Source organism: Malaclemys terrapin, chromosome 1 (genome assembly GCF_027887155.1).
Source record: "Malaclemys terrapin pileata isolate rMalTer1 chromosome 1, rMalTer1.hap1, whole genome shotgun sequence".
Classification (NCBI taxonomy): Eukaryota; Metazoa; Chordata; order Testudines; family Emydidae; genus Malaclemys; species Malaclemys terrapin.
In genome coordinates this window covers 325,214,421-325,323,876 of record NC_071505.1, presented here as the reverse complement: position 1 = coordinate 325,323,876, position 109,456 = coordinate 325,214,421, and the positions used below count along the sequence as shown (strand labels likewise).

General features: G+C 43.0%; 3 protein-coding genes across 8 annotated transcripts; 1 reads left to right on the top strand and 2 right to left on the bottom strand.

Moving 5' to 3' along the window:
• Positions 1–46,795: 46,795 nt before the first annotated feature.
• Positions 46,796–54,184, bottom strand: GPR83 (G protein-coupled receptor 83). 2 transcript variants are annotated; one of them, XM_054017031.1, is made up of 4 exons: positions 53,682–54,184; positions 52,413–52,538; positions 50,594–50,727; positions 46,796–49,791 (listed from the first exon to the last, which is right to left on the bottom strand). In XM_054017031.1, exons 1-4 carry the CDS (start codon positions 54,066–54,068, stop codon positions 49,125–49,127), a joined length of 1,314 nt encoding a protein of 437 aa, XP_053873006.1. In that variant the 5' UTR covers positions 54,069–54,184; the 3' UTR covers positions 46,796–49,124. The 2 variants fall into 2 exon arrangements, with proteins under 2 accessions (XP_053873006.1, XP_053873011.1); XM_054017036.1 differs by having other exon boundaries at positions 46,796–49,749.
• A 5,047-nt stretch (positions 54,185–59,231) lies between these two features.
• MRE11 (MRE11 homolog, double strand break repair nuclease) lies at positions 59,232–102,284 on the bottom strand. Of its 4 annotated transcripts, XR_008443523.1 has the most exons (21): positions 102,201–102,284; positions 100,646–100,785; positions 99,993–100,125; positions 98,800–98,960; positions 97,481–97,568; positions 96,452–96,593; positions 91,542–91,656; positions 89,800–89,985; positions 88,681–88,852; positions 88,046–88,126; positions 87,389–87,515; positions 84,926–85,029; positions 78,148–78,321; positions 75,750–75,812; positions 72,642–72,867; positions 71,089–71,172; positions 66,976–67,034; positions 63,547–63,614; positions 62,612–62,690; positions 60,851–60,979; positions 59,232–60,124 (listed from the first exon to the last, which is right to left on the bottom strand). XR_008443523.1 is itself a non-coding variant. In XM_054015630.1 (20 exons), the coding sequence occupies exons 2-20, from the start codon at positions 100,663–100,665 to the stop codon at positions 60,926–60,928; spliced, it is 2,136 nt and encodes a 711-aa protein (XP_053871605.1). In that variant the 5' UTR covers positions 100,666–100,785; positions 102,201–102,284; the 3' UTR covers positions 59,232–60,925. The 4 variants fall into 4 exon arrangements, 3 of the variants coding, with proteins under 3 accessions (XP_053871605.1, XP_053871607.1, XP_053871606.1); XM_054015630.1 differs by having other exon boundaries at positions 59,232–60,979; XM_054015632.1 differs by having other exon boundaries at positions 59,232–60,979; positions 102,214–102,245.
• Positions 102,285–102,421: 137 nt separating this feature from the next.
• Positions 102,422–106,515, top strand: ANKRD49 (ankyrin repeat domain 49). Of its 2 annotated transcripts, none has more exons than XM_054017020.1 (3): positions 102,422–102,527; positions 103,814–104,182; positions 105,496–106,515. In XM_054017020.1, exons 2-3 carry the CDS (start codon positions 103,910–103,912, stop codon positions 105,955–105,957), a joined length of 735 nt encoding a protein of 244 aa, XP_053872995.1. In that variant the 5' UTR covers positions 102,422–102,527; positions 103,814–103,909; the 3' UTR covers positions 105,958–106,515. The 2 variants fall into 2 exon arrangements, with proteins under 2 accessions (XP_053872995.1, XP_053872985.1); XM_054017010.1 differs by having other exon boundaries at positions 102,422–102,547.
• Positions 106,516–109,456: the final 2,941 nt, after the last annotated feature.

Sequence of the window (109,456 nt, the reverse complement as noted above, 5' to 3'; positions counted from 1 at the left end):
GTATGTCTGGAGACTGCTAAACAGAAGCTACTAAAGTTGGACATTTTTAAATCAGCAGGTCCAGATAATTTACATCCAAAAGTTTTTAAAGAGCTGGCTGAGGAGCTCACTGAACAATTAATGTTGATTTTCAACAAGTCTTGGGGCTCTGGGGAAGTTCCAGAAGACTGGAAGAAAGCTAATGTGCCATCTTTTAAAAAGGGTAAACAGTATGACCTGGGTAAGGCCTGTCAGCCTGACATTGATTCCAGGGAAGATAATGGAGCAGCTGATATAGGACTCAATTAATAAAGAACTAAAGGAGGGTATGCAATGAATGCAAATCAACATGGGTTTATGGAAAATAGATCCTGTCAAAATAACATCTTTTTTTGATGAGATTACAAGTTTGGTTGATAAAGGTAATCGTGCTGACCTAATATACTTAGATTTCTGAGACGCTTGACTTGATACCACACAACATTTTGATTAAAAAAACTAGAACGATATAAAATTAACATGGTACACATTAAGTGGATTAAAAACTTGCTAGCAGATAAGTCTCAAAATATAACTAAGTAGGGCATCATCATTGAGTGGGTCCGTTTCCAGTGGGGTCCCACCGGGATTGGTTCTTGGCACTACGCTATTTAACATTTTTATCAAGAACCTGTAAAGAAACACAAAATCACTGATACAGGTTGCAGATGACACACAAATTATGAAGTGGTAAATAATGAAGAGGACAGGTCCATGACTCAGAGTGCTCAGGATCACTTGGTAAACTGGGCACAAGCAAACAATGTGCATTTAATACGGCTAAATGTAAATATCGATCTAGGAACAGAATGTAGGCAATACTCACAGGAGTCTTACTGCTTATACTAGGAAGCAGTGACTCTAAAAAAAGATTGGGGGCTCATGATGGATAATCAGTTGAGTTCGTGGTGTGACACTGTGTCCGTAAGAGCTAATGCGATACTGGGACATATAAACGCAAATCTCAAGTAGGAGTAGAGAGGTTATTTTACTTCCGTATTTGGCACTGGTGCAACCACTGCTGGAATACTGTGTCCAGTTCTGGTACCCACAATTCAAGAAGGATGTTGATAAATTGGAGAAAGTTCAGAGAAAAGCCACAAGAATGATTAAAGAATTAGAAAATATGCCTTGTAGTGATTGAGCTCCTTGAGTCTTTCTGTTTAGCTTAACAAAGAGAAGGTCAAGGTATGACTTGATTACAGTCTATAAGTACCTACATGGGGAACAAATATTTAATAATGGGCTCTTCAATCTAGCAAAGAAGGGTAGAACATGACCCAATGGGTGGAAGCTGAAGCTAGACAAGTTAACACAGGAAATAGGATGTAAATTTTTAACAGAGAGTAATTAGCCATTGCAACAATTTACCAAGGTTCATGGTGGACAATCCATCATTGACCATTTTTAAATCAAGATTGGATGTTTTTTTCTAAAAGCTCTGCTGTAGGAATTATTTGTGTTATACAAGAAGTCAGACTAGATGATCATAGTGGTTCCTTTTGGCCTTAGACTCTATGAATAGTGTATTTAAATGAAGCCTATCAAATGTTGTTAAAATTGTGTGTTGCATATTTACTTCCAAAGTAATGAAATGTAATATCTTGTAATGTATTAGCAGTGGATGGAATAGTTAGTAGGTTTTTATTCCTTAAAACTTGAAACTCACAAAAGTCAAGTATTTTTGTGGTGTATTACTTTGTGTTCATTTCTTTAGTAACATGAGTATTAGTGCACTTTAGTAAAAGTCTTTGTTTGTGAAAGCATGATTTGAGAGATGTTTGTGGATGTTTGTTTTTATACTGAACAATACAATGCATTGATTGTTTAAAGGGACACTTCCAGGTTGATTTAAACACAATTTTGCAGACTGGAATAGCTTCAGGAGCTATTTTGGTGAAGGTTCAAGGGACAGTCACTCTGCATCCTTATACCAGCATGCTTCATTATAACAAACAATTTAATGATGGATGCTCAGTTCAAAATGTTGGACATTTTAGTTCACTTTTCCCTGACAATTTCTGTTGCAAATTTTTTATACCTCCTAAAGCGTTATATTTTATGGAAAATGTCATTGATAAGTTGATTTTTTAAAAAATCACTCAACACATTTTAAAATGTTCGCGTTTGGCATTTAATTGTACAATATTTTTGCTCTGTTGTTTTAAAGTTAGCTGTGCTAGCTGCCTAACTAAAAAAGTAGCATTAAGTGGTTAATTAGATTAGTACACTTTGCCCTTTAGAGATCTGGATTAAACATTCTGACTTAGATCAGAAATGAAAGCGAGTTTGATAGTTCATCCTACACTCCCCATTAAAACTACTACAAGATATGGTACAATTGCTAGTCTTTGTTCCAGATAGGTCTAGCAGTGGGATACCAGGTGTAGTGAGTCAGAATTGATATACACCTGTAGGACTGAAGAAAAACATGCAGTCTCTGGGCCCGATTCTCTTTTCACTTACCTTGGTATGACACTAGTGTAGTTCCATCAACTTCAGAAGAGATACCACTGATAGGTTTAAGGAGAACTAGCTCCACTCCATGCACTATGCCTTGTTGAAGCCTCTATGAGCACTCAGTTTACCTTCCAAATTTTAACTTAAAAAAAAAATAACCTCCTACACACAAGTGTAAACAATAAAAGTCCCCAAACATGTAACAATACAGTACTTAAAAATGCCCTTCTAAAAACAACAAATGCCCCATATTTTGATGTTACTGATGTAGTTTCTCAATTGATTTCTAAATTAAGAACCCAGACCTGTTCATCCATTTACTTGTGAACATGTAAACATTGACTTCAGGACTGGGCCCTAAACCAATTGGCTAGTCTGTGTATTGCAATCATATTGGCTGCCATTAAAACATCGCTAGCACATGGAGGCTGGAAATTAACAGTTGCTATCTGTACAAACAGCAAGATAAAGTAGTGATGTATATTGCACTCTTTCAATGTCAGTCCCAATTAAACTTTGCTGTCTAGAAAAAAGAAAATCTTTGGCCTTTGTCATTTTAATTGCATGAATATCACCGTTTTTATGTGATTTATTTTCATGGCAGGATGGGCATGGGTAAATGCATTATATACTGTAATGCACAGAGAGATTAACTGAAGCCGACTCAATTACAATGCTGTCAGATTTACTTGACTGCAATCTTGAAAGACACATTCCCCACAATACCTCAGACACACGAGCTGCTTTTGTTAGCTGAGCTCTATTGGATCAACCAGACTTGTTTGAGTCACAGGCAGTGATCTTCTTTTCAGTTCTTCGGATGAATATGGCGTCAAACCCTTCTGGAAACCCAAAACACCACCAAAAATATGGCAACAATTTATAACCGATATGTCCTTTTTAGAGCAATCAGTCACTACATACCTGGAAAGGTCAAATTTTCCTTTCTCTATTAAATTTCAGTCCTGGCAGCATCACCACTTGGTGAGTTCACTACATAAACACTCAACACATGACAATCAGAAATCTGGAAGCACCTGTGGGCATGTGAGCAGAGTTTGGCTGACCATAAGCCTATAGGTTGTTCAGTTAAAGATGGAGGAGGAGGACTCAGGGCAAGGTTCAGAGCCACTACGAGAAACTGGGAAATTTTATTTACATGATCTCTCCTATCTGACCAACCTGTGTAAGTGCCTCAGCATGAAACTTACAGCCATATTGGCCTTGAGCAGTGGGCTGATCCTTTCCTGGAAAGGATAATCAGTTACTCAGCCACAACACCCAAGAATATCTCTGGATGGACGGAGCCATTAGCAAGGACCTGATCCAAATTGCATTGAAACAGAGTTGGAGTCTTTCCACTAATAAGTTGGATCAAACCATAGGAGATAAATACCAGAGAAACTGTTCCAAATAAAAAATAACCTTGTGCACTGTGAATAAACAATAAGTGCCCCTATTACACTGCTGCTGCCAGAGGAACATAGTAAATTCTAAAGGTATATTAGAGACGGTCTAGTGGCAGCTTGAGCTTGTACGCAAAGCGACTCGACCATGAACAATTCAATTTTCTTTGTGCAGCTGGAAAGAGATCCTGTGACACAAGCCTAGTCTTGACAGGAACAACTGTCTCCCCAATTAAGATTGCATTCTTGTTTTTGACCTGTGGGCCAAAACATACCAGGGTTATGACATGTATGAGACCGTATGTAAATAGTTAGAACTAATCTACCCTATGGAAGAATTCTTCTGTCAACCTAGCATGGTCTGCACAGGGACTTAGATCATCTTAAACGTATCAGTCAGGTGTGTGGATTTTTCACATTCCTGAACGATATAGGTAAGACGACCTAATTTGCTAGTGTAGACCAGGCCTAAGAACTGCTATAATTTTGTTTTTGTTTTTTTCTCGTGACAGCATTGCTGCCCAGCATAAATTTGCTATCATGCTCTTAAACTGGTTTTACAGAAAACTCCCTTAATCCAAACAATAGCAAGAGCAGAGGTGTGAATTCAGCATCCTTCCGGTACCCCAATGAGATTGGCCATTTATGCTTAAAAGGCTATTTAGAGCTGTAGTCTTCCACCCTATTCAAGTTGATTAGTATCTTATGCTGCATAGTACTCCTGAAATGGGTGGGGCTGCTCACAGAGGAAGGATTTATACAACATGAATAAGGGTATGTCTTCACTACCTGCCGTATTGGCGGGTAGCAATCGATTTATCCGGGATCGATATATCGCGTCTCGTTAAGACTATCTGAGTTGCTAAGTGCTATTAAAATACATTTTGAAGTGTGCTGGTATTATAATGTGCTTCTGTAATTCAAACTCAGCTTTCAATGGTGAAAATAGAACTGGCAAGTGATTAATCCTTAACGAGAGCAAGTTGTTTTTCCTACTTTGAAAATGCGCATGATAATTAAGGTACCATTATTTCAAATGCAGCTCTTGGATGGTGCAGGCTGACATTTTCTATCTAGATTTGAATTGGTCTCAGACATTCAAAATGGCAGCTGTTCACAGAGATTCTCATTATCATCTTTTTGGGTAATTCTTGCCAACAGCAGGAAAAAAGAAAAAAAATTTGCTTTTTAACTGGAATACCATTATTATTTGTATGTCGGTAGCACCTCGGGGCTCCACCTGAGACTGGAGCTCCATTGTGTTTGTACAGCACAGAGTAAGAGGTGGTCTCAAAGAGCTAAATGAACGAGGCAAAGAAAGGCCAGAGGAAAGGAAGTATTATTCTCTCCCCCCCTTTTATATATGAGGAAATCAAAGCCCACAGCCCCTGCTCCACCAAGGGACTTAGGTGTTGCAAATCTCAGGTTCCTAGAAAACTGAGATCCACAAAGCCTGCACTAGGCGCCCTATACAATGGATGGGGAGAGAGACAAGGACCTTAGAATGTGATCTGCAGAGCCAGTACACTAGATGGGGAGCCACTTAAGTTAGCCAATGGCAGATGCTGATGACAGGGGTTTATCCTAAGCTTGTAGGGATATTAAAGAAGGTACTAACAGTGATTCCCCCAAGTGACAGTGACCCCCTCATAATTTGTCCCCCACACTTTAAAATCCAACAATTTCGCCAAGTACAAAAATCTCTTGGGTCTTCTGTTAAAACTTGTAAGCTACTGTCTGTAGAAACCATTGAGTGTATCTATCCTGTGAAAGATACTTTACTACTATGTAAAACTTACAAACAAGTTAATTGACTTTGTTCTTGAAGTAATTGATACAATGTAAACAAACACTATAAGCCATTAAGTGACTTTCACTTCATTGTAATAGCAACGGCTCCTAGGACAGACTCCCACCCTCTGTAATTAAAGGGCCGGGAGTCTCAAATGAATTAGCACACACCCTGAAAGTGGTGGAGACAGTAAATTAAAATATGGTTAAGATATGGAATGTATGCTGATGAATGCTTGATATACATGAAGGGTTAGGGAGGTGCCAGCCTAGAAAGGGAGTATCCATCGGCCGAAGAATGTGTCAAGTGGATGACCAGAAACCCACCGAGGGTAAACTGGGATCCACCCCATCACCTGGAAGGATGAAAAACACAAACTTTGGACAGTTTGGAGCCACCAGGAATGTGCCCAGGAATTTGTCCAGAAATGTGCCATCTGCTGATTGAGTCAGCAACAGCAGAATGAAACAGCTCCCATAAACTAACATAGGAATTAATTCCTAAAAGAATGGACTCTCAAGACTGAGGATTTTGAGTCTCTGGTTCTGCTGCCAGCCTCCAGGAGCATCAGGTGCACCTGACACAGACTCGGCTCCATCCTCATGACCAAGCTACCTGGCCAGTAACTTGGCATGAGCAACTTCTAGACTGGTAACTATAACACCTATACAGAACTTAAATGAATGATTGTGTAAACGAATATATGTGTGTGTGTGTGTATAAGAAATAAGTAGTGATAGGAATAAGTAGTCAAACAACGTTGTTTACTTTTATCTTTTGCTTTATCATTATATTTACAATAAATGTGGCATCTTTGCCTTATCCCTCTTAATAAGATCCTGCTGGTTTTTATTCTATTGGTATAACAAGCTCCACCCTTTTACAGCACCTAAGTATGGGCTGCAGGGAGGTGCCTATTTCTGCTTGTAATCCATAACCAGGAACCAGCTGCCTGGAGTCCCCAAAACTCCTGCTGAACCCTGGAGGTGCCTAAGTAGGTTCTTGCAGGAATGAGTTAGGCATCTGCTTGACTCCACACACAACAGCTGGAGGGTGCAGAGGTGGTAGCCACTTTATATGTGTAACCGAATGATTGGAGCACTCACCTGGGATGTGGGAGACCTACGTTCAATTCCCTCCTCTGCTTGAGAAGGAGACAGGATTTGAGCAGAAGGACTCTATAGGCCAGTGGTTAAGGCACCCATCTAGGAGGTAGGAGAGCCAGGATCCAGTCTGCCTGGTCCATCTTTCATTATTTGTCCATGGGGAAACAGCTTCACCAGGAGAGAGGGAGGGAATATCCCATAGATCAGTAAATAGAGCATGCTCCAGAGAGGTGGAAGATCTCTGCTCAAATCCTTTCTCCCCCTCTGGCAGAGAGGAGGGATTTGAGGTGGAGTGTCCCACATTCCAGCTGAGCGCACTTACTATGGAGCTAAAAGTTATGAAGTGGGCACCACCACCGCCTCCTCTGGCTGGAGTTTGAATGGGACCTGAACCGGTGGGTGGTCTATGAGCACGCCTACCAGATTAGGGCCCTGCATGTGAGATAGGCAAGCAAATGCCTCTCTTCACCCACTTGATGGATCACTTGGGGGCTTAGATGCCCAGGGAACTTTTACTCTGGAAACTTAGGTGCCAAGTGAGTTTAGGCACCTACAGGGTCAAATGGAGCCTAACAGTGGGATTTAGGGGCCTAATCCTGAGATTTAGACACTTGAATAACTTTCAGAGTGGTAGCCGTGTTAGTCTGTGTCAGCAAAAAGAACGAGGAGTACTTGTGGCACCTTAGAGACTAACAAATTTATTTGGGCATAAGCTTTCATGGGCTAAAAACCATGCATCCAATGAAGTGGGTTTTAGTCCACGAACGCTTATGCCCAAATAAATTTGTTAGTCTCTAAGGTGCCACAAGTACTCCTCTTTCTTTTTGAATAACTTTGTGGCTCAGGGCCACAGAGATTAAGGGACTTGCCCAAGGTCACACAGACTCTATGGTACAGCTGCGATTTGAACCCAGGTTTCTTGAGTACCGATAAAGTATCTAATAACAAAGATACTATTCTTCCTCTCCTATGACCCAATTACCTTAGGCTGTGACTTCACCAGGTCTTGGAAGAGCAGAATTTGGCTGAATGAAATACTTGCATGGGAGATCTCCAAGGAAAAGTTACAGACTGTAGGAAGCAGTGTTGGTGGTTTGGAATACAGTATCCTGTATTTCTGCTAGGTAAGTAGTGAACTAATCCCCTCTGCGTGGGCTTGGGGGCATTGTACTGCATTAATAGCCGTCACTCTTCCATAGTCAAAGCCACACTGGGGAAGCCCTTTTTTAAAAGGATTCCTGAGGCAGTGACAGCCGGGGATTGTGATTGCAATGGGGCTGTGCTGTCGGGGAGCTGGGTTGAGTTTCAGTGGCCCCTGGGGTTGGTAGAAAGGTACAAACCTCGATGAGATGAGCTTTTTGTGCACATGCCCCAGGAGCTGTGAGGTGAGCAGTGGAACTGTTACCCTTTCTGTGGGGGGGCAAAGCCTATACCGTTGACAGCAGAATGATTCGGAGGGAAAGACAATGAGAGGATCCCAGCGGTATTTCTGCTTCTGCTGATGAGTGTTTCCTCTTCTCTCAGGCAACAGAACAGTGTGGAGAGAAAGCGCACACAGAGCGATAGCAGGAGGGGACAGTAAACGCACAAGCATACATGGAAAAGAAGAGACCCAACATGGGTGAAGAGAGTCAACACAGGGTGGGGGGGGGAGATTCCTATCTATGCTAGAGCTCTCCCTGCCGATACCCCCTGATTCACGTGATAAAATGCCAGAGTAACACTATGCGGCAGCAGGTCTGGCATGTGGCCTTAGCGTGAAGGTACAATAGGTGAGTACAAAACATCTAGAAACGGGGCTGAAAAGCCAGTGATGCCTGGCAAATGTAATGGCTCTGAGCAGTCATGATTCGAACCCAGCACAGGATGTAATAGCAGCACATCACTGAGTTTCTGTGCTTGGCATCCTGGCTTGCTCAGGGCCAAGTATACTGATGGCACTTAATAAATATTAATAGTAAAGGACCAAATCTGGAGGTCCTTACTCAGGTAAAATTCCCACTGACGCTAATGAGAGTTTAGCCATGGTAAAGATGGATATGTCCAAATGTGACTTCATGAGGATCTGAACAGAAAAAAACAAGAGATCAATCATGAAAAGTTATAACCATCCATATCCTTATGCTACTGCCACTTAATTTGGCTTTCTGACCATGGCCCAGGTTGCCCCCTCCCACCCCACCCCCCTTGTACTAAAACCCATTAGAGGAAGCTCTGGGGTGGAAGACTTTTGTGAGACTCTTTTGTAGAGTTCCTCCCTGATCAGTCTTTGGGGGAAGGCGTGAGGGTAGGTTTTGCCTCCTGTGCATAATAAGCTATGATGCTTGTGTACAAAGCTGCGGGATCCTGGTTTTATTATATCTTTTTTCTTTTTTTAACGGACTTCTCCATTTTCTTGTGTGTCTGCCGGTTGCAAATTGCTCTTTGTCTGCTTCCATATGATTGCTTTTAGTTTGAATTTCTCATGTGGCCTGGCTTGTTTGAATAGCTAATGTTCCCAGGACTCTAATTTCACTCTCATTTTGGTGATTTCTCATTTCTATACACAGCCCTAAGTAATACTCCACGCACACATTTGTTAGTAGGTGAGATACAGGAGGTTGCCATTTATACACAAAGGCTTTTCTTCAATTTTCAGCCTGAGTTTATTGTAATAAGAAGAGGAGAAAAAGAGAATTAAGTTGGCTAAAGGCTATTCTACATTGGAGGGAAGGGAGGAGTGAATTACTGATGTTGTCAAAGGCATCCTGAGAATTACATGGTCTGATACTCTCCCCTGAGTTAAATCTTTGTTCCGTGCCTAAGAAAAAACACCTGTAATCCTGGCGATATTGCATATAGTGACACATTTAAGGCAGGTCTGCATTTAAAAAGCTGCAGCTGTGCTGTTGTAGCATTTTAATGAAGAGGCTGCTACGCAGCTGGGAGAGCTTCTCCTACCGGGGTAGTTATTCTAGCTCCACAAGAGGGTTTTGCTATGTTGATAGGAGAAGCCCTCCCACTGACATAGCGCTGTCCATTCTGGGGGTTAGGTTGGTATAACTGTGTCGCTCAGGGGGGTGGATTTTTCATACCCCTGAGCGATGTAGTTATACCGATGTAAGCTTATAGTGAGTGTAGACCTTGCCTCTGGCTTCACCTATGCTTAAAACTTATACCGGCATAGGTATGTTGGTCAGGGTATGGGAAACACCCCCAGCCCAGTGACACAGCTATGCTGACAAAACCCCACTGTAGAGGCAGCTATGCTGACAAAAGAGTGCCTCTATCAATGTAACAAATGTCATTCGGGGAGGTGATATTCCTTACCCCACCAGAACTCCTGCTGTTGGTGTACACTGCATCTATACTATGGGGCTATGCCAGCCCAGACTCTGTAGCGTAGACATAGCCTTAGATTGTGGATGGATTCCTCGTTTAAAAAAAAAATCTCCCCCCCCCCCCCCCCCACCAGTTTCTATACATTCATAGACTTTAAGGCCAAAAAAGGACTATTATAATCATCTATGCTAGGTCTACACTACAGACCTCTACCAGAACATCTACGTCACTCAGGGATGTGAAAAATCCACACTCTTCAGCATCGTAGTTATACCGAGCTAACTCCCCGAAATAGACAGCACTGTGTTGCTGGGAGAGCTTCTACCACCTCTTGGAGAGTTGGATTAACTATGCTGAAGGGAGAAGCTCACCTGCCAGCATAGTAGTGTCTACACTAAAGTACTACAGCCGTATGTAGCTGCACCGCTGTTGCACTATACGTAAAGCCAAGTACCTACTCTGATCTCCTGCAAATAGTGTGACCAGATAGAAAGTGTGAAAAATGGGGATGGGATGGGTGGGTAATAGGCACCTATGTAAAAAAATACCCCAAATATCAGGACTGTCCCTATAAAATTGGGAAATCTGGTCTCCCTGCCTGTAAACCAGTTTTTGCAATACTGAATGCTGTGATGAAGGCTACATCTGGAGTTCAGTTATTATAGTATGTTTTGAGTGAAAATTATAATTTTGTTTTTAAAATGACTGACAGCAATTGACAGATGGCGCAGAGTGCAAATATGCTATAGTTATTTTTGTTCTGAGTCCATTAAGTTTGTCATTCCCCAATTTTTGTGTTTTTGCGCTAACATAGTTCTAGGCATTTTGAATTTTCTTTCTTTCTTAAATTTTGTTTGTTTGATGGAAAGAGGCCAACATTCTCCAAGCTCTGGTGTAAAGCTAGGCTCCTAAATCCATAGTTAAGTTCTTGACTAAAAGTGGCCTGATTTTGATTTGATTACATGGCCACTGAAAGCTGGATTGTGCCACGCTTAGGGCTGGTCTACACTTGGGGGGGGGGTCGTCGATATATCGCGTCTCGTAACGACGCAATATATTGATCCCCGAACGCGCTCAGTCGACTCTGGAACTCCACCAGAGCGAGTGGCGGTAGCGCAGTCGACGGGGGAGCCGTGGTCGTCGATCCCGCGCCATCGGGACCCAGGTAATTCAATCCAAGATACTTCGACTTCAGCTACGCTATTCTGCCAGAAGACAGAAGCCATCAAATTGCCGCTGCAGGCAGCTGAACATAGAAGCTGCCGCCGCCGTGGAAACGCGTGTGCCGCCCTAACGGCACACGGACTGCCCCCGCCATCTGCAGCGGCAATTCGGCGCGCTGCTTGGGGGCCGCCCCTTGCAGATTGCCGCCCCAAGCACCTGTTTGGAATGCTGGTGCCTGGAGCCAGCCCTGCATGGCTGGCCCACATCAGCTTCAGTGTAGACATACCCTGACTGTCCTATCTGGACTCTTATCAGAGAAGATATTTATAGTGATTGTGGTGGGGGCTGATTAGCTGATGGTTGCTCAGCAATCTATCTTTCAGAAACAGAGTCTCGTTCTTTAGTACTGGCGTAAGAGATAAAAAGGAGGTTACACTCCTGGGCCAGATCCTGCTCCTACTGAAGTCAGGAAATGACAAAATTCCCAGTGACTCCCATGGGAAGAAGGGACAGGCTCTTAATGATCAAACCTCCATGTTTACTATTTATATATATATATATATATATTATCCTCATAGCAAAATGGCTGACCAAGTATTCTACAGTTACTTAACAACATAGTAAAAGCATCCTGATTGGTTAATAATTAAATCACACAGTATTTTAGTATCATAAGAATGGCCATACTGGGTCAGGCCAAAGGTCCATCTAGCCCAGTATCCTGTCTTCTAACAGTGGCCAATGCCAGGTGCCTCAGAGGGAATGAACAGAACAGGTAATCATCAAGTGATCCATCCCCTGTTGCCCATTCCCAGCTTCTGGCAAACAGCCTAGGTACACCATCCCTGCCGATCCTGGCTATTAGCCATTGATGGACCTATCCTCCATGAACTTATCTAGTTCTTTTTTGAACCCTGTTATCGTCTTGGCCTTCACAACATCCTCTGGCAAAGAGTTCCACAGGTTGACCGTGCATTGTGTGTGTCAGGATAATTTGTCATTTTGCCTTTAATACTGTCTTCTTGAGAAACCTTCAGCTCTTCTGAACTCCTACTTCTCTTAGGCCTGGTCTACACTACGGGTTTAGGTCGACTTTAGCAGCGTTAAACCGAATTAAGCCTGGACACGTCCACACAACGAGGCCCTTTCTTTCGACTTAAAGGGCCCTTTAAACCGGTTTCTTTACACCACCTCCGACGAGGGGATTAGTGATAAAACCGGCCTTTGCGGGTCGGAATTGGGGTAGTGTGGACGGAATTCGATGTTATTGGCCTCCGGGAGCTATCCCACAGTGCTTCATTGTGACCGCTCTGGACAGCGCTCTCAACTCAGATGCACTGACCAGGTAGACAGGAAAAGACCCGCGAAGGTTTGAATTTCATTTCCTGTTTGCCCAGCGTGGAGAGCACAGGTGACCACGCAGAGCTCATCAGCACAGGTAACCGTCATGGAGTCCTCCCAGGATCGCAAAAGAGCTCCAGCATGGACCGAACGGGAGGTACGAGATCTGCTCGCCATATGGGGAGATGAAGCAGTGATAGCTGAACTCTGTAGCAGTAAAAGAAATGGAAAAGTATTAGAAAAGATCTCCAAGGCCATGAAGGACCGAGGCCATAACAGGGACACACAGCAGTGCCGCGTGAAAATTAAGGAGCTACGGCAAGCCTACCACAAAGCCAGAGAAGCAAACGGAAGGTCCGGGGCAGAGCCGCAAACTTGCCGCTACTACGCGGAGCTGCATGCGATCCTAGGGGGTGCAGCCACCACTACCCCAACCGTGTGCTATGACTCTCTCACTGGAGAAACACACAGGGAAGACGGTTCGGGGAACGAGGAAGATGACGATGGAGGTACTGTAGGTAGCTCACAGCAGCAAGGAAGCGGAGAAACCGGTTTCCCCAACAGCCAGGATATGTTTGTGACACTGGACCTGGAACCAGTAACCCCCGAACTCACCCAAGACCCTCAGGGCACACAGGAGACCTCTGGTGAGTGTAACTTTGTAAATATTTGTAAACATTACAAAAAAAAAGCAAGCAAGTCTGTTAACGTGTATGGGGATGGAGCGGAAATCCTCCAGGGACATCTCCAGAAAGCTCTCCTGGTTGAAATGGGGTGATTTTATTAAGGGGGACATTCAGAGGCGCCCGTTCCTGCTCTTCTGACCAGAAATGTTCCCCGCTGTTAACCACGCGGTGGGGGGGAGGGGTGAAGTGATCATCCCAGAGAATCGTGTGTGTGTGTGGGGGGGTGGTTTACTTGTGTTTGTGCCGCATGTTAACCGGGAAACCGCAGCCCCCTCCTTTTACATTGAAACCCCATTTTAAATGGACAACCCAATTCATCCTTGATATGGGAAATGCGCTGCTGTTTGCAACCTTTCCCGCATGTTAAGAAGGTTAAAAAAGCCAAAACACTGTGGCCTACGATGGCTGCCTGCAAGCCGAAATATGCGACCTTGTAATGAAAGAGTGTACCCATTGTTCCCTAAAATGTGTCTTTTTTAACCACCTCTCCCTTCTCCTCCACCAGCTGCAAATGTTTCTCCTTCGCAGAGGCTCGTGAACATTAGAAAGAGAAAACGTAAGACGAGGGACGAGATGTTCACGGAGCTGCAGATGTCCGCCCAGGCTGATAGAGCACAGCAGAATGCGTGGAGGCAGTCAATGTCGGAGATGAGAAAAGCCCAATATGAACGAGAGGAGAGGTGGCGGGCTGAATCGCGGGAAGAACAGAGCAAGTGGCGGGCTGAAGACGATAGGTGGCGTCAGCTTGCAGACAGACGGCAAGAGGCAATGCTTCGTCTGCTGGAGCATCAAAGTGATATGCTCGAGCGTATGGTTGAGTTGCAGGAAAGGCAGCAGGAGCAGAGACCGCCGCTACAGCCCCTGTGTAACCAACAGCCCTCCTCCCCAAGTTCCATAGCCTCCTCACCAAGACGCCCAAGAACACGGTGGGGGGGCCTCCGTCCACCCAGTCACTCCACCCCAGATGATCGCCAAAGCATCAGAAGGCTGGCCTTCAATAAGAGTTAAAGTTTTAAAATGCAGTGTGTCCTTTTCCATCCCTCCTCCCCCACCCATCCCAGGCTACCTTGGCAATTATCCCCCTACCTCTGTAAGGAACTAATAAAGAATGCATGAATGTGAAAAAACAATGACTTTATTGCCTCTGCAAGGGGGAGGGGATGGTGGAGTGGGGTGGTTGGTTTACAGGGAAGTAGAGTGAACCGGGTGGGGAGGGGGGTTGGAGGGTTCATCAAGGAGAAACAAACAGAAGTTTCACACAGTAGCCTGGCCAGTCACAAAACTCGTTTTCAAAGCTTCTCTGATGCGCACCGCGCCCTGCTGTGCTCCTCTAACCGCCCTGGTGTCTGGCTGCGCGTAATCAGCGGCCAGGTGAGTTGCCTCAACCTCCCACCCCGCCATAAAGGTCTCCCCCTTACTCTCACAGATATTGTGGAGCGCACAACAAGCAGCAATAACAATGGGGATATTCTTTTCGCTGAGGTCTGAGCGAGTCAGTAAGCTGCGCCAGCGCGCTTTTAAACGTCCAAATGCACATTCCACCACCATTCGGCACTTGCTCAGCCTGTAGTTGAACAGGTCCTGACTCCTGTCCAGGCTGCCTGTGTACGGCTTCATGAGCCATGGCATTAAGGGGTAGGCTGGGTCCCCAAGGATCACGATAGGCATTTCAACATCGCCAATGGTCACTTTCTGGTCCGGGAAGAAAGTCCCTTCCTCCAGCTTTCGAAACAGAGCAGAGTTCCTGAAGACGCGAGCATCATGTACCTTTCCTGGCCATCCCACGTTGATGTTGGTGAAACGTCCCTTGTGATCCACCAGGGCTTGCAGCAGCATTGAAAAGTACCCCTTGCGGTTTACGTAGTCGGTGGCTTGGTGCTCCGGTGACAAGATAGGGATATGGGTTCCGTCTATGGCCCCGCCACAGTTTGGGAATCCCATTTCAGCAAAACCATCCACTATTGACTGCACGTTGCCCAGAGTCACTACCCTTGCTATCACCAGGTCTTTCATTGCCCTGGCAAATTGGATCACAGCAGCCCCCACCATAGATTTGCCCACTCCAAATTGATTCCCGACTGACCGGTAGCTGTCTGGCGTTGCAAGCTTCCACAGGGCTATCGCCACTCGCTTCTCAACTGTGAGGGCTGCTCTCATCTTGGTATCCTGGCGTTTCAGGGCAGGGGAAAGCAAGTCACAAAGTTCCATGAAAGTGGCCTTACGCATGCAAAAGTTTCGCAGCCACTGGGAATCGTCCCATACCTGCAGCACGATGCGATCCCACCAGTCTGTGCTTGTTTCCCGGGCCCAGAATCGGCGTTCCACGGTATCAACCTGCCCCAGTGACACCATGATTTCCACATTGCTGGGGCCTGTGCCTTGTGAGAGGTCTATGTCCATGTCAATTTCCTCATCACTCTCGTCGCCGCGCTGCAATCGCCTCCTCGCCTGGTCCGGGTTTCGCCTTGGCATGTTCTGGCTCTGCATATACTCCAGGACAATGCGCGTGGTGTTCATAGTGCTCATAATTGCCGCGGTGATCTGAGCGGGCTCCATGATCCCAGTGCTAGCTATGGCGCCTGGTCAGAAAAAAGGCGCGAAAGTAGTATCTGATGGACCAGGAGAAGGAGGGCGGGAGGGAGGGAGCGAGGGAGGGAGGGCCGAGTGACGACATGGCGTACAGGTACAGGAACAGGGAGAAACACAAACAACTGTCACACAGAATGGTCCCCCCAAAGATTAAACTGGAAACCCTGGGCTTAGCAGGCCATTGATTTCACGGAGGAAGGGGAAGCAAATGAACACAGAACAAATCTATTTTTTACATCTTAAGGTGGCAGCCGACGCTGCAGCATGAGTGACAGCCATACCAGTATGATGACGATGGGTACCAATCATAATATACCATCATCTGCCAAAAGGCAAGGGGCTGCTGCTGTGTAGCAATGCAGCCCCACGTCTGCCAGCCCCACGTCCGCCAGCACCCAGCATCGCCCTCGGCCTCTTCTGGGTGCTTAGCAGACAATATTGGGCAATTGGCAGAAAATAGTATATTATGACTGGTAACCGTCATCATCAAAACAGTAGCATGTCTGCCCAGGTGGCCATGATTGACAGCCATACCAGTATGACGATGACGGGTACCAGTCATAATATACCATCGCCTGGAAGGGGCTGGTGCAATGCAGCCCTACGGCTGCCAGCCCCACGGCTATCACTCATGCTACACCGTCTACCGCCAAAAGGCAGTTAGCAGCTGCTGCTGTGTAGCAATGCAGTCCCACGTCTGCCGGCACCCAGAGGACATATGGTGACGGTGAGCTCAGCTGAGCTGAGCGGGCTCCATGCTTGCCGTGGTATGTTGTCTGCACAGGTAACCCAGGTAACCCAGGTAAAAAGGCGCGAATCTATTGTCTGCCGTTGCTGTGACGAGGGGGGAGGGTCCTGACGACATGTACCCAGAACTGCCCGCGACACTGTTTTGCATCATCCGGGCATTGGGATCTCAACCCAGAATTCAAAGAAAAGGCGCGAACCGCTTCTCGGCTCGAGCTGTGGCGCAAACGTAGTATCTGACGGCCTAGGGGAAGGAGGGAGGGGGGCCGAGTGACGACATGGCGTACAGGCACAGGGAATTAAAATAAAGAACGGTGGCTGTGCATCAGGGAGAGACACAAACAACTGTCACAGACTGGTCCCCCCCAAAGATTAAACTGAAAACCCTGGGTTTAGCAGGCCGTTGATTTGACGGAGGGAGGGGGAAGCAAATGAATACAGAGCAAATCTATTTTTTTACATCTTAAGACGATGGTGCAGCGTGACTGATAGCCCTCGGCATCTTTCTGGGTGCTTGGCAGCAAATACGGGGCGGTGTATGACGATGGTCTTCAGGCCTATTGTACGAGCTGCTGCTCAGGGAAGACTCTGCTAACGTGCGATGACCCGACTTGTAATAGGCCGGCTAACAGTCATAATACACCATTTACTGCCAAAAGGCAAGCCCCACGGCTGCCAGCACCCAGATCGCCGATGAAGGCTACCAGTCTACTGCACCGTCTACCGCCAAAAGGAGTTAGCCGCTGCTGCTGTGTAGCAATGCAGTCCCACGTCTGCCGGCACCAAGAGGACATATGGTGACGGTGAGCTCAGCTGTGCTGAGCGGGCTCCATGTTGTCTGCACAGGTAACCCAGGTAACCCAGGTAAAAAGGCGTGAATCTATTGTCTGCCGTTACTGTGACGGGGGAGGGAGGGGCCTGACGACATGTACCCAGAACCGCCCGCGACACTGTTTTGCATCATCCGGGCATTGGGATCTCAACCCAGAATTCCAAGGGGCGGCGGAGACTGCGGGAACTGTGGGATAGCTGTGGGATAGCTACCCATAGTGCAATGCTCCGGAAGTCGACGCTAGCCTTGTACTGTGGACGCGGTCTGCCGACTAGAGCACCTAGAGCATTTTATTGTGTGGACATACACAATCGGCTGTATACAACCGATTTCAATAAAACCGGCTTCTATAAATTCGAACTAATTTCGTAGTGTAGACATACCCTTAGATTTCCCCCCACCTCATTTTCTTTCCTACAAATTCTGAGTTTGTTGAAGTATGCTTTTTTTGAAGTGCACTGTCCTTATTCTGCTGGTCTCATTCTTTCCTTTCTTTAGAATCATGAAACCTACCATCTCATGATCACTTTCACCAAAATTACCTTTTACCTTCACATTCACTACTAATTCCTCCCTCTTGGAAAGAATTAAGTCTAAAATAGCTCCTCCTCCTCCCCCCACTCCCTGAAGTTACGTTCCACTTTCTGAAACAAGAAGTTGTCCCCTGTACATTCCAAGAACTTATTGGAAGTTTTGTGCTTTGCTGTATTACTTTTCCAATGGATGTCTGGGTGGTTAAAATCCCCCATTACTACCAGATCTCGTATTTTGGGTATTTCTGTTATTTGTTCTAGAAATGTCTCATCTACCTCCTCTTCCTGATTTAGTGTTCTATGGAAGATCCCTACCATGACATCATCCCTATTTTTTTACCCTAGTTATCTTTACCCGGAGACTTTCAACTGGCCTCCCGCCTCCTTCTGGACCTCAGAACAAGAGTATATATTCTTGAAATATAATGCAACACCACCTCCCTTTTCATCCTACCTGCCCTTCCGGAACAAGCTATATCCCTCTACACCAATATTGCAGTCATGAGACTTATTCCACCAAGACTCTGCGTTGCCAATTAACTCATAATTTAGCTTATGTACTAATATTTCCAGTTCTCCCTGTTTATTCCCCATAGTACTTGCATTTGTGTATATCCATCTAAGTGGTTGAGCTGATTCCCCCACTAATTTCCCTTTGTGGCTCCTATGACTCAATTGTAATTTCCCTGTCCCCCCACCCTCTCCCACACATCTAGCAGCTGCATCTGGAGTGACAGGACTGTACCCAGAAATATAAGAGTAGAAGGGAGGAAATTTGGAGCAATGATACCATGGGAAATTGATACACTCACCGACTGCAGTCATGGGATCTTTACTGTCCATCACCTGAAAGATGAGTGCTTCCCTGAAGAGAGAGGAATTTGGAAAGGTTTTTTTCAGGGTCAGGAATATGGCCTCTCTCCTCAGTTGCAACATCAGACAGTGGGAAATAGCAAATTAGTCTCAAAGAGCACAGATGCCCAAATGAGAAAGCAGACAGTACACATTATATCACATACACACTTTCAATGAACAGTACAAAGGAGTAGAGCACATAGATTTAATTATATAAACCAGATTTGATTATAAAGCAAACAAGTACTCGCTTCCTTTCGCCTCAAAGGCTAAATAAGATTTTACCCTTATGGAAGAGTCCTACAGAATTTAATACAGACTGATACCCCTTGAAATGGTTTTTTAAGCCATCCTATTGACTTTGATAGAAAATTATATACCTGCTATCAAATTATTCAGGATGTTTAAAAAAAAACACCAAAAAGATCTCAGGGTCAGAAGGGACCATTGTGATAACCCAGTCTGACCTCCTGGATAACACTGACATATAATTTGTCAGATGACCAGAGTGCAAAAGTGCCCATTGTTATCTCAAGAGTACTTATCTGACATCGGAGGGCTCAGCTAGAAGACTGACATTTAACACCCTTTCAAAAAGGAACCTGTTAATGTGCATGCTGTTCTCACTATTTTTTCTGTCTGTGTAGAAGCTATTATAGAGTAGCAAGAAAATCATCCATCTTTGTTGACAGAATATTCCATAAGCTATTAGGAAGGCTTTGAAAATGTTGACCCCTAAGTACTTTTAAAAAATATCTATTTGAAACAAACTAGTGGAAAACAGATTGTGGACAGTGACTGAGTTTTTCTGCCTATGTAGATTTGAAATGGATAAGGATATTTTTGGGGAAGGAAGGAAAGGGAATCCTTTTGGTTAAGGTACATAACTTGGAGTCAGTAGACTCGGGTCCTGATATCTAGGACTACTGTGGGATTCCTTTGAGACTCTTAGCGAATTATTTAGGGCAATATTTTTCCAGAGTGATTGTTAATTTTTGATAGCTGAAATTTTCGATGCCAAATTTTAGGCATTTAAGTGCCAAGTTGGACACGGAAAACGAATGGATGCTTTCAAAACTTCAGGCATTAACCTCATGGTGCCTTACTTTCCTGTGTCACAGCCTCAAATGACTGTTCGTAAAGCATTTTAAGATCCCAAATCTGGGATTATTAAAATTTGATATAGAATAGGTTACTACTTTTGACAAAATTTGTTGGTTTTGCTGTGTTCCTCATCTCCAACCCCCACCCACTCCCTCTTTCTTTCTCTTAGTTGTGTTCACTCCGATCTTCCCCATGTTCTTTTCATTTCTTCTCTACTCCACCTCAATCTCACCTCCCTTCCTTCCAGTTGTCTCATTCAAAATCTGGGGGCTCAACACCTCTGAAAACCAGGCCATAAAACCATGTAAAATTTGAGGCAGCAAAAATTAAAGATCACTCCTGAAAATGTGGGCCTTAGTATGTACTAAGCTTTTGTTTTTTGGTTTTGTGAGACGGAAATTGAAATAGTTTGGGAAGAGTCTGCATCCTGCAATTGTAGAAGCTTACCTAAACCTTACTGCAGAGCCGAAGTACAGTGCAACGATGGAATACTCACGTGGAAACTTTCAGATAACTTTAGACTCATGGACTGGACTGAACAGTCTGTATAGCCCTGAGGGCACGCTTGTCTTCCTTTAGCTTGTTCTTGAAGAGATGAGAAGTAATTTCATGCAATTGCCTGGTAGCAGAGATTTCAGAGCAAGTGGAACTTGTGAGCTACATCCTACGGTTACAAAAAGAGACTTTCCAAATGTTTTCTTTTTACTGGATTATGCAGTGCAATTTTGGTACTAAATTAAATGAAGTGACATTGGGGTGAGGGAGGCAATTTTACATTGTGTAGTCCAAGTATTGTTTACGTATAGGACTTTGTGAAATTTGGGACACCAAAGTGAATATCCTACTCGTGATGTCATGAGTGAAATCCTCATGAACCATTGAAGTCAATGGGAGTTTTGCCACTGGCATCACTGGAGCCAGGATTTCAACCCATCTTTCTTTCTTTCTTTCTTTCTTTTCTTTCTTTTCTTTTTAATGCCACTCCGTATAGCCCTGACTCTGGAGGGTGTTGAGTGGTGCTGAGTATTCTCATCTCCCATTGAAGTGACAAGGCTAGGATGGCAGCGGGAGGAGAGGGGAAACCAGGTCTCAGAAGGGTATTTCCAGAAGCTTGAGGAGAGTTCCCTGAAAATCTGTGGGGTAGAGGGGGCAGGCATGTGATTATAGGGACTGGAAAGAGCACAGAGTGGGAGAGATTGCATGGCAAGGGGAGAGAGCTGTACGGCTGATGTAGGAGGGTGGGTATGAACAGTGTGAATTTAAAGTGCCCCTGACATTTGGGTTCCAAAACAAAATTAATTATAGCAGCAGGATATTTGCAGCTCATTATTCATACACATGCACTTTCTTAGATTTCTGTGTATGTGTTCCCCTCTGGCATCTCTTGATTAAACAAAAACGCTGGAGAAAATAACATAAATTATAGTGTAATCATGGTTTATCAGCTGCATAATGAATGAAAAGTGCTGTATTTCCCCCGCAGGCATAAAAAATAAAACCTGTAAGACAGGCTTCATCTTAATTCATACATAGGGAAAATGACCATACAGATTTCAAAGAATATAAAACAAATCGGGACATTTTAAAAGAGAAGAACTTCAATATTAGGATCAGAGGGCATATTTTAATTATCTAGCTAGCCTTATGTTCTGGGAATAGAGTTTGAAAGGCATGTTCCTTCTAATAAGTGTAATTTTAGTTTAGATCATTTTGATCATAGCTCTTTCAGCATGACATTACATAAGGTACATGTCAATAGACTACAAATGAGCTTTGGGCCAGGATTTCAAAGGTATTTAGGAGCCTAATGATGCAGATAAACATTTAGATGCTTTTGGTACCTATCAGTATCTTTAAGCTCCTAAATACTTTTGGAAATCTGTCCTGTGTTTACTCAGCTTGTCTTAGTGCATTAAGAATGGGGGGGAATCTTACCTTTTTATGAAGAATCAGTCACAGGTTGCTCCCAGAGGCAGGTTACTGGATTAAGGATCCGATCCTCTGGCCAGTCTTGCAAAGGGTACATGCAAAAGGTATAGATTCTTACTCTTTGTATATTCAGTAAGGGCTAGAATGCTAGATTATAAACGCCTTACTCACACTGTGAGCCTTTACTCAGAGAAGATGTCCCAATTAAGTCAGTAAAGCTACTCCTGTGACTTTGGCCTGGTCTACTCTGCAAAATTATGTTGATTTTAGTCACCTTGCATTGACCTGTGTGTGCATGTGTCTACACTCAAATTTGTCTCTAGCCAATAGGAGCATCCCTTTACAGCAACGTCACCTTCCCGAACAGCATGGAGGCATTGTCAAGCTACTGAGGTTGACACAGTGCGAGTGTGACCTATGTTGACTCTGTCCTCCAACTGCTGTCCCACAATGTCCCGTTCCTGGCAACAGTGACCGCTCGGGTCACATTGTTGTGAAGTCCCCTGCCCAGGAGTCATGGAAAGTGGAAGCCATCCCACCCTTAAAAAACACTGTGTATTTTTTTTCCAATGCCTTACTCTGACTGCCCAGCTTGGTGAGCGCACCTAAGAGCTCCCTTTTCTCTGCAGCTGCCCAGGTCACCATTCTGGCTGCATGCTCTGTAGTAGAGAGAGAGCCCAGAACACGGGGCCTGGTGCAAGGCTTGAACCAAAGTCAGCAAAAGCTGTGCTGTGAGCAAAAGTCAGGCCCTGTCATGAAGCAGATGCTTGCTTACAACTTCACTGTCCAGTGCAGCTGTAGGCAACTTATGGCACGCGTGCCGAAGGCGGCACACAAGCTGATTTTCAGTGACACTCACACTGCCTGGGTCCTGGCCAGCAGTCCGGGGGACTCTGCACTTTAATTTAATTTTAAATGAAGCTTCTTAAACACTTTTAAAACCTTATTTACTTTACATACAACAATAGTTTAGTTATATATTATCGACTTATAGAAAGAGACCTTCTAAAAATGTTAAAATACATTACTAGCACTCAAAACCTTAAATCAGAGTGAAAAAATGAAGACTTGGCACACCACTTCTGAAAGATTGCTGACCCCTGGTCCAGTGCATGAACTTGGCAAAAGCATGGCGAGAGTTGCTAAAACACAAGCACTCTAAGAAGTACTAGGTACTGGGTATTCATGTAAACACATTCCAGAAGGCTACTCCAGGTACACCCCATCATAGAGTTATGGCATAAACACAACCCTGGGAGATGGTACAGGAACACACCGACACCAAGTAAGACAAGGAGGGGAGGACATGATGATGGATGGAAATGTTTTGTTTGAACCAGTAGGTACATAGTTTGGGAATTATGGCAGGAGTGTAATGCGTAACTTGTTTTTAATCGTTGTATAAAAGAGAGCTCAGAGGAGGAGCACCTTTGTCCAGCCTATGGGGCAGCAGAAAGTCCTGCTGCTAACTGAGCTGAAGCCATTGTCATGGGAATATATGTATTAGTTACCTGTAGCTCCTATGGGGCTCTAGGACCGTGCTTTGTCGGCAATACCTGGCGAAGGGCCTTTGCCACCGAACCAAAGCTGTGGTCTTTCTGGATAGTACTATTGAGGTCTGCTAGGCCGACTATCTGCAAGGGCTGGTACAGTATATGGAAAGAATACACTTGCATGCGACTGACAACATGCTCTAGATGCACTCCTGCCTGGAGTAGACAGACCCGGCTGTGCTGGGCCTGTGGGGAGCAGAGGCTGTGCAAACCTAGCTCCGGACCAGCTGTAGAAATGTGGACATCTCAGAAAAAGTTGCATGAAGGGAAGACAGGGATTAGCAGCAGTGCCACACGAAAGGAAGGAATCGCGCCAGGCATACTAGGAGGCCAGGGAGGAGCAGCTGTACTCTCTGTGTCTGTTACCCTCAGGACTGAGATATCAGCTAACAGCACCACCGCCTATAGAAAATGGCGCCAGTATTTAGTGCCACTGCCCTATGCTTGTACCCATGGAAATAGGGACCAAAATTTTGTTTTATGCAACCAAAAGTCTTAATGCCCTCCTGCCACCACCCCACCACACACCTCTGGTGGGTCATACTCACCATGGCTGGGGCTCAAGAGCGGTCCTGTGTAGACACACTCCAAAGCTGAAATATCAATAAGCATGTCTTACTAAACATTTTATGGGAATAAGGGAAGGGAGTTTTGAAACGTCTCTCTCCCTTTCCATTGTGACTGTAAATCCAATGATTCATTATTTTTAGTAGTTCACCACACATACTGCAGCATGCCTTGCGGTACTCAAAGCATCCAGTACCTGTAAATGTACAGCACCCTGCGACTCATAGGTTCAAGAAAACACCCAGTCATGCATGTAAATGTAGAGCAAGTACCACAGAATTCACAGGTTCAGTCAAACAGAGGGACAGGGTAATTATTATAAATATACGCCAAGCACTTCACAGTTCTTAGCAGCCCCCAAACCATCAGGTCCAGAGCACAGTCCAGCACAGCACATGAAAGCCTGAATGAAAACTGACTCAGGGCCTTCTTTATGATCCGGCAAATGATCAGCACCTCAGGTCCAAAGAGGGAGGCACCATCCTTAGGGAAGGGTTGGAAAGAGTTTGACCTACTGAGGCCCAATAAGACTGAGGGTGCTTGTTTGGAGCTGAGGCTGTGGTGGACTTGTGGCCACTGGAAAACCCCTTGGATGGGATATGAAGGACTTTTTGTCAGCCAGAGCCCGTGCTGGAGATGGGGGTTATCTCTGGTAAGCTTATTAACATGCAGGTAGGTTCTTTTGTTGTGTTTTATATGTGTTCTCTGTACCGCGTTTACATTAAGAATAAATGTGCTTAGAAAGAGCTGGGTGGTAATTTAACTGAGGCAACTACACCATGTACCATCTGTGAAGAAAAAGTAAAGCAGGCTGGCTTAGACAGCTTGACTTTGCTGGGGAGGTCACAGTTTGTGAGCTGTGAAGCCTGGAAATACCCCAGTCAGGAAGGAGAGAGACATAGAGCTCCACCCAACAGGGGCAACGGCTGGGGAAAGGACAGTTACTTGTTCCGTAACTGCTGTTCTTTGAGATGTGTTGCTCAGGTGTATTCCACTATAGGTGACTCCAAGCTATACCTGATGGAGGCGGGTAGGAGTTTAAGTGTAAAGTTTTAAGGGTTATCCGGACGGAGCGCCGCCCTACCAAAACCGGCGTCATCCCTTGTTTGGGAGACGATCACATAGTACGATGAAAAGGTGTGGACAGAGGACCACGTAGCAGCCCTGCAGATGTCCTGAATCGGGACATGAGCCACATAGGCCGCTGACGAGGCCTGGGCTCTCGTCAAATGAGCCTTCACTATAGGAGGCGGGGGAACCTCTGCCAGGTCATAACAGGTGCAAATGCAGGAGGTGATCCAGCGGGAAAGTCGCTGGGTGGAAACCGGTCGTCCCCTCATGCGCTCGGCCGATGCAATAAAAAGCTGGGGGGATGTCCTAAATGGCCTGGTTCTGTCCAGGTAAAAAGCCAGCGCTCTGCGCACGTCTAACATGTGCAAGCGGCGTTCCTCGTTGGAGGAAGGGGGCTTAGGACAGAGGATCAGGAGAAAAATATCCTGATCTATGTGAAAAGCCGAGACTACCTTCGGCAAAAAGGCGGGGCGAGGACAGAGCTAAACCTTATCCTTGTGGAAGACTGTATACGGTGGTTCAGAGGTCAGGGCTCTGAGCTCGGAGACCTGGCAGGCTGAGGTGATAGCCACTAAGAACGCCACCTTCCACGACAAGTGGGACCATGAACACTTGGCTAAGGGCTCCAAGGGAGGCCCTGTGAGGCAGGAGAGGATTAGGTTTAGGTCCCAGAGCAGGACAGGGGGTCCAGCGTAAGGGAATGCCCAATCTAACCCTTTTAGAAACTGGGACGTCATGTGATGTGAAAACACCGACAGGCCCTGCACCGGGGGGTGGAAAGCCGAAATGGCCGCCAGGTGCACCCTGATAGAGGAAGGTGCCAGCCCTTGGGTCCTAAGGGACAGGAGGTAATCTAGGACAAGTTGGATAGACGCGGAAGAGGGAGAGGAACCTCTATCCCTCGCCCATATACAGAACCGATACCACTTGGCCAGTAGGTTCGATGCGTGGAGGGTTTCCTAATTTCCAGCAGGACCCGTCTCACATCCTCAGAACACCTCTCTTCCTCCTCATTCAACCATGGAGCAGCCACGCTGTCAGGTGGAGCGCGGTTAGGTTGGGGTGGAGGAGACCACCTTCTTCTTGAGAGAGGAGGGCCAGGCGGAGTGGCAGCCTGCGAGGGGGGGCCACTAAAAGATGCAGTAGGGTCCCAGACCAATGTTGATGGGCCCAATCCGGGGCTATGAGGATAACCTGCACCCTGTCTGACTTCACCTTCTGTAGGACCCTGCCTATCAGAGGGAAGGACGGGAAGGCGTAAAACAGCGGCCCCGACCATGGGAGCAGGAACGCATCCGATATCGCACTGTCGCCCTCTCCCCGCTCTGGAGCAGAATCGGGGACACTGGCAATTCTGGGCGGTGGCGAACAAGTCTACCTGGGGAGTACCCCACTGCAGGAAGATCCACCTGGCCACCTCCTTGTGCAGGGACCGCTCGTGCTGTTGGGAGAAAACCCTGCTCAGGCGGTCCGCGAGCATGTTGCTCTCGCCGGGCAGGTAAAAAGCCCGCAGGAGGATGTTGTGGGCTATACAGAACTCCCACAGGAGCTGGACTTCCTGGCATAAGGTCCGGGAAGGCATGCCCCCCTGCTTGTTGACATAATACATGACGGCTGTATTGTCCATGAGGACTCTGACCACCTTCCCTCTATGTGCTGGCAAAAGGCCATGCACGCCATGGTCGGGGCCGCTGTTTTACGCCTTCCCGTCCTTCCCTCTGATAGGCAGGGTCCTACAGAAGGTGAGCTCCCTGACATTGATGTGCAGGGTCAGTTCCTTGGGTGACCACATACCCTGAGTCCTGAAGTCCCCCATGTGGGCTCCCCAGCCCAGGTCCGAGGCATCCAACATTAGATCTAGTGATGGAGTGGGCTCTCGGAAGGGGATACCCTGGAGCATGTTGCTCGGGAGGGACCACCACTGCAGGTCTGCCACCACCGTTGGCGGCACCTTGATGACCTTGTCCAGGCCGTCCCTGGCCTGGGAGTACTGGGAGGCCAGCCAAAGCTGAATGGACCTCATCTGGAGCCTGGCATATCGCACCACGTAGTTTCGTGCTGCCATGTGGCCTAGGATTTGAAGGCACACCCGTGCCGTGGTTACCGGGAAGGCCGTGACCGAGGCGATGAGAGCTGTGAGCATCTCGAATCTGTCCCATGGGAGGGAGGCTGTGGCCACCCGGGAGTCTAACAGCGCCCCTATGAAGTGTATGTGCTGAACCAGGAGTAACGTGGATTTCTCCTCGTTTACCAGTAGGCCTAGAGCTGCGCAGGTGTTTAGCAGGAAGTTCGTCTGCTGCTGCACCAGAGACCGAGACTGGCCTTTGAGGAGCCAGTCGTCGAGGTAGGGGAAGATCTGCAGCCCTTTCCTCCTGAGGTGGGCCGCCACTACCTCCATACACTTTGTAAAAACCCTGGCACAGCAGAAAGGCCAAAGGGGAGGACCGTAAACTGGTAGTGGTCCTGACCCACCAGGAAACGGAGGAAGTGCCTGTGACCCTCGAAAATGTGGATGTGGAAGTACGCATCCTGGAGGTCCAGAGCCGTAAACCAATCCCCCTGGTCTAGGGATGGAATAATAGAGGCCAGGGACACCATGTGGAATTTGCAATGAACCAGGAACTGGTTGAGATTCCACAGATCGAGGATGGGCCGAAGCCCGCCCTTCACCTTCGGGGTGAGGAAGTACCTGGAGTAAAACCCCCTGCCCTGGTATTCCCGAGGTACCCTTTCCACAGCTCCCAGGGAGAGGAGGCGCTCTACCTCCTGGCGGAGGAGGAGGGCATGCTCCGGGTCCCCAGCCTCCTCCCGGGATGGAGGATGGTGGGGAGGGGGCGAAACGAACTGCAACCTGTACCCTTGGGAGATGGTGTTGAGGACCCAGCGGTCCGACATTATATGGGACCATTGCAGTCAGAAGGACGATAAATGGTTGGTAAAACTCAACTTTATTAACTGGGGGGGTGGTACACTGGCAACAGGCCCGGTGACCCCCTGCAACGAGTCAAAAACGTCGTTTCCCTGGCTGCTTGGCCTTTGCGGGCCAGGTCGTAGGGCCGAATGGGATTGGCGTTGGGACCGACGTCTCTGCTCTCTCTACCTCTTAGGCGGGGGCTCGTATCTGCCCCGAGCCGGAGGAGCGGAGGTTGAGGCCTGGGCTTGTCCTTAGAGGGCGGGACATACAGGCCTAGCGTCTGCATGGTCATACGGGAGTCCTTCATGCCATGCAGACGCATGTCCGTTTGTTCCACAAACAGAGCCCTGCTGTCGAATGGCAGGTCCTGCATAATGGACTGGGACTCCACGGATAGCCCCGAGAGCGAGAGCCACGACATCCTTCGCATGGAGACTGCCAAAGCCATCGAACGACTGGCTGTGTCCGCTGCATACGAAGCCGCCTGGAGAGCTGCTTTGGCCGCTGCTGCACCCTCGTCGACCAAGGCCCGGAACTCCTTCCTGTCCTTGTCTTGAAGGAGGGGTTCGAACTTGGGGAGGGATCCCCAGAGGTTAAAATCATAACGGCTCAGGAGTGCCTGGTGGTTGGCTACTCTGAGCTGGAAGCTCGCGGAGGAATAAACCTTTTTTCCAAAGGCATCAAGCCTCCGAGCGTCCTTGTCCTTTGGTGTGGGCGCGGTCTGGCCGTTCCACTCATGGTGGTGAACCGACTCTACCACCAAAGAGTTCAGAGCTGGGTGGGTGTATAGGTACTCGTGACCCCTTGTGGGAACAAAATACTTCCTTTTGGCCTTCTTGGAAATGGGGCCAAGAGAGGCCAGGGTCTGCCAGAGGCCAGTGGTGATGTTGGCCACCCCCTGATGCACCGGGAGGCCCACACGCCCTGGTGCCGAGGAGGTGAGGACATTAAACAAAGTGTCCGAGGGCTCCTCCATCTCCTCGGCCTGGAGCTGGAGGTTTGCTGCCACCCTCCTAAGCAGTTCCTGGTGCGTTTTAAGGTCCTCCTGAGAGACCGAAGGCAGCATCGCAACTGAATCGCCTGGTGCCAAGGAGGTAGATGGTGCAGTGCCTTCAGCAACCGACGGCACCGGTGGCTCGATGTCCGGGTCCTGTCCCGGGGTCGGTGCCGGAGGTTTGGCACCCACGGCCCGATCATGGTGCCAAGGAGGCGACACAGGGTGGCCCTGAGAGGCCCCTGCCATGGAGCGAGGTCCCGGCTGTGCGGATCCCTGAGGCCACGGTGCCCACTGGCACCATTGTTCTTGCCAGGGAACGGCCTGGCACTGAGACGCATGGGGCACTGGTGGTGTGGTGCAGCCCGGGGAGAGACGGCTGCACGCCGACGCCGAAGTCTGGGACGAGCGCACGGTGCCGTAGGAACGACTGGAGCGGTCTCTAATGTGACAGCTCCCGTCCCGAGACTTCGACCTGGATGACATGGACAGGTAGATGTCAGAGGAGCTGTCTCTGGACTCCCTGCGGCGCCTGTGGCCACGGCACCTCAGTGCCGGGGACTCTCGAGACACACACCGAGCATGGCCTCTGTGATGGCGGGCACTAGAGTATGAGCGCTGGTGCCGACGGCGGCAAGACCTGTTCCTCTCAGACTGGCTCGAGGAGGAAAGGCGTCGCCTCTTGTCAACTCCTCTACGGTGCCTGAGACTGGAGGAGTGAGACTCGCTCGCAGAAGACCCGGCTCACGGAGTGGAAGTGCATCGCGGGCCTCTGCTCGGATGCTCGACCCGGGAAGGTACCTCGACCTCCGATACCTCCGGGGAGAGCAGATGGGTGCCCAAAGGTGGCTTTCCACGGGACCGGGGGCCCGACTGAGGTGGCGTTCCCGGTACCCGAAGGGCTAGGATGTCACGCTCAGCCTGGGCTGCCTCTAGTGTCGAAGGCATCCGCACTTCAGGCGAGGCTTGCGCGGACGGGACCAGACTGTTTCGCTCAACCCGAGTTGGAGGTCTCAGTCCCGATGGGGATCGTGGGCTGCCCAACTCGGGTTAGGCCTCACCCCTCTCCTTCTCTCGGCGCCGCTGAGTCTTGCCTTGCTTCTTACTCGGGCAGCGGTGCCGAGTCGTCGACTGTGCCTCGCTGCGCACCGAAGACGCGGTGCCGGGCGTGGAGTCGGGTCGACGTGCCGGTGCCGGGGCCAATGCCGACTCCATTACTAGGGCCCGGAGTCGGATCTCACGTTCCCGCTTCGTCCGGGGCTTGAAAGAGCAGAAAATCTTACAGCGCTCACTAACATGAGCCTCACCCAGACAGCACAGACACTGAGAGTGAGGATCGCTTCTGGGCATAGAGTTGCGACAAGAGTCGCATGACTTGAAGCCTGGGCCACGGGGCATGCCCCGAGCCAGGCAATAACAAAAGAAAAGTTCTCCGAATTGGATACCACTAAAGGCTATAAGCGCTGCAGCCAAGGCTGGAGCAAGTTCCGACTACCTTCACTGGCGGCAAGAAGGAACTGAGAGTGGTGGGGGGGGAACACGCAGCCCCCTTTATGGCGCGATATACCTGCGCCACTCCAGGCGGAGCGGTGCTCCCCCAGTATGGATACTGCTGAGGGAAAAACTTCCGGCACCGGTGCACGTGGCGAGCACGCACACCTGTAGTGGAATACACATGAGCAATCACTCGAAGAAGAACTGGGAGTCTATGAGTGGGTGCCCTTGCTGGACTACTGAGGGGAAATACAGGTGTAGTTGCCCTGAACGGTGTCCAGGTTCTTTAAAGGAAACTGGATTTTAAAGCCATTCTTTTTATTTTGCTCAGATTGCTATCGCCTAAAGCAGGGGTGGCCAACCTGAGCCTGAGAAGGAGCCAGAATTTACCAATGTACATTGCCAAAGAGCCACTGTAATACATCAGCAGCCCCCTATCAGCTCCCCTCCCCACGCCGCTCCCAGCGCCTCCCGCCCACCGGCAGCCCCACTGATCAGTGCCTCCCCCTCCCTCCCCAAATAGGCACCAAATTCTCCTGGCACTGGTGGGTGCTCGACCCCCCCGCTCCTGGCCCCACCCCCATTCCAACCCCTTCCCCAAAGTCCCCGCCCCAACTCCATCCCCTCCCTGCCCCTATTGGACTCCTTTCCCAAATCCCCGCTCGGGTCCTGCCTCTTCCCCGCCTCCTCCCCTGAGCGTGGCACATTCCCACTCCTCCCCTCTCCCTCCCACAGCTTGTTACTCTGCAAAACAGCTGTTTCGCGGTGGCAAGCACTGGGGGGAGAAGTGGGGACACGGTGTGCTCAGGGGAGAAGGCAGAATGGAGGCAGAGGTGAGCTGGGGTGGGGGGGCGGAGCGGGGAGCTTGGTTGCTGGTGGGTGCAGAGCACCCACCAGTTTTTCCATGGCGTCGGTGCCTATGCTTCCCCATATCTCCTGATCAGCTGTTTCATGGCGTGCAGGAGGCTCTGGGGCCGGGGGGGAAAGGGAGGAGTGAGGGTACGGCAGGCTCAGAAGAGGGGGTGGGAAGGGGTGGAGTGGGGGCAGGGCCTGTCGCAGAGCCAGGGGTTGAGCAGTGAGCACCCCCCGGCACATTGGAAAGTTAGCACCTGTAGCTCCAGCCCCAGAGTTGGTGCCTATACAAGGAGCCGCATATTAACTTCTGAAGAGCCGCATGTGGCTCCGGAGCCACAGGTTGGCCACCCCTGGCCTAAAGGTTTCTCCCCCAAATGAACATCACTCCCCAAAGGAAAACAGGTAGAGTAAGTCTTTGCCACCTGCAGCACAGTAATGTAGCAATTCCCAGATGTTACTGTCCCTCAGTAAAGTAACCCCCTGAAATGGATCTAGTGCGACTTCAGTGAAAAAAAAATCTACTGCAACTTCTCAGTAGATGTGCCAGTGGCATTCAAAGATTTTTATATGGAGTTGTATGAGGGCAGGAGACACTGTGGGAAAACAAGAGAGCCGCTCTAATTCCTTTTTGCATTCACCAGTGACTCAAGGTGGGGAATTTTAATCAGAAAACATCTTTTGTGTTTGTCTGTCTTTCAGATTGATGGATGGGAATTTAATTGTATTCAGCAGAAGTGCAGCATGACTCACTGTGCCCACTGAGGAGGCTCTGGTCTACATAACGGAATTTAAAGTATAAGCAACAAAAAGGATAGACCAAAAACTGAATTAGGGGAGACACTGAGAATTTTCTCTAGGCTTTTTAAAAATAAATTAGATCAGGTATATATTATGATTATTCCTTGGAGAATTCAGTATTAAAGGAAGGAACCTTAATGTAGGATAAGTTATTCCATTTCTGTATGAAAAGGGTCTTTTGTTCTTTGCAAAAACTCTCAGTTGAGACAAGGTAATACTTAGCTTTTTAATACCAGCGGGCACATTATACAAGTTCTTTCTGAATATCATTGATTTCCCTTCACCTTAATGTACAGGAGAGACCAGAAGTTTAATCCTTAGGGTTCATAATTTCTATCAGGTTCCAACTTTGTTTCATATAAGTAGCTATTATATTATATGCTTAGCCTGCAGATGAGGGCATATCTGGAATGATTTTCTTTCCGGTTTTTGCTTTTTTTTTCTAATGTTTAAAACTTATTGACAATGTTCTGAATGTAGAAATAAAACAATCCACAATTACAAATAATATAACAGTAGAAGGGCCAGATTTTCAGTGGAGTTATGTCTTACATTGGCTGAAGATCTCATCCAAATTATGTAGGTATGAAAAGTATTAAAAATAAAGATGGATCCAATTGGCAAAACTTGGATCCAAATTGTGAAACACGTTTGCTGTCCCAAAATTTCGGGGTTCAGATCCAGGGTTTTGGTTTGAGTCTTTTATAGAAAGTTTCTAAGTTTCGTTTTCTTTAAACTGTTCTTTTACAGATCTATAAACATTATACATTTTGTCTCCCTTTATTTCACAAATGACTTGTCACTTCACCATGAAACTTTCCATATAGTGCACCAGATGTATTTGCAGGAGATAATATCTTTACATAGATTGGAATTAATTATTTTTGTTGAGGATAGTTTTGGGGACTTATCTTGATCCATGGATTTCAATGGGAGTTATCCTCATTGGAGTAAATGGAAGGTTATTACCATTGACTTCATTGTGAGCAGGTGTGACATACTAGGGTACAATCCAGACTGATGAGTAGTTGTGTTGCCCCTGCCCTCTAGCATGGCATGCCCTTTACAATGCTTTGCTGTTGTAGCCTCCAGCCTGCACTGTTCACAAACATATTTCAGCATGTAAGTCACTCCCAGCTCAGCCTGCATACGTGCTGCAGTCAGCCAGCCACACCTTGGTTCTTACTGGCCTTGGTTATATTCAGGGTGACCTCCACACACTCCTAGTTCTAGATTTCCCCCAGAAATGTATGTCCTGTTCTGCCCAGCCCTCTCCTGGACAATAGCTTTATCTAAAGCCTGTTATTTCAGTAACAGAAACAATATGCACACAACTTGCCACTCCAAGGGGAGTTTCCCAAATACTTCAATTTAAACACACTGCATTAGATAAAACAATTAAACAAGTTTATTAATGACTAAGAGATTTTAAGCGAGTACAAGTAATGAGGCATAAAAGTCAGAAATGGTTACAAGATAAAGATAAAACACAGCTGGTACCTAATTTAAACTATGTTAAATTGAAAGCAAAGTTTTCACCACATGCTCTCAGCAGCCTTGCTGACCAAACTTCTTAAGTCAGGACCCCTTCTTCCAGAGTTCAACAAATGCTTCCTTTGTTGCTTCTGGTGTCATGAATGCAATGGGCAGGGAGGGAGAGAGGGTGTTTGTCCCTGGCCTTGGCGTGTTTGTCCCTCCTTTGTCAGTCGCCCACTCTTGAATGCATTTCCAGCTGATATTCAGGATACTGTCTACATAAAAGGATGTTCCCTGCTGCTTTTTCTTTACCTGTTTGAGCATCTTTTGTTTCCCTTCCTGCTTGAAGACTCTGTTAACTGATTCAATGCAAATTAAGCAGAGCATACTTTCCGTGGCTTGAGACAGATTTGTTTGCCAACCTCAGTTTGGAACATGCGTTAATAACACTATATAGTGGAATCTTATTACTTTACATACAATGTTGCCACACACATTTTATCAGGACAATAGTGACCAGGAAATTATGAGTATTAAAATGATACCTCACAAGGCATACAGTGTACAATAGTGTGTGTGTGGGTGGGGGGGGTGGTGGACACAGGCGTACGTTCTGTCACAGCAGGATTAGGCACTGGGAGTCATATTCATCCCTGTACCAGAGCTGAACTTTGCACAGACTGAATGGAGTGGCAAAGGTGGCTTTACTCTTGTGTTCCCATGTCCCCTACACTGGGGCTTCAGGGTCTAATCTAACAGTGCTGTTTAGAGCAGTCCCTTCCCAACTCCGTCTGCTTGTCCAACTTCCTAATGTAGTTTTGCTGGAAATCTTTCCACTTAGTTCCTGGAGCTATATTAAGTATAGTGATAGGGTAGGGAGTGACGAACTGCTGTCACTGAAATAGTGGTAGAAGTTGGATTAGCATAGGCTTATTTGTGGGATAGCACCCATCAGTAGCCAAGCTCCCCTTCCACGCCCCCACCCCACTCCTGGCTGCCAGCGGCCCTGCCAATCAACTCCCCCCTCACCCATCACCTTCCACCATCTGCAATCAGCTGTTTCGGCGTGCAGGAGGTGCTAGGAGGGAGGGAGAGGAGCAGGGATGGGGTACACTTGGGGGAGGAGGCCGAAAGAGGTGAGGACGAGGCAGGGCAGGGGCGGGAGGTTGGGGGAACAGGTAGAGTGGCAGTTGGGCCTGAGACCAAACAGGGGTTGAACACCCTTGGGGAAAATTAGAAGCCGGTGCCTGTGCACAGGAGAATGGATTGAGGGGGCAGGGAAAGCTGTCAGGAGCTGGTTATGGCCTTCTGATTCTGTGAGCTGATTTATCTGCTGGGCCTTGGCATAGAGCAGCGTCTTTTGCCAGTTGAGAGTCAACAGACAGGGACAAAGGAGCCAGAGCAGGAATGAGAATTGGGCCCAAAGTCACAGCAAATAGCAATGGTTAAATCAGATTGAAACAGTAAAGGGAGCGCTCACTGTGCCAACTGGAGGAGGAGGAGCTGTGGGGGGAGCTCCCCCTCTTTTGGCAGAGGGTGTTAGAGCAAAGGTCAACTATTTGCCTATTATCCCAGCTGCTCCCCACATTCACGTAGCTGCTTTCCGCATACACGTACACCAGACAATCAATCAAGGAAGTCAGACATATATATCCTGATGATCCCCCAAAAGGATAATCAGTCAAGGAAGTCAAACAGATGTATCCTGAAGACCCCCCAAAAGAATTCAAAAATTGCATAGGCTAGCAGAATGTATGCACGCTAAGTTGTTTGTTACTGGGTATAAAAAGGCCTGCTCTGCGCTTGTAAGGTGTGTCTCTCTCTGGCATGAGTCGAGGGGAGCACCCGCTCAGCTGACTGATCAATAAAGAACTTGAAGCCGTCATTTAGACTCCCGTGCCTCCTTGGGGTAATTGGGTAGCTCCAGGGGGAAAGAGCCCATTTGGCTAACAAGGGGGGGACTGTGCTCTCTTAAGGGGAGTGAGAGTGTTAAGGGGGGGTGTTAAGAGCTCTCTGATCCCTGGGGGTGCCCACCACTTTGCACACAACAGACTCAAAATTGTGATTATTTTGCTACTTTGGCTGATGGGTTAAATGAATCAACCTTTTCCTAAGTTCTAACCACATGAACTATAAAAATCTATCCCTGCCTATCAGCCCCTCCTCGCAGTGCTGACTATCGATTTTTCACATCAATACTTCTACAACCCCAAAGGCCAAATTTTCACACCTACTGTAGCTACACAAATGTACAGAGCAAACTCCATGTGTTTCCATGGTGCTGGGGGTCACTTTGGGGTCACTGGAGCCTCTGTAGACTCTGTGTATAGCTGTTCCTTTTCCAGCCACACCTTGTCCTCTGCGTCACAGAAGAAGTCCTTTTGCTGTCTAAACCAAGTTAGGCACTAGCACATAGGTTGGGATCAGTGACCAGTCTGCCCCTAATTTTAAATGTCTTGGCCATGTTCAGTTTAAAGGACCATTGGCACCATCTGAAAAACTTAAAGCAAAACGCAGACAGCTTTGTACTCCATCGCTGTGGATTGCTTGAACATTCCTATTTACATAGAACTATTCTATTTTCTAAACTAATCAGCTGTGGTCCAAGCAATGCAGGCCATAGGACAGGGAGTCAGAAGATTTAGGTCTCTGCTCCGGACAGCTCTGGCTGAATTTAAGTCCTGCTAATGGGTCCATGAAAGATTGTTGTTACCATAGAACAGTGATTTTCAACCTCTAGTCCATGGACCAGTGGGGGTTTGCATACTATGTCTAAGATTTCCAAAAGGGTCTGCACTTGCATTAAACATTTTTTAGGGGTTCACAAATGAAAAAAGGTTGAAAAACACTGAGATAGACTCTGCCATGTTGGGAAAATGTGCAGCTGCACTGGCTAAGGCGAGGTGCCAAAGTCATTCTGTCTCAGAGGGACAGAATTGCTCTTGGAGCCCATCAGTACATGGAGGAGCACACACACTGTTACACCCTTCATGGGATACAGCCCATGAGTAAATATGTTCCAGTGTGGCCAGCCAGCACAGCTGGCTGCAGGGGGCACACAGCTATGGCTCCGGCTTCTTTCCACCCCTCCCAGCCTCCTTGGAACCCCTGCACTCTAACGGAAGTAGTGAGGGAGCAATCCCTGAACTCTTCTGAGGGCAAGGACTACCATTCTGCTTGGCTCTTACATGCAGTGTGCAAGCAGCGGGAGAAGACTTACTCCCCTACCTGTCTCCAACTAGCCACCTGCATAAGGGCAAGGCAGAATCTAGCCCTTAGCACGGGGAAAGGAGCGGCTTAAAAAAACCACATGCCAATTAAATGTGGCTTTGAAAATGGTACCAAGTGGGCTGGATTGTGACTGTGGTTCCTTCTGCCAGACCTTTGAGTCCTACTGAACTGTGCCAGATCCTCAGCTGGTGAAATCTGTCAGAGTTCCATTGACTTCTGTGGAATGCTACCAGTTTACACCAACAGAGGATTTGGCATAAAAATTCCCGTTCTAGACAGGTCCTGGGGGTGCTGAATAACGATGTAGTTTCCATTTTTTTCAGAAGACTAGGACAATCGTGCTAGTGCTCCATCAGGTCACTGGGCACAGGCCAACCTATTTGGAAGAATAAAATGTCCTTGCAGCTCTTTCTGCTCTATATAGTTTCTTATATTGTGCTCATTGCTGTAGTATCTGAGCACCTGCCAGTAGCGCATTAAGCAACATGACTAACATCTGTCCTGCGGTGTTTGTTCTCTCATCCTCTTCTCAAGGGGAAGCACATGCACTGGAGTGTCTTCTCTCGGTAGGTGTTGGGTTTTGTTGTACTTGTTGTTATGTTGGAGAAGGTGGTCGAAGAACTGCGCCTTGTCCTTGGAGAAGAAGGCAGTGAGGTTTGTGATGGTCCTTACTTCCTGTGAGTGTTCATTTCACACTCTTACTGGCCCCCAGCAAGTTCTGTCTCCACCACAGATGAACTTTACCCTTATTATAGAGGAGTTCCATTGGGCCTGAGGAGCAAAATTGTCAAGCACAGTCTTCATCCCAGAGTTTTAGGTGATATTTTTGATATCCAGAGCCCAGGCCATGGAGTGCCTTGAAAATAAGGTCTGAGACCCTGAACTTGACTCATTCTATGAGAAGTCAGAGAGCATAGGTCAGGTCTGATGTGCTCGCAATACCCTGTGTTGCTGAGTTGTGCTGCAGTCTTCTGTACTAATTAGAGTTTCTTGAGTGTTGAAAACTTCTTACCCAGGTATATCACATTGCTGTAGTGTGAATAACTGAGGCCAGGTCATCGACCTGGATGGGTGGAATCTCCTAAACAACTGGGGATGGTAGAAAGCATTACTTGCAGATGCTGATATGTGAGAACTTAATGTCCACGAGGAATCCAGGAGAACTCCTAGGCTACAGACAGAGTTGACTAATTGTGACTGCGTACCTTCAATCAAAGGAGACTGCACCATAGGCTACAAACTCTTCAAAATATTATCCTTTGCTCACCAGCATCACCTCTTTCTTGCTTGGGTTCAGCTTCAACCAGCTGTTCTTCATCCATGGGCTGAGCTCATCCAAGCACTGGAACATCTTGATGGTAGTGGTGTGGCTATATGTGGTAAAGGATAGGTAGAGCTGTGTGCCATCTGCATATCACTGGCACTTGAGTCCATGTTGTCTGACCAGTTCTTGTAGTGGCTGCTTGTAGATGTTAAAAAGGACCAGAGAGAGAATTGATCCATGTGAGACTTCACAGGTGAGGTGCCTAGTGGTGGTAGTTCAGTTTTGCATCACGACTCATTGAGTGTGTCCCTCTTGGAAGGATGCAAAGTGTTTTCACTCATTATCCTGGACCTCTGATACCTCTCTCAGGTGAGGCAATAGTATCTTATGGTCAGTGTTGAATGCTGCAGAGCGATCCAGCAGGATGAGAACATATGCCTGTCCTCTTTCCATTGACAGGAGGAGATATTCATCAATGCCCCTAAAGTAGTTTCAGTTCCATGTCCTGGCCTGAATCCAGATTGTGCCAGCTCTAGGATATTAGCTTAGACTAGATGAGCTTGCAGTTGGCCTTTGGATAGCTTCTCTATGAACTTTCTCATGGATGGGAGGTTTGATACAAGACTGGCTAGAACCAATTTATCCGGGATAGGTTTCTTCAGTGTTGTGGACTATTGTGTGTTTTGAAGGTGGAAAGGACGATTCTATCTCTGACTGAAGCGTTGGCTATTTCAGATCAGGAGTGGCACCAACTGCTCATGACCTTTCAACAAGCCAGAAAGGGTATGACTGGGATTCACAAGAATTGGGTCGAGATGCCCTTCGGGCATCCAGGATTTCTTGACGAGAGAATGCCCTGAACTCAGAATGTAGGCGAGCTGTTGAGTATAAGGAAATGGATCCAGGTTGTTTGAGAAGATTTCCTGCTTCTTGCATCTCATTTCTACACCTGCCAGTTTTCAGCATCTGCTTGCTTCTTTTTACTGTTTTTAGGGCCAATCTTCAATGGAACTACTTGAGAAGAAAGGTGCCACTTGGTGTCACTGAGGGAGAAATGTCAGAGATTCCATGAAGTACTCTAGGGATTTGCTATTGTTATTGGGTTTTACGTTGAAAGTGCACCGATACAGTGGTGACGGGCAGCAGTATGAAGTCCTTAGATAGTCAGGGAATCACAATCTGGCCCTCTGTGATTCCTACATAATAAATATCCAGAACACTTACGTTCCACTGAAAAATGATGTGAAATTTCATATATTTTAAATCTGTGAAATCCAGGCCATTTCTCTGGCCTAATAGTTACTGCTCCATATTACAGAGACATTGGGCTGGGCAAGAAATATATTCAGAGTGAATTTAATCTCAGTCAAACTGAATGTAAAAAAATGTGATTTCTTTCTGATTTCTTTCTTTGGTCTGTCTAGGTGAATTATATCCCCATTCAATTAGTGGATGTTTCTCAGGGTGGCCCACATAGATTTTGTCTGTCCTCAGTATTATTATAGTATGATCATTACATAGTATGCATTGTCAGTCTTGGCTACACTATTAGATATCCCAGTCTCCATTAGATACAGCTATAATGCTCCAGCGACTGTGCAGACATCATTTGAATGAGACAAACCATAAGTCTTGAACAGTGTTGTTAAAGGTCTCCTGGCACTTTTCACAAGTATTAAGTATTAATTTTATTAAAGCCCTTGGATCCTCAGATGAAATGAGCAATAGAAGTGCAAAGTATTATTTTAATATAAATGGAGATGAGCCAGTGAAACCAAATCCAGAGGTTTTTTATATCCAGGTCTCATTTCATTTGAGCTGCCAACCTTTGGGACAAACAGTGGGATCAGCAAAGGGACTTCAGCATTGCAACACTGAGCATCACAGCAGGTAATTTTTAGGCACTTAGAAAATCACAGGAACAACACAGCAATCCACAAAGCCTGAATTAGGCACCAAGGCTCCCTACCCAATGAATGGGAAGAAAAGAGCACCTTATAGATTGCAAGCCACAAAGCCAGCACACTAGGCGGACAGCCACCTAAACTAGCCAATGGGAGACACTAACCAGAGGAGGGTGTGCTAAGCCCCGCCCCTCTGTTGGAGACAGGCATCTAAGTCCAAGTTGCACAACGATCTCTAGCTCTGATTGTCATCCACAAACTGAGGGAAGGTAGGTGGTTGGCTGCCAAAGTTGTGTGCAGGACCCCCCGCCCCCCAAAAAAAACAACAGCCAGGGGAGGGGGAGATGCCATATAACGTTTATCCTACTGGGCAGGATACTCACCCAGGATGTGCGAGACCCTCCCCCAGATCAAGTCCCCCCTCCTCCTGAGGGGGAAAGAAGGGATTTGAAAAGGGCTCTGCCATCTCTCAGGTAAGCGCCCTAACCACTAGGTAGGGAATATTCTGATTTGGGGCTCCCTCAGTTTCTCCTGTTGAAGTTGTTCCACTTGAATTAAACAATGGAATACTTAAATGTTACTTGGGCCAGACAAAGAGTTAGAAAGACTCTATAGCCTAGTGATTAGGGCACTCAGCTAAGTGGTGGCTGTAACCCTAAGCAGCCCTCAATGCCCACTGACAGAGGGTTCTCTGCCATGTCACAGCAACTCCTGTTAAGCCTGACAAACTCACTGCACCTAACATATTGCTGTCAGGGTATTTATAAAGACTATCATGCAAGGTGTCAAATGAAAATTTATGTTGTACTGGTCATCATGGGCATTGTGTGATGTCTGTAGCTATGTTAATTTAAAAGTGGTAGGTGTATACTGGAAATGCTTAAAACCATGTAACCAAACCGGATTGACAAACAAGTCTGCCCCAGACAAAGCAATGTTGAGTTGTTTGTCTGACTAGGTACCCATTGTGAATCAAGTACTGTAAAACCAACACAAAGGATGCAGCATTTGCATTTTAAGTCAACAGAAAAAGTAAGTTTTCAGGAGAATGAGAAAACAGCATGGTGCCAGCACACTGGAGCACAAACAACAGAGGGAAAAAGCTGTATCTGGGGACACACTTCAAAAGAATACGTGTCAAAGGGTTACTGGACTATATGAAGAAGGGGAGAGAATCCCTTTGTTATCCATCGCCGAGGGAATAAAGAGGTCAGCACTTTTTGCATCTATGAATGGTGGATCCCCAACCACGTGGGTTGGTGATGCAGAGAAGTGGCTGTAGACTGTAGACAAAGCTTGGAGTATGCTAAGGTTATATATGTAGTCTCTTAGACATATATTATACTTTTGTTTTATTGGTAACCACTTCTGTCACTTACATCTCTGTTCTTTCTTAATAAACTTATTCTTGCTTTATTATAAATTCATCTCAGAGCTGTCACATTAAAATAAGGTGTGACCACACAGCTGAACCAACAGGCTGGTGAGTACACTGTCTCTTTGGAGACAGCAGACTTGGTAATTGCTGTGAGTGTCCCGTGACAGGGGCCATATGTTGCAGGGAGATACTTCTGGAAAGTTTGGGAACTGAAGTACACCCAGGGTTATCCTGCAAGGCAAAGTTAGCACTGGTGGAGTCCGTTTGGCTAACAGGGAGCTGTCACCCAGGTTAGCACCACCAAATCCCTCCTTTGCTGCAATTGCAGATCCCTGTTCAAACCCCTTCTTTGACTCAGGAGGAAGGGGGACTTGAACCAGCAGTCTCCCACATCCTATTCACTCTGCTGAAAATTATAAGGAAGGGCTGTCAACTTCTCCTCTCCCCCACAGCTGATCTGCGTGAACTTGTCTGAGGGGCCCAATCCCCATAGGCATGCTCAGAGGCCGTGGCTTAGACAGCCACAACCTATCTTCCCTGGTTTGTGACTCACTCTGGGGCTTAGGTGGGAGATAGGCATCCAGACACCGGGCATGAGGCAGTAGTGCACATGATCAGGCAGGAGATAGGCACCCAGGTGCCTGGAGTGAGGCTGCCACGCATCAGCCTAGAGAAAAAAAAAGTAGGTGCTGAGTGAGTTTAGTGTCTATAGGGTTAGGATGCAGCTGAGCAGGAGTTTTGCAGATCACAGTGGTGCCTAAAAACTGGACTTAGGCACCTATGTACCTTCGTGGATCCCACCCTAACAGAAACTCTATTATACCTTCCTTTTAATGACACAGCTAGGATGGTTTGGGAGAACATTGTCGACAAGCTCTATTCCTTTGTTTTGACTGTAGCAATGACACAGATGTATTTGTAACTTTGACCTATTACTGAGAAACACTGTAGTCTCTGTGCATTGGCTCAGTATGGGCCAATTATTCCACATCTTGATACCATTTTTATTGTATCTTAACTGAGGCTCATCTGGCATTTGAAAAGAACATTTGATTAGTCAAGGTGCTTAGACATACGTGTGTTCTTTATCTTTGGTAGTAATTTGACTGAACGGTTGCATAGAAAATAATACTGAGAAAATGAAAGATGTAGCAGATCTATCAAAAAAGGGAAGATCCCAGGATCAGAGGATAGCAGGGCCCACATGAAGCTAGAGATAAATTGGTGTAATTTAAGAAAATTAGGAAGCTATGTCTGAGCAACGTTAAAGTGCTCATTATAGAAAGACATCAGGGATACTCATGGAAAAACTTTACATACCAGCTTTACTTCACTTTTTATTGAATTATGTAGAGTGAGTGGGAGAGATTGAGGCTGGGGACAATGCAGCTGGCCCAACATTTTCAAGAGAAAGTAGTGATTTTTGGATGCTTCCATTTTTGTTTGCTCACTCTAAGACACCTTAAAGGGCCGATTTTTTTAAGAAGTGCTGAGCACCTGCCTTCGGAAAGTCAGGCCCCTGAGTGTCTTGGGTTGGGTGGCCCAAAATCAGTCACTTGAAAGCGTTGCTAGAGTGACTAAGACAATTAATCCACGTGCTTATTATTAAAGACTTGCCTGTCCTTTACAAGGTCTCACTCTTCAGAAGAAGGCAGCATCCTTAGCACAGCACAAGTCGTGTCTTTCACTAACAACTCAGCCATTACTTCTCCCATTTTAACATTTGCTGCTTTTATCCATTGAAATGAACAATTTTTCACTCCTGGTTTAGATTAACTTTTGCACTTTTTAAACAAAAAGCCAGACAGGCACTAGGGAGACCTTTCAAAGACTACTAGTTTTTCCCTTGGAGAGCATTCAGACTACAGTGAACTGCCACTCACAATCCGCTTCCACCAGTCGCTACCACAGGCTTTGTTCCTTTGTTCTCTGTATAATTCTGTATGGAGATGAACAAAACTCTCAGGATATAGGGTTTAAGACAGGGAATGAATACACATTAGGAGCAAGAGCAGCTGGATTCTGGACCTTTAACTTAATTTTCAGTGGTCCAGAATCCAAAAGAACATTTTGTGAGGAACTGGAGAAGGAAGAAATTAGGATTATCAGGAGAGATAACTCCTCTTTTAAATACAATAGTATATACTGAAAACTACATGAAAGAATTAATGTTGCAAGTCAAGCACTCAAAAGTTAAGACATGCCTGAATTAAAGTTGCCTGTGCATCCTTAATTTAGCTCCTTTGCCCATTATGATACAGACTTTAATTACATGATCACCTATTCTTTTTCCACATGGGCCCTCCTCCATTCAGTGCACAGGATGAACAGTGCTCACTTAATGGTCAGCTATTCAGTATTTGTCTTCCTTGTGGTTCAATGTGTGGCCATAAGCCTTATTTAGTGCACACTATTCAAAGTGTGCTCTGAAGATAGAATAACTTCCTTATGGGCTTTTCTATGGGGCTCATCACTCTAGTATCTGAATGCTTCACAAACATGAATGAATTTATTTTCACAACATCTTTGTGAGATGAGATGGTTGTGGCCCAGGGATGCCCTTGATGACAACAGGCAGAGGACACAGGGGGTGCCTAGGGTTTTATAGGGAGCCCTTGAGTCACATATATGAATACCCAGGGTGGCACTTGAGGTCTTTACTGAGAGCTTAGAGCCCACCAGTCATCATAATCATTGCAAAGTGTATGTATGGATAATATTTCAGGAGATATGTATTTATACTAAAAATTTTGTTCTTAAAGTCTTGGCTTTTGAGAGATTGTGAAATCTAAAAGAAAGGAAATCTACAGGAATTAAAAAACAGCTGGGGGAGGAGGGGAAGGTGTCCTATTTATGAATAAAGGCAAAAGATTGTTCTAGTAACACTTGGAGTACAAAGTGACACATGGAATCCTTCACTGAGGAGGCAAAGTGATTGTGTGCTTGTCTCATAAAAAGAGGGTCACGAGTAGCCTGGCTGTAAAGCTCTGCAAAGATTTTGGGTGAGCAATACTCTACTAGACATGAGAGTACCCTTTAATTAGGTCTAGGCTCTAGAATGTGTGTTATGATTTTATTTTATATGTAACCGTTTGTTTCCGGTGCTTCTACTTGAATCTGCTTTGTTAAATAAACTTTGATTTGATTATAGTGAAATCAAGTATATGTGCTCTGAGGTAAGTGGAGCAGTGATCTGAGTTGCCCTGATTCTTTGGAGGCAGCAAACCTGTGAATACTGCAAGTATCCAGCTGACCAGAGGCTGGACACTCCAGGGAGATGCTCAGAGGGCTCAAACTAATCTATAGAGTGACTGTGGAGGACTGCAGCGCTTGGGTTGCCTATGGCCAGTGGAGTCAGGGTGCAGACCCACTGCAGGCACAGACAATGTTTCTCTACACTAAGGGCAGTTGGTAGCGAGGTGCCTCACAGCTTGGGTACCCCCGGGAAGTGTCACAATGGTATTATCCACATTTTACAGCTGGGGGAATTGAGGCACAGAGACTGAGGTCAAAAGTATCTGCTAATTTTAAGTGCCCATTTTGAGACACCTCGGATCATTATATAGCATGTCATATGTTCAAAGCACAGCTCCAGTTAAGTTCAGTTGCAGCTGTGAGTGCTCAGCATTTCTGCAAATCATACCCTATGGTCTCAAGCCAGACATCCAGAAAATGAGGAACATGCAGTTAGGGACCTTCTGTAAAAAGTTGCCTATCATCACCTAGGAGCTCTGTGGTGCAGGCACGAATAGAATCCAATTCTCCAGGATAGCAATGAATTGCATTTTCCATGAGACCATCCATTCTGTACTGGCAATCCCCTGCCTCATTCATTATACACCTTCCAACTTCTACAACGAATGAGGAAAGGGTCCGTCAGACAAGCCTCCCACACTACACAATGCTGATTCATCCCAGAGCAGATCATTCATGGGCCCGGAACGGAAGAGGGGTCTCGTGTTTCCAGCATTATACAATATGAATCATTAATTTCTGAACTTGGATAAAACTGGCCAAATAAAAACATGTTACCCTGGCAGCGGAACATAGAAAGAGCAATTGTTCAGAAAGCACACTTTGTATAGTGACAGCTGGCTTTATTTTCCTGTCAAGGAGTAAACACAACCTCCAATCTTCCTACTGCTTTATACTCTGCCTTTTAAGGGGAAAGCAGCTTAGGTATTAGTGTCACAATTTTTTTTTCCTCCTTGTTCATCTCATCCTACCATTGCCTCTCTGAAAAGTAAACATCGCTGTCATCTTTGCCACTTGTGAGATGTTAGGTGATAATTTTAGACCACTAGTGTTAATGTCACAATTAAATTAAGCACCTAGAACTTAATTAAGTAATTACCTTCATGTATTATCAAATATATAGATTTCGGCAAAATTACTCCAATTCAACGCTTAAAGTTTTGGCAGAGCTTGGGAAATTTTCTGTGAAACAAATTCCATTGATTTACTTCATGATGGATTGAGATATTAAGATTAGTCCACCTCAGTTTTTCCCTTTTGCTTCTATTTTCACTTATCTAGATAACAAATAAAAAAAGAGTGCTAGGAAAAACCATCAGATTCTGAAAATGACAGCAGGATATTTTTCTTTAGCACTAATGCATATTTGTCTGAAGTCAATTAAGAGTATTTCAGTGATGTTTCTTTTCATGCACTAACCTGGACTTGTTTTACAGATTATTTAAAGTCAGTGGCCAGTCTCCTCTTGAGGTGCTGGAGAAGGTTAATTATTACATAACTAGTTCAAAAAATACCATGTTAACAAAGTGCTGAAAGATTTCTTATTGGCAATATGCTATCAAATGCATTTCTTCCTCTTTAAGGTCTCAGTCTTGCAAGGATGTGCTTGGGCAGGCATTCTCTGGCCTCTGTCAGCCTACGTACTATATGCTCTTTATCATAAATTTTAATGAATGGGGGTCAGATACTCAGCCACTGGAAATCAATGGAACAATGCTGAGTTACACCAGCTGAGGATCTGACCCATGGGCTATGTTTGTGGGTAAAAAACCCCCCACAACTGATTTTTTTCAGTCACATTCTTGCTATAAACTCAAATGTCAAAAGGTTAATTTCCCCCCCCACGATCTATTGTTCGAGTGTGTGTGGGGGGGGTAATGGCACCAGGCCCTGAGAATTACTTTCCTGAGACTTGCATATGGGGGGGAGGGGTTAGTGGTAGAGAGGGTTGCTCACATATTTGGGGTAGGGGTGTAGAAGCAGCTGACTCTACAGATCAGTGACATGCTGACTCTTAGGACCTTATCAAGAGAGTAACAGAGTAAAGCCTGATTCTGAGAGAGCTGGATAATGCCTTGAGAAGGAAAGCCCTAAGAGACCAGGGTGTGTGACATTCCCTCTGTTTAACACAGTGGTGCGTATACAGTGATAGGCTAGCTGACAAATGTTGCATACATTTTATTTTCTGTAAGTATACAGCCATGAAAAACTTGCACAAGTCAAAAGCGCTAGAAATTGGTACAGGACATCAGTTACAACTGGTTTCTCTTTCCATTCATGTTATTTTCATTTAAAAAACAGTCTTCTCTCTCCTTTTACTATTAGCTGCTGAGTATTTCATGTAGAACGGGGCACCTTTGGATAGTAATACACTGATAATGGCCAGCTGATTTCCACACCATGCACACATAGGTAAACATCACCGTCCACGATACGGCTTCTGGAGGCTCTGGAGTTTCCTTGCTTGGTATCATACATCTGACCTGCTATTTTAAAGCAGATAGTTTGTGTGTACATGATTCCAAAGAGGTAATGTATACAGCATTTTAGAAGAGAACATATATAGTCCCTCGGTCTCTGAACTGAGAACAGCTATACAATTGCATTACAGAGCAAGGGAGCAATGCTAAATTCTCGAGGTAAGTTGCAGGATTTTTTAGCTATTACGTGATGTGATGCAGAGATACTCTAGTAAATAAGATTCTAAACCAAATACAAATTGGTTTGTAAGCACTACTGTTCTAAATGAGCTTGTACAGTACTTTCAATGCACTAAGAAATGATTTCCTGATTTTAATTCTCTGACCAGAAGAACTTCCTAAATATTCTTTCATTTAACTAGATTTCCTTAAAAAAATTCCTGGCAAAATTTGCTGAACGGTCAGCCAGAAGTCCAAAGTCATCCTTTGTTTGTTTATGTATTTTAAAAAGTACAGTTTCTTCCATCAGTGTGCCTCAACCCTGCCTTACAGAAAGCATCTATTGGGGTAATAGGCCAGTTCCATTTTTCCATGTCCATCCAACCTATGGCATCTCTGATGACAATTTGGGTGATGGCGCTTGTGATGCAGACACTTATTCACTTGGAAGTGGACTGAGACCAAACCATATATCACACAGGCCAATGAAGAGCCATTACCAGGTGTAAGGTAGTGTACTAACCACATGTAGCGCTCCCTTGTGTCAGAGTTCAACACTGCAAGGGAGCCTCATCCCCAGCACCTCTGTATTGGTCCTCTCCTCACCAGGTCTTCCATGGTTTGGCCCTCCGGCCAAGTCACCTAAGTTCAGTCTCCTTCAGGGGTAATGAAAGGTCCAAGCTAAACACCCAAATAATAATTCTTCTATCCCTCTAAGGCTGCACTGAAGCAACCTCAAAGGCCTTCCCTCTGAGGCGCCCTCACAAGAGCTTAATCTGCCTCTGCAGTGGGGCTTGCATGCCCCGTCCTCAAGGTTGGTAGGGAAACTGAGGCCCACCGAGGGGACCGTATTAAGTGGTTGGCTTTGCTGCTTCAGATATGCTGCTGTTTCCCTGGGCCACTTCCTATCTCTAAATCCCCCTTAGGCTGCTTTCCTACAGCCTCTGCTTAACCCGGCCTCCGTTTGGCGCTCAGGCTTCTGGCTTCCCACTTCTCTGCTGAAGACTAGTAAGTCTTCTGCAGGGACTTTGGCAGCTTCCCCTAGGGATCTCCCTGCTCCTTGTAGCTGTAGCTTAGGGCTTTCCCCGATGAGCCGGTGCTGCTCCCTATGAGTTCTGCCTACCTGCAGGAGAGTCTTGCCTTCTCTGCAACCTCTCCCTCCTGGCTGTACAGTCTTCTCCTAACCCTTTCACGGCTGGGGTCAGGAATTAGCATTAAGTTACTATATCACCATCAGCAGGGGATGGCTGCTAGGTCATAGGCAAGGTTGAGCTTGGCTTGCCTTAAAGAGCCAGCCACCTGTGACCCATCATAACAGCTTTCTGTCACTGCTAAATTGGGCTGGATTTAGCGCCATAACAGTGAAATTGTCTCTTCACCAATCCCATGTTCACTACAAGACATTTTTAACACTGAGACTCAATGTACTTAGATAATGGTTTCAGTGTTTTGGTTCTAGCTCAACAACAGGCAACACACATACAAACCTCCTAGGAAAAAGGACCGGACTGGACAGCATTACCGACGGATAACAATACACAGAGTTCTTTGTTAGCCATCAGTTCAAAATCAGTCTGACAATTAAAAGGGTTTTTCCCACTTCTCAAGGGCTTTGCTGTCTGTCTTCTCTTTGGAGGCTGTATAGATATACTACCAGTCTGCATTAAAGAGATAACCCTTGCTGATAGGAATGCATTGGGTTCTCTACACAAACAGCACGCACATTGGTGTGTGCACTCTAGTGAAGTAGTCAAGGATTCCTGTGTCTCTTCATCACACTCATCAGCTTTCACCAAATCCACCTGCAATCCTGGCGCATACTCACGTGTTCCCATTTTATTGCATCATTCAACTCACAGCTACTATAGGTTCAACTGAAGTGATGTCTGTCTTCCCTGACTGGAGATTGGAGGTTGATGGAAGGACATGGGAGACCTGAGACCTCTTGAAGTTGCTGTTTTCTGGCCAGGCTACTCTGTAGGATGGAACTGTGGATGGAAGCCTGTGCTCTTTCGGGCTAGGTGGTTTTTTGCACATGTTGAGCAAAGACTTCAGTTCCAGTCTGAAATGTTCATTGAGCCAGCAGTAAATGAAGGGGTTATAACAGGTGCTGCTCATTGCAAACCAGTGAAAAGCAAAGTACAGGGCATTGTTGGTACGAATAGTTTGGCTGGAAAGGAGGACGACGTAGCAGTTCAAAGGAAACCAGCAAACAGCAAAAAGGATAACCACCAACATCAGCATCTTAATGGTCTTTTTCTTCTTCCTCCGAAGGGCGAAGTACTGCTCCGTGGTCACATCCCCAATGGCATTGCGCAGCCAGAGTTTCTTGGCCACTCTCAGGTAGGCAGCAGATATGATTAAAAGGGGCAGAACGTAGAGCAAAATGAACGTTGTTAAGTCTAGATACTTCCAGAAGAGGTCAGCCGGTTCAGGGAAATCTGGGAGACACAGGCTTCGGGTGACGTCTTCACTGCAGATAAAAGGACTGATCACAATGAATGAACAAACATGCCTGGGTATCACAGTAAGGGAGAGAAAGACAAGACTCCTGTCATACAACCAAAGAGCCAGATCCTCAACTGGTGCAAATTCACTTCATTCCATTGACTTCAGCAGAGCTATGCTAATTTACACCAATTGAGGAAGTGGTGCATAGCGTAGCTTACAAGAAATGTGATCAGAATAATTTCTCACTGCATGCCTGAGATTATGATCTTCTTACGAAACTAATTAATTGCAACCTCTAATTACCAGCTGCACAAAATTAAGTTCTTAGGAGTGAAGCGAAACTCTCTCTGCCTTTCAATGAACTTCCGTATGTAAACGGTAATAAAAAATCTATCACCTTTATGACCCATTCCATCAGCAAAACACTTCACAAACATTAATTAACCCTCACAACAGAGGGTGACAGGTAGGTATTACTATCTTTATTCTACAGAAGAGGAACTAAGACAGAGAGGTTGCGTCACTTGCCCAGGGAGACAAAGTTAGAGCTGGGGTTAGATAAGAACCAATTAGGGCCTTATTTCCAGTCCTGGCCTCAATCAATGGGCCAGATCTCTAGCTGGTGTAAACTGCCAATTGATGCAGATACTACGTATCTGGCCTGATGCATCTGACACGCTGTGTTGTTGATGAATAATACAAGAAGAGTAGCCATTGTGAAAGGTATCGATGTGCACTATGGACCAGATCCTCAACTGTGTAAATTGACATGGCTTCCTTGTCTTCAGTGAGGCTACACTTGCGTGTCCCTGCTGGGGATCTGGCCCCATATTTTTCTGCAGAACAAAAGCAGGGATCGGCCTTACCTGTATTCAAAAGTGAATAGTTTTTGATAAATAGCATGTGGGAGGGAGAAACACGTTGCCATAATCCAGATGACAGAGATGTAGACAATGCCTTTTGCAGGGGATATGCGAGGTTTCAGAGGATGCATTATAACCTGTTTGGAATAAACAAACACGTGGCCTGATGACATTTTAATAATTATGCAATTTTCCTCACATTATCTCCCACTCTTAAATACAGCAGTAATCACGGCAATTTAATGACCAAACGCTGCATGGGAGATGCCTGCATTCAACCTTCTATTGACTTCAGGTTACAGAACCAGAAAGTGAACTTGACTCTGAATGAAAGCTGAACTGAAGTAATTATCTTTCGCAGTCCAAGCTGAGAGAAATGGATAAAGTAAGGCCCTGATCCTGCTACTGCAGCTGCGAAGGTGAACTTCTGCACCCACATGGAGATGGGTTGACTTCAGTGGGCTCCTGGGCAGGCACAAAGTTCTGCCCTTGCACATCAGTTTGCAGGTTGGGCCTAATTCAACAATATAAAAAAAGGCAGGGATGGAGGCTTTTAAAATGCTTTCAATGTTTGTATTCGACAGCATCAGTGACACAAAGAAAGGTGGGTTTCCAGTATCATTACAGCCAAATGGTTTTCCGACAAAAAATGCATTTTCTGAACTTTCCTGTTGGGAAAATTGAAATGAAAGCTCCCAAGATCCCAGGTTCCCCACTCCCAGGCTGGTGGGCTCCCCAGCACCCTGCCCCAGGATCCCAGGGCTTCCAAGCTGGCCAACTCCTTGGCTCCTCAGCAGCCCCTCTGGTATGGAGCTTGCGACCAGGCTCCCTGCTCGCCCAGGCTCCGGGGGCTTTCAGCATGCTAGGAAGGCTGCTGTGGCATCTGGATTGGACATTATTGAAAAATTCCATGTGGGTGATTCTGCAATGGAATGTATGGAGAACGCTCCTCTCCCAGCACATTTTGCATATCCTGCCTTGTGTGCCAGTTCAGAACACACATTTTTTTGGAAATGCAAAATTTTCCCTGGGATAGAAATTCCAGGTCCTGCCCAGAGCTAAATATACTATTTAAATTAGTGTCCCCTGTAAATCATTTATTTGACAGCTCTGCTTCTTGTGTGAATTTAGCATATTAAGTTAAGGTCTGAAGATGCAGCATGTACCTGCATTTAGAATAATACATAATATTTTGTGAAGTGCTTTGAGATCCTTGGCTGAAGAAGTACAAGCAGTTCAGTCAGCTTCACGCCCCCTCTCTGAGGCAGGTATTACTACCCACATATTAGAGATGCAGAGAGGTTTGTGCAAAAGCCAATGGCTGACCCGGGAACAGAACCCAGGACTCCAGACTGCCAGCGCACCCCCTCGCCCAGTGGTTTTGTACTGGTGACCCCTTTCACACAGCAAGCCTCTGAGTGCGACTCCCCCCCCCTTATAAATTAAAAATGCTTTTTATATATTTAACACCATTATAAATGCTGGAGGCAATGTGGGGTTTGGAGTGGAGGCTGACAGCTCACGACCCCCCCCCCCCCCGGAATAACCTTGTGACCCCCTGAGGGGTCCCGACCCCCGGTTTGAAAACCCTTGCTCTAGCCCCTAAATTGTACTTATTCCTCCTCCTTAAGTAATACCAGAGAGCTGATCAGAAAAAATATACATCATCACCTTGGCAATTCTTACACAGAGTGCCCTGTGCTAAACTCCTTAGGGTCTGAGTCTGAGGTGTTCAGAAAATGGTTTTTAATTTCTTATTTTAAAATAAGGGAATGCTCCAGCATTTTCAATTCATGGCCATTTAGCTTAAGAGAACTCTCACCTGGTGTCTGTCCACTGCGATTGCTGTGAGAGTCAAAGCAGAGACATGGAGGGAGCAGTATTGTGCAAATCTACTGATGTGACACATCCCCTTCCCGAATATCCATGTGCTGTTCACAAACCGAGCCTAGGAACAGTCCAGCAGGGAATATATTTAGCTTTCTACGTGCATCATTTGGGTACTTTTCACATGCCTGACCTTCGACTTATTGTGCCATTGTCAGCACACTATTAGCTGGTCTTGTGGTCATTATCTGGCTTCCATCCCAAAAGGATTATTAAAAATCTACAGGTCACAAACAGGCTAACACATCACTCCTTTCTTTTATCTAATCTCTGTCTCCTTTGATTTATTGGCTGATTACTGAAGCCTGCAATAGGACATTAAATAGAGTCAAGACTTTTGGGGAGGTGATCCAGAAATACAGTTATGTTAGTGCCACTTTACTGACCAGGCAATATGCACCAGCTAGTATGGTGGAGCAACTTCTAATGCATTTGTTTGACTTCCTTCAGAATATTTTCCTCCATACCCAAAGAACTGCCAACAAGTCAGTTCCCCTCACCAAACCATCCCTGCTGGATACATGGATACTCCTGCATTCCTGATCTGGATACAATGCAAGTATCTCTTTTCACCAGATCATGTAACATGATGCTAACCATTAACCATTTTTTTTTTAAATAAGGGAGATTCATGGTATTACATTGGCAGCTCCTTGGGGAGGGAAAATAACTAAATACTAAAATTGTGAAACTACAACCCTATTATGCTTACTAGTTTAGTGCCAACAATGTCCTTGGGCATAAACCACAGGTGCAATTTTAATTATTATTACATTTCTAACTGGATCATAGAAATTAGAAAAGGAAAAGACCTGTTAAATCTTCCAAAAAGTAATGACTCCACCTCTACAGACATTTAAAACTAGTCTGGAAAGATTACTAGCAAGTGTATCATAGAACTATCTTGCATTAGCAGAGGATAAACTGAGAATATAACTCCATATAACAGGATAAAGAAAAAAAGTCATTAAATTAACTCTAATGCTTTAACATGACTGGAAGCCCAAATTGCAGCCTCGCATTTACTACAGTGTCATTTGTCATTCCAGTGAGTGCAAGTAACAACAATCAGAGGCAAACTCCACACACTAAGCTATTTCTGTTAAGGGAAGAAAAGGCAAATGATACATTTTCCATTACAGATGCTCATAATATACAGAAAAGAAGCAGAGCGAGAGGGAACAGACTTCTCTCAGGTTCTTACCAAAGTAAAGGGAGTATTGAGCAGCGTTATCATTATGTCTGCTACAGCTAGATTCACAATAAACAGGCTGGTAGCGGAGTGCATCCTTTTGTTTTTGATGATGACGTGACAGACCAGGACATTCCCAAAGAGCGAGAACACTATGATGAAGGAGTATGCCACAATGAGCATGACTTTCACTGTAAGATTTTGAGACTCTGCCCCATATCTTCTCCTGCCCACAAAGCTCTGCCAGTCAGCAAGTGTGTAGTTATTCCAGGAAAAAAAACTGGAGATGTTGGGTATTTCAAAAGATCCTTCAAAACTTCTGTTGATGGGAAGCTTTGCTGATCTCTCAAAGGCATTAGCTAAGTATGGGAGAGAGAGCCATATATAATGAGTAACCATTTCTGAAACGCTGCTTCTTTCTTCAGATTCAGAATTAGCTCATCTATGAAACAATACTGTGTGTCCAGTCAATGGGAGGCTTGACGAGCTGTTGCTTGCTTTCCGTAGCACAATCTTCATAACTGTGAACAAAATGCAGAAATGATCAGCCAAAACAACAGCAGGTGATCCTGACAAGCGCCGTGGCTATGCAGATCTGACACTCAGTCAGCGTAGACTTCTCTTTCAGCACTTTTATATCTCCCGTCTCAGGCAGGCTGCTAGCAAGAATCTCCACCCATTGGATGCTTAATATTACTGCTACACTGATGTGCTCACTTTGTCCAAGATTGCACTCCTACTGGGTTTTACTCCATGCCTCCCACTTCTCCTCAGAGATAATTACATCTGTACTATATAAGAAAAAGAAAATCTATCTGGTTTCACCTGAGCATCCTTTTCTCCCCTGTCAGCATCCTGACCTGCAGCAGCTTCTTCTTGTAAATTCTGTTCTGTTTATAAATCAACACAATGTCTGGTAGCTGTGCTGCATTCTAAGAGAGATTCCAATTTAAAAATACAATTTTAAATGTATTTTGGGCTCATTTCAGCCTTGTTTACAGCACCGCTACATTGACTAGAGCTAGTAGTAATGAGGTACAGAATAGAAAATGAATAACAGAGTTAGACTAGTTCACTCTATTCAAATGTTTCCCCCCCCCCCCTGTAAGCTAAAAGGTTATGTGGCTTATAACTGGCTATTGTTCAGCCTCTCATTAAAAATACCCAACAGTCTATGTATTAAAGGTCACTTTTTATTATGTTAGTGTTTTTCTAGAGATGTTTTTCTCGCAGGCAAATCAAAGCTAATCTTCCTATCGGCAGCTACTTTCCCCTCCTGGCCAATAGAATAAAAAGAAAATGTTTTTAAAAGCTAGATCTTACATTGTATATTTCGTATTTTATACATACACAGTATGTCATGCATGTCTAGCTGCTGGGAGAATTGATGAGCACCTTCATATCATAGAGCCAGTGGGTGTGTGTTGCCTTATATATTAAAAATGCATACACTTGGACTTAGATTGAGATGGAAATAGGAGACAGACTTGTTGAAAGTCTCTGGGTAATGATAAAAGGGGTAAAAAACAAGGGTGATGTCATGGTAGGGGTCTACTACAGACCACCTAACCAGGAAGAAGAGGTGGATGAGGCTTTTTTTAAACAGCTAACAAAATCATCCAAAGCACAGGACCTGGTGATGATGGGGGACTTCAGCTACCCAGACATCTGTTAGGAAAATAAACACAGCAGGGCACAGATTATCCAATAAGTTCTTGGAATGTATTGGAGACCATTTTTTATTTCAGAAGGTGGAGACAGCTACTGGGGAGAGGCTGTTCTAGATTTGATTTTGACAAAGGAGGAGGAACTGGTTGAGAATTTGAAAGTGGAAGGCAGCTTGGGTGAAAGTGATCATGAAATGATGAGTTCCTGATTCTAAGGAATGGTAGGAGGGAGAACAGCAAAATAAAGACAGTGGATTTCAAGAAGGCAGTCTTTAGCAAACTCAGGGAGTTGGTAGGTAAGATCCCAGGGGAAGCAAGTCTAAGGGGGAAAACAGTTCAAGAGAGTTGGCAGTTTTTCAGACATTATTAAGGGCACAAGAGCAAACTATCCCACTGCATAGGAAAGATAGGAAGTATGGCACGAGATCACCTTGGCTTAACCAGGAGATCGTCAATGATCTAAAAATCAAAAAGAGTCCTACAAAAAGTGGAAAGAAGGACAAATTACAAAGGATGAATATAAACAAATAACATGTATGTAGGGACAAAATTAGAAAGGCCAAGGCACAGAATGAGATTAAACTAGCTAGAGACAAAGGGTAACAAGAAAACATTCTATGAATACATTAGAAACAAGAGGAAGACCAACGACAGGGTAGGCCCATAACTCGGTGGGAGTGGGAGAGCAAAAACAGAAAATGTGGAAATGGCAGAAATGTTAAATGCCTTTTTGTTTTGTTTTGTTCAGATGTCTAACATAGTAAATGCCAGTGAAAATGAGATAAGATCAGAGGCTAAAATGGGGAAAAGAACAAATTAAAAATTACTTAGACAAGTTAGATGTCTTCAAGTCACCAGAGCCTGATGAAATACTGTGATGTTGCACTCAGCAATGCTTTATAAAAATGTTTGTAAGTGTGAATATGATGTAACTGGAATATGCTTTATGCAAAAGGTCTCTTGTAAGGTATCATTACAAAACTTATAATCTACTGAGTGTGTTCATCCTATTTGTATGAATGTATCATTCTTGTATCTGATGCTAGGAATATGTAGCATAACTCTGAGGTCCTATTGTAATTATACAAAGTGTGAGCCATTAATGGTGGTTTAGACTCTTGATGGCTCCCATTATCTAGGACAATGGACTGTAGATGGCTCTGTTTACCTGCAAATCTCCAATGCATACTTGCGGGCCAGTCCTGGAGGAATGTTGGGGGGCTCACAGGACATGTGATCATGTCACCTGAACTGGAATCCAACTTTAACCTGATGCTTTTCCATTTAGACAGAGGGGTGGGAACCCACAGAGAGAGACAAAGGATTCCTGCCTTGTGCCAAAGCTATAAAAGGGGGTGGAAAAGAACAAAGGGGGCCAGTCATTAAGAAATCCCCTAGTTACCACCTGAGCTGGAACTAACAAGGACTGTACCGGGAAAAGGATTGGGCCCAGACTAGGAAGGAGTCCAGTCTATGAAAGAGGCTTATTGGAACATCTCTGATGGTGAGATTTCATCTGTAATCAGTTTCTTACTGTATTAGGCTTAGACTTGAGTGTGTTTTATTTTGCTTGGTAACTTACTTTGTTCTGTCTGTTATTACTTGGAACCACTTAAATCCTACTTTTTATACTTAATAAAATCACTTTTGTTTAACCCAGAGTAAGTGATTGATACCTGGAGGAGCAAATAGCTGTGCATATCTCTCTATCAGTGTTATAGAGGGCAGACAATTTATGAGTTTACCCTGTATAAGCTTTATACGGAGTAAACTGGATTTATTTGGGGTTTAAGCTCCCAGAAAGACTGAATACTGGGTCCTGGGAAAGTCCCTGTTAACTGAGGAGCCTTTGGGCTAAGTGAACCTTATTTTCTGGGAACTGCAGGGGGGCATGGCCCAACCTCTTGGTCTGTACTGGAGATGACTGGTGTGTCAGCAGGAGTGGAGGAAAGCCTTTTCTGACAGGGGCTTTGTTCTCAGTGGTATCCCAGCACATCTAGTGACAGTCTGAGGGAGTTTCTGTGACCCAACCCGTCACAAATACATCCTAAAATACTCAAAGAGCTGACTGAGGAGATATCTGAGCCATTAGGGATTATCTTTGAGAAGTCATGGAAAACAGGAGAGATTCCAGAGGACTGGAAAAGGGAAAATATAGTGCCAATCTATAAAAAAAGAAATAAGGAGAACCCATGGAATTAAAGACCAATCGGCTTAACTTCAGTACCCAGAATGATAATGGAGCAAATAATTAAGCAATCAATTTGCAAACACCTAGAAGATAATAAGGTGATAAAGTCAGCTTGGATTTGTCAAAAACAAATTGTGATAAAACAACCTAATAGCTTTCTTTGACAGGGTAACAAGCCTTGTAGATGCGGGGAAAACTGCAGATGTGGTATATCTTGCCTTTAGTAAGGTTTCTGTTTATGAGAAGGTCATGTGAGACAGTATCAAACTTGGGAAATACAACAGAGGAGCTACTATAAGGTGGGTGCATAACTGGTTGGAAAACCGTTCCCAGAGAGTAGTTGTCAGAAGTTCACAGTCAAACAGGAAGGACATAACAAGTGGGGGTCCTACAAGGATCAGTTCTGGGTTTCGGTTCTGTTCAAGATCTTCATCAATAATTTAGATAATGACAGAGAGTACACTTACAAAATTTATGGATGATACCAGGCTGGGAGGGGTTGCAAGTGCACTGGAGAACAGGATCAAAATTAAAAATGATCTGGACAAACTGGAGAAAGGGTCTGAAGTAAATAGTATGAAATTCAATAAGGACAAATACAAAGTACTCCACTCAGGAAGGCACAATCAGTTGCACACCTACAAAATGTGTAATGCCTGCCTAGGAAGGAGTCAACAGTGTAACGCTGTTGAAAAAAATGCAAACATCATTCTAGGATGCATTTGCAGGAGTATTGTAAGCAAGACACAAGAAGTAATTCTTCTGCTCTACTCCACGCTGATTAGGCCTCAACTGGAGTACTGTGTCCAGTCGTGGGCGCCACATTTCAGGAAAGATGTGGACAAATTGGAGAAAGTCCCGAGAAGAGCAACAAAAATGATTAAAGGTCTAGAAAACATGACCTATGAGAGAAGATTGAAAAAATTGGGTTTGTTTAGTCTGGAGAAGATTGAGAGGGGACATGATAATAGTTTTCAAGTACATAAAAGGTTGTTACAAGGAGGAGGGAGAAAAATTATTGTTCTTAACCTCTGAGGATAGAACAAGAAGCAACGGGCTTAAAGTGCAGCAAGGGCGGTTTAGATTGGACATTAGGAAAAACTTCCTATCAGAGTGGTTAAGCACCTGAAGAAATTGCCTCGGGAGGTTGTGGAATCTCCATCATTGGGGATTTTTAAGAGCAGGTTGGACAAACACCTGTCAGGGATGGTCTAGATAATACTTAGCCCTGCCTTGAGTGCAGGGGACTGGACTAGATGACCTCTTGAGGTCCCATCCAGTTCTATGATTCTATTATTACCAGGCCAGAGAATACTGTACCATTCTCAACATTAATAGTTCTAGAAGTAACATTTAAATATAAAACTAGTTATGTTATATATAAAGGAGGTTATTTTACCTGTGTAGTTTAAAAAATATAATACCTTTGAGTTTTATAGTGATATTTGAGAACTGTGGTAATTAATCTAGAAGTAGTGCACACAACTGGACTATAAATCTGAGAGCTAAATGGGAGACCATGTAAAAAGGATAGTAAGAAAAGACATAGGAAACATTTGATTTCACACAGAAAATGGACAAAATATCTAAAGAAAATGCAGGATTGGCTCCTTGATAACCTGTGTGACTGGGACATTAAAAAAGCTCCCCTCAAATAAGCACTACGATGAAGATTTTTTTTTAAATAATTTAGGAGGCTGTTAATTTATTTTCAGTACAAAATTTTATTTAGCTAGCAACATATAAAAAAAGCTATGATTTTACATTTAAATCCTTCAGATTCAATGCAAAATAGTGCCATACAACTTACAACCATTGTTCACATAACATTATATGGGGTTTTTATGACAGGAACTACATAAGGTAACTTTTCTTATTAGTGAGATTGATGGCAGTCTGGCATATTTTTGGCTTCTAACACAAAACAAACAGTCCCCCTTTAAAGAGAAGCTTATAGCAGCAAGTCTATGCATAGCAAAAATAGCCATTGGTGAAGAGGCAGGAGAAGAGTCAGGCCACTGCAAACACTGCCAGAGTAAGCGTGTTCTGATACCATAAGGGAACAGATTGCTTTCAAAACTACAACCAATTATTTAATACCTTGAGGGACAAGTCCTGGATCTGACAACTTCCACAGAGTTCTCAGAGCCTCTATGGCTCATTTGGGTTCACAACGGCAAAAGTGAATGCAGACCCAGGGGTGGCCATGATAGGTCAGAACCATGGCCACACAGCTGCCAAACTCCATCTTGCTCCAGGAATAGTTCATGCTTCTGCACTTTCCCACCCAACTGTTGTATGTAGCGTAGTGCTTCTTCAACATCCCAGAGGCAGTCAGTCAGGGAGACCAAACGGGCCACACAGCCCACCGAGAGGTCTTGCAGTTAAGCTCCAAACTGTCCTAGCTCTCAGGATGAAACTACTGAAGGGTAGAGCTGTGGTTTCTCAGTTGGCACCAAACGTGGGGAAATCTTGACTTTTTAAAATAGCAACTGCTGTAATTCCTATTTTGATTGTTTTTCTGTTCTCACTTTGGAAACAAATCGTTCAAGCATTATTGAATGCATTACTGAATTAGTGCTGTTTCAGTGGGAATACTGAAAATAGAAAAAACAACATGAAACGTATCATTTGCACAAATAAACAGAGGCAGGGTCTCATCCATTACTGGCCCAATTCCATATTTTTTATACAGGTAAGACTAATGCCAACTTCTGAGAGTTTTACTTGCACAGCTGCAGGGTTCTATCCTAGAAGTCTCACTTGAGTGATAGAAATATGCAAACCAACTTAACCTAAAGCCATTTTCTAGAATTGCAGGCAGAATGTCACTTCTGTACATTTCTGACATTTTATAAAAGACAGTAACAGCAGACCCTTTCCGGGCATTAATAGTTTTAATATTGAAAGTTGCATCTTTGGGTCCTTGAATTTTTCTGCTAACCATACCAAACTGCAGATAAATGCAATGTTCGTTAGGCCTGAAAAATACGTTAACTGTATCCATCCATGCATATTGCTTTAATTTATTCCTCTATAAAATTTAAAACCCAGTGAGAAATTTTATAGAAGGAAGAATTCTTTTATATACGTCCCCAGAGATGAAAACAACCTTTTAGAAGTTTTACAGAAGGGAAAATTTTCAAATTATCCTACGGAATATTTCTCAAAGTTTTTACTATTAGGCCCTGGTATTTACATCTAGTAACCCAACATATGCGTCAAGTTATATTGCATACACAGTACCACTGAGCATTAATCTTTCACAAAATAATTGAAACATTAAGGCAAAAAATAGTTTAGAGTAAAACACTATCTAAAACCTTGCATATTGTTTTCTGATTCCATCACAAGACCTGGGCATTTGTGCAGTGTGATTTTATATAATGAATCCAGAATCATCTGTGCTTTCTTCTGGAAGTAGCAGTGCTCTTGAAGGGGTCAAATTCATCCTGCAATGTAAAAGTTCATTTTAAAAGCTTTCAAAGCATTTTGAATTACAAAGGCAGAATTAACATGAGAGTTGGCTAAGGCAGAAGGCCTGCCATCTTACTCCATATTTTCCACTTTGCCTGTTTCTGTTAGTTTCTTTCTTTTTGTTCTATTATTTTCAACATGAAAGGGGATACTATTTATTGATATAAACTGTAAATACAATAACATCATAAAGAGAGCAGTAATCAGGCTAGTTTTTAATCTGATTGGAATAGATATTCTGAGATTAGAATCAATCATTTCTAAATATGCCCTAGTAAAACAGGAAAGACCTCTCTCTCTCTCTCGCACTACATATATTCCTGATATCTGTAAAAGAGAACATAGACACAATATATCTGCAGGGGTCAGGGAACAATTCTGTCCCCCTTATCATACAGCACTGCACAACTGTTTGGCAAAGTTCTTTACCATAGTCTCAACCAGTTTGCCTGGTACTGAAGTAAGACTGCAGAGGCAATCTTAGCAATTATAGACCAATAAGCCTTTTTTTTTTTTAAATCACCATTACATTAGCTATTCTCCAGCCTTCTGACACAGAGGCTGATTTAAGTGATAGATTACATACCCCAGTTAGTAGGTGTGCAATTTCATATTTCATAGAATCATAAGTGTAGGACTGGAAGGGACCTCAATAGGTTATCTAGTCCAGTCCCCTGCATTGTCAGTAATAACTAGACAATTCCTGACAGGCGTTTGTCTAACCTGTTCTTAAAAACCTCTAGTAATGGAGATTCCATAACCTCCCTATTTGTTCCAGCGCTTAACTACCTTGACAGTTAGGAAGGTTTTTCTAATGTCCAACTCAAACCTCTCTTACTGCAGTTTAAGCCCATTGCTTCTTGCCCTATCAGAAGGAGGATAAGGAGAACAATTTTTCACCCTCTTCCTTGTAATAACATTTTATGTATTTGAAAATAGTTATTGTGTTCCCTCTCACTCTTCTCTTCTCCAGACTAAACAAACCCAGTTTTTTCAATCTTCCCTCATAGGTCATGTTTTCTAGACTTCAATCATTTTTGTTGCTCTCCTCTGCACTTTCTCCAATTTGTCCACATCTTTCTTGAAATGTTGCTCCCTGAACTGGACACAATACTCCAGCTGAGGCTTTATCAGTGTGGAGTAAAATGGAAGAAGTACTTCATGTGTAGTGCTTACCACACTCCTATGGCTACATCCCAGAACTGTAGTGCAATAGTGTTATATTGTTTACTCATATTTAGCTTGTGATCCACTATACCCCCCCAGATAGCTTTCTGCAGGATATGACTTTTATGAATGTTTAAAAGCTGCCTTTTTGCTTCTAATCATGTTTTTTACTCTGCTGTTTAGTCGTGGTGATTATTTCTGTATCTTTTTTTATTTGGGGCATACATGTCGTTTGAGCCTCTATTATGCATCTTTAACTAGTTTCCAGTGTGCAGGCATTTTACCCTTGTAACTTTTCCTTTCAATTTCTGTTTAACTAGCTCCCTCATTTGTATCCCTCCTTTTTTGAAATTATGATATACCTTTAATCAGTTTAATATTTTGAAAAAAGTGATAATATGAAGTTGTGAGAATTATGACAAGAGAAGACCATACTGTACCTCATCTGATTCAAAGTCAACCCCTCTAGTTATTTGGCTTTGTGAGCTCCTTTTGCTGGATGTAGACGTGCTTGACAACCTTAAGGGTTACAACAGGAAAAACTTAATAATCATTACAGAGCACGGCACCAGAACCAGACATTCTAAGTTTTCTGTTTGGCCGGACCAACCCTAAATAAAAATATTGTTTGTAGATCCCATTATCCTGTTAATCCAGGTCACAGAGTTCTCAGGTTGCTGCTAAGTGTATGCATTAGTTCTGAAAACATGTAACAAATGGTTTTAGTGGAGGAATTCAGAAGTGATGTTCTTTACATGACAATCAGTTGTCTGCTGGTTATTAGCAATGGGGATTATATTTTCAGAAGAGAGACACTCCTAGGTGCATCCCTAAACAAAGTGACCAGATTTTCAAAAGTATTCAGCAACTCCCAATGAAAACAACAGGAGCTACTGTGCACCAAGGCCTTTTAAAAAAGTCTGGCCAGATGCCTATATGTGAGCAAGAGTGGGGTGAGGTGGGGGAACTGAATACTTCTGAAAATCTGGCTAGTAATTAATATACTTTAAAATATGGTAAAACATACACATGGTCCGTTCTCATCATGGCAACATGCACTTTCAAGTCCTTCAACTGCATTTTCTCATACTAGTTGCTGAATGTCTCAAAAAGAAAAGAGGGGTGGGGAGGAACCTCGCTCAACCACTATGAAATTCTCTTACATCACAGAAGCTAATTTTTCTATTTAAAACAGTTGAGCAAATTTTTAATTATATATTAAATTTTGAATTTTTAAAAGTGAGTTTCAGCTAATGTAACTCTTTACTGACAATCAGAGAAATATAGTGCTACAGCCCAACTCATGTATACCACTCCAGAGGGGCTTACAGATCCTCAAATGGCTCTTTGCCCTTTTTGAAATAACTGTACCAACCTTTGAGTAAATTTGGAAGCAGCAGTAAAAGAAACTTCTTCCACATCAGAGTCATCATCTATAATGTCCTGGAAAAAACAATAATATTTTACAGAAGGTAGCACATTACGTACTCTTTTGGGATGAAACATGTAGTGACAGCTACAGTGTACTAGTTATTTCGCTCTTTGTTTAGTGTTTTCTGGAGTCTACACTTCAAACAATTTAACCTGGATAAAACAAAAAAAACTTCATAGGGACTACTCACATCCTTAACTTTAACCTTGTGCTTAAGTGCTTTACTGGCTTGGATCGTGTAGTCTGCAAGGTGACTGGTAGATGGGACTCAGACTCTCTCTAGGCTTACAACTGTTATCAAGTTGTCCAAATTATTGACTTGCAAATTGACCCATTTTCTTTTCAAGTTCTCAAATCAGTTCATCCACAATATTTGTCCTGCTGGCCTTGCGGGAATCTCACACATTGGCTACAAATGGTGTAGTAAAGAAATACATTTTGGCCTTAATTAGTATATTTTGCCTTTATTTTGAAAAGGGCAGTTAATCAGGGCTGGTCTACACTACACAGGTCGACGTAGCTTTGTAAAGGTCTACGCTTAAGTTTGGCTCCTACCAATGTAAGTGCTCTATTACACCAACTTAATACCACCTCCCCGAGTGGCACAGAGTCATGGTCAATGTACTTAGATCAATGCAGGGTGAGTGTAGACACTGGGTTATTTAGGTCAACCAACTGTCCTCCAGCAGCTGTCCTACAATGCCCTACATTGACCATTCTGGTAATCATTGTGAACTCTGCTGTCCTGGGGTTATGGAGGCCAGAAGCCCTGCTTCCCCTTTGAAGCCCCATGAATTTTTGAAATTCCTTTTCCTGATTGCCTGGCGTGGCGAGCACACCTAGCAGCTCTCCATTGTTGAGTGCAGCTGCCCAGCTGACCATACTGGCTACATGCTACAGAGACACTCCAGCCTAAAGTGGACAGGAGACATTGGTTCTGTTGGGGAGGGAGAAGAGGCTGTGCAGGCACATTTACGAACCAGCCGCAGAAACACTGACATCTACAAGCAGATTGCTTGGGGGGAATGCAGAAGGGGTACGACAGGGACTAGCAGCAGTACTGCATGAAAGCCAAAGAGCTCCGGCAAGTGTACCAGAAGGCCAGGGAGACCAACAATAGACTAGTAAAAAGCAACAGAGGGTCCTGTGGCACCTTTAAGACTAACAGAAGTATTGGAGCATAAGCTTTCGTGGGTGAATGCCCACTTCATCAGACGTCTTGCGTCTGATGAAGTGGGCATTCACCCACGAAAGCTTATGCTCCAATACTTCTGTTAGTCTTAAAGGTGCCACAGGACCCTCTGTTGCTTTTTACAGATTCAGACTAACACAGCTACCCCTCTGATACTTAACAATAGATCTGCTTTTACAAAAAGCTACATGCCATACCCAAGCATCTCCCCTCCTCCCAACACTGTGGATACATCTGAGAAGCCAGAGTCATAAGTCCCTGCTGTGAACAGCAGGGAGGAGGAGGAAGAGTATGGGGGGAGAGGCAACCAGGGGAATCCAGCTTTGCAGCCAACCAAGACCTGTTTTTGACTCCACCACACTCCAGCCAGTCGAACATGGGGAAGCCTGATGCAGGGGAAGCAATGTTGGGTAAGTGTGTAGTTTAATTTTAAATTACAGGGATGCACCACAAAAGTAGCAGGACACATCTTGTGACTTATCCTTAATTTACTTGTGCTAGAAGAGGTCATGGTACAACCAACAGAGGGTACAACCATCCCTTTAGAGTTTGCTGGGGGGAGAGTGGGGAGAAGGGCACACAAAACAGTTTATGTATACAGGGCTGTCCTGTGAATCCTCCAGAGAGATCTCAATGAAACTTTCATGGAGGCACTCTCCAGTCCTCTTTCAAAAGGTTTCTAGGGATGGCTGCCTTAATTCTTCCTCCATGGTAGGACACTTTACCACACCACTTGGCAATAATTTCTGCAGGCACCATTGCAGTACACAGGCTAGCAGCGTATAGTCCCAGGCAGCTTCAGGATGCCTGCAGCAGCTGTGCTCTCTCTCCCTGTGCTACCCTCAGGAGTGAGATATCAGCTCAAATCACTACCGCCTATGGAAAACGGTGCCAGTATTCAGTGACATTGCATATACTACTAGAATCATGAAACACAGCATTTCCCCAATCTTGGCAAGCCATGCTCACTGTGGCACGTGCTGTGCACAAGCAATCCCAAGCAGAAGTGAGAATGTAGTGCTTAAAACTTTAGAGGTGCAAGGGGAGTGAGTTCAGAATCTTATGTTTCACCTTCCGTAGTGAATACACGGACGATAACTCTGTGTGTTTTATCTGCAGCTGCTACCATTGCAGCTTTCAGGGTTTCCCCCTCCATACCCACAGAACACCTGAGCCAGATTGCTGCAAATCCATGCACTATGTACTGCACATTGCCGAGAGTCATAGTCCTGCACAGCAGGGGGTGATTAATGGCCCTGCACACTTCCAGGAATATGGCCCCAGCAGTGGGTTTCCTGACTCCAAATTGATTCCTGACTGACTGGTAGCAATCTGACATTGCTGGGTTTCCACAGTGTGATCAGAACTTGCTTCTCCACTGTCAGTGCAGCTCTCATTTTGGTGTTCCTGTGCTCAAGGGCTGAGGAGAGCTCAGCACACAGATCCAGGAATATGGCCTTGCACATCTGAAAGTTCTGCAGCCACTGCTCATCATTCCAAGCCTGCATTACGATGCGATCCCACCAGTCAGTGCTTGTTTCTTCTGCCCGGAAGCAGCGCACCACCATCTGTAGCTGCTCCGTGAAAGCCACCAAGAACATGGAACTGGTTCTCACTATGTCCCACAGCAATCTGTCCTCCAAGAAATCATCTCATTCCTTGCAGCTCTTCTTGTGGCTCTGCAGATACTGCACGATCGTGCATCCTGCTTGCAACGCTCATGACAACAGCACAGATCTCGCAGGCTCCATGCTTCTGTTGGAGATGGCAGACAACGAGGAAGGCTGCACGGGTTTGTGGGATACAGATGACATTTTGGGATAGAGACCGTTCCAAACTAGGAAGTTGACTCCATGCTTCCAGTTACCCATGCGTGACTTGTCTCACCTCCATCATGCCTTGCCAAAACTTCCTAAAAGACAGTGCACTGCTAAGTTGTACAGTGGGATACCTACCCATAGTGCACTGCATTCTGCATCGATACAAGCACTCCTGGTCAGTACGTGCACCGCCGACACAAGGAGCCAAGTAAGCATGCACACAAGTGATGTACTAACTGCAGTGGCTGTATGCCGATATAACTTGAGACGACATAAGCTTGTAATGTAGACATGGCCTCAGAGTGCTATACACAACACAGTAGTATTACAACTTTACACATATGCAAAATAGCTTCTCACCTCCGAGTAATTCTTAGCAGATGAATTCCGAGAGGGCTGTTGTCGGACAGCTTTAAAGGCTAAAATAAAACAGATCAGAACATATCATATGGAAGGCACTTGAAATAACCACATTTCATTTCTGACCACATCATATCACACAAGGGTCTCACCTTCACATTTTGACTGAAATGTATTTTACTACAAAGTATAAATAAAAAGGCCTGGTACACAGACTTACTATAGTTTACTTTTTATGATTTCTCCCACAACATACCAGACAAAATAGAGTTGTGCTTTTCCCAAGATAGTTAGTGGAGACAAAACCCATAGTTTCCTATTCTAGCTGGGGAAAGTATAATCCTACTGGTAAGATAAAACATTCACAAATACAAACTAAATTAACATTTAGTTCATATAGCTTAATATAAACATTACAATTTATTAACATTACAAATTTCACATGCACCTGAAGAAGTGGGTATTCACCCACGAAAGCTCATGCTCCTATACGTCTGTTAGTCTATAAGGTGCCACAGGACTCTTTGCTGCTATTACAATTTGAGAAGTCCAATTTTTCTGGATAATATATTTTTGCTTTATTTTAAGTCAAGTTTTCAGTAATGAAGAGTTTTATTCTAATTCTTGTAGCACAAGTCAACAAAACTGAAACAATCATTTGTTTCTCTCTGCCCCACCCAGTGTGGTATCTGAGACAACAAGGTGCTCATGTGGAAAGAGCCTAGATAAACAGATGCTGCAGTGTCTTCCAATATGGTACTTAGAATAGGCAAGACCTGCAGTATCTCTGATACTGTGATGTGTTAATTGCGAGAAAATGTTGATTTCTTAATGGTACTTATTGTATGAGGTTTCTTTTCAGTAAAGAAGAGAAACATTCTTCTATTTATCAAACAAATGCAAAAACTACCTCATAAAACAAATGACTTCTTCTTACTCACTTTCACTGAACTGTGGTTAATTTGCCTTGCTACCTTTTACATTGGATATGATAAACCTGGCCTTGTTTAAACTGCAAATAGAGAAAACAGCTGTGTTCTTTTACAGATATCTGCGAGCAGTGCCTCACTGGTACAGTAGTCAGGTTTTGAAGGGATTCGGCACTGCTACATGAAAAACTTATTAGCCAAAGTGCATGCTTGGATTCCCAACTCGTAGGCAGATTCATTTTCAAAGCAAGAAACAACTATCTTTAAGTGAATCCATTACAGTTTTAAATTCTCAAAAGTTGCCACAAATCAACCTTTTAAACTGGATTTGAATACACTGGCTCCATCAAGAAAAGTCATTTGTGTTTTTGGACAACGCTTTGGCTCTGTGGCAAAAGCAAGTTTCTCAATTTCTGTGCAATGTTGATAAGCTAAATCTCCAGTAAGGCCTGGTATTCCAGTGGCTCCCTGAAAACCATTTGCCACAGTGAGATACACCAGAATTAAAATGGCCTGTACTTAAGCAATACATGCCAGCAGGACATTTTATCATCAGCTGGTTCTCCTACTGTATTTCTAATTTAAAAATTTAATTTGACCTCCTCAGAACCAGACCTCTACAGGTGTTCCAATTATCTAAAGTAAAAACCAGACAGATATGAAAATGTCTTGTTACTAAAAGTTAGAGTTTTCTATCACTGTCGGACAGTTACTTCAAGAGAGCTTACATTTTCACCACTTATTCTGGTGAGGCACCAATGAGCATTAATTCACTAATTAAAGGTCCACATTAAAATCACAATAGAAAAACCACATTTAAAATAGTTTTATAAATATGAAAAGCACAGATCACTTCAAGTCTGGGAAGAATTAAAATTTTCCATTTTTGACATGAGCAACTTCGAAAATCTGTCATATTTTTTACTCAAGAGCATGTATAACTTTCACAAGAAATTTAGATGTTTATTAAAAGATTTTTAGCATGCACTGCCTGGCCAATGAAAAGTAGTCTAATATGTCTGCAAAATAGGAGTTTTTAAAAAATACTTCCTAAAAACATTAGTTTTAGATTAAATTACTCAAAGATGCACAAGTTGTGACAGCGATTCAGAAGAAATATAGGCCTTGATCCTACAGTGTGATGCACTCATGCAAGCCCATGATAATGGAGAGCCCCACTGACTTCATTAGGACTCCATGTAGATATTAGGACCCAGCCCTATGGATCAGCTGGCAGGACTGGGGGCACAGCTGTTATTAAATATAATGCCATACAATATTGAAGACTGTGCCAATTCTAAAGGACTTCATAAAAACCCCCACTTGTGCTGTGGTCCTGTTTTAAATTAAAAATGGAAATCAGTAGTAACTTCAAATAAAACGAATAGCTTCACTTTGTGCTAAGCTAATCCTATAAAATGCAGTTCATTTCTGAGTGATGCTCAAACAATGAAACGAGCCTTTATTTGGGCAGTGATGCAGATGAGACAAAGGTTACTTGGATATTTTAATTGAATCAGCCGCCACTTCTTTTCACAGCTAATCTTCAAATATCATTGAGTTAAACATTCTTGAATTAAAAGAGACTTTGAAAGTGGTAATTTTGGAGACTACAGTGGTTCATTTGCATTCATGTGCACGAAGGTAATAATAGGTCAGAATGTCTGGTATTAATTTTTCTGTTCCACATGATATACTCCAACTGAATACTTATAATAGAGTGAGCACAAGAGGGGCAGTACAAGGGAAAACTGAAAATAATGTTAAATACAATATAAATCCAATATACTTCCAAAATGCAGAGGTTGTGCAATAAGTTTTATAAGGACAGGCACTAATGTACACCGGACCCTCGCTAGAACGTGCGTCTATATAGCGCGAATTCGCATATAACGTGGTCGCAGCCATGGATCCCAAATGTAATTACTTTAATTGCAAGTATCAGGGGGTAGCCGTGTTAGTCTGTATCTACAAAAACAACAAGGAGTCTGATGCAACCGAAGAAGTGAGGTTTTTACTCACGAAAGCTTATGCCCAAATAAATCTGTTAGTCTTTAAGGTGCCACCAGACTCCTTGTTGTTTTTGTACTTTAATTGCAATTCATTTTAACGCAGCCCCTGCTATAATAGGGTCCCTGCGTTAACATGGTACCATGCATGGATCCCAAATCCCACATTCTAGTGAGGGTCCAGTGTATTTTAAAAGATGACTTTAAAAACTAACATCTGCATAAAGAAGCCAGACAGTCTGCAATTTTAATTTGGTCTTTTTATAGGAACTCAAACTTTTTAATGACGAGATTTTGAAGATTACTAACCCAGTGTAATAATTTCAGAGATCCCGAGACAGAAAATTTTAAAAACTGCAACTGAAAAATGTGTTTTACAGAACTTCATTTCTAAGTGTCCCAGTGATGAGCTGAATGACACTGGGTAAATCTAAGTTTAATATTTTCTTTATCGAATCACTCCAGATTTACACTGATGTAACAGAGAGCAGGATCTGGCCCAAGGTCTCTAAACATACCACTTTATCTGTCATGAGCTCTACAAAAAATTCTTGTGGTGCAGAAGCTGTTGCTTACTGTTAGTGCTTAACTGTGTTACTTATTTGCACTCACTGGTACTAATGGTAATTGTATTTCCGGATTCCAAAATTACTTGTGTTATGCTCACTCTCTCTCTCTCTCTCTCTCAAGTCTTTCGTTTCACTCACTATGACCTGAATAAACACCTCTCACCCCACGCCAGCCTTGTCCCCTTCTCTAAGAGAAGGCTTCATCACAAATCCAGAACTAGCCAATCAGTTTGGGCCACACAATTTGTGAGGCTTCAACAAAGACACTCTTCTGGATTCATTTTGCATTTCAAGGGGGAAGTTCTTGAAACAACCTGAACTCATCAGCTGTTAAAGTAGAGAGCGGCAGACCCATTAACCCCATAAATTAATCTTCTTAAAACGATAGGTAAGAGATGCGGTAGGAAAAGAAGTCAGCTGGACTAAACCTCACTAACAGTTCACCTCCCTACTTAATAACAGCCAAATGAAGCTCCATGAGATGGTTGAATTTTATCTACTGGAAATAAAGGTTGCATCATAAACTACTTAACTTCATTATGGCATTCTGCAAAGTGACAGCAATTTGAGAGGGCATATGAAAACAACACACTATTCAGAACATACCATCTATGATGGACATATTCTTGGTAGGAGTAGACACAGGCTTGTAACTTCTACTGCTATTAGACTGTTCTTGGGTAGTGTTTCCTGTAAGGATAAAATACACACACACTCTCAATATTTAGCCCTCTTTGCATTTTTTCAGTTAATTATGAAATTCTAAAAAACAAGCATCAAAAGAACCACAACTAAGGGTACGTCTACACTGTAGCCAAGAAAGTGCTTCCCAGATCAGGAAGACAGACACTCACTTGCTCTGCATGAACTAGAGAGCTGAAAATATCAGTGTGGCTGGCAATAGCACAAGCAGCAGCTCTGGCTAGCTACCTGAATACATACCCAGGGTGTCCAGGCGGGGTTGTACTGAGGGGATAGCATTGGTGGCAGCTTGGGCTAGCTGCCTGAGTACACCCCCCCCTCCCCCCCCAAGAAACTGTGCATGTACTCAGGTGCTACCCCCAGCTCCACTGCTTTTTTCAGTGGAATACCAATTCAGTAATATTTACAGCCCATTTTTGTTTCTTCTTTAATGGTTTATAAGGAAGAGCCTACAGAACATATACAACACACTGCAGTGATTGATACCAATAATCAACAAGAATATGTGAGGGCTGAGTAAGAAATTTAATAAAAAACACTCATCTTTATCACAGTTCATACTCTTCAGACTAGAAAGTGGATAAAAATGGGAGCATGATTTAGCTTCTGACATAATGTCTGCCCCATGGCCAAAAACTTATTCCCTTTCTTGACAGTACATTGGGCACATTTTCCCATTAGTGGTTTCCATAACCAATTTATTTTTGAAGTGCCCAGTCTTAATTTGAATTCAGAGGCCCTGATCTCGCTGTCAGATCTGCTAGTCCCCCTACAAACAGGCTGAGCCCATTGAAGTCAATGGGAGTCTTGGCTAGCTGATCCATCTGCAGAACTGGATACTTTAGTAATTTTTTTTTTTTTAAGGCCTTAACAACAAGGAGTGTAACTCATTAAAAGGGCACAATCAATTACAACCAGACCAGGAGGTGGTTTGATATTTTTGGTTTAAAAAACAAAAAAAAGTCCTCCCCATTCCCCCGATTAAGACAAGTTTTCTAAGCCTTAGGAAGGACTAGTTGTTTCACAAGCCCTTGGGGAAGAGACTACCTTCTACACATGAACAGCATTTAGCTCACATTGGAAGCTATCATAATACAAACACTAGCCAGCAGAGGTATTGCCTAATATTAATACAAAAGAACAGACATACACCTCTGTGCATAGGGCTTCCCCAGGAGACTGCTAGAACTACTGCAGCATAGGAGCATGGTATTTTTTCCTCTTGTCAAAACCTGAATATTTCAACTTAATCTTTGTAAGGGGGCAAGTTACTGCAGCAACTGATGCCAAAAATGCTGGCAATAAAAAGATTACAACATCAGGAATCTGATGAAACAACAAGCCCATAGGGCATTTCATGGGAGCATTACAGAAAAGGCCTTTAAAAAATAAATAAATAAATAGACCATGGGGAAAATCGCTAATAATTGCAATACGAGGAATGTAAAACTATGGACCTCTTCCTCTTCGAGAGGCTCCTCTTGATGTTGAGATTTGCCCTCTTCCACCTCTTGCCTGACCCCTTCCTCGACCTCTTCCTCTGCTGAATGATACAGAGGTGCCAGCATCTGAATCATCATTGTTTTTTTGTTCTGACATTCCCATATCCATAAGATCATCATCACTAGAACAAGAGGCAAGAGCAGCCTCATGAGATCTGTGAGCTCTAGCCCTGGTCATAGCCTGAAAGAAATGATACAGAATATTTAATTTTAACAGTAAAATGCACCATAGTTGAAACTATAGTGGTGACATGTTTATAAGAACTCAGATTTAGGGTCAACTTCAATGGTAATGTAAGTCAGCCAGAAAATAGATGTCTCTTTTCTAGTCATTTTGATGCAGTCCCAATTTGTACATTAAGTCAATATTGTTTATAAAATGCTTCACTCCCATTCAAAGAAGTCTGAAAAAACGACTGTTAAAACAAATTGTGAAATGGACTAACAAGTCAGCCAACCTACAATAGAGAAAACCGCTTTCTCCAAGAGGCAATATGCATATTCTTCCTTTAACTTAGCAAAAACTGCTTCTGAAAGATGGGTCATTAAGGCTTAATAAAAGAAAAGGGGGAAAGTATCTGAACAACTGAGCAGTTTCTACAATCCAAGGACTGTGATTTAAAAAACAAATGAGAGAAAAAACAGTTTGGAGGAGAAGTGAGGTAAAGATACAAAGAAAGGGAACTGCCATCTGGTATAAAGATTAATGGGCTTTATGAATGAGTGGACTGTTAACATTTTTCTTAAAAAGAAAAGGGTTCAATTCTCCTTTCACTTACACCAACGTAAATCCACTGAAGTCATTAAATGAGAAGAACCAGGCTGGAAGTGAATTTGGCATTTCTAGATTTCCACTAGATCCTATCTGCACAGTGATCCCCTGGTCCATATTCCCATTTGTAGTTTAGACATGAACTTAAATCATAGTTTAAACATACAGAAGACATAGGTGCTGTTGTTGTGGTTATAATTAAGGGACTTTAAGTCCCTTACTGACTTTCAATGGGACTTAGGCACCTAAGTCATTTAGGCAGTTTTAAAAATTTGATCCAGGGTGTAAGGACATAGCTAACTTCCCATCTACACTATAAATTTGAACCATATGGAGGTAAAAGGGCATCCTGACTAGGTAGTATTTGTAGTTTTCACCTCACTAACTGTAACACACCTTTACAACTAGAGTTCAGCACTGCTCATTGAAAGGACTTGTCTACACAAGCTTTAGTTCATGGCACGCTGGGGTGTAAATCTACCCCACACTACCCTGCCACACTAAGTATCTGTGTGGACCCTACTGCCTTGCACTGGGGAACTTTTAGTGCCCTTCATTACTGTTTCAAAGCAGGATAGATCAAAGCACACACTAGAGAACTTTTAGTGCACGACAGCCTAGTGTGGAGATTTACACCCCAGCTTGCTGCAAACCAAGTGCTGAGAGCCCAGACAAGCCCAGAGGTTGCCAATTGCATCTAATTCTATGGTGGTGAACCTGAATATACATTGCTCAAGTAGACATTATTTTCCTTATAGATAAATGGACATTAGATTCTGAACATCTCTGCAGAAGGACTGAAGAAAAATTGAGGAACTCTCCCCTTCACCTCCCATACTCCAAAATGGACCACCTCAGAAAAACCCAACCTAAACCCATCACATGCTCTCACACACTGAAAGAAAAAAAAAAAAAAAATCAGGAAACCTACCTGTTCTTTTTTTAAATTATTAATATTCTGGGACCAACCAGGCTACCAACACTGTGAACATTAGATTCGGACGTCTGCCTGACATGTAATTCATCAACAGGGACATTAATTCACTGCTTCTGGGACTCCTCAGGCACTGCTAACTTTGGGTTGGAAATTTGCAATTGCTTGTCTAAATCGTATGGATCTGAGGTTGGTTTTTTTGGTGGAGCTGTCTCCCAAATGATACCAGACATATGGATGACTGGGCAGTGGCTCCAGTTAAGCCATTCCTTTTGTGCTCTGTGTCTCATAGATATACCCTGCATAAATGGACTATTAAATACTTCACTCTGGACTTTTGAATACTGTACATTCTGTGCTTCAATATGTCTCCCTAGGTATACAGCACTAAAGTGCAGCCAAAAGACAGAACAGAAAATATCCTTTTGTCAAACAAAAAATCCCTAGTAATTGCAAAACCACTTACATAAAGGTCAATTTAATATAGGGGTTCTCAAACTGGAGGTCGGGACCCCTCAGGGGGTCGCAAGGTTATTCCGGGGGGGTCGGAGCTGTCAACCTCCACCCCAAACACCACGTTGCCTCCAGCATTTATGATGGTGTTAAAGTGTTTTTAATTTATGAGGGGGAGGAGGTAGCAAGCTTCTGAGTGCGATGTGAAAGGGGTCACCAGTCCAAAAGTTCGAGAACCACTGATTTAATAGATTCTGGGACTTCACTTATGAGCAGTCTTAATATAGGTTTTATGCATGGGATTATATCCCACAATTATGTACCAGGAAGAAAGTCCACATAAGCAAATTATACATAGCAAAGTGGATATTTATGTTTGAATGTCTTTACAATTTGCATAATTATTGATAGTTGCTTAGTTATTATGCAATTTACTGACACATTCTTGTGTCTTCTACAAGGGAACTGTTTGTTTTTCCCCCAGATGAATAGTGATATAATCTGGCATTTTTACCTTTTTAAAATAAATTGTAGTGACTTTATAATGTAGAGAAAAAGTAATCTAAAGAGAACTGTAAACTGGACCATCCAGATTCAGAATGGTTTTTGTTCAAGTTTTAAACCAGAAGCATGCTGTGACTTCGAGGGCATATCACACCCAAGGATATTTTCAGGTGATTTTTAATTCTGCATCCAACACAAGACCTTGTGGAATCTTTCTCTTTCACAGAAATCAATACAACTTGCCATAGAATTCTCTCATCCTTCTTGAACAATTAGGCCTGGGTGGTACAGAACGTATTATTTATTCTATTATACACTAATAGAAGACGACAGTGCTCCACTTAAGCAACATCAATACCGACACATTTTACACCCTACATTTGTGTTTTAGGGGAATTACCTCACGAACTTCTTCCTCTTCCTCTTCAATATTCTCTTTTCTGGTCTCCCTAAATTTTCGCACCTAGATCACAGTAATATAAAATATAAGACCAAATTAATAGTCTGGACTGTACAATAGCTGAAGACACACAAATTCCAAGAAAAGTGTTCCTGTTTTAATAGCTTAGAGGTGAGGTGAACTTAGATTTTTAGAGAAATCAACCCAATGTCTGTTCTTTTACTGGATTTGTTTTGAACAGAAATAGAATGGCATCACTATTCAACACTTTGCCAGGAAGGCTTTGCTGACTGTAAAGAGCAACAATTACATTAGCAGGTACAAACAATACATTTGAGATATGTTTGTAACAGGATGAGTCCAGAATACACAAGAGATATAGAGACACCTCTTTTTTAGAAGCAAAGTAAAAAAGCATTAAGTAACATAGAATAGTTTGATCCCGTCCACTCCTAGTAAAAAGAAATCACCACCAGAGATTCAGGGCTCGAAGTAGGTCTGCAGCACCACTACTGCTTACTGGCACCATTAGATATTAGAGGTAACCAGCAATGTGCATCTGCAGAAAAATCATGGGGCTGGTGCTATTCTCATATTAGATCTGAACTAGCATGAGAACAAAGGATGCCCAACAACATGTTCAAAGGCCATAGGAGGAAGGGAGGCCAACACTGCAGCCCATGAATCTCACATTTCATGGGATGTGAGCCAATGCAGTAAAGCTCAGCACTGGCTGAAAATGTGCTTGATATGGGGTAGAAAGGAAAGGAGATGCATTACTTTAGATGGAATATACCGGCAAAAGGCATTAACATAACATAGTCACTATCTAACATTAAACAATGTTAAACAAGGCTTAATATACAGAGACCTCAGCTTGTTTAGCACCATGGAAATCACACTATTAAAAATCCTTTTACCTTTTTATTAAAGACACAAAAGAAGGGAAAGCAGTTAAAGCAACTGAAATTTAAAGTATTAAATAAGGCTTCCATTTTAATAGCATCTCTTGTTCTATTTCCCCTTTAGCTGTAGACTGTTTTTTAGAAAGAAAAAAGCCCCATTGTTTGACAGTCTTTTAGAATGTTAAAGATGATAATTGTTATCCCACATGGTGTCTGGCTTTCAGCTGGAGCTGGTAGTGGTGGTGATGTCATCTGAGTCCCTCTTTCTTTGTCCTGTTTTGGTCAGGACACCTTTCGGGACCATGATAACGAAAGCGTGGGGTCCCAGAAAACAGAGGGGGTAGCAGCCATGCTGGTGAAACTCAGTTGCAGTAGCTTCTGTTTGTTTTTCCCTCCTGTTTTTCTTTTTCTTTTTTCGTTCCCCACAAAATCTTTCGTTTAAGGATCCAAAACGGGTAGAATTGCCCATCCCTCTGTTATTTTATCTACTAATTAGGGCTAATATGTGGCATACCAGTTTTGGCTCATTAACTTCTGGCTCCACATCTCCTGTTGTTAGCAAGCATAATTTGAACAGTCTTTAAATTATATCAACTTAGCCTTTTTGTTAAGGCTACTTCAGTTATTCTGTCTTCCTTTCCTACCTTTTCCTATCAACATTTATTCTTATATCTTATTGTAACATCTTATGAACTTTTACATATTTGAATTGTGAACTCAACTGTAAGAAGTAAGTCTGTAAGCTCAACTGTCAACAGGTGCAAAGTGTAAAAGTGACAGAGAATGGGCAATAGAGCAACGAGAGGTAGTGGGATATGAAGAAATACAGTAGACCCCAGAGAAAGCATGGGTAGAGGTCAGGAATAAAGAAGAAAAATAAAAGTGAAGATAAGTAGGAGGTGAAAGAGAGAAAGGAAGAAATGGAAAGAGAAAACTGGCATCACAAAATATAAGTCTAGACCCACTGCTCTGCTTACAGTAAAAAGTTTAAATTCAAATTAGGCATCAAGCTGCTACTGTTTTAACCAATGGCATAAGCAAATGCAATCCAAAGACTATTGATAAACAACAGTGGTCAATTTGGTCCCAAGTCTTAAAGGCAAACTAAACATTTGCATCTACCAATACTTGCCAATATGTTTGTTATCTCAGTCAGAGTTTGTGCAGAGCTTAAGTTGTAGGCCACATATCCTTAAAAACTGACAGATTGTGTACACATAAGATCCTATTAGGAACAACTAAAATATTCTACTAAGATGGAGTAGGAAGCAACATATCAAACTACAAGATACAATTTTAAAAAGATTAAGCAGCTTTTAAGCTATATATTTAATTTTTGTGTGTGTTCATGAATGTGAAGCACTGAGGGGACTGGCTAGAGGCAGGTGTTGTGCAAGCTTCAAAATACTCACAAAGCTGTCAATAAACGACAATCTTGAGCTACAAACTAGGCTGCTCCTAACCAGAAGGACTGAGCATAATTCAGTACTAACCTCCTCATCTATTTTTGCCTCCTCTGCATCGGTGTGACGTTCCTTAAGAAACCTTTGAGTTTTTTCTAATTGAAATTTCACCAACTCTTCTATAGCATCTTTCTCCTCTTTGTCAACAAATTCCTGCACTGCTTCACCCATTCCTCTTTCAGTCAAGAGTGAAAGCTGTACTTTCTTTAGGAGACAGAAAGGGAGGGAGGGGGGAGAAGGTTAAAAAAAACAAACAAAAAACTTCCCTCAAACAGCAATATTTATCCCAAACAGAGTATTAGTCATATTATTCTTCAGAAAAGAGAAATACACAAATATTTTAAGCGATTAGTCAAATAATTGGATAACATCAGGAAAAGCTAACAGGTGATTCTTTCTAGTCAAGAACCTTTAGCATTAAAGGATTCATGTGTTATGTAAAACAAATTAAGGATCAATTAAGCTAAAAAGCATTATGATTAGTGACAGGGACGACTCCAGGCACCAGCGCAGGAAGCAGGTGCTTGGGGCGGCCAATGGAAAGGGACGGCATGTCCAGGCCTTTGGCGGCAATTCACTGGCGGGTCCCTCGGTCCCTCTCAGAAGGAAGGGCCGGCTGCCGAATTGCCACCGATCGCTGCTTCATTTTTTTTTTTTTTTCCCTCCCTTCGCTGCTTGGGGCGGCAAAAAAGCTGGAACCGGCTCTGATTAGTGATGGAAGAAAAGAGTAAAATACATCTCACAAGTGAATCATTTAAATGGAGGAAGTGATAATGCTAATCTTACTGGATTTCTTTCAGGACTAAAATGAAGTAAACTAAATTTACATTTGTTTTTGTACATCGAATGTGTGAAGTAGTGTCTGTTACCAAAATAATATTTTAGCAGCACTCTTGTGTCTGTATAACATGAAAAGAGAAAATTTAATCACTGAAACATTGGACTAGGTGCTGGGAAATCAGAAAGAAACTGATTTATTTTGTATATTATAGGTACAGTAGATTTCACTTCACAGCAACCTCTTGGCTCCCAGAAAAAAGTTATTATCCAGAAGTTGCCAATATGCGGAAGGCACTGTTTTCAGGAGGTATACACAGAAAAACAAGCAAGGAACAGTAATACATTGTACAGAATAGTAATTGTGAAACCATTTATTAACTTTCAGTACTAAAAAAAGAAAACCAAACATTGATACTCAGTAAAGGAGAACTCTGTGTAGTGTACCAACACCACATACAGAAAACTTACGAAATCTCCACTTGTTAAGTGTCACAATTATAAAGAAAAAGCATTTTATTTAAAAACAACGAAATCGTATGAAACACTTATTATAATGTCTCTGAACAGTACTGTTGCTGAACAGTACTGTTCCTACAGTGAGTGCTCTGTCACAAATTAAAGTAGCACAAGATTTTTACCAAAAAAGGTTTTAAGAACAAAAGTTGTCCCATCCTAGTTTGCTATCTCCACCCGTAAATCCTTCTCCATGTTGCGTGCAGCCTCATAACGGTTCTCAAAGCGACAACTCTGGCATAGCCTCTGAAAAACATCCATTACATCTAGCTGCTCTGTGAGGGAAGGCTCTTCAGATTTACCATATGACTCACTATTCTCTTGTGCCTTATCGGCCTGTTGACACTTTACAACCACTACAGCTTCCAGAAGTTCAGCACCAGAAAGCTCACCTTCCATCTCTAAACAACTGTCAAACTCAACAATGGCCTCAAACTCCTCTGCTGTTAGAATTTTCAGGAAGAGAAACATTGACCAGCACATCGATGTAAACAAGCCATCATTTTCTGTTATTGCAAACTCCCTTTCTGAAGCACTTTAGAACAGTCTATGGGAGAAAAGCAGCCCAGGACTCCTTAGCAAGATGAAGTGCATTCATCAGTTTGACAACATCCACCACTCGTAGGTTTGGGTCAACATTAGAGAAGCGATGGCGTGCACAGTCCATTGGCTGCTTGATTGAGGCTGCATTGGAGCAAGAATTTTAACAAAGTGCAATAGCTCGACATTAACTCAATGGGCTGGGCAATGTCAATCAGGGGGGAGGGATACCTCAGTGGTTTGAGCATTGGCCTGCTAAACCCAAGGTTAGGAGTTCAATCCTTGTGGGGGCCACTTAGGGATCTGGGGCAAAATCAGTACTTGGTCCTGATAGTGAAGGCAGGGGGCTGGACTCTTTGACCTTTCAAGGTCCCTTCCATTAATTTAAATTTAAGAGGCATGTGTCGATCTTGTAGCCACAGCTCCCTGTTCCAGTTCTTAAGCCACTCTTCAAAGAGCAAACTTGTCATCCATCCATGCATTGGCTGAGTTCCTGTAGATCACAGGCAGCTCTGAGCGGTCCTTAGAGAAACCATGGAGGCACTCGTTCTTTCTGATCACCATTAGAGGCCATTTCTCTGTCCTATCCATGTTTGTATAACACAGCAATATGATACGATCTACAGCATATTTCCCCTCCTGCAAACCCTTCTTTCAGAAGGCCAAGGTCTCTGTCGGGAATGCCCTGGTAAAAGAGACCAGACTCGTCAGCATTAAAGATGCCATGTGTCCGAAACTACTCGAGAATGCTGGGTAAGGTGTCTGTCCACCATTCAGTAGCTGCCAGAAGGTAATCATCTTGTTTCCCGCCATGCTCCTTACACTAAACCATGCTGTGCTGGGCTTTCCACCAACTGAGTCGTCTGAAGGGTTGAACTCCTTCTCTGCCACCAGCTGACTCACTTTCTGTTTCAGCATAAGCCTGGAGAGTCGAGCATCTTGTCCAAGCTTATGCTGAAACCCGGGCTTCACCAACATCTGCCTCCTTTCCATCGCATTGACACTTGCAGCCTCGGTATGTGTTGTTCCCCTGTAAAATGTTATGGCTGTTCTGAATGCAAGAATCAATGGACTTTGGAGACATCAAACCCTTTCAGCCACTCTTACTTGCTTAGCACAGGGCTTGGGTAGGGCCTCCAGCACACAAACTTTACTGATGAGAGATAGGTCCATGTCTTTGGAAGCCATGGCACACAGCAGAAGCATTTAGCTGCACATGCTCAAAGCCTGAAAGTTCACTATAGGATGGACCTCTCCTCTAAAAACGTTGCTACTAAGTGGCATACCTGTGGTTAATATCCGAATCCCATTAATATTAATGGGATGGATTGGTTCCTGGCAATATATTTCCATTAACCGGAAGCTGTTGTTCAACCAAGCCAGGATACTGACATTTGAGTAGCGTGCTCTCTTTAGTCTGTGATAATGCAGCACTAACACTCTTACTCAGGAACATTATGTATGCTTAATTTATTTTCAAATCTTCCAGCTGTCTCTTAAGGTGCTATTTTATAAAAGAATGTCAGAAGCAGCGGAGCCTTTTCTACTGAGAAACAGTTAAATTAAATACACTTGGGGAAAAAAAAAAATCCTATATAGCTATTAAAATGAACTGTTAGCTTTATTCCCCATGAAGCAAATGCATCGGCATTACACTTAAAACTGTCTTTTTTTTAAGGAAGTATTTTTGACAGTCAGTAAATTCTTATATAAACGTATTAGCAGGAATTCTGTCACAAAATGGAAAAGCTATTACTGTAATTAAAGAAAACTAATGCAATAGCAAGCTGTTATAACAGGACATTAAAAAACTTCCAACACTGTGATAAATGCAGAAAACTGCATCTTTTTTTCTTTCCCTTTCATCTCATAAAGTTCTGTCAGAGTACCCTGTGGCTACTTGAATTAACACCACTGGGAGTCTCTAAAGACCCAAGTCCTTCAAACTCCTCAGCATTTCATAGAATCAGGACATATGGGCCTAATCCTGCCAACTCTAACTCTTATTCACATTAGTGGAACTATTTTCCTAAGTTTTACACACATGAATGTCCTCTGGAAAAAGAAAATGTAAATCATTAGCATCTTAGTAAGAGTTTGACCTAATGCAACTTATAGTTTAGACTTGAGCGAGGGGGAATAAAAGCTGCTTTATTAACCATGTTATTTTTCCTCAAAATCTGGTAGTGATTAGCTTGATTGTGCTTAATTTAGAGTACATTATCAACATTTAGTTAGTTCAAAAAATGTTTAATACGAAATGGATATTATTAGGGCTGTCGATTCATCGCAGTTAACACACGCGATTAACTCAAAAAAATTAATTGCAATTAAAAAAATTAATCGTGATTAATCGTGGTTTTAATCACACTGTTAAACAACAGAATACCAATTGAAATTTATTAAATATTTTGGATTTTTTTCTACATTTTCATATATATTCTGTGTTGTAACGGAAATCAAAGTGTATATTTTTTTATTACAAATATTTGCACTGTAAAAAATATAAGAAATATTTTTTCAATTCACCTCACTATAGTGCAATCTCTGAAAGTGCAACTTACAAATGTAGATTTTTTTCTTGTTACATAACTGCACTCAAACAAAACAATGTAAAGCTTCAGAGACTACAAGTCCACTCAGTCCTACTTCTTGTTTAGACAATTGCTAAGTCAAACAAGTTTGTTTACATTTACAGGAGATAATGCTGTCCTCTTCTTATTTACGTCACCAGAAAGTGAGAACAGGCATTTGCATGGCACTTTTGTAGATGGCATTGCAAGGTATTTATGTGCCAGATACGCTAAACATTCATATGCCCCTTCGGCCACCATTCCAGAGGACATGCTTCCATGCTGATGACGCTTGTTAAAAAAACATAATGTGTTAATTAAATTTGTGACTGAACTTCTTGGGGGAGAACTGTATGTCCCCTGCTCCGTTTTACCCACATTCTGCCATATATTTCATGTTATAGTAGTCTCAGAAGATGACCCAGCACATGTTCATTTTTTGAACACTTTCACTGCAGATTTCACAAAACGCAAAGAAGGTACCAATGTGAGATTTCTAAAGAGAGCTACAGCACTCACCCCAAGGTCTAAGAATCTGAAGTGCCATCCAAAATCTGAGAGCTATGAGGTGTGGAGCATGCTTTTAGAAGTCTTAAAAGAGCAACACTCTCTGATGCGGAAACTACAGAAACAACAAAAAAGAAAATCAACCATCTGCTTGTGGCATCTGACTTAGATAAAGAAAATGAACAAGCGTCGATCCGCACTGCTTTGGATTGTTATCGAGCTGAACCCGTCATCAGCATGGACACGTCTCCTGGAATGGTGGTTGAAGCATGAAGGGACATATGAATCTTTAGCGCATCTCGCACATAAGTATCTTGCGACGCCGGCTACAACAGTGCTATGCGAATGCCTAGTCTCACTTTCAGGTGACATTGTAAACAAGAAGCGGGCAGCATTATCTCCTGCAAATGTAAACAAACTTGTTTGTCTGAGCGATTGGTTGAACAAGAAGTAGGACTGAGTGGAGTTGTAAGCTCTAAAATTTTACAGTTTTATGTTTGAATGCAGTGGTTTTTTTTTGTTTTACATAATTCTACATTTGTAAGTGCAACTTTCAAGTAGTACTTGTATTAGGTGAATTGAAAAATATTATTTTGTTTTTTTTACAGTGCAAATACTTGTAAACAAAACTAAATATAAAGTGAGCAGTGTAGACTTTGTATTCTGTGTTGTAATTGAAATCAATATATTTGAAAATGTAGAAAACATCCAAAAATATTTAAATAGATGGTATTTTATTATTGTTTAATCATGCAATTAATTTTGTTAAGCCACATGACAGCCCTACCATTTATACTCATTTCAGGCAGGCAGGCAGAAATATGAATATATTAGGGACATACAAACCAACTAACAAAAAAAGACAGTCCCTGCCACAAAGAGCTTACAATCTAAGTATAAGATAAGAAATGGATATAGACAGAATACAAAGAAACAATGAGCCAATACTGGTCAGCATGATAGGCTCAGCACAGGGACTAACCGTTAAGTTTTTTGTTGGCATCCTGGGAAAGGAGAATTTTGAAGAGGTTTTTGAAGGAGGATAAGTCGTTAGTTTTGTGGATATTTATTGGGAGCTCCTGCCAAGCGTGAGAGGCAGCGTGAGAGAAAGCACGAAGTGGGAGATGGAGGTTGGTGCCACGGGCTGATCTGAAGCAAGAGAATTAACATCTCAGTAGCCAATAAGAGATGATAGGCAGGATGGGGATAGACCATGAAGGGCCTTGAAAATTAAGACAAGCAGCTTATGCTTGATGCACCAGAGAAAGGGGTGAGCCAGTGGAGGGATGCAAAAAGAGGGGTGACATGGTCAAAGCAACAGGCTTGGAAAATGATCTCAGTAGCATCATTCTGAATGAGAAAGACTGCATTTGTCAAGACCAAAGAGAAAGCTATTGATGATGAGAGCCTGGACAAGAATTTTAGATGTGTGGATGGATTAGAAAGCTTATCTTAAGAGATGCTAAGCCTGTATGTGAGCACATAGAGAGTGAGAGCCGAGTCAAACAGGACACCCAGGTTATGGGCCTGAGGACACGCAGGATGCTGGCACTGTCCACAGTGATCAAGAAAGGAAGTTGAGGGGCGGGAGGGAGAGTTTAGGAGCTCAGTTTAAGCCACGTTGAGCCAGATATCCATGAAGAGGAGATGTCAGAGAGATGCAGACATTTCAGTTTGGACAGAAAGAGACAAGAGAGTTGTCAGTACAGAGAGGGTAACTGAATTTGTGTTTGCAGATGAGATTACCCAAAGATAAGATGTAGAGAGAGACAAGAAGGGGCACTAAGGACAGAGCCCTGTCAAACCTCCATAGGAAAAAAACTCTACCACCACAGCAATCAAATGTGTGATTTCATAAATGCACCAAGGACATAAAGACACAACAATAAAGTTACCTTCTCTGCTGTCTGGAAATATTGCTTCACGAGGTCTTCCACTCTCAGGGTTGTCCCCTCCGAAGCAGGTCTTCTAATGAGCTTTCCAAAATTAATCTCATCTTCTAGAAAAGAGATAAATGGGTTCTTATTTTAATAGATTTGTCTTCACACATCAATTTAGGTGTTAAAAGCTACTAACATAACCCTGATTTATTATAATACAAAAGGTAATAACAATTGAAAATTGTTGAAAATAAGACTCTTGCAACAGCACTGGCCACCAGTCTAGGAGTTCTTCTATAACTGAAATTTTCCACAATAAATACCCTGACTACTCATTCTACTCCAATAATAAATATACAAATATGTCCAAATAGCATTTCATCTGTAAAAGGCATAATAATGCCTCCTAAATGCCTGGAAGAAGACAGGGACTGAGCAACATAAACTGGGCTCTGATAGATCAAAAGGAGAGCAAATTTCAAAATCAAAGGCCCTTCATGGAGAACGCCATGTCAGCAGCGCCCTCTCTTACACTGAAGGAGCTAATGCTCAAATGTCTTTGCCAATTTCAAATGCAGCAGGAGGACATGGAGAGAGAGATGGGTGTCTCAAGCAGGCAGGTCCTAAGCTTGCAGTTAAGGCCCTACAGGTTAAAAACAATGCTTTGTACTGCACTTAGAAACTTACTGATAGCCAGTCAGATACCAGAGCACTGGTGTAACATGCTCCCAATGTGAAGCTCTGCATAATAAATGGGTCACCACATTCTTCATTAGCTTGAGTTTCTGAAGGTTAGAATACATTACAGTAATCAGATGGAAATATGAAAGAAATATGGACCCTGGACTTCAAGATAGCCCAGTACAGACAGTTTGATAAGAAGTGTGAGCATACTTACAAGGGGAGATAGAATCAATGTTTGTAATGGCTCAGCCATCTCCCCTTGTAAGTATGCTCACACTTCTTATCAAACTGTCTGTACTGGGCTATCTTGATTATCACTTCAAAAGTTTTTTTTCTCTTAATTAATTGGCCTCTCAGAGTTGGTAAGACAACTCCCACCTGTTTATGCTCTCTGTATGTGTGTATATATATCTCCTCAATATATGTTCCATTCTGTATGCATCCGAAGAAGTGGGCTATAGTTCCACGAAAGCTTATGCTCTAATAAATTTGTTAGTCTCTAAGGTGCCACAAGTACTCCTGTTCTTCTTTTTGTAAATAAATTATGTGCTCAATTAAATCAAACAATCCCACCCAGAAGAACAGCAACCTAATTCAAATTTAGTTAAGAGCTTTTTAAGTGTGTTTACTAATCGTGAAGCATAATGTTTTCATCTTAATTCAAGTGCCGCTGTATACATACCTGTCAATGGAATTAAATTACTTATAAAGCACTAATGTACTACATTAGAAGTCCATTAGATCAGCACAGCATGTTCTTATGCAAACCACATCTTCATTAGTGACCATTAGGGATTCATTAGGACAAAATTGTCAACAACCATTAACCAGTTATTAAAAATTCTGGGCATAGTAGGATTTTCACTGTGACAAATGCCTGTTATTTTAATGGCAAGAACACTCTGATAGAAGGCACCTGGAATAGGATAATCTGGTAATGGATTAAGGCAAATAGATCACACTATTCCACATCAAGCATTCTGATTCTTACTAAATCCAAAAAGAAAAACATGGCACCATTTCAGATTGGGATTTTAGGCAAAGATTTAGCTATTGGGTTTTCAGAGAAGTCAAATATACCTCAGCAAATTTTTCCTACAACTTTTAGATGAATATGTCTTAAGCATGAATGTACTAAGTAAATGGATGCAGCCAGGAAGGGAAGAGAGAAGAAGTTCTGATATCCTCCATGTGAGCACTGACTTATAAAGGGTAAGGAAGTTTGTATGTGGATAATAAGGCTATTTCCGACCCCCAATGGTGCTCAGATGTTCTGAAGTCAGGACAAACTCCTTGTCAAATGGGTAAATGTGCTGACATGTCTCAAGGAAAGAAATCACTGAAAAACCCAACTCTCCAAAGTTTTTATAGCCCCATGGATGCTTTTAAATCATATAAGAACTGCTACTTGACCTCTTCATATGTCCACTTTTTGAGAACCCAACTGTGATGCAGTTTTATGCACAGCATTAAACACACAGTTCAGAAAGGTACTCTGAGGCCATGAAGTCACCGTCTGTAAACTGTTGAGAGAGGGTGCTGTCTGAACACCAAGATTTAAAACAACAACAAAAAGAACACATACTCCTGCAAAAATTGTATGGATTTGGAGGGGTCCTTGCAGATTTCTATTGTTAGGGTCTTGGTCCTTGACTAAGGTTCTAGGTGCTAATGGTAAAGCAAATAATAATACTGTCTCTGTTAATTACATATTTTACACAGGTAGCGAACCCCTAAAAATATTGGTTAAATAAAATTCCCATGTTACTTTTAACTGACAAATTTTGTTTTTACCATTTTTCTCTTTTTGTTCACGATGTCTGAAAAAGTGTATAATGTCCTTTGGGTTAGCTGTCCTTTCCATGAACTTCTGACTGAAACGGTGAATACTGAATGGTTCAAAACCTCCACTGTAATCAACCTAAAATGAGAATGTCAAAAGATGAAATTTGGGATAGAGGCAAGGAAACCAAGCGCTTCAAATAGTCTAAGATGCATCAGTTTCTTTCTCGCTCTCTTTTATTATTTTTTAAATAAAAGTTTGAACAATGAGCCAGTCAGGTGCTAATGCTAATGTTAACACCATATGCTTAATTACCAATCCAGTCTCTGACTCCTATGTCTGGGAGTGCTGCAAAGGTGGCATGTATGCCTCTGTAAAGAACATCATCACATTCTTTAATATCTGATAACACGTTCTATCCCACCAACCAATAAAGGAGGAGCAGTGGCATGCACCGAAGGGAATCCCATACAATCGCCTGCTGGAAAGTACTGATCATGCCACAAAGGCTCATGGTACATGTACAGTGAGGGTGGGATTTAAAACAAAACAACAAAATTTAAATTGTGTATGAGCAGATAAATTATTAAATATAAAACTTGTAAAGAACATGTAGCATAAAGTAATCAAGTCAACAAGAGTTTTAAAATAAAGCAACTAAGTCTTACTCGTAATCTTATGAGAGGTTTTTCTGGCTGGCGTGGATTTCCCAGACGCTCTCTTTCCGCATTATCCAGCAGTGTTTCAACCTGAGAAGTACAAGCAGTAAAGGGGTAGATATAAAAGTGACTCTTCAGCACCTATTACTTTCTCTGGTTGTAGCTACTTGGACCTTTCCAGCATTGTCTAAAACTAAATGTGTTGGGGGGAAAAAAGTGTCTAAGTAATAAAGAGCTTATGCACATATGCATAAGAGATGGCAGAATTTGGCCAAAAGTGTGTGAAACACAAAGACTCGATCACAACAAAGAAAGGCTGTGGTATTAGAATTAAGTTTCCTGCTAGTAGCTAACAAGCCTTCTCAGATTTTCATTAGGTAGTTCAGTGCCATATTAAATATTATGAAGTTCTATAATATGTGAATACTTCGGTATTAGATAAACTGTGATCCTTCACTTGACGGGCGATTAGAAGGAAGGGACGGGGTGGCCAGTATTGAGAGACAGAGTAATGAAGAGACTTTCCCCAGGCACCAGCATGTTGGCAGCATACATGGGGAGAAAATGAAGGTGTTTCAATTTCCAGTCCTATGCTTACTACAAGATCACATTCTCTTCCTACAGTTCAAGTACAAGGCAGTTACCTTTTCTATACAGAATGCTTGTACTGCTTGTGTTACTTTTGGATTGTCTGGATTAAAAATGTCTGGATGATCAGCAAGAACAATGTCCTCTATGTAGAAACTTCGTACTGTTTCAAGAGGAATCTTCTCCATATTCATTTTTTTGCCTTTAATGTGCAGCAAACCAATGTGCCTGGAATTAGATAAATAATTTTGGAAATGAGGACAGATAAGTCACAGAATTCAAATCAAAACTCTCCTTCATTCTGCACCGTGTCATTATATGAGAGCGTGTGCACGTGTGGAAGTAGACAGGATGCAAGGACCCCCTTCATTTTTCCAGGCTAACTCCACCTAAGTGAACAGAGTTGTACCTACTTACAAGGCTGAATTTAGCTTAAAGAAGCCAAGGCTAAGTTATCATAAAATACTGATTTTAACCCTTTGGCTGATTACACTATGTAATAAATTGTCAGACAGAACTACACTATATCCCAATCCATTCCCTCATATTTCAATAAATTTATCTTCTGTGTAGGACAGGGATGGGCAAACTACGGCCCACGAGCCACATCCAGTCCTTGAGCTTCTGCTGGAGCGGGGTCTGGGGCCTGCCCTGCTCCCACGCTCCAGCCCGGGAGCGGGGTCAGAGGCTGCTCCCCACGCGCACAACGAGGCTCCCAGAAGCAGCAGCAGCATATCCTCCTTCCGGCTCCTAAGCTTAGAAGTAGCCAGGGGGCTGCGTGCGCTGCCTCCACCCCAAGCACCACCCCTGCAGCTCCCATTGGCCAGGAACCGTGGCTAAAGGGAGCTGCAGGGGCAGAATCTGCGGACGGGGCAGTGCACAAAACAGCCTGGCCTCACCTCCGCACAGGAGCCGAAGCGGGGACATGCCACTGCTTCCAGGAGCTGCTTCAGGTAAGCGCCGCCTGGAGCCTGCACCCCTGACCTCCTCCCATGCCCCAACCCCCGATCCCTCTCCCGCACCCCAACCCCCCGCCCCAGCCCGGAGCCCCCTCCCGCACCCTGAACTCCTCATTTCTGGCCCCACCCCAAGGTCCGCACCCCTGGTGTAGGAGATGTCCTGCTCAACACAGCATGTGAGAAAAATATTAGAACAAAACTCAAGAAAACACATACTTTTTTATAGCTTCCCCTGGCGACAGAGAAGTAACCACTGAACTTCCAGGCTGAGATACATAGAAAAGTTGCTGTTCATTTCGGGTTGGAGCTATTTTACATTCATGTTCGTGACCCCAAATAACAAGGTCAATAAAGTCATCTAAAAACTGCTCTGGAATGTAATTGGTGGCTCCATGTTTACTCCTGTTTCAAAGAAAAGGAAGAGAATTAGAACAAAGTACAATTTTGACTGTTTTGGGGGAGTGGAGGGTAGGGAGAGAGAACAGTTGTAAAGCACTAATTTAAATAATAACCAATATTACAGTTAAATTTGGTTTGGATTTTTACAATATTTGGCAATGCACATATTTCACATGCACGTGGACAATAAATATTCCTCCTTTTTATTCCTTGCACAGATATGAGTTATTATTCAAATGCTGAGTTAACAGAAATACAATTTTGCTTGGTTTTTAATAGAGGTTATTTTTCCTCACTAGTAAGAAGGTAGCTAAAAAACTCAAATACCATTTCTGTTCTAACAAGCTTATTTACTTCTATTTTCTCCCTCGTACCCCGGCTTTGATGTGGGCTCTTCTCCCTCCCTACCCCCTGATTCCTTTCTCCTTTCACTTGGCTTGCATGCTGACTTTTCCTCCACATGAAGCTCTTTCCCATCTCTCAAGTCTTTTTGTTACAGCCTCTGTTTAAAGAAAAAAATTCCTCCATTTCTCTCTATTTAGGATTAACCCTAAAAATTTAATCCTCACTTCCCACTCCCCTTTACTTTTTTTCCCTCTAAAATGGGGACCCACAGTTATTGCTGCTCCTTCAGCCAGCTGGATGAGGTCAGTAATGAGCACTATCTGATGGTGCTCTGTCTACAACATTCCCAGACTTTTGCCTCCCCATCTTTTTCCTGGAAGTATCTGTGACACCTTCACAAACTCTTTCCTGAACAGATGCAGAGCAAAACTGATGACAATATTGTGATTTTCACTCTTTGCCTGTTAACACTTCTGGGAAAATAACATATGTGAAACAGTACAAGCATGTACAATACTCTTTGCCAAGGTAGATTTTTAAAATGTTGGAAAGTGCAAAGGAAAACGTGGGACTTGCAAACCCAACTTGCTTATAGTTTGTGTGCCGATCTGTACTATAATCAATCAGTGGCTGAGTTGTTATAACATGCACATTTATAAACTCATATTTCTCCTCACACACACTGAAGTAGTACAGAGTAGACAATTCACAGTTGTTTTGTGACAAACTGCACCCTCTCCGGAAACCCAATTATTGAAGCTGTGCTGTTTTCAACCTCTTTATTCAGAGGTCACCCTTTCCGCCAAGTGTGAACTCCTTTACTCCACCCTTCTTTCCATATGTCTTTTCTGTAATCAGATCAGCTGGACAGGGTTGTTACAGAAAGAATTGACATATTCCACTTTCTTGATGCACCTAATATCCAACAGTCTTAGGGCTAGTCTACAGTGGCAGCGCTTTAACATGGCTTGTGTGGTCATGGCAGAGCGCTGGAAGAGAGCTCTCCCAGCACTCTAAAAAACCACCTCCACGAGGGGCGCGGCTCCCAGCACTGGTGCACAGCCTACACTGGTGCTTTACAGCGCTGAAACTTGCTGCGCTCAGCGGGGTGTTTTCTCACACCCCTGAGCGAGAAAGTTGCACAAAACCGTACATCTACATGGGGGGGGGGGGGGGGGGAAGAGAAAAAATCACGATCCAGTCAATACTGTTACCTGTTCTGATGAATTACAAACAAATTAAACCAATTATCCTCATCTTCCTTTGGTCTCAGCATGGTTACCTGCTTATTGACAAACATTCGATATAGTCTCTCATCTGGTATAGATCCTGGAATGTCCATGGCAAAATGTTAATCAATGTTACTGTACAATAAATTATGTTTTATCAGCAAAAACATTGTAAAGTGAAGTTGTGTGGCAACATTGTTAAAGAACCCTGAGGCACTAACACGGATTTGATCAAGGTAATTTTATTATTTAACATACTCTGTCTCTAAAATGGGAACTCATCAACCTGAAATCTAGTCCTTTAAAAAAAAAAAAAAAGTTGAAATTAATGCCAGCAGGTATTACACCTGCCCTTGAGTCCCCCTGCCAATTATCAGGGTTTACAATCAAGTTTATTTTTTTTAAATATTATTATTTTTAATTTTTATTTATTTATTTTTATATTAGGGCTGTGATTAATCACACAGTTAACTCATGCGATTACCGGTAACGTAATTAAAAAATTAATTGCAATTAATCATACTGTTAATAGACTTCCAATTTAAATTTATTAAATATTTTGGATGTTTTTCTATATTTTCATGTATATTGTATGCTGTGTTGTAATTGAAATCAAAGCGTATATTATTTTTGATTACAAATATTGGCACTGTAAAAACAAAAGAAATAGTATTTTTCAATTCACCTCATATGAGTACTGTAGTGCAATCTCTGTCGTGAAAGTGCAATTTACAAATGTAGATTTTTTTTTTTTTGGTTACATAACTGCACTCAAAAACAAAATGTAAAACTTCAGAGCCTACAAGTCCATTTAGTCCTACTTCTTGTTCAGACAATTGCTAAGACAAACAAGTTTGCTTACATTTACAGGAGCTAATGCTGCCCTCTTATTTACAATGTCACCAGAAGGTGAGAACAGACATTTGCCTGGCATTTTTGTAAACGGCATTGCAAGGTATTTACGTGCCAGATACGCTAAGCATTCATATGCCTCTTCATGCTTCAGCCACCATTCCAGAGGACATGCTTCCATGCTGATGACACTTGTTAAAAAAATGTTAATTGAATTTGTAACTCAACTCCTTGGAGGAGAACTGTATGTCCCCTGCTCTGTTTTACCCGCATTCTGCCACATATTTCATGTTATAGCAGTCTCGGATGATGATCCAACACAGTATTCTTAAAACAAACATTTCACAGCAGATTTGACAAAACGTACCAATGTGAGATTTCTAAAGATAGATACAGCAGTCAACCCAAGATTTAAGAATCTCAAGTGCCTTCCAAAATCTGAGAGGGATGAGGTGTGGAAAATGCCTTCACATGTCTAAAAAGAGCAACACTCTGATGCGGAAACTACAGAACCCGAACCACCAAAATAGAAAAGTCAACCTTCTGCTGGTGGTAGCTGACTCAGATGATGAAAATGAACATGCATTGGTCCACTCTGCTTTGGATGGTTATCGAGCAGAACCTGTCATCAACATGGACGCATGTCCTCTGGAGTGGTGGCTGAAGCATGAAGGGACATATTTAGCGCATCTGGCACATAAATATCTTGCGATGCCAGCTACAACAGTGCCATGCAAATGCCTGTTCTCACTTTCAGGTGACATTGTAAACAAGACAGGAGCAGTATTATCTCCTGCAAATTGTAACCAAACTTGTTTGTTTGAGTGACTGGCTGACGTAGGACTGAGTGGACTTGTAGGTTCTAAAGTTTTACATTGTTTTATTTTTGAATGCACTTATTTTTTGTACATAACTCTACATTTGTAAATTCAACTTTCATTATAAACAGATTTCACTACAGTACTTGTATTAGGTGAATTGAAATATACTATTTCTTTTGTTTTTTACAGTGCAAATATTTGTAATCAAAAATAAATATAAAATGAGCACTGTACACTTTGTATACTGTGATGTAATTTAAATCAATATTTGAAAATGCAGAAAACATCCAAAAATATTTAAATAAATGGTATTCTATTATTGTTTCATCACACGACTAATCAGTTTCATTGCGTGACAGCCCTATTTTTTTTATTTATATATATAATATGCACGTCTCTCTCCCTTTTGGTTGTATGTGAAAAGGCTAAACAAAAATTGACTACATATGGGGAAGCAGTGAAGTAGACCCAAAAAACTGCTCCGTTTGCAAACAATGGCCATCTATTAAACCAACCTATTTTCTTCATGGGTTTGATCCTGAAAGGTGGAGTGCTCTAAATGCCAAATGTAGCCAGGAGTGAGTAACCTTAGTTCCAATTGACTTGATTAGGTGCTGGAGGCACTCAGCACCTAGCAGAATCAAGCCCTAAAATCATTTATTTTGGTAAAGCTTTTATGTTTTTCATTTGATGTGCGTATTTTAAAGATTATGCCTTACATCATGGAAACAATAAATCCACATACAGTACTTGAGGGCTGCTTGGAATTTACTCCTGGGGAAATTCTGCAGCAAAATTTTAAAAACTCTGCACACAATATTTTAGAATTCTGCAAATTTTATTTGTCAAAATAACACCATATAATCATGCCAGTTTCAGTTTTGGTAATTTATTTCAAAATACTTGTCAGCAAGTATGTCTGTAACAATACAGACACACACAAAAATTCTCCCAAGAGTAACAGAATTGAAAGAAACCCCTATGACAACCCAGTTCCTGTTTCTCGGGCCCCTCCCCACCCCCTGCAGAGCCCAGCCGGGGGCCAGACACCCACAACCCTCTCCCCCCACCCCCCCCGAGCCCAGGCGTGGGTTCCCCCCAGCCCAAACCCCCACACCCCTCCCCATCAGAGCCCAGCTGTGGGGCCCCCTCGCCCTGACACCAACCCCCCTACTCCTCAGAAACCCAGGGATCCCGAGCAGGGCCAGCTCCAGGCACCAGCTGAGCAAGCAGGTGCTTGGGGCGGCCAAGGGGAAGGGGCGGCACGTCGGGCTCTTCAGCGGAGGGTCCCTGTCCCTCTCGGAGGGAAGGACCTGCCGCCATTTGCGACTTTCCTCCCCCCCCCCACCGCTCGGGGCGGCAAAAACCCTGGAGCCGGCCCTAATCCAGAAGGAGAAACAGCCTCATGCTGGCTTGTGTGGAGTTTACTATACACAGCCGTCTTCTTCCCTCAGAGCGTGCTGGGAACTGCAGCTGCCGGGAACCCTCTAGCTCCCTCCCCCTCCCCCAGGCTGTGTCTTCTATGTGCAAGCTGGGCCCCGCTGGGTCCAGTGGCCCCTAGTGGCAGCCAGCAGCACTGCAGCCTATTTCTGTGGGGAAAAGGAAATCCTGCACAAAACACATTAAATTCTGCATTGCACAGTGGCACAGAATTCCCCCAGGAGTAGGCACTGCACATTTCCAAAAGTTTTGTAAGACATATACATGTAATTTTTTTTGGGGGGGGGAGAGGGGGGGAGCACAAAATAATTAAAAAATTTTGCATCTAAATCTCCTCCACAAAAACCAAGTAAGGCACTTCAGTAAAATCCTTAAAAGTAATAATAATTTCTAGAAGGAACGCAAGTACTTCTTCACCAAGGAAGAAAAGCTGCTGGTTTTTTTTCTTTTAACTTGCACATAAAAAAAAGATTATTGCTAATCAATAATACTATTGGCAAGCACATCTACTTAAAAGTTAAATGTTTTTGTTAACACCTTTATATGTTGTGTGTGATATGAAGCATTAGCTTCACTAGATTTCAAGCAGCACCACACTTATTAAATACCTCTGTATATAAAGACCCTGATCTGCAGTGAATTCTGCTTATAATTACGACCTTATTTTGCCAGCAACACTTATAATCACATTTCCATTTTCTACTATCATAACTTGGGGGAAAAAACGACTCTTCTAATATTAAACAAGAGGTACAGGTGGTAGGATGTGCAAATTTTTTTTAAAAAGAGTCTTATACCAACATGTTATGGATACTACACAATGATATAGTGTAATACAATTATTTTAAAACATGTGAAGAAAACTACCATCTAAACAAAAAACCCAGGAAATAAAGAGAAAGCACTACATGAGAGGAAGGAAAAAGGGTCCTACGTATTGAGGCTGAAATCTATCATAAAATACCTCTGAAAGAGAAAAACTTTCAGGTGTTTCTCAAAAGTGGTGAGGAATTGACGGAGACAGATGCTATTTATGCAGCAACTTAGGTGGACAGGACAAGAAAGGCGTCTGTGCCAAAAACACTATTTCAAACAAGCACTATTAAAAAAAAAAAAAAATGTTGAGTTGTCGGGGTAAAAATGGGGAGGAATGGGTTTCATTCAACAACAAGAGATTCCATTGTAATAAACAAGTAAATGCTACATACCACCATATCTAACTTGCTGACTCCTGACACAATAGTGGAATCCCTAAAAGATAGCTGCTGTCAAGAGCACAGATACAAACCTCAACAGGACTCACAGGAAGTCATAAAAGTATAGATGGAATATGCACCATATTAAGGGTTTTATAAACCACGACAAACTAAAAATCAAACTTGCCTCTTTACAAGCAGCCTGTGAAAAGAATGTAGGGTAAGAAAGTGATCATGGCTGCTCCACTCAGTAAGTAAACATGCTGTACTGTGAACAAACTACAAGCCAATGACACAGCCTGTTAAGAGAGAATTTCAAAAAAAATAGAACCACATGGTCAGGAGGTCACATACTACTTTTGCAAGTTCATCTCATGATAAGAGATGCAGTATGTGCACACATGCTTTTGAGCTATGTGTAACACCTTTCCTCAGAAATATTGATTCTAAGATTCTTTACCTGGCTCACTACTTCTATATGAAGTTAGAATATAAACTTCAGTACGGAAGGAAATAGAGCTCTGTGATATAAAGAAGGGTCTAGACATGCTTCTGAAATATCTAGCTGAACAGAAAGGAAGCTTACCTAATCCATATAGAGCAATTTTTGTGCTTCCCTTGTGGAGTAAAATGGGACTAATGTCTATCTTCTCTACAGATGATGAGCGTCCAAAATGATTCAGCAATCCTGCACTGCTTAAAATATCCAATGCACACAATGCATCTGCCTATTGAAAATATTAAGGAACAGAAAGATAATGGATTTGTACTTAAATTCAACTTCTAAATTTGTTCAACAATGCAAGACAAATAGTAATAGTTTATTAAGTATTGTAAAAAGGAAGTCTGAATGATATCTGGCTTAGCTAAATTGATTGCTCAGTATGAACTACCAAGTTACATTTTTGCTGTTATTAAATAGTTCATTTTTTTTGTAGGTTGTGAATAATAGTAATAATCCTATATTACAGATTCACATGTCAAATGCATAATGAAAACCTTTATGAACAGTAGTTTGAAAACATGAGCCTTATGCGCTTTTTAAAACTTTAATAACTTGACTGTTTTTTTTTATTTTAAGCAACAATTAAAAATATTTGACCAACATTATGATGGCTTCCTTCATACAGACCAGAAGAAGTAACTAAAGCCGTAAATCAATTTAAAAAAATACAGCTAACAAATAATCTAAATGCATGGAAAAGGACTGAAATTAAAACTCAAGATATTAAAAGACATTTTCTTACATAAAAAAAAAATCTTGAACTTTTCTACACCTAATATTTTGAAAACCCTTTCAATTTCTCTTGCATTGTGGGGGGGCAATAAGTCTTTATCCCTTCTCTAGCTCTAGAAATCCCTAAAATAAGGTATTAGATAGGCAGATCATATGGTCCCATATCCTCTCTTCCCATCCCTCCTAATAATTGAATGTAGAACCTAACATGTCAGTTTGAGTCTGACATGAGCAAAACAAAGGAAAATGCACCCAGTTAATTAAAAAGGAAATTTAAAAGTGAAATGGGGTGACTGATATTAGTAACCTGTTCCCAAAGGAAAAAAAATACTTGTATTTGTGCAATGGTATAATTTTTGTCATCACTATAATAATTACCCCTGTGGGATCATCATGATTGCCATGAATACTAAAAACTGGAATAGAAATGTTGAGATTCCCATCCTGGTAGTTCACCCATGGAAATCTGAATAGGAAAAAAGTTTACATTTGTTTACAAGCTCTTTGCATACACAAATTCATGATACAATGTTTCTTATCAAAACAACAACTTATACAGAAACTTCAATTGCATATTAAAGCATTTTATGAACATTAATAAAGAAACATTCAGCAACACTCTGAAGCAGGTGATTATTAAATGAGGTTTCATTTTATTTAAATTAAATGGGACTAAGAGGAAGGGCAGTGGTTAAAGGCACCAGTTTGGGACTTAGGAGACCTGAGTTCAGGTTCCTACTCCACCACAGACTTCCTGGGTGATGTTGACAAGTCACTTAGGCCCAGATCCTCAAAAGGTATTCAGGTCCTTAACTTCCATTGAAATCGTGGAGCCTAAATGCCTTTGAGGATTTGGGCTTCTGTGCCTGTTTCCTACCTGTGAAATGGGGATAATAGCACTGCTTTATCTCACAAGAGTGTTGTGAGGATAAATACAATAACTGTGAGGTGCTCAAATTCTTCAGATGGAGGCCATAGACATAGCTAAGACAGACAGACAGCGGGCAGGAGTGTGGGGGAGGAAAGGCATTACATAATTTTGGATAAACAAGACTTTGGATACAGATGGGAATTTGCATTGTACCGCATCACTGTGTTCACCTGGTACACACGGTTATATTTAATGTTGAAAAATTGTCTCATACATTCTCCATTAAATATTTAAAAAAAAAAAAAAAAAAAATCTCCTTTTCAAAATTCATGCCTTGTCTTTGTCCAAAGCTGAATTTTGTTTTCAAAAGTTTGAGCAGTTTAATTTATGTTAAAATCTTTCAGTTCTAAAAGCTCAAAAGTCTAGATAGGATTATGGGGGCCTAATCCTACAAATAATTTTAGTTCATACAACCAGTGCTATTGTATTCAATGACTATTCAAATGAGTATACGGACATCATATTTCCAATACTGGGCTTACGTATATCAGAATGTATATGATATGCAATACACCTAGAAAAGTCATCCAAAGATGGTGACAAAGTTCATAAGAATATTTTCGCAGAAAATGGGCTGAGGATCCTGCAACCTGCTCCACACAGTGGACTACTGAAAGTTCACAGAAATCCACTGACTTGCGGAGGTCTGCCCATAAGCCGCTTACAGGATCAGACTCTTAAATCTACTGCAGTGGCAGCTTACAATAGCTAACCAGCAAATTGCACAACATACTGTAGTTATTTCATCACAGTAAAATATACTTACTTGCTAAAACCAAAATTGACTGACTGGTCACTCAAAATTTCAAATTGTACAGGATGATCACCCATGCAGTATTTTCTTAATAATTCAATGCAGTTGTGTAATGTTTTTCTGGAAGGTTTATTTTCATGAAAAAGATCCCCACCTAATAAAATAAAATCCACCTGCACAGATCAAGAGCTTTGTTATAGTCAAGTGGTATTCTATATTATCTTAAAAGCAATTCCCTACATGCTCTTGTAAAACACTGATTTTATGTTGAAGTGTATGGAATTTCTTACCAGGTCTTCTAAGTTAATATCATATTTATAGATTGTAAAACAAATAAAACCTAAAATGCTTATAGTTAAATTATCTAACAATATTCAGAAAAATTAAAAAGACAATCTGAATTTACAAAACCCAAAACCACAACAACAACAAAAGCATACAACACTTTGCAAAGCAGCACTACAGAATTCTTAAAATCAATGACAAGGAAGGTGCCAACAATATTTTACAGGTGTTCCACCCCAGTTTTTTTAATGTTTAAGTATTTCACAGGGGAGAAGCTGGAAATTTATTGTCTCTACCCCTAAGAAATCATTATTAATTCACTTTGCATTATTTTTATAAGGATGCCCAACCAATCTGAATTTCTGAATACATGTTAAATGAATGGATACTCAACAAAACAGCTCCATCAGGATTACAAATATACATTTGGATATATCTGGTAATTATTACACTCATAAGAATAGAGGGTAAGCCTAACTTCCATTTTACGAGGCACCAGAGCCTAAATTCCATTGACTTTTAATCCTGCAATGAGCTCCCCTGCAAACAACCTCCACTGAAACCAATGTGGGTCTGTCTTCATGGAGCTCATTCCAATATCATGCACTCAATTTCCAAAATAAACAGTTCAGTCCTACCAGAGTCCCTGAAAAGAAAACTGTCCAGTACTTTCATTATTACATTTAAGGTACCATATTAGCTGCTAAGAACTGAACATCAGCTACATTTCTACTCTTGCTCAAACCCCTCTTTAGATTGAGCAACCTTCTTATAATTACTTCAGAAAAAAGGCCGCAATCTTGCAATTTTCAAAGGGCTCCACAAGATCCAGATACAGGATTGGGGCCAACCTTCCTAATACTTTCTGGAAAGGATCCAAAGTCCAGTCTCATAACCTTATTTTCCCAAAGGCTGCTTACTTCTTTTTGTTGAGCATGTCTCAAAATTTCATCAAAAGTTACAAACGTATCATTTCCACGCACAGGATCCTTCTCCAAGTACCCAAGGTGAATGTCAGTGGCAACCAAGATTTTGAAGGTATCTTCTTCATCCCTAAATCGAATTAAAAAAATAAAAATAGAAAACTGTACTATGAATTCAGCTATTTCAACAGTCTATCATACAATAAACTGTTTTGCCAAAAATCACCAAATGCACAAACAGTCTGGCACAGAAACCATTGTATTTTGTAGAGTTAACATCACACCATCATCTTAAAAATCAAGTCTGTCTCAAAATGTTTAACTACTTCTGTTTCAAACACCACCTAAAATTATGGTAAATAAAAGAGGTTATGGGCTAGATCCTGCAAATGGATCCATGCAGATGCAGGGCTGCACCCATGTGGATCCCTTTGAAGGATCTTCTAATCCTAAAGAAAAAAAATATTTTCTTCATAAAACCACAAATATTGTCTGAGAGAAACAGGCAGATCAAGTACTTGAAACTATATTTAATTATTTTTTTAAAAAACTGAATAGCTTGCCAGTTGACTGTTTCCTTTCAGATGGAACAGAAACATGTGCAATGTTTGCATAGGGAGGTTATGGGCCTGAAAAAAACAGGAGCTTACCCTGAGTTGACGCGACTCATCTCTGCACTCACAATGGCTCCAGGTGGCTAGTACTCCTCACTGAGCAGTTCTGGACAGAGCTTGATGGGTCAGTACAAGGCAGAAAATTCAGTTCTAGCTTTGAATACAGAGAATAGTGTCTAAAAGACATGAATACAAATGGATTACAATTAAGCGCATAATAAACTGAGTTCATGCCACCTACCCAGTTTTGCACAGATAGTTGTACTGCTCCTTTTTTAAAAATACAAAAAGTCAGATGTATTTAAGAAAATTACACTTTTTTGTTTTTTGGGGGGAGGGAGGTGATAACTCAGTGGTTTGAGCATTGGCCTGCTAAATCCAGGGTTGTGAGTTCAATCCTTGAGGGGGCCATCTGGGGCAAAATCAGTACTTGGCCCTGCTAGTGAAAGCAGGAGGATGGACTCGATGCCCTTTCGGGGTCCCTTCCAATTCTATGAGATAGGGATATCTCTATATATAAAATTTAAAAAATGTTTATCATTTCATTTCACTGCTGCACAATGTAATCAAGTATATGGGGTAAAAGGAATAGCTCAGTGGTTTGAGCATTGGCCTACTAACCCAGGTTTGTGAGTTCAATCCTTGAGGGGGACATTTAGGGATCTGGGGCAAAAATCTGTCTGGGGATTGGTCCTGCTTTGAGCAGGGGGTTGGACTAGATGACCTCCTGAGGTCCCTCCCAACCCTGATATCCTATGAAAAGGAATCTCTATTTCTGCCCCTTGCACACCAAAGTGGCCTTTCAAAGGTATATAGCACAGAAGCTGTCCCAGAAACAGGGCTTTGGAAGAGCTATCCTTCGCAATTCAAGTAACGACGCGGCACCTGAACAGCAGTGAGACAGGACTCCCTTAATCAGCAGGCACCCAAACTTCCCCGCACGAGGGGGCCATGCTGGCAGGCTGCCTGCGAGCAAACACGCATTGGAGCGGACAGACGCACAGCCCCCAGCAAGGAAGGACGCATGCGATGCTGTAGCTAGATCTGAGTGGCAGAGATACGGCCAATGGACCAGAGGGGCCAGCAAATGAAGGCGCAACCATTCCACCCCTCTCAAGAGGGAGCATTGGATGCTGGGGATCCGGGTGCTTGTGTAACCCACTAGCATGCGCTACAGCCCCCCGCTACACCCCAGCAACGGGGCTCTCGAGCTCTGGCGGTTCCCAGTTCAATCCGGTGCCCGGCAGGCCAAAGCTTGCATCCAAACACGCGGGTATCAGCTAAACCCCGCGCCGCGGCTTCCCCTCCGGGCCCCGGCACGGGGGTGGAGGTAGGGTGACCAGATGCCCCGATTTTATAGGGACAGTCCCGATTTTTGGGTCTTTTTCTTATATAGGTTCCTATTACCCCCCACCCCGTCCCGATTTTTCACATTTGCTGTCTGGTCACCCTAGGTGGAGGGAACAACCACCCACCCGCTGCGCAGAGCGGCTCGGGGCGCTGCGGGCTGCACGGGGGCCCGGCCCGTCTCCCCTGAGCCCCGGGGAAGCTGCTGCCCCGACTCAGCCCCGCTTCGCCGCGCGGTCCTCACCCGGCAGCCCTACCGCGTCAGCAGCCGGGCCTCGCCGCGCTTTCAGTTTCCATAGCGCTGAAGGGGCGGGGATAGACTGAGTAGTGTCCTCTCGCGATAACGACCCACCAGCTCCCGCCTTACCCGTTCCTCCGCGAGACCGGGGCAAGGCGGGGACGCAATTGGTCAGACTGGAACCAATCACAGGTAGCGTCACGGCCACTTCCGGGAGGAGCTGCGGACCGGAAGTGTTATACTGGGCTCCGTCTGTGTACTTGCATGTGGAGGGGCCGGTGGTTCTGAGTCCCGTGCCACCGTCGCCAGCCGGCCCCGCCCCTGAAATCCCTGGTGGGTATGAGGCTGGGCAGGTATTTTTGCCCCCGTAGCCGCTCGGGGGGGGGGACCCAGTTACAGCTCGGAAGCTCAGCAGCGCCCGGGGGGATCGGTGCCGGTGCCAGTGCCTGGCTGGGGGCCTTCCCTTAGCAGGAGCGCTCAGTGCTGCCAGAAGTGGCGCTCGTTCCCTGGCATCAGTATTGCACCTGCTAGCCCAGGAGAGTGCGGGGGGCGGGGAGGGTCTGGAGGTGTTGGCCGTGGGACGGCATGTAAACCTGAGCTCTTGGCTACTCTAGGTCATTACAAATCTCATGGCACTGTGAATGTCACAGTGACCTGGCTAGAGTCCAGCTCAGGTTACCAGTCACCTGAGACGTGTTTTGCATCATCAGAACAAAGTGGGATGTGGAACGAGAGTACGTTGTTTGGGGAAGTGGTATCAGACCAGCTACCCTGCTGAGTACAATGCTAACTAGCCCGTCTGCTGTGCACCAGCTGCATCCTGGGAGCAGGAGCCAGAAGGGACAGGTGACTCAGGGAATAGGTAGAGGAAAGGGACAAAAGGAAGCTGGCAACAGTGGGCAGGAGGCTGACCTTGGCTTCCATCCCTTCTCTTTCAATTTTAAAGATGGATAAACTCATTCTTGGATGGGGGTAGGGGAGCTGATGCATTAAATTGAGTGCATGCTTTTGAGGATTGCATGCTCAGACAGTTCCCACAGTATCACTGACAGAGAAAAATCCTATCCTGCTGAGCACAGGGCTACCTTTCTGCCCCTGTCATGAGTTTCTCTCCTAGCTGTGGTGCTTTACAGAGGAAATGCCCAGTGTTCTCATTCTTTCTCACCTCATCTGCACCCTGAAGCTATCCCAGGCTTTTGGATGAAATGTATAGATAAGACATTATTGTTACAACTCAAAAGTAAAACAGAAGCAAAAACTAATGTTGAAAATAGATATTATAAAATTTCTAAACACTGTTAACCATTTGGCTTCTGCAGGGTATTCCACTCAGATTATGCAAAATGCACATTCAGTGCTGCGCTATTACTTTTGCAGATGTCATAATTACTGTGTACAAGCACTCTATTTCTGGGGGGGTTTGATAGGAAATATGTGATATTTTTTGATAGAAAAATCCTGCAGCTAACACAGTTCCTGTTTACATAGCCAGTTTGGTAAAATGTACATAAACTGGCATTCTTAAAATTGGTTCTTGAAAATTGTTTCATTGTGTTGCTGGTATTGGCACAACCCTTGTTTTAGCTTTTGTTGATGATTTATGTATGTGTGTTTGGCAGGAGGTAATGCTGAATGACTCGGAAAAGAAGCAAGACAGCAACAGAAGAAAAAATATTTAACTCTGTACAGTTGACATTTACAGATGCTAACTAAAAATGAATGAAAGCAGAAAATCAGATGAGAAAAATATTGACGATAGAAAAGATGATAGAGAAGAATTACTGGAATTTTCGGAGAACTTTAACCAACTTGAATTGTTGGAAACACACAGACATCTAATTCCTATAGGAACTCAGAGTCTTTGGTCAGGAGAGTCTGGTGAGGAAGATGAAGAGGAGGAAAAAAGTGAGGAGTGGTACCAAATGCAAGAAAAAAAAATGGAAAACAATCCAGAAAAACTGCTGCTTTGGGCAGCTGAAAAAAATCGGGTAAGAAGGAGTTCATCCACTATATATATATATATATATATATATATATATATATATATATATATATTTTTTTTTCACTGTATTACCTTTAATTGGTATGTACCCAGATTATGCTTAAAAAACAAAAATCTAGCCATAATTGTTCTATTTTTGCAAAGCATATTGGGAGCCCAGCTAATTGGACCTAGAACATTTGGGGCCAGGTCCTGCAAGCAGATTCACCGGGGTGGCTTCCCTTTCAAGTCAGCAAGGCTCCAAATAAGTTCAGGTGTCTCTCCATGCAGCTCAGCTTGCAGGATCAAGGCCTTGATTTGTACCAAGAGCTCAAATACTAACACTGATCTGAAAATACTGTGAACTGAAAGAGCATTCTGGGTATTTTAATACAAATTATGAGCCCAACAGGTACACTCTTAATCCTATTGTATTGCTTTAATGCATGTCATATTAAAACAAAGTACACTAATTTTGAATGCCGAAATGAGGTCCATCTCTTGCAAACGATATGTTCGCAGTGTGTCAGCTGAAGCTGGTTAACTACTTCCAATAAATTGGAGAATAATTTTTTGAGGGATTTTGTCATTGTATGTGGTATGTGTGCATTAACAAATGGTATTCTACCAACTGTAAAGTTGGTTAAATACTACCAGAAGTAACTGTGCATATAGTTATCGTGTGGCAGAGTTCTACAGGTTATGATTGTGGCCAAGAGTTGAGTAGGATTCAATGAAAGATTTTAATTTGAATCCAACTATATAGATAAGACCATCAACAGTTCTGCTGTAGAAGATAACTTTTTAAAATAAGGAATATAACATCTCGTGCTTTAGGGCATAAAATAAGCATTACATCAAGGAAGTTAGTAATAACCTGGGGTAAGTTATTCCATAATTGGAGATGGGGTTGCTTGAAGTCAGTGGGACTGATGCAAGTATCTTTAAGCACATGCTTGCCTGGACTGGGGCCAGAAACAGGATGCTGTACTAAGTAGACTACTGGTCTGATCCAGTGGGACAATTCCTGTTTATCCATAAGATAAAACAAACCAAAAAATTCTTACCTCAAACATGGTCTTTTTTTTTCTTCAAAACTATGCTGTATATACAGGAGATGAATTGAATTGTGTTTTGACTGAAGGGGAAGATGGTTACTCTTGACAAAAACATTCCCATTAAATAGTACTTTATCCTATATGCACTAAAATCAGCAGACTATAAATTGACCTGATTTAATTACACTTGTTACATAAACTGCTGTCTAAAAGTACAGTTTGTGTGTGTGCGTATATTAAGCTGTCTGTCTTTCTTACATAGCTTAGCACAGTACAGAGACTCCTTTCTCAAAAGCTAGCTCCCGTTAACATCCAAGACGAAGATCAGTACACTCCCCTCCATCGAGCTGCCTACAGTGGACATATAGATGTTGTGCGTGAATTGATTGCCCACGGTGCAGATGTCCATGCACTGACAGTGGATGGCTGGACGCCTCTACATAGTGCATGTAAGTGGAACAATACAACAGTGGCTTCGTTTTTACTTCAGCATGGTGCAGATATCAACGCTCAAACAAATGGATTGCTGACACCATTGCATCTTGCTGCAGGAAACAGAGGGAGTAAAGAAACACTTGAACTTCTGCTGATGAATCGTTATGTGAAACCAAACCTAAAAAATAACTTGGATGAAACTGCATTTGATATTGCTAGAAGAACTGACATATATCACTACCTTTTTGAAATTGTAGAAAATTGCACAAATTCTGTGCCAGATTCTTAAAAATTCTCATTATTTAAACTTCTGAATGTGAATTTCACTTACTTCCTCTTTGTGAGACGGCATTCTTTATACTTGCACCCAAAACAAGTGGTTTCTCCCCACTTCTCAGAAAAGAGTTAATGGGTGATATTGTAGAGGGAGATCTCATGATTAAGATTTCATTATTTTTTGCAAAATAAATGACCATATACTTACTCAGACTTTGACATATTATCACTTATATAGAATGGGACTTGAGGTGTTCTGCAGGCTAGAGCTTTGGTAAATTTAGTAATTTGCAGTGGGTCTCCACTTTATCAGTGCAAATTAGCAAGGATCTACTATAATTAAAGTCCAAAACACTAATATCAAGTCAAGGAGAAAGCTGGAACATTAACTGTTAAGTAAGCTAGCAGGTTATGCACAAATTGGTAGTTACTGTTTGTTTTAAACTTTTGAGACACGTGTTTTAACTTCTTGAAAAGTGCATGAAAACGCTGACTGAATGTAACTAACTTATACAGGGGACACTCAAAATATTTAGTTTCCTCATTTTAAAATAAAATACTTAACACTAAATATTGTTTGTGTTGTGGATCTTTGTTGAGGGCCTAATAATCAATGAAATTGTCTGTTCATAGACCAAGAGCATTATTCCTATAGTGTCAAAAGCAGTTCCAGTTTAGTTTTACTGGTACTTTCGTATGGAGATGACTATCATTAAGGGTCCTGTTTACACTCTCCTTCAAAATTAGTTAAAGAATAATGTTTAGATGGATCCAAATACACACTTGTCTACAAGTTGAAGCATGTCAAGATAAACCAAACGCTGTTGTGTCTGACTTGATTGAAACATTTTACAGAGCAGAAGGGACTTTAGTAGTATGTCTGATCCATGCTGAAGTCTTGTACAGTTCATTCTAACACAGGAGTCAGGACACCATTCTAGTCTCATACATTTCATTTTGTGTTTTTTCTCAGAAATTCTCTAACTTTTGGACAGTTCCCTTAGTTCAGTTCTATATTTGATCCCCTTTTTAACTGATGAGTGGCCAGTATTGTCAACCTGGAGCACTCAAATATCACGCGGCAGGCACAAAAAACATGGGATTGGATTAAAAATCATGCGATTTTAAAAATAATGCATCTTGAGTTCTCACTGTTTATCTTCTGGCTTTTGAACCTTGTGGGGTGCACTTGAGTGATGTTGGCAAGCTTTTCTCTGCAACCATGAGAGCTAGAAACTTACTTTCAGCTTTTAATTTAAAGTAGATTCTCATGTATGCCCAGAAGTTAGAGCTTTAAGACATAAACCAAACATGATGAGACTTGTAATGAAATCACAAGCATTGGCAACACTGGGTAGTCCTTGACTCCAGCATTTTCTCCTTTTGCCAACACCTTCCTCTCCAAGCAGCTCAGGTCCAGATCTACAGAGGGACTTGCAGTGCTCAGCTTTGCCTTTTAGGTGCCTAGAAAAATCACAGGAACAATCTGTGATCCACAAAGACTAAGCTAGGTGCCTAAATAATGAATGGGATGAGACAGGCTCCCCAGCATGTGATCCACAAAAAGTCAGTGTATTGGCTGGCGAGCCAGGTAAGCTAGCCAATGGGAGACACTGATGAGAGGGGTGTGGCCTAAGCCCCACCTCCTTACAGAAATAGGCACATAACTTTTGGCTGCAGGGACACAAGGCCGACAGCTAGGAACCTGTCTCCTGCAATCAGGTGGCTTAGTGCCTAACTCATTTATTGTGAGAATGAGTAAGGTGCCTGTCTCACGCTACACAAAATGGCCAGCGCAGGAGGTTAGTTCAGTGATTAGAGCATGCACCTAGGATGCAGGATGGTCATTTAAAGAGGAGGACTGGACCCTGGGTCTTCTAACCACCAGGCTACAGAGTCTTCCTCTCTCTCTCTCTCTCTCTGGACCAATGATTCTTTAAATATTTATACACACCAGAAGAGCTTCAACAAGAAAGATTACGGAAGCCCCACCTCACAACATTCTGTATCTCAGTGGTTAAAGCACTCTCCCTAGAGAGTGTTCAAATCTTCTCCCCCAGTCAGGCAGAGGAGGGGAACTGAATCTGGGTCTCTCTCAGCTGAAGGAGTGCTCTAACTACTAGGCTAAATGTTACAAAGTGGAAGAATACCACCACTGCCTCCTCCTCTATCTGTATTGGAGCAGAGCACACCTAATGGATCAGGTTCCCCCCCAGGCATGTCCTGCTTCATTAATTGCTCTGGAGTTTAGGCAGAAGATAAGCATCTGGATGCTGATAGTGAAGCAGTACTGCACATGCCCAGAGGCAGAAACATAGGTACATAGGGAAGTTTTATTCTGAAAATGTAGTCACTGAAGTTATGTCTATAGTGCAATTAAAAACCTGCAGCTGGCCCATGCCAGCTGACTCAGGGTCATGGTGCATGGGCTAAGGGACTGTTGTTACCTGTCAGCTCTGTGCTCTTGGGGAACCAGGGCACAGTATCCAGCCTGTCTGACTCATGAAGGACCCATTTCTGTGCCCCCCCCCCTCGCCTCTGCTTGAGTCAAAACTGATCAGAAGACTTACAAAAAGCAATGAAAAGGCAGTGGGAGACGCACCTAAACCCCTCCTGACAAAGGTGACAGGATTAAGGCAACTCCCCTACCCTCATTTGCATCGAAGATGGGACAGGGAGGCAACTCCATTAGCATACAGGATGGAGAACAGAGATTCCAAGGCAAGAACCACACTGAACTCTGGGACCAGAAAAGCAGGGAAGCACTGCATCATGGGGGATCTCTGCTCCAGAGGTTAATGAATCCACACCTGCACACACCCAGCTCAGTAGTTATCTGACCAATTCTAGTAATAAATCCTTTATTGGTATCCAAAATACTGAAGCTGCCTAATGAGCTCTCTCTTGAAGGAATACCACCCATAACCAAGAATGATCAGTTCCTATTGTCTAGCTTGAACAAAATAACTTTGGTATATTCCTTTGAGCCCTCAGTTTACCCATAAACAAATCTAGTGTTCTCCCTTGAACCATTGTTGTTTCCCAACAAAAACACCCTATCCACACTCAAGTAAGTGTTCTGATGCTTGGATCCAAACTCTGCATCAGTTCCACTGGGACTTCATCTTCTCCTGACTGATCGTGCTGGGGGCTCTGCCTGTCTCCAGCACTCCAGACCCTTAGCTATCACCACACCTGGGAACCCTGACCAGTTCAAGCTTCATGGAGTGGTGAGAACCTAACTCACTCTCTCTCTCTCTTTTTTTTTTTTTTTTTTAATACTCTAGGTATAAATTTCTAACCCTAACTTGTGTGATCAGATAGTTTTCTAAACCTGACTTTTGTAATACAATATTAAATCTAGCTTAAATTTGAACTGTTTTGTTTGTTTGGGTCTCCTTGTATGGTTATTACCTGGAAATAAATAACTTTTATGGTTAAGCTGGTTGCTTCCCTCCCTCCCCCGCCCCCTCTCTTTTTGTGTTTTTGGCTTCCCCATTTGCTCTGCAGCA

What these genes read in the sequence shown, in the direction of transcription:
- MRE11 (XM_054015630.1), bottom strand. Translation starts at nt 100,665, where the DNA reads ATGAGTCGCGTCAACTCAGG. An exon ending in AGCCTCTCGAAGAGGAAGAG is followed by an intron (nt 71,173 to 72,641) that starts GTCCATAGTTTT and finishes TTATCCTTACAG; the next exon opens with GAAACACTACCCAAGAACAG. An exon ending in GAATATGTCCATCATAGATG is followed by an intron (nt 67,035 to 71,088) that starts GTATGTTCTGAA and finishes GTTTTATTTTAG; the next exon opens with CCTTTAAAGCTGTCCGACAA.
- GPR83 (XM_054017031.1), bottom strand. Translation starts at nt 54,068, where the DNA reads ATGGTTACTCATTATATATGGCTCTCTCTCCCATACTTAGCTAATGCC. An exon ending in TCAATACTCCCTTTACTTTG is followed by an intron (nt 52,539 to 53,681) that starts GTAAGAACCTGA and finishes GACTGTTCCTAG; the next exon opens with GCTCGGTTTGTGAACAGCAC. An exon ending in TCGCAGTGGACAGACACCAG is followed by an intron (nt 50,728 to 52,412) that starts GTGAGAGTTCTC and finishes TATTCCAAACAG; the next exon opens with GTTATAATGCATCCTCTGAA.
- ANKRD49 (XM_054017020.1), top strand. Translation starts at nt 103,910, where the DNA reads ATGAATGAAAGCAGAAAATCAGATGAGAAAAATATTGACGATAGAAAA. An exon ending in GGGCAGCTGAAAAAAATCGG is followed by an intron (nt 104,183 to 105,495) that starts GTAAGAAGGAGT and finishes TTTCTTACATAG; the next exon opens with CTTAGCACAGTACAGAGACT.